Raw genomic sequence first — 144,179 nt, forward strand, 5'->3', positions numbered from 1 at the left:
TCATCAACATTAACAGAAATAAACACTTGAAATAGATCAGTCTGTTCGTAATGACTCTATATAATATGAGTTTCACTTTTTGTATTGAAGACCTGAAATAAATTACATTTTTGATGATATTCTAATTTAGTGAGATGCACCTGTATATACACCTTACATAGTCTATATACTAAGGGACTGTGCTATAGATAATAAGGCTACATTCCTGCATCTGTGTGCAGTGTCGGTGTGCTGCCCGCTTTTACAGACGCATTGAGCATGTCCTACTCTAATCCTCAAAATCGGATCAGAACAGGACATTCTCTGACCCTCACAGATCTCATTCTCAGATCCGTGATTTTCATGGATGTGTGAATGAATCTATAAAACTCTACAAGTCCTTGTGCTGTCTAATAAAAAAAATCTGACAGTACACAGACATTTCACACAAATGTGAGAATGTGGCCTAAGGGATTTTACAGATAACATTATCGCTCCAAGTCACACAGTGCAGATACAGAATAATATTTGCACCCAGGCACTTACTGCTGACGTCTCAACTGATCAGAGTCGGTTTCTATTGCTTCTTCTACATCTGGTCAGACCTTCATGTCGACATCTCCCAGCCACGACTTGTCTTGTCACGATGATCTCCAGCCTAGAAAATAACAAGGTCACATATATTGTATATACACGTGTCTCCCCCACACTTTGGGAGAAGACGTTATAAGGTACTGAGCATCCTCCGCCACATCCCAACTCATTACAAGCCCCTGACAGCGGCTTATCCCATCTTTCAATTCATTATAAAGTGTCCGATGCATCATACTCCCATCATTGCTCTCCTCCCATCTTTGTTCTCCCACACCACACCTCAGTGTCCTCTCTCCCACCCCCATCATTGCTGTCCCACACTACCCCCATCATTGCTGTCCCACACTACCCCCATTATTGCTGTCCCACACCACCCCCATCGTTGCTGTCCCACACCACCTCCATCATTACTGTCCCACACCACCTCCATCATTGCTGTCCCACACCACCCCCATCGTTGCTGTCCTACACCACCCCCATCGTTGCTGTCCCACACCACCCCCATCGTTGCTGTCCCACACCACCCCCATCGTTGCTGTCCCACACCACCCCCATCATTGCTATCACACACCACCCTCATCATTGCTCCCCCGATCACCTCCATCATTGCTCTCCCCCCATCACCCCCATCATTGCTCTCCCCCCATCACCCCCATCATTGCTCTCCCCCATCACCCTAATAATTTCTCTCCCCCATCATTGCTCTCCCCCCATCACCCCATCATTGCTCTCCCCATTACCCCATCATTGCTCTCCCCAATCATTGCTTTCCCCCATCATTTTCTCCCCCCATCACCCTCATAATTTCTCTCCCCCATCACCCCCATAATTGCCCTCCCTCCATCACCTCCATCATCTTTGCTCCCCCCATTTCTCTCCATCAATTCTCTCCCCCATCACCCCCATCATTGCTCTCCCCCTATCACTGCTCTCCCCGCTCTCCCCCTATCACTGCTCTCCCCCATCACCACCATCATTGCTCTCCTCCATCACCCCCCATCATTGCTTTTCCCCCATCATCCTCATCATTACTGTCCCCCCCATCACCACTCTCCCCCATCATTGCTCTCCCCATCACTGCTCTCCCCCATCATCCTCATCATTGCTGTCCCACCATCACCCCATCATTACTCTCCCCCATCATCCTCATCATTACTGTCTCCCATCACTGCTCTCCCCCATCATTGCTGTCCCCCCATCATCCTCATCATTACTACCCCCCCATCACTTCTCTCCTCCCATCACTGCTCTCCCCCCATCACTTCTCTCCCCCCTTCACCCTCATCATTTCTCAGCCCCCATCATTGCTCTCACCCATCATCCTCATTATTGCTCACCCCCATCATCCTCATCATTACTGTCCCCCCCATCACTGCTCTTCCCCCATCATTGCTCTTCCCCCATCATTGCTCTCCCCCATCATCCTCATCATTGCTGTCCCTCCATCACCCCCATCAGACTCATCATTACTGCCCCCATCACTGCTCTCCCCCATCATTGCTCTCCCCCATCACTGCTCTCCCCCATCATCCTCATCATTACTGCCCCCCATCACTGCTCTCCTCCAATCATTGCTCTTCTCCATCACCTCCATCATTGCTGTCCCCCCAGCACATCTGTCCCCCATCATCCTCATTACTGCCCCCCATCACTGCTCTCCCCCCTTCATTGCTCCCCCCATCACTGCTCTCCCCCATCATCCTCATCATTGCTGTCTCCCCATCATTGCTCTCCCCCATCATCCTCCTCATTACTGCCCCCATCTTTGCTCTCCCCCATCATCCTCATCATTACTGTCCCCCATCATTGCTCTCCCTCATCATTACTGCCCCCCATCACTGCTCTCCTCCCATCATTGCTCTCCCCCCATCACCGCAATCATTGCTGTCCCCCCAGCACATCTGTCCCCCATCATCCACATCATTACTGCCCCCCATCACTGCTCTCCCCCCTTCATTGCTCCCCCCATCACTGCTCTCCCCCATCATCCTCATCATTGCTGTCTCCCCATCATCCTCCTCATTACTGCCCCCATCTTTGCTCTCCCCCCATCATTGCTCTCCCCCACCATCCTCATCATTACTGTCCCCCATCATTGCTCTCCCCCCATCATCCTCATCATTACTGCCCCCCATCACTGCTCTCCTCCCATCATTGCTCTCCCCCCATCACCGCAATCATTGCTGTCCCCCCAGCACATCTGTCCCCCATCATCCACATCATTACTGCCCCCCATCACTGCTCTCCCCCCTTCATTGTTCCCCCCATCACTGCTCTCCCCCATCATCCTCATCATTGCTGTCTCCCCATCATCCTCCTCATTACTGCCCCCATCTTTGCTCTCCCCCCATCATTGCTCTCCTCCACCATCCTCATCATTACTGTCCCCCATCATTGCTCTCCCCCCATCATCCTCATCATTACTGCCCCCCATCACTGCTCTCCTCCCATCATTACTCTCCCCCCATCACCGCAATCATTGCTGTCCCTCCATAACCCTCATCATTGCTCTCCCCGCATCATTGCCCCAGTGTATTGGATAAAATAAAATAAAAAAACTTACCTCTCTGCACGGTCCCCCGCAGCATTGGCCTCACCAGCAACTTTCTCAGTGACACAGACGCGCTCTACTCGCTGACGTCATCAAGCAGCGTGCGTCTGGTCACACAGAAAGCGCTGGCAGGCAGGAAGCAGAGCACGGATCCCTGCAGCTCCGCTGCCATTATCTCCTATAGGCAGCGGAGCTGCAGGAATCGCCGCACAGGATGAGGGCAATCTGGCCATGGCCCCCCCCCCCCCCGGAGCCTGGGGCTCAGAGAAACTGGCCAGATTGCCCTCATTAATATCCACCCTGCAAGGGCCCCCCTGCACCGCCGGGCCCCGGTGCAGTTGCACTGGCGGTATGTCCGCCCCTGCACAGAAATCATGGCGCTTCCAAAAGCAAATCTGTTCTAGTCATTCCTGTAGTGAGACAGCTAGAACTGAGTTGCTATATGGAGGACCTCTTTATAGAAACTACTGTGTGCACAGAAATCATGAACCTACAAGTAGAAACGTCCCTTTAGTCATGGGTGTAATGAGACTGCTAGAATTGAGTTGCTGTATGGAGGTTCATGGTTTCTACTAACACATCAATTCTGCCCCGATTGATAAAGATTGGGTTTTGCATGCCAGCCTTGATGAACAGTGGGCTGAAATAAGCTCTTTTTGCATGTGCCTCTTAATGAATTTGGCGCATCTTTCTGATGCTGTGCGCAGACTGGAGTACATTCCTGTTGTAATTCCTGCCACTTTTATGTTGTAAATTAGGCTGAAATTGACTGCCAGGCATGACCATGCCCCTCCCCCTCCCAATCAAAGAAATGGCAGATCTTACCAGGAATGGCATGAAAATGACAAAAGTCAAATTCTGGTGAAAATTCTTTAATGTAGCCAAGCCAAGTAATTTTTTACAAAAGGCTATAAAACTGAATTCAATTTATATTCATCGCAAAAAATCAAACTATTTGTTGGTAAGTGCGGAGGGTTGTTCGTTGCACTGGCGTCTGGCACTATGACAGATTGCAAATTATATCTAGAGTACTGCAAAATTTGTTTCCCTTATAAAAATAAATTAAAATTATATAACATTGTATATATATTAAATATATATATAGAAAATGTTGTTATATTTTTTTATGTTTATGTTTATTAAAAAACAAAACAACAATAAATTATGCAACAGCCCGCAATCATGAAATCATTCAAAGTACGGTTTGTGTGTGTATCTACATGTTTTTTACCTCATCCTTAAAATTAAAGACTTTAATAATATTTCTTAAAGAGTTATTCTCAAATAAATCAAGTTGTGGGCAGCTGATCGCTGGGGGTCCGATCACTGTGGCATCCCGAGAATGGGCCACCACTTATTTCATTGTCTATGGGACTGCTGAGTACAAAGCTCCATTATTTCCAGCAGTCCAATAGACAACAGATAGAGCGGGTGTCGAGCATGCGCACGTCAACTGCAGAGTCCCAATCTGTGGGAGGTCCAGCTGGACCCTCAGTGATCAGCATGTTAGCTCCTATCATTTGGATGTGCCTCATTGCCAATTATGACGATGCTACAGGACCCTCAGTGCAGGAACTCCACTTCAGCCTGTTCTGTAGCGATGTGGTAAGAATGGAGTTAGGAGCAGCTCCTAGAACGAACTCCGTTCTATTCACCCCATTACTGCACTGAGCATCACTTTCCTGTCACAGTCACGAGCTCATCTGCCTGTCGCTAAGCACGCCGGGAGGTGTAGTACAACTAACAGGCCAGCATCACAGTCACTGCCGCCCGGGACTACAAGTCCCGCCTGACATTGCGCAGAGGGCGGGTGCAGCGCTGGAACTCCGAGAATCGGTGAGTTCAGCAGATAAGATATGCGCTCATAATGCAGCAGGTAGGTAGAGGTTGTGAGCATGTGTACTGCTGCTGTGCCTTATAGGGTGGCACTGGCACGGGTGATGAGAGGGATACCTGGCATCCATAGGACAAGCTGGGACCTCCATGGGCAAAACGTTGTCTGCTGCAGATAAGCACAATGGACGACGCCTAGTGTCAGTCATGTGTAGGAGCCATAAGTGTCCAAAACCTCCACTACACCAGTACATGTGAGGTCCCTCATACTCAGGGTCACATTAACACCGGTACATGTGTGAGATCCCTCATACTCAGTGCCACATTAACACCGGTACATGTGAGATCCCTCATACTCAGTGCCACATTAACACCGCTACATGTGTGAGATCCCTCATACTCAGTGCCGCATTAACACCGCTACATGTGTGAGATCCCTCATACTCAGTGCCGCATTAACACCGCTACATGTGTGAGATCCCTCATACTCAGTGCCACATTAACACCGCTACATGTGTGAGATCCCTCATACTCAGTGCCGCATTAACACCGCTACATGTGTGAGATCCCTCATACTCAGTGCCGCATTAACACCGCTACATGTGTGAGATCCCTCATACTCAGTGCCGCATTAACACCGCTACATGTGTGAGATCCCTCATACTCAGTGCCGCATTAACACCGCTACATGTGTGAGATCCCTCATATTCAGTGCCGCATTAACACCGCTACATGTGTGAGATCCCTCATACTCAGTGCCGCATTAACACCGCTACATGTGTGAGATCCCTCATACTCAGTGCCACATTAACACAGGTACATGTGCGAGATCCCTCATACTCAGTGCCACATTAACACTGGTACATGTGAGGTCCCTCATACTCTGCCACATTAATACTGGTACATGTGCGAGATCCCTCATACTCAGTGCCGCATTAACACCGGTACATGTGCGAGATCCCTCATACTCAGTGCCGCATTAACACTGGTACATGTGCGAGATTCCTCATACTCAGTGCCACATTAACACCAGTACATGTGAGATCCCACATACTCAGTGCCACATTAACACCGGTACGTGTGCGAGATCCCTCATACTCAGTGCCACAGTAACACCGGTACGTGTGCGAGATCCCACATACTCCGTGCCACATTAATAACAGTACATGTGTGAGATCCCACATACTCAGTGCCACATTAACACTGGTACATGTGAGATCCCTCATACTCAGTGCCACATTAACACTGGTACATGTGAGGTCCCTCATACTCAGTGCCACATTAACACTGGTACATGTGTGAGATCCCACATACTCAGTGCCGCATTAACACTGGTACATGTGAGGTCCCTCATACTCAGTGCCACATTAACACCGGTACGTGTGCGAGATCCCTCATACTCAGTGCCACATTAACACCGGTACGTGTGCGAGATCCCTCATACTCAGTGCCACAGTAACACCGGTACGTGTGCGAGATCCCACATACTCCGTGCCTCATTAATAATAGTACATGTGTGAGATCCCACATACTCAGTGCCACATTAACACTGGTACATGTGAGGTCCCGCATACTCAGTGCCACATTAACACTGGTACATGTGAGGTCCCGCATACTTAGTGCCATATTAACACTGATACATGTGAGATCCCACATACTCAGTGCCACATTAACACTGGTACATGTGAGGTCCCTCATACTCAGTGCCATATTAACACTGGTACATGTGTGAGATCCCACATACTCGGTGCCACATTAACACTGGTACATGTGCGAGATCCCTCATACTCAGTGGCACATTAACACTGGTACATGTGAGGTCCCTCATACTCAGTGCCACATTAACACTGGTACATGTGAGGTCCCGCATACTCAGTGCCACATTAACACTGGTACATGTGAGGTCCCGCATACTCAGTGCCATATTAACACTGGTACATGTGTGAGATCCCACATACTCGGTGCCACATTAACACTGGTACATGTGAGGTCCCTCATACTCAGTGCCACATTAACACTGGTACATGTGAGGTCCCGCATACTCAGTGCCATATTAACACTGGTACATGTGTGAGATCCCACATACTCGGTGCCACATTAACACTGGTACATGTGAGGTCCCTCATACTCAGTGCCACATTAACACTGGTACATGTGAGATCCCTCATACTCAGTGCCACACTAAGGGTGATCTGGTTAATAAAGGATGTATTAACCTGCAGCACTGCATATGCCAATGAGGCAGGACTAGTCCGGCAAGCACAGCTAATCTCACACTAGTCCTGCCTTAGATCTTCTAGTCCCGCCTCCCTGGGCTTGATTGACAGCCTCGCCGCAATCCTCAAGTTGGCAGAACCGCTGATGAAGAGAGGCCCTAATAGTAAAAATAAAATTCTCTTTTTAAAACCATTGTAGCGTTACTTTGCTACTTAAGAGACACCACTAGAATAAAGGATGTCTCATGTACCGCTATAGTAGTGGGTTTGAACAGTTAAATGGACTGTAAAGTCCCATAAAGGGGTTATCCAGTGGAAATAAGTTATCTCCTATCCACAGGACAGGTGAGAACTTGTTGATAAGTTGGGGGTCTGACCACCGATTATCAGAACGGAGAACTTGCGCTCCATTATTCCCCATGGGAGTGTCGTAAATCCACGACCAGCTATCTGTACAGCCCCTTTAAGTCTCATTTAGTGCTTAATAACACTTGCAAAATAATTTTACGTACGGAGCTCTACTGATGCAGACGTCTAACAATTCCACTATGGCACTTGTTTGTTTTTTTCCTCCCCTTCTTCCAAGAGCCATTTTTCTTTATTTGTCTGTTAACATAGCCATATGAAAACTTATTTTTTTGTGGAAAGAGTTGTAGTTTGGGCGGCATAATTCATTTTTCAATGCAAAGGAAAATGGAAACAAAATTACGACGACGATGAAATGACGAAAAACTGCAATACTGCTATTTTCTTAATAATGCTTGTGCCCACTTAACATTTAATAATGTTCCCTGATTCCCCCAATTACAGTAATAATGTCCATTGTGTCCTGCCATGTACTTCTTCCTTACACACAGTATGTCCTCACAGCTCCCCTATTCACCATATGATGGGCACACAGCTTACCTTTGCACAGTATGATGTCCTCATATCTCCTCTTTGCAAAGTGTGATGTCCCCACAGCTGCCCTATACACGATATGATGTACCCACATCTCCCCTATACACAATATGATGGGCCCACAGCTCTCCCTTATATAGTATGATGGGCCCTCAGCTCCCCTATACACAGTATGATGAACCCACAGCTCCCCTATACACATTAAAGTGGGCTCACAGCTCCCCTATACACAATATAATGGGCCCACATCTCCCCTATGCACAGTATGATGTGCCCACAGTTCCCCTATGCACAATAGGATGGGCCCACAGCTCTCACATACATAGTATGATATCCTACAGCTCCCCTTTACACAGTATGAAGGGCTTACAGCTCGCCTATACACAGTATGATGGGCCCACAGCTCCCCTATATACAGTATGCTGAACCCACAGCTCCCCTATATACATAATAGTGGGCTTACAGCTCCCCTATTCACAATATAATGGGCTCACATCTCTCCTATTCACAATATGGTGTGCCCGCATCTACAGTACAATGAGCCATCTACAGTACAATGAGCCGCAAGCTCCCCTGTGCACAATAAGATGGCTCAAAACTCCCCTATACACAGCACAATTGACCCACAGTTTCCCTATGCACAGTACAATGCGCCCACAGCTCCCCTGTATATGCTACATTTCTAATTGGAGGTATATGCTAATATTATTATTATTACACCTACTACATATTGGGATAGGATCTAGAAAATGGGGACACCCTTTAAGTAAAGCTCAGTTTGTGATTTTACACTTAAATACGTTTTCCACTACTAATTTCACCCCCTTTCTTATGTCCTAACAATCAGTTTTCTAATATACTGCTATTACCTGCTCTGCTCCTGTAAGTTCAACTCTATGTAGGCCATCTAGTCTTCTATGTGATGATGGCTCTGCTTATTCCGGTTTGGAAACAGGAATCGGACGATGAGCAGCGCTCGTCATTGGTGGGGAACGGGCTACCTTTCAGTGAGTGACAGCAGTCTGAGCATGCATGCTTAGATCAGACTCTGCACAGATCCTGCCGATGCTTTGGAGTGCAAGCAGTGCTTGTCAGCTGAAGGGACGCCTCTTCAAAGCAACAGCAGGATCCAGGCAGGAGAGGAGCGTGAAGTCCGATCTGAGCATGTGTTCTCAGACTGCTGTCACTCACAGTGGTAGCCCCGACCCACCAAAGACGTACTACAGTTTGTCCGATTCCGGTTTCAGACCGGAAGTAGCAGAGCCAGGATCACATAGAAAACTAGATGGCCCACATAGAGATGAAGTTACAGGAGCAGGGCTGGTAATAGGAGTATATTAGTGTATATTACTGATAGTTAGGACATATGAAAGGGGGTTAATTTAGTAGTGGGAAAACCTCTTTATCTGAGATTTCGGGCTAAAAATAGGTGATTTTTTTTTTTCTCATAACGCCATTTACCAATGGAATTGATTTACTTTATATTTTAATAGATCAGACTTTTACAAACACAGCACTACCAAATATTTACTTATTATACTCACTTATATAGGGCAATTAATTCCACAGCGCTTTACAGACACCATCACTGTTCCCATTGGGGCTCACAATCTACATTCCCTATCAGTATGTCTTTGGAGTGTGGGAGGAACCCGGAGGAAACCCACACAAACACGGGGAACATGCAAACTCCTTGCAGATGTTGTCTATTTTTTAGGGTTTTTTTTAATTGTTTTGATTTTTAATGGAGCAAAAGGGGGTTGACTTGAACTTTGTGTTTTTTATTTTTTTTCATATTTTTAGACACTTTGGATGTCACCTCTCCCACCCCTCCCATACAATGCCCCATGCAGGATGTCACCCCCCCCATATAATGCCCCATGCAGCATGTCACCTCTCCCCCCACTATATAATGCCCCATGCAGGATGTCACTTGTTCCAACCCATATAATGACCCATGCAGGATGTCACGTGTTTCCCCCCCCTCCCATATAATGCCCCATGCAGGATGTCACTTTTCCCCCCTATATAATGCCCCATGCAGGATGCCATCTCTCCCCCCCTATATAATGCCCTATGCAGGATGTCACTTGTCCTCCCCCCATATAATGCCCCATGCAGGATGTCACCTCTCCCCCCACCATATAATGCCCCATGTAGGATGTCACTTGTTCCCCCCCTCCTATATAATGCCCCATGCAGGATGTCACTTGTCCCCCCCCCCCCCACCATATAATGCCGCCATACATATAAAAAAAAAATCGAATACTCACCTCACTTCTCACCTGCTGCCTCTGCTCCGGACCCCTCACCCACGTCGGCGTCTTCCCGCTCTGCGCTGCCTGTGACTGCTCAGTAGAGAGCGCGGTGTAAAGACGTCTCCGCGCCCTCTGACCTGAGACGTCACAGTGCAGCAGCCACGGAAGAGACCGGAGCTGCTGCGGAGGCACGGGGTGCAGAGGCACGGGGTGTTGACGCCGGCCCTGGTGAAGAGGTTCAACCCCTAGCACTTCATGACGTATTTGTTTCCCATAGGTGAGGATTAATGTGGATGATGGATGGTCCGCTCTGTCCTATAGTGTGTAAGCTCTTATGGTCAACTGGGTTCTCGATCTCTCTCCCATAGTGTGGAAGCCAAGTTAAGTTAGACTTTGTGGCACATACTTTCGAGCTCGTAAATTAACCCTGATCCATTTTGGGCAGGTGCCAGCTGTGTTATACCTGCCTCTATATCAGCAGTAATCAGAGATCTGATCACTGCTAGGGATACTAACTTTGTCTAATGAGCACTGTGGTTCCGGTGTGGCCCGCAGTGTTACGATGACTGCTAACCTCTGGCAGAATAATTGGGAGGTGCCAATGGTTTGCAATGGCAATCAAGGGCTTATTAAGACCCAATGTCTGCCATGTTTGGGCTCTTATGAAGCCCAGCCTGTGGCTTGTCTTTATAGGAGATTGTGATTTTCAATATATATTGCTACTCTGAGGTATTGCAGAATATAGTACAAACCATCAAATGATCACAATTTCAAGGCCCCTAGGGAACTGAAAAAAAGAATCAAAGTTTTTAAAAAAAAAACAAACATAAGTTAAAATCATTTTTATATAAAAAAAAATACTCAAGCGAAAAGAAGCTCCAGAATTGCCATTTTACAGTAACTGTACCTTCTCCAAAAATACAATAAAAAGCGATTAAAACAGTCCCTGAAAATAATAGCAATAAAAATGACAGCAAGCCAAGCAAAAAAAAAAAAACCCCTTGCACAGCTCCATCAACGGAAAATCATATAAAATTTGGGTCTCAGAAAATGTCAACACAATTATTTTTACATAGTTCTGTATTTTTTTAACCCCTTTATCCTTTGACGATTTTCCGTTTTGAGTTTTTGTTTTTTTTCCACCGCTTCTTCCTAGAGCCATAACTTTATTATTTTTCTGTTAATATAGTCATATGAGGGCTTGTTTTTTGCAGGACCAGTTGTACTTTTGAATGACACCATTGATTTTACCATATCGTGTACTGGAAAATGGGACAAAAATTCCAAGTGCGGTGAAATTGCAAAAAAATTCAACAATTGTTTTTTGGATTTTTTATTTACCATGTTCACTATATGGTAAAACTGACCGGCAATATGATTCCCCAGGTCAGTACGAGTATGCAGATACCAAACATGTATAGGTTCTTTTTTATTTACCGTAAGTGGTGAAAAAAATTCAGAAATTCGTATGAAATTTTTTTAGCGTTGCCATTTTCCGAGACCTGTAGCTTTTACATTTTTCTGGGGCTGAGTGAAGGCTTATTTTTATTATACTATTTTGGGGTAGATATGATGTTTTGATCGCCTCTTATTGCATTTTATTGCGATGCTGCGGCTACCAAAAAAACGTAATTCTGGCGTTATTTTTTTCTCATTACGCCATTTACCAATCAAATTAATCTACTTTATATTTTGATAGAGCGGACATTTCTGAACTCAGCGATACCAAATAGTATATTTTTTCTTTTTTTTAAATTGTTTTATTTTAAATGGGGCGAAAGGGGGGTGATTTGAACTTGTGTTTTTTTAAAACTTTTTTTTTTTTTTTTTTTACTGTGTTTAATAGTCCCCTTAGGAGACTTGAAGCTGCGATCTTCTGATCGCCTGTGCTATACAAAGCAGTGCTTCAGCAAAAATCATGATCTCCTATGAATGCCAGCACAGGAGGATCATGATGACAGGCACAGGGGTTCTTCAGCAGGACAACCCATCGGTACCCGGCAATCATGTGATTGGGCGCTGATGGGCGGGATTTGTGATGCGCTTCCGGCTGGCTTGTGTTAGATGCTCCTGTCAGTGATTGACAGCAGCATTTAACTGGTTAACAGTGGATGGGTGGATCTGACGCGCCCCCTGGGCCGTGGGGCATCCGGTGCCGGGCCGGTGGATGCTGGGGAACGTCACATTGGCGGTGACCCGGTCCGTGACCCAGGGCGGTCAATAGAAGGGGGTTATGGATAGGGGATTTATAGTGTTTTTATAGAGTTTGTGACGCCACCTGTGGAAAGCGGCTAAAGGGAGCCGCCGCTGCGGAGCAGTCCTCTGAAGCTGATGTTACTGCAGCAGGGATGGTGTGGCTCTCCACAGGAAGAGCTAGCTCCAGGGCAGTGTAGATGTTGTAGGTTATGCTGGGCGTTGTAGTGCAGGGGTAGATGGTGCAGCAAGAAACACAGAGACAAGGAAGTGCAGTCCCAGGGTCTTTACTCACAGTTGTTGCAGTCCAGATTACAGGGATCCATTTAACTGCCCTCGTCGTCCTGTGTTTACTCAGGGAGGGGTTCGGTCTACCCCCAGGTAGCTCCGGAGTACTTAGCAGGACCCCCTTCTGTGTGCGCTCGCTCTCTGGCCTTCTTCCTGCACCTCACACCTAGTATCTTCAATCCGGTACCTGCGGGCCTTGGAGGGCGACGTCTGTTCCGTCCCCTGGGTCCTATAGGCTACCTTCTCGGTGAGACTCGCGTGGACTTGTGGCTACAGTGCATAAAGTACTACAACCTCCGGTTTCTAGTTGGGCATAAAGTCCTCCACTAGTTGAGGGACCGGTTCCCTTTAGATGGCCTGACCCCTCCACCGCCTGGTAGATGCGGGCGTACGGGTGGCCTTCTGCACGGCCCGTACGCCTGGGGTCCTTTCCTAATTCCTGGAGCCTTTCTCCTGCTCCCTCTCCTCTCTTCTCTCCTTCTCTTCAGACTTGAGCCTCACTGGCTAGGCCCGCCTCTGGAGCAGAGCTCCTGCAGAGCCTCTGCTCCCCTCACTTTCCTCCTCTGACTGGACTCATTTCACAAGATGGTTCCCTCTTTTATATCACTTCCTTTCCTGTGCTCCCCTAAGCTACTTCCTCCACCCACACCCACTACATGGTTGCCCCTCACTAGGTTCCCCTCCACTCTAGCCAGGGACCAGGGACTGTGCTCTCCCGTAGGAGCAATCTCGTCCTGCCCTACTGAAGTGGACTTGTTGGATGCCGGTGTTAGGGTCCCGGGCTGTACTCCCTCCTTACCTTGGAGTGAGATGCCACATCTCTGGCTGAGATGCAGCACCTCTGTGGCGACCGAACCCTCAGGGGCGCCACAGATCCACCCGTGTCTGTTAGAGGCACTTTATATCTGATTGAATCAGCCTTGAAGTGCTGGGAAAGATGCAGCGCCGCATCAAAGGCAGGAACACAGCCGATGATGTGAATATTGGTCGTGAAGGAGTTAAAAATCACAAAAATAAAGAAATTATATACAAGTTAGATATTGCTAGAAATTTACTGATGTTGCCAAGCCATTTTAACCACACAATGAACACAGTAAAAACAAAGTTTAAAAAAACAGTGGCAGAATTAGGTTTTATTTTTTCCACCATATTAACGCACTTGGAATTTTTTCCCTGTTTTTTTTTAATACATTACACTGTAAAATAACTGATGTCATTCACAACTACCATTCATCCTGCAAACAAAAAGCCCAGATATGGCTGTGGATGCAAAAATAATGAAGGTATGACTCTTAGAAGAAAGGTAAAAACAAAGCGCAAAATTTAAAATTAGCGGGAAGGGGTTAAGTATTTTGATATATTTTTATTCTTGATGAACATGTTATTTGTATTCCTATTTTATTTTAGAAAGGTTTAGAAGTGTTAGATTTTAGCATAATCATATTTTTTTCTTTCATTTTTTTTATTTTTTGAGAAAAAAAAAAATGATAACCTACCTAATAATATCTGTTGTAGTTTAATAATGAACATAAATTATTTATTCCAGATTTATCGTAATTAGAAATTTATATCTATTTAACCAGCTTCTAGAACATCAGCCATGATTTCTATTCCAGTATAAACTGCACAGTAAGGCCATGTTCACACGTTCAGTATTTGGTCAGTATTTTACATCAGTATTTGTAATCCAAAACCAGGAGAATCAGAGGAAAAGTATAATAGAAACACGTCACCACTTCTGTATTTATCACCCACTCCTGGTTTTGGCTTACAGATACTGATGTAAAATACTGACCAAATACTGATAGTGTGAATGTGGTCTAAGGCCAGTTTCACGCGTAATTTTTTTCATTTCATTTGCCATCTTATTTTTTGCTGATAGATTATGGATCCACTACAGTGAATGTGCTTTCTCACATTATTTTATGAATATGCTTTTCTCTTTGCAGAGATTTGTCCTGCTTTGATCTGTGCTGTGGATCAAACTCGCAAATGTAAGTAAAGGGTCTCGAGAGAAAACACTGATAGTAAGCAGATGTCATCAATGAGCTGTCCATATTTTTACTGTTTAATGGGCAGGATAAGTTAGGATTTTTCTTCATAGGTGAAAACAATGCAACGAGGATTGTGAAAACTGAAACACAGATTAAAAATGGTTCCTCTTTATATGTTCACTTTGTTCAGCATGTCATCATGCTTACAACAGTACCAGACGTATATAGGTTATTGCTAGGCTTTGCTACTTTAGCACAGTAAAAAATACTTTTTGTAAAAATAAATAAATAAAATTTTTTTTTATATATATATATATATATATATATATATATATATATATATATATATATATATATATATATATATATATATATATATATATATATATGTCTCTATTTTTAGTGTCAGGGCTGTGTTTGATCGCTTAATTGATTTTGTTTTTTGAGAGGTGGCATACCAAAAAATGAACAACTGTGGTATTTTATTTTAGGTTTTCAATGGCACTCACAGCCTAATGTTAAAGTAGTTGTTCCCCTTCAATTAAATTTCTCCCCTCACTGCAGTTTTCTATAAATAAAAAAAACCGAAAACCCCAAGTCCACCGGCGAGTCTGTGCACTGTTCCTGGTGTCTGGCTGATACGGTATACGGCAGTACTTCTGTATTACATTGTATTATGCTTGTCCTTGTATTATGCTCCCAACTGCCATGATTCAAACATAACTTTACACTGTTTTGATATTTGCATATTTTGCACTTTTAATAATTATTTTTGCACTCAGTGTTTTTCTTGCACTTTATTTGCATCTTTTGGTGCATTTCATTTCCCCCTGCCCTGATACTTGCACTTTATTCATTATAGTTCATTTAATTTTTCATGAATATACATTTGCATATTTTATCACACCTCTTTATATTGGGCCTCTTACCCATATACTACGCACCTTATACACATTTACGTATTACTCTTTTTCATTCCCCCAGGTCCGAAATGTTTATTGTATTATTTTGTTTCCTTTATGCCATATGCACTTTATTCCATTGACATTCTCACATTTCATTTTGATTTACTATTACACTCAACTTAGACTTCAGTTGTTCGTGTTTCTCCGCTATGTTGCATTTGGTACTGACATGGATCCGGCCCTATCCACTCTGTGGCATGCGCTCGCTCCGGCTGAGGTGTCCTCGTTTTTTTGTGGCAACATGTCGTCTGGCATCCTTCTTTCTGACCACCCCTCTGATGCGTCAGCGGTAAGTGGCGACTTATGACGTCGGACGCCAAACCCACCACTTCTGGCTCACCGCTCTACCAGTACAAGCTCTGCTCCAAGCCGCTTTATAGAGCCCATAGATATATAAGGACATCAGATTGCCCTGCTTGTACACCCCCAGGAAGAAGCTAACGCGAAACGGAAGTTGGGGTTCTGGTCCCTTATTCACTATAGGTTATCTCTATCTTTATTTACCATGCATGTTTTTTTATGTATTTTATACAGTCCTGCTCATTGTTACTGGCACCCATGAAGTTTAAGTATATAATGTGGAATATCTTCTGAAAGAAATGAATCAAGTGAAACAGTTTTTTTGTATAGAGCACTCGTGTTAAATACAAAAGAGCAAAGGATAAACAATAATTGAAAGCAAAAAACAATGGGAGGGAAAAATAGAAAAAGCTTGCTATGACACTAGTATTGGCACCCTTTACATTAATTTAGTATGGAAACACATTTTTGACTCACCTGTGGTAAATCACAAAAGAAATTCACCTGGGATTGTCGGTGCCCATTTGACATGAATTAGCCAAGGAATTTTAAAAAGCCACATGGTAGACCCTGTTCCTTTGTCACAATGAGGAAGAGACTGGAGCTGTCTGAGGACATTAGAACTGCTATTATTAGCAAACACAAGACTTCCAAAGGGTATAAGGTCGATGTAAATACTTTATGCCCAAAAATGACAAAAGTATTCTCAAAGTGATACCTTTATTGGCTAACCCGAACAAAAAAAATATATAAGCAAGCTTTCAGAGCACAGAGGCTCCTTCTTCAGGCAATATTACAAATGAATATAGTCAAAGAGATCAAATTTAGGGTTTTTAGTTGCAAATGGCAAGTCTGTGGGATTGTTTAATTATTTGGAGACCTGGTGGAGGTGTGAATTGAATCCATGTAGTGAGTCATAAATCCAGGTGTTAGATTGAGTTCTGTTATCAAGGAATTGAACATCCTTATCAGTTTGAATTCCCAAATTTTTCTCTCTCTGTTGTCTGGACACACCTGTGGGAAAACATTTCTCTTGCCCCGGACACTGGATGACAGATCTAAAAGTTTTTACATGGATTCAATTCACACCTCCACCAGATGGTCTCCAAATAATTAAACGTTCCCACAGACTTGCCATTTGCAACTAAAAACCCTAAATTTGATCTCTTTGACTTATCATTAGGAGGCATCACCCCTTACACCTCATGAACAAATGTCTTGCTGTAACATCTCTTAAATGTTGTGTGTTTTGTCTTCTCAGTTCATTTGTAATATTGCCTGAAGAAGCAGCCTCTGTGCTCTGAAAGCTTGCTTATATACACTGCTCAAAAAAATAAAGGGAACACTCAAATAACACATCCTAGATCTGAATGAATGAAATATTCTCAATGAATACTTTGTTCTGTACAAAGTTGAATGTGCTGACAACAAAATCACACAAAAATCATCAATGGAAATCAAATTTATTAACTAATGGAGGGCTAGATTTGGAGTTACCCCCAAAACTAAATTGGAAAAACACACTACAGGCTGATCCAACTTTGATGTAATGTCCTTAAAACAAGTCAAAATGAGGCTCAGTATTGTGTGTGGCCTCCACGTGCCTGTATGACCTCCCTACAACGCCTGGGCATGCTCCTGATGAGGTTGCAGATGGTCTCCTGTGGGATCTCCTCCCAGACCTGGGCTAAAGCATCCACCAACTCCTGGACAGTGTGTGGTGCAACGTGACGTTGGTGGATGGAGCGAGACATGATGTCCCAGATGTGCTCAATCGGATTCAGGTCTGGGGAACCGGCGGGCCAGTCCATAGCTTCAGTGCCTTCATCTTGCAGGAACTGCTGACACACTCCAGCCACATGAGGTCTGGCATTGTCCTGCATTAGGAGGAACCCAGGGCCAACCGCACCAGCATATGGTCTCACAAGGGGTCTAAGGATCTCATCTCGGTGCCTAATGGCAATCAGGCTACCTCTGGCGAGCACATGGAGGGCTGTGCGGCCCTCCAAAGAAATGCCACCCCACACCATTACTGACCCACTGCCAAACCGGTCATGCTGAAGGCTGTTGAGGCAGCAGATCACTCTCCACGGCGTCTCCAGACTCTGTCACGTCTGTCACATGTGCTCAGTGTGAACCTGCTTTTATCTGTGAAGAGCACAGGGCGCCAGTGGCGACTTTGCCAATCCTGGTGTTCTGTGGCAAATACCAAGCATCCTGCATGGTGTTGGGCTGTGAGCACAACCCCCATCTGTGGACGTCGGGCCCTCATACCACCCTCATGGAGTCGTTTTCTAACCGTTTGAGCAGACACATGCACATTTGTGGCCTGCTGGAGGTAATTTTGCAGGGCTCTGGCAGTGCTCCTCCTGTTCCTCCTTGCACAAAGGTGGAGGTAGCGGCCATACTGCTGGGTTGTTGCCCTCCTACAGCCCCCTCCACATCTCCTGGTGTACTGGCCTGTCTCTTGGTAGCGCCTCCAGCCTCTGAACACTACGCTGACAGACACAGAAAACCTTTTTGCCACAGCTCGCATTGATGTGCCATCCCGGATGAGCTGCACTACCTGAGCAACTTCTGTGGGTTGTAGAGTTCGTCTCATGCTACCACGAGTGTGAAAGCACAACCAGCATTCAAAAGTGACCAAAACATCAGCCAGAAAGCATTGGTACTGAGATGTGGGCTGTGGTCCCCACCTGCAGAACCACTCCTTTATTGAGGGTGTCTTGAAAATTGCCAATAATTTCCATCTATTGTCTATTCCATTTGCACAGCAGCGGGAGAAATTGATTGTCAATCAGTGTTGCTTCCTAAGTGGACAGTTTGATTTCACAGAAGTTTGATTTACTTGGAGTTATATTCTGTTGTTTGTGTTCCCTTTATTTTTTTGAGCAGTGTATATTTTGTTCTGGTTAGCCAATAAAGGTATCACTTCGAGAATACTTTTGTCATTTTTGGGCATAAAAGTATTTACATCAATTTTTCTGGCTAATACGGTACCACAGTATAACTTTGTATTGTACATCAAAGGGTATAAGGCTATGTTCCCACATGTTGGGTTTTTCAGCGTGTTTTGCTGCAGATTTTTATGCAAATTTTCAGCTGCATTTTGCAGTACCAGCAAAGTCTATGAGAAACTAGAATTCTCTGTTCACACATCTTGTTTTTTTGTTGTTGTTGCGTATTTTGTGCCTTTATTGGGTTTTTGGAAAATAAAGCATATCACTTCTTTCAGCGTTTTTCACCCATTGGAAGTAATTTATTTTAGTGATTTTACCATCTTGTCTTGGTCACTGAGATGGTTGTTTGTATTGGGAGCGTTTAATTAAATTAGTGATGTATACATTGTAAGCATTAGCTGAGCTACCTGTGAGTTTGGACGCCCCTGGTCAAAATTACTGTTGTTATGAACAGCTAAGTAAGTTGAAGATGAAATGATCTCTAAAAGGCCTAAAGTTAAAGATGACACATTTCCTTTGTATCTTAGGCAAAAAAATATATATTTTCATCTTTTACATTTTAAAAATAACAAAAAGTAAAAATGGGATGATGCAAAAGTTTGGGCACCTTGCATGCTTAGTACCTAGTAGCAGCCCCTTTTGAAAGCATCACAGCTTGTAAACGCTTTTTGTAGCCAGCCAGTAGTCTTTCAAATCTTGTTTGAGGGATTTTCATCCATTCTTCCTTAGAAAATTCTTCCAGTTCTGTGAGATTACTGCATGCCCTGCTTTTTTGAAGTCTAGCCACAGATTTTCAATGATGTTCAGATCAGGGAACTGTGAGGGCCATTGGAAACCCTTCAACTTGCGCCTTTTGAGGTAGTCTATTGTGAATTTTGGCGTGTGTTTAGGATCATTATCTATTTGTAGAAGCCATCCTCTTTTCAACTTCCGCTTTTTTACAGATGGTGTTATGTTTGCATGAATAATTTGTTGCATTTTCATTCAATCCATTCTTCCCTCCACCGGTGAATTGTTCCCTGTACCATTGGCTGCAACACAACTCCAAAGCTTGATTAATCCACCCTCATGCTTAATGGTTGGCGATATGTTCTTTTCCTGAAATTCTGTGCCCTCTTTCTCCACAAAAACCTTTGATCATTGTGGCCAAAGAGTTCTATTTTAACCTCATCGGTCCACAGGGCTTGTTTCCAAAATGCATCAGGTTTGTTTAGATGTTCTTTTCCATACTTCTGATGCTGAATTTTATGGTGAGGATGCAGGAGAGGTTTTCTTCTGATGACTCTTCCATGAAGGCCATATTTGTGCAGGTGTCTGGCTGACAGTAGAAAAAATGTGCCACAACTCCACAGTCTGCTAAATCTTTCTGAAGGTCTTTTGCAGTCAAGTAGGGGTTCTGATTTGTGCTTCTAGCAATCCTATGAGCAGCTCTGACTGAAATTTTGCTTGATTTTCCAGACCTTATCTTCACCTCTACTATTCCTGTTAACTGCCATTTCTTAATTACATTTCAAACTGAGGAAAGGGCAACCTGAAAACGTTTTGCTGTCTTCTTAGTCTTCTCCTTTGTGGGCATCCCCCATTTTTATTTTCAGAGTGCTACGCAGCTGCTTAGAAGAAGCCATGGCTGCTGTTTTTTGGCACAATATTAAAGGAGGCTGGGTTTTTATAAAGCTGGTAAATTTGCATCACCTGGCCTTTCCTAATGATGATAGTGAACAAGCCAGAACCCCAACAGGCTAATTAAGGTGTGAAACCTTGGTCAAAGTTATCTGAGCACACAAATCTCCAAGGGTGCCCAACCTTTTGCTTCGGCCCATTTTCCTTTTTGTAATTTTTAAAATGTAAAAAATGACTATATATATTTTTTGCCTAAAATACAAAGAAAATGTTTCATCTTTAACTTTAGGCGTATTAGAGATCATTTCATCTTCAACTTGCTTAACTGTTCACAATAACAGTAATTTTGACCACGGGCGTCCAAACTTTTACATGCCACTGTATCTATATTTAGGGTTTTTTCTGTTTATCTTTTAGACCAGCTATTTATATTGCCACCCCCCTCGTGCATGGTATTATTATTTTTTGGTTGTACATTTTGGCCTCAGATTAAAGGGATTTCTCCTGTCCTACTGTCCCTTTATTATTTTAAACTTAATTAAAATTGTCTACTTATATTAATAAAGTTTGTTACCTTATTCTTACATGGGTCATTGTGGCTTCCCATTTATTTGGCATTTTTTCATATTTGGAGCTTTGTAAAATAAAATTAAGACCTGCATCTCTGTAATATTGAGGTTAAACATTTGCTATTTACATATGTTTGGGAAAAATGTTATAATGACAACTACTGTTACTTTTTGACTAGGGCTAAATGGCGACTTTGGCTGCGACACGTCACACGGCCAAACAGTGCTAGATGTCGCTGCTACATCGCCATGCAAAATTAGTAATTGGGGTCGCGTTGCATCCCTGATGGTGCTACGAACGCAGTTACATTTTTGCTACTTGTTACTCACGGTTGCAGTACCCTCGGGGTCACAATGTGACCCTATTCACTTACATTGCACTGCAGGGTAGCAGCAACACCTAGCCATCTTTGGCCACGCAGCAGCCAAGGTTGCTGTTTAACCCTATCCTTTGTTTTTCTCATAACCCATAGGTCTTCTCTAAAGTGTACAGTTTGTAGATCCCATAACTCACTGAAATGTTTGTGAGTGTGCTTAGTCAGTACTGTGATTTCAAGTTTGCAGGTTGTAGAACTTTTCTTGGTGTCACCAGTTATTCTGAGTTCAGACTCTGAGCAGTTGAACAAAGGTGTAAAAGAGCCAGGAAATAATAAAAGTAACCCCTTCATTATTGGAGAAATGTTCAGTTTTGTGCTTTCATTATTTACCCATCTTCTTCCAAGAGCCATAACTTTTTTTTTTTTTATTTGTCCATCAACATAGCCGTATGAGGGTTTGATTTTTATGGGATGAGTTTTAATTTCGAATGACAGCATTGTGATTTTGCCAAGTAATATACCGAAAAATAGGAAAAAAAAATACCTAGTATGGTAAAATGGTGAAAAAACGTAGTTCTGCTCAGGGCCGTGGAGTCGGTAAGCCAAACCTCCAACTCCTCAATTTCCATGACTCCGACTTCCTCATACATGGCTCATGTTTAAGTGGTAAATTTACTGTAGCACAGATTCATCTCAGCTAAAAGTCTAGACCTTTAGATCAGGAATAGGACAGACATTTATAGGACATTTCAGAACTTTCCCAAATTCGTAGGAAAAAATATTCCCCACAAACTGCATTGAACTACTGTACCCAATTTATTATATATTAATTTATTATATATGTTAGGAGTCGGTCCATTTTATACCGACTCAGACTCCACCAAAGTGGACACCGACTCCACGACTCCGACTCCACGACTCCGACTTCACAGCCCTGGTTCTGCTATGTTTTGGGTTTTTTTTGTACAGCATTCAGTGATAAAAATGACCTGGTATGATTCTTCAGGTCCCATCAGGGTTGAAAACATGACTGTTTATTTTTTTCTGAACAGCTTTTTGAAAAATCATAGACAGATAATATTTTTTACGGACACATTGGAAAACCATCAAATCATTATGATTATAATATATGTCTACAGCTCACAATTCTGATATGAAGATATCAGCTGCATTTATTGTAAACTGTAAAATGATGAGAATTTACAATCTAAAAAATTTGAAAGTTTCTTCAACTTCAAAAGAATCAGACACCTTACATTTTTTTTACCGACAGGGCAGAAAAGTGCTCTCTTTTACAGACTGTCCTGGAATTTCTGGACTGTTGGTAACCCACGATCCCATATGAGTACAGTGATACCAAACGTAGGCGGATTCTGCCGAGAATCCGCCTGAAAAGGCATTGCAGCAGTGCCTCATAAAAAGAACATAGTGCACAGCAATGTCAAAACGATATTGTTGTGCACATGTTCAGTCTTACGTCATTCCTTTAATCCGCTTCAAGGTTTTACATGGAAACATGGTCTGTGAAAAAACATGGACATGTGAATAGTACTGTAGATTATAAAGTGTAATATCCTACTGTAAATTCTCTTTCCTTTAGTCCGAAGCAGCAGCACCAATGGGGATTTTATCCTCCTGGAACTAAGAACAGGTGATAGGAATTAGTTTAAATTCTTCCATCTATATTTACACCTACTAGTTCCCCTCCTTCCCTTGTGTAGTTATCACATATACGGTAATCAAGAGGCCTTAGGCCTAGAAAAACTGCAGATAAAACTATATGGGGAGGGAAAGTTTGTGCTGCTGCTTTGGACTAAAGGAAAGAGAATTTTCAATAAGAAATTACTTTCCTTGTCGCCCTACAGCAGCAGCACCAATGGGGATATAGCAATTAACCATCTTTTGGGTGGGTACTGTTAACCGCGGACAGTAGAACCGCTGTGCCAAAGGCTGACTCTCCAGAGCCTTCGATGTCCAGCCTATAATTTTCCATGGAGGTAAGACCCAAACTCCAAGAGGCTGTGCTGCAGATCTGCTCAATAGGTATGCAGCTTTTTTCCGGCCATGATGTGGACATAGCTCTAGTTGAGTGGGATTTTATAGCTTGTGGAGCCTGACAGCCTTCTTGCTCATAGCAAATAGTCTGCCTCAACCATCTGGATAAGGAGACTTGATACCTTCTGACCCCTGTTCTTTTCTGAGAAGGAAAGGAAGAGATGTTCCAACTTCCTGTGCTGTTTTGTGCCGCTCACATATGCCTTTAGAGGCTTGCCAATGTCCAGGGAATGCAGGATTCTCTCTTCATTGAAAGAGGGATCCAGATAAAAAACTGTCAGCTTTATCTGTTGGTTTATATTAGAGAAGGAAGGCACTTTAGGGGTAAAAGACGGTAGTATTCTTAACAGGACTCAATCCTGTAGAAATATAAGATAAGGCTCTCTGGAAGCTAGAGCCTTGATTTCACTTAAGGCCCTGTCACACATAACGAGATCGCTAACGAGATCGCTAGCGAGATCGTTATTGCGTCACGGTTTTGGGATCGCTGGGGAGATGTCAAACATGCAGAACTTTCCAACGATCTCGGCCGCCTCAGCGATCTAACCAACGATCTCGGTGGTCGTTGGGACGCTTTCACACAGCAGCTATTTCAACGATCCACACCTTGATAGGGACTGTACTGTGTCAGAAAGGAGTGCATAAAATTGCTTTTCCGCGCCCCCCTCATCTCCAGTTGGTGGACGCTACTGCATTCAGATTGGGTGGCCTTGGTTTAACACTGCGTCTTCGGTCAGATGGGATCTCTACTGCGTCTCCATTAAAATGAAAACTCATTTGAGACCCCAAACAATACCTACCTCGCTAAAGATGCCTGATTTCTTCAAAGTGGAGTCACAGCCGGAGAACGCTGGTGGGATCTGAAAAAACAAGGACGTAGTAGTGACCACCAATCGGGGACGAGGAGCGCAGAAAAGTCCAATTTATGCACGCCTACATGTCTCAGTTCTGAATCGCTAACGAGGTCGTTGATAAGGTGTCAAATACAGCAATGCACACTGCCCAGCGGGAGCGCAACGACCCAGGAATGGTCCAGGAAGCTTTGTAACGATCAGCGATCTCATAGCAGGGGCCTGATCGTTGCTGCCTGTCAGACATAACGAGATCGCTAGTGAGATCGCTATTGCGTCACCAAAATCGTGACTCATTAGCGATCTCGCTAGCGATCTCGTTATGTGTGACGGGGCCTTTACTCTCCTTGCAGACGTCATAGCCACAAGAAACCAGGTCTTCAGAGATAGATACTTTATATCTGCCAACTCCAGAGGTTCAAAAGGAGCCTTATCGAGTTGTTCCAAGACAAGTTCTAGGTCCCATCTGGGAACTGGATCTATGATACTAGGTCGGATTCTTTGGACCGCTTCCATAAACCTCTGGATAAGTGGTTCCTGGGACAGTCTATTCTCCACTACTGCTGACAGGGCAGATATCTGGACTCTGATAGTATGAGGCTTGAGACCTTTGTCAAAACCGTCTTGCAGGAAGTCCAAGATGTTCTACAAGGTAATTATAATGAGAGGACACCCAGTTCTTAGTACACCAACCCAAAAAGAAACCTGATTCTAGAATAGGTTTTGTTGGTGCTTGCACCTCTAGAATGGAGAAGGGTATTGACTACCGCCTCTGGTAACCCCATCTTATCTAAAAGAGGGCAATCAACCTCCAAACTGTCAGATGAAAGGCGGTGCAGGTGAGGACAACATTGGCCATCCTGAGTCACCAGGTGAGGGATGATGGGAAGTCGCCAATACATTCCCCTGCTCATAACCATCAGAGGTGTGAACCATGCCCTCTTGGGCCAATAAGGGCATATTATCACCGAGGCCTGCTCTCTCTTGATCTTCTACAGGACTCTGGGAATCCTCGGTATAGGAGGAAACACATATGCTAACTGAAACCTACATGGTATTGATATAGCGTCCAGTGCCCAAGGTCTGTCGCTCTTGTAGAGGGAGCAAAAACGATCTACCTTCGTATTCTCTCGGGTAGCCATCAAGTCGATCTGAGGACTCCTCCATAATTCCATAGGTTGATGGAAAATGTTTGGTCCAAAGACCACACCCCTGGAAGAGGTAGATCGCACTTAGCCTGTCTGCTAAGACATTTCAGTTCCCCTTGATATGTACGGCTTTCAACCGTTTCTCATCTCTCTGAGGTTGTACGGGAGTTTCTATCTCAGAGACCCTGTCCCACTCACTCTCTTGCCCTTCATGTGGGCACCTCATCCTGTTAGAGATGCATCCGTTGCTATCTCTGTCCATACAGGGGGAGCTAAGGGTCTGCCGTTCTTCAAGTGAAGCCACCATCTCAGGGAGGATCTCGGTTCTCTGGAGCGGAACGTCAGCTGCAAGTTTCTGTCCCCTTTGTCCAGTGTCTCCAGATGTAAAGGATACATGTGTCATCTGGCCCATTTGATCGACTCGCTATCTGCTACCATCAGTCCCAATGTCTTCATCTTTTGTCGAAGGGACACTGGTCTGGGTTGTCTCAATAATTCGACTGCGGCCTTGAGTGCTCAGACTCTTTTCATAGGAAGAGAAAGGGACATACTTCTGGTGTCCAGAATGAACCCCAGGAATATTCTCTCTTCGGATGGAGATATGAGATTTTTTCCACGATTATCCGTCCTAGTGTCTGGATATGTAGGAACATCAAATCCAGATGAATAGAAAGGGTCACTTATGAGGTCTTTTATAAGCCAATCGTCCAGGTATGGGAAGATGCTTATACCTTTCTCCCTTAGTTTGAAATTAACGCTGGCACAACCTTTGGGGACTTTCTGACAGGGTAATAATACAGAGCCATCTAAAGACAAGCCTCTAGAGAATCCTCACTCTGGGTCAATATCTCTCGACTTACAAAAATCCAACCTGTGCATTAAGTTCCCCTTTTATATGAATCGCCTCTCGTAATATCCTGGATCTTGTACCCTCTTGGTGATTCAAGTAAGCTATTACCATGGTGTTGTCGGACATGACTCTGACATGGCGCTTTCGAATCTGAAGAAATAGCACCCTGATAATCACGAACAGTAATTTTAGATTAGAAGAATTTATAGAGTGGAATTTGTCCCAACTGCACTGTAGAACTTGAGAATCCATGTTAATCCCCCACCCCGTGGGGCTGACATTTGTGGTAATCACTACAGGGTTGTTGATTCCTCATGGGATTCCTTTTGATAGATTTCTAACATCCAACAATCATCTTAACTTTCGGCAAATGTTCAGGGGGATAATTATTTTGCGTTGATAAGGCTGAGGTTCTGATTCAATAGGCTTAAAATCATGGACTGCAGAGGCTTTGAGTGAGTTTGTGCCCACCATACTGCTAGAATACAAGCTGTTAGATTCCTAGAATTGACAATGCCTTCCTGACCAACGTGGGGATTGGAGATGGGGTTCCTTATCCCTAGTGAAATCTGAATTTTCTCCTGAGGAAGGAAACCTTTTCATAAGCTTTTTGAGTCCGGTAAAATCCCCCAAAAATATGATGATGGAAAGAGATTACACAGGATTTCTGAAGATTTATTATCCATTAGAGGCAAGTCAGGGTATCTATCATTTGCTTGACCTGGGCTCAATATTTCTCCACTGTGGGTGCCACTATCAAAAGATCATCCAAATAGGGAATACACAGAATGTCTTTCTCTTTTACATTGGCTGCCACTTCCACCTTGATCTTGGTAAATACTGTATGTGGGGAACCTTAGAGTCTCCATTTTCATTTTTTTGTATACCAGATGTTTGTATAGACATTTAGATGTACAATCATTCTTAATTCCACATTTGTTTTTTTTTACTATAAACAAGGTGAAATAAAATGTAACCGTGTCATCAAGACATTTTTGGCATAGCAATTTAGAATAGGATGCGGCTAACTTGGTTTTACACATAACGTATTCCTTATTTCCTTATGCTTAGTTTTTGTGGTAGCCTTCCAGGTCTATCCTGCAATTTAACATAACATCAGCAAAACTAGAATCAGAAACGTGGAATAAAAGATTCTTTTCGCTTACAGTCACTTGCCCATACCCCGAATACCATGACAGAAGGGGATGAGGGGTCTCAATTAGCTTCTCCTGGACTCTCCATACTTTTAGTTCTGGTAGCCCCAATCAGTGACTGAGACACACATGGACCCTGCCTTCTTATAGCATATGTGATCAGTGGGCTGGCTGGTAATGATCTGGTCCTCCCATCTAACTGCCAGGTACCATTGACCTGGAGGCTGGACCGGAGTCCCATGAATCGATCCTTTCATCTCTACTGACCAATGATATTCCAGATGTGCTGAAACTAAAATACCCCTTAAGCCAAGTTCAATCTTGTATGCAGTGCTAAGTTTATCCATTTAACTTGGATGCTACTGTGACATACATGGATGTAGCCCATTTTTATTAATAGTTGTATTTACACAAAAAAAAATCAATTTCTGAAGTTCTGTTTATATGAAAGAATGTATGTGAACGTGTAAAAAAAAAAAAAAAGTGCTCCCTAATTCAAATGCATAAAATAATTCCCACTCAATTCTTTCATTCCAAAGGTGTACCAACTTTTAACCTGTAGAAAGACAACAAAATGGAAGGTGAGTGTCACAAGCCATATGGATGACGTTATGCAAGAGCAATTCGTGTTTTAACGCTTAGAAGATAGTGGATCATTTGCATTTAGAAACAAACATATCTTTGTGTCTCTGTGTGGTCAATTTGTATCTTCTCCTTCCCCCTCTATATACAAATTTCAGCGGAGGCTGTGATCTGATCTCTGAAATTGAGTATTACAGAGCAGTTATTGTATGTTCACAAAGAGCAGACACAATATGGATTTTCCACCTGTATTGTCGGTAAGAAGATCTGCAGTGTAATAAAAGTATGTGAATATACAGCAAAATCTGCAACACCAAAAAAAAATGCTTTCTGTAAAGTTTCTGCAAAAATAAAAAAAATACTAACGTATCAGCTTGTGCTTCCGTGGCGCTCTTTTCTGGTTCACTGCTCATCTCTGTGTAACAGCTTTTCTTTTTAAATTATTTTGCCCAATCCAAAATGGCAAATCGGTAGACAAATCTGCATCAAAACATGCACAACATGGTGCAGATTTTCTATTGCGGGTGCCACTTACAGTTTCGGGTGCAGTTCCTCAGTATATTTTCCACAGCAATTACCGTATGCCCTGTTTCCCATACCCGTGACATAGCTGTCAGCTAAGCACCTGTCTCTCCCGACTTCCCGACATGTTTTTAATGGGGATAGATGAGAAACCCGCTGCCAGAATGTCTTTGGCTCTTCATGCTTCTGCTATTCATTGTCTACCAGGCGTACAGTGATACATTTGGAGTTGCTGTTCCTAGTGCTGAAGCTCAGTCCTATTCTAGTGAATTTTTCTAAGCTCCTGTACCAGGCAGAGTGGCAAAAAAGTGAATGGTTGGGTGCCAAAGCTGGACTCCCATCTGATTTTGATAGCATATTCTACTCTAAGGATAGGTTGTGCATCTGGACCAAAACAGTCAAGAAGTACATTCAATTGTATACAAAGCATGCTTAAAACATCATTTGGGATACACAAGAACAAATGATGCATTGGTAGAGAGAAAAATTTAAAAAAGCTTTGTTCCTGAAGGTTTTAACCGATCACTCTTGAGCAGCCTCTAAGTGCCTAGCCTGTGAAGCTGGCCATACACTTTTTATAGTTCTTTCTCCTGACTCCATACACATGTATGCTTTGCTTTCCTGAGCATATATTAATCTTCAGTTAGTAGAGGGGTGTTTAGATGCTGCTAAAGGTTTTTGACATTAACGCTCATGAGAACAATGTTGAAATCCAAAATGGTTATCCTTACCCGTGACAGCAGTCATCAGGGAAGTGTTATAAATGAAAAAGACTGACCGTCACTATCAAAACAGTAAACTGTTGTGTACAGGTGCTTACTAGGAGCAGCCATCTCCATATATAACTAACAAATAAAGTAGCACACAGTAACGCTAAGTATGCCAACATGAAATATATGAAATATGAATAGCATTACTGCTGTAGAAAATAGAAATAAATGAGAAATCTTAGCGCATAAATTGGCCAATTCATGTGTACCTGGTAGCCGCGATAAGGCGTTTCTCGTTACCAGGAACCTACCAATGTGAACTCCTCTCTTAGAGACCAAAGTCTGCATGTGTATGGGAAGGTAAGATCCTGCTGAAATTAAAACCGCCTGTGGCTTAGAGGCAGAATGCTCAGTCAGAAGGCCTATGCATATAAACGAGAGAAACTGACCGTCACATCCAAAACAGAAAACAGGTGTGTACAGGTGCTTACTAAGAGTAGCCATCTCCATATATAACTAACAAATAGAGTAGCACTCTGCAACGCTAAGCATGCGAACATGAAATATATGAAATCTGCTCAAGAAGTGTTATGACACCCCCATAAATATTATACATTCCCACCACAATGCATATTAGTTAGTCTCATCAACGTTCATCTAATTTGTTTGAGCACTTTAAAGGGGTTGGCCAGTCCAAATTGATAAGTCTGTAGTCACACAGAGTGACTGCGGACTTGTCAATTTGGACCAGACACCCTCTTTAAGTCAATGATCAACCCTATCGATTGCCTCAAAATAGCACTCTACCAGACCAGGGACACACTACTTTATACAGTACATATTATTTGTTGTCCTTCAGAGTAGGAATTGGACTGGCCATTTGAGGTGCCATCTGAAAAGTCACATTAAAGATGTCCGAGAAATAAGGATAAACTTTGTAAAGTTCCAACCCCTTGCGTAAAATGCACACTGCTTATATGTGTATGCAAAGTTTTATGTTTATCCTAGGACTAATAAATTCACATATATAGTATAAGGTGAAACATTTCTCCTTGTGGAGAAAGTCTGTGTAAGGAGACTTGTAGGGCATGCAATGATCCTCTGGAAATTTAAATATACAAATTGCCTCTTCAGAGAAGAACACTTCTTTTTTTTATTTATATAACGCCAACATATTCCGCAGCGCTTTACAATTCAGAAAGTTTACATACATTATCAGCACTGTCCCCATTGGGGCTCACAATCTATATTCCCTATCACTATGTCTTTGGAGTGTGGGAGGAAACTCACTCAAAAACAGGGAGAACATACAAACTCCTTGCAGATGTTGTCCTTGGTGGGATTTGAACCCAGGACCCCAGCTCTGCAAAGCAACAGTGCTAACCACTTAGCGACCGTGCTGCCCTTGAACTATAGTGCCACCAATTGGATGTAGCAATCCTAAAAGTTAATATTGACACTCTAACAAGCCTTGTCATGACTTAGGATAAAAGCCAAGCTAGAAACTCCATTTGCAGACACCTGTTTCGGGGTGTTTGTCTCTCATCAGTACAGGTCAGGAGGTCTTATTTGGCTAGGTGGGTGGCCTCTGATAGGGGGTCTAAGAGGTAACGTGTCTGCAAATGGAGTGTCTGGTTTGGTTTCTTATCCTAAGTCATGTGGCAAGGCTCATTAAAGGGTTGATATTGACTTTTAGGATTGCTACTTCCAATTGATGGCGCTCGAGTTCATGTCCTCTTCCTCTCTGAAGAAGCTATTTGCAAATATTGTATAAAAATATGTAAACTGTAACATTATGTGGACAAATGGCCGAAAATAATTCTTATTTATTTTTGCATTGCCTTTAGATCGTAGCAACAATTTTCCTCCATTGCCTAAATTCATCCCTTTGCGTCCTTGTTTCTACCAAAATTTTGAGGATGACATCCCAGCAGAACACAGGATTTTGGTGCGGAGGATCTACCATCTATGGCTATGTAGGTATTTGGTACTGAATCTATACATGAAAATACTCCTTGAGGCCTTCAATTCACATAGGTGATGTAGTGCAGTCACATTGTTAGATTCATCTCTTGAAACAAATTACTATTTGGAGAGTAACAGAGGCAGGTAGACGCAATTTATTATAAAAAGATTATTTAGAACAGGGGTCTCAAACACGCAGGCTACATGCGGCCCCTGAGGCTGCTTTATGCGGCCCATAGGCACCTTAGACCCTCCTTGATGATCCTGGCCCGGTCCAGGAGCTGCTGACAGCAGCTCTTTATTTCAGTTGAATGTGCGACTTTGGACACACATTCAACTGAAATGTATTGCCGCGCAGAGACCGGCTCTCAGCAATACCATTGCCAGCCGCCGGCCAATCAGAGGCCAGCAGCTGACATCAGCGTCCCGGCGCAGTGGTGTAAGATGTCACTGCCATGCGCAAATGTCAGCTGCTAGCCTCTGATTGGCCGGGGGCTGGCAATGGTATTGCTGAGAGCCGGTCTCTGAGCAGCAATTCCTTGGCGGCTCCTGGACCGAGCCGGGATCGTCAAGGGGTCTATGAAGCCTGCATGTGCAGAAAGGCCGCTGGGGGAACGGAGGACAGGTGAGAAGAATCTTTTTTTCTGTTATGTGTATGTGAAGAACTGCACAATATGGGGACCTAACTACAATATGGGGACCTGGATGGGGACATTACTACAAGAAGTCAAACACCAAATTGCTCCTAGGAGCAAATAGATCCCCAAGGTGAGGGATGTTAAAACTTCACATTCTTCACAATGTGGCCACATTGTTCTTTTAACCCCTTTCCGACCATGTCAGTAATAGTACGTAGCTGTTCCCTGGGACTTATGGACCAGCTATGTATTATTACGCGCGCTGCAATCGCGCCCGCACACAAGAGGTGCGGGGCGATCGCCGCCGGGTGTCAGCTGATTGTCACAGCTGACACCCGGTGCTATGTGCTGGGAGCGGTCCCGCACCGCTCCCGGCACATTAACCCCCGCAATGCTGCGATCAAAGTCGATCGCAGCATTGCGGTGGCAAGGGGGGAGGTGATCGGTATACTCACCTCTCCTGCCGGCGTCCAGCGATGTCTGCGGCGGCTTCCGGATGTTGCCATGACGACCCGATGTCGTCATGACAACATCCGGGTCACCAGGAGGCAGGACGTTAGTTTGGTCATGCGCAGTGCGCGACCAAGGTAGTGTCTCCCCTGTGTGCAGCCCTGACAGGCTGCATGACAAAGGGAGCTGATGCTCTCTATGCCATTCAGCCGATCAGGCTGCAAAAAGTGAAAGTCCCATAGTGGAACATAGTGTAAAAGTTAAAAAAAAAAAGTAGAAAAGTAAAAAAAAATTAAAAATAAATAATAATCCCCAAAAAATAAAAATATATTGAACCCATAATATTTATTTATTATGAAAAAAAAATAAACCAATAAAAGTACACAAATTTGGTATCGCCGCGTCCGGAACGACCTGACATATAAAACTGTCTCACTAGTTAACCCCTTTAGTGAACACGGTAAAAAAAAAAACGAAGCAAAAAACAATGCTTTATCATACCGCCAAACAAAAATGGAATAACACGCGATCAAAAAGACGAATGTAAATAAAAATGGTACCGCTAAAACGGTCATCTTGTCCCGCAAAAAACAAGCCACCACACAGCTCCATTGTCCGAAAAAAAAAAAAAAGTTATAGCTCTCAGAATAAAGCGATACAAAAAAATATTTTTCTAGAAAATCGTTTTTATTGTGTAAAAGCGGCAAAACATTAAAAAAATGTGGTAGCGCTGTAAATGCACTGACCCGAAGAATAATGCTGCATTATCAATTTTACCACACGCGGAACGGCATAAAAAAAACGCAAAAAAACAATTCCTGAATTGTTGGTTTTTGTTTATTCTGCCTCCCAAAAATCAGAATAGAAAGCGATCAAAAAATGTCACGTGCCCGAAAATGGTACCAACAAAAATGTCAACTTGTCCCGCAAAAAACAAGCTGTCACATGATTGTCGGCCAAAATATGGAAAAATTATAGCTCTCAAAATATGGTGATGCAAATGTGGCACCCCAGGGGTCTGGTTTCCACAGTAATGTAATGTTATGTCTGAGAGCAGGTGGGAGGTCCTTTGGTCAGGGATCCTGTGCATGCCACACCTCCTGCCCAGTCTTGGGAGGGGAAGAACTTCCCCTATATAAACCTGGGGCTGAGGCAGGGTTAGTCAGTCAAGGAGAGTAGAGACAAGAAGCAGCATAGGAAGAAACAGCAGAAGCTCAGTGGGAGCAATACTACTACGAGTCAGGGGCTGGCAGCTGCAGAGCTCGCCCTGACTGAGAAGATTTCTTACCGGACCCGGAGTCCGAGGCTGTGGGGACTAACTCCTACCCAGCAGCAGAATCCGTCAGGCAGGGGATTTCAGGTCCTCTGGCCAAGAAGCCCGAAGGCACGGTCACACGCGTGGGACCAGCACCGCCATCGTGGAGCGGAAGCCATTAGAAGGCCCCGAGTCACCGGCCATACGGGTGGGCACCACACGGTACACTCAGGGACGTGGGCTACTTATACCCGCTTCTAGCAAGGTAGCCAGAAGAGTACAGTCAGTTTGGGAGGCCTACAACTCCACCTGGCCAGGGGAGATCCCATCTGCTCAAGGACTGACCAGGCCCCAATCGCTAGCCAGTACTCCGGGAGGGTCTATCGTTGTCACCAGTAAAGACCCTGAACTACACCGTACCGTCTCCGAGTGGTTCCTGCTACCCCCATCATCCACATCTGCTGCCCTGAGGCCATACCCCTCCCGTTGGGGGTTATACCATCTACGCTGCACCATCCATCCACCGGCCTCAGCGGACTGTCCTGCAGCGGCAGCTCCATAGCTGCATTCAACGGGTGGCGTAGTCGTACAACATCTACCGCTGATACATCGCCGCTCAGTTTGACTCCCTGGGCACGGACCGGGTCACCGCCACGAGACTACAACCCTCAAGAGATCCGGCTCCGGGTAAGCTCCCGCGTGCGCAACGCAGCGCGACACAGGCCCAGGGGCGCGTCAACTTTGGCGTAGTCGGCAGGATTTCGTGCCCGCAACCACCGGGTACTGCGTGCCTGAAAAAGAGACTTTTCAAACTTACCTGTGGTGAAGATTCCCGCCATCCGGCACCATCTTCTGCCTTCTTCCCGCCATCCGTGGAGTTTTCCCGCCATTGGACGCCATCTTGAGGACGCCGCGCGGGAAGAAGAGGGGCGTGGACTCCGAAAGCGCGCGAGAACTGAAGCCCCGCCTCACGTCCGGACGTTGCGTAAGGTCCTGGAAGGAGCCCAGCAGACGCCGACGTCACAGGAGCGCGACGGAAGGTCCTCAACCCTGACGATCCACTGCGGAGCCGCGGCCTACGGAAGAGGATCATCGCAAGGTAGGCCACGATCCACTAGGGGGGAGGAAGATGTCGGATACGGAGGAGAGTTTCACTGCCTCAACCCCCGCCAACGCTACCGCTGCTGCAGTTATGCCCTTCACCATGCCCTATATCCCGGGAGCAGCTTGGCTACCCCAGTACTCAGGGGAGTCACATACCCTGCATGACTTTAGAGAAAAGCTGGATAGCCTCTTCCAGGTGTACCCCCTCACAGAAGAGCAAAAAGTGAGCATCCTGGTGGCCCAACTAACCGGGGCAGCCAAAAGGGAAGTAAAATCCTGGCCACCTGGGAGGAAGACTGTCGCAGGGATACTAACCCGGCTGAAGGACACCTTTGATACCCGCACCTCAGCCGAGATTAAGCTTAGATTCTACGGGTGCAAGCAGCGAGCGCATGAGAGTATAAGGGACTATGCACTAAACCTACAAGAGGCCCTGAGGGCCATTAAGCAGACCGACCCTGATGGAGTGGGAAACGAGGACAGGCTGTTGACCGAACAGTTTATAGAGGGACTGTATTGTAATACCCACCGAACCCAGTTGCGGGCAATGGCCTTACAGGATCCCCATCTGGGCTTTGCACAGTTCAAGGACAGAGCCATCCGGGTGCTCCGAGAACCGGCACCGGGTGGCGTTGTGACCCACAAGCGCCCTGCTATCACTTACCACCAGGAGGCGGCGCCCTTGTCGGCAGGGCCTGTGGGAGCTGATGCGCAGGCTTTGGACAATGACCCGGCTCCAGACCTACACCATCAGGTCCAAGAGCTAGCTAAGAGCGTTGCTGCGCTAACCCGAACTGTGCAGTCTTTACAGGCTTCCACCCCAGGGAAGATCCAGCTGGCATCCGGACCGGAGGACATCCCGTGGCGTCGACCAAGGAGGACCCCACCGGCCAGAGGAAGACCCAGTGACCGATACAGCGAGGACGGACGACCCATCTGCCGCCGCTGCAATCAACCCGGACATATGGCAAGGTACTGTTCTTTAAACGGGCACAACCTGGGGTAGAGGGCCAACCCCCAGGAAAAAGATCACCAGGCCCATCGAACTGGCGCGACAGATATGTGGGAGGACGTCCAGTCTTGCCTGTGGTACTGGATGGCATTCCCATGAGTGCCCTACTGGACACCGGGTCACAGGTCACCACCATCCCGTACGTGCTCTTTAAGCAGTACTGGAATGACTCGGATATTACCCGCTACCCTGACGACGACTTGAGTATCATCGCCAGCAATGGCCAGCCCGTGCCACAGATCGGATTTAAAGAGGTGACCATCAAAATCGGTAGAGTCGAACTGGCAGCACAGGGACTGATCATTGTAGATATTGACAAACATGAGAGTCACCCAAAAATAACTCTAGGAACTAATGTAATTGAAAATTGTCTTGCAGAGGTGATTTTCCTTTTACAGCAGGTTGCCAAGAACGCCAGCTCCGGCGAGCAGCGGGTGCTCCAGAAAGAGATCCGGGCACTGATGCGACGGCAACAGGTGGAACTCTCCGGCGGTGAGATTGGTAGCGTAAGAATGTGTGACCCTTTTCCTATTGCCATGCCCCCAAAAAGTGAAATGATGATTTTGTGCCGGGCAGCTATTGGTCTGAGAGGTAGAGATTACCAGGCAATGGTAGAACCAGTTTACTCGGACAGTAGGCCCACCATTTTGACAGCACGGGGGGTGGTTGATGTACGCCATGGGAGGGTGCCCGTTCGCATAATAAATATTGGGGAGAGGGAAGTGTACCTGCCCCGGTATGCCACGCTAGCCAAATTATATACCATTAACCAAAATTCTATACAATCTGTGGAATCCTTGCCTCCATCTCACCCGGAGGAAGGTAACGGCTCTAAGAAAAACATGGAGGACTGGTGTCAGCAACTACATCTGGGTACTGACTCCACTCCTGCACACCAGAAACAAGGAGTCTATCGGGTGGTTCAAGAGTACGAGAGAGTGTTCAGTAAACACCCGTTAGACTTCGGGCGAGTCAAGGGGGTAGAACACCACATCCCCACGGGAGACCATCCTCCTATAAAAGAGAGGTATCGACCCGTACCCCCTGCCCACTACCAACACGCCAAGGGGATGCTTAGAGACATGAAGGAGGCTGGGGTGATCAGGGATAGCTGTAGCCCCTAGGCAGCTCCACTAGTCTTAGTCAGAAAAAAAGACAACACCATGAGGATGTGTGTAGATTACCGGAAAATCAACCGTATCACACACAAGGATGCGTACCCCTTGCCAAGGATAGAGGAGTCATTGGCTGCTTTAAGATCTGCTAACTTCTTCTCTACCTTGGATCTCACTAGCGGGTACTGGCAGGTTCCTGTAGCAGAGGCGGACCGGGAGAAGACCGCATTCACCACCCCGATGGGACTTAGCGAGTTCACCTGCATGCCGTTCGGACTCTGCAACGCACCAGGAACCTTCCAACGACTAATGGAGTGTTGTCTGGGCCACAGAAACTTCGAGACGGTCCTGTTGTACCTGGACGATGTCATCGTATATTCCAAGACGTATGAGGACCACCTGAAACACCTGGCGGAAGTGTTCGAGGCTCTGGCGAGTTACGGCCTAAAGGTGAAACCCTCCAAGTGTCACCTCCTGAAACCAAAGGTGCAGTACCTGGGACACGTGGTGAGCGCTGACGGAGTGGCTCCCGACCCTGATAAGATCACCGCAATTAAGGAATGGCCAAGCCCCTCCAGCGTAAAAGAAGTGCGGCAGTTCCTCGGGTTGGTAGGCTACTACCGAAGGTTTATTCCCGGTTTCACCAAAAAGGCAGCACCTATGCAGGACCTCCTGATAGGCCAGTCCCGGAAGGCCAAGAATCAGAAGCCGCCCTTCAAATGGGAGGAGCTGGAAGAAGAGTCCTTCCGCCAGCTGAAGATGGCCCTCACGGGGGATGAAATCCTGGCGTACCCGGATTATAGCCAGCCCTTTATCCTCTACACCAACGCCAGTAACATCGGGCTAGGAGCCGTACTGTCCCAGATCCAGCAGGGGAAGGAACGAGTAATTGCCTACGCCAGCCGAAAACTGCGACCCACCGAAAGGAACCCCGAGAATTACAGCTCATTTAAGCTAGAGTTCCTGGCCGTAGTATGGGCAGTCACCGAGCGCTTTAAGCATTACCTCGCTTCTTCCCGGTTCACCGTGTACACGGATAACAACCCGTTGACACACCTGGACACGGCAAGACTCGGTGCCCTGGAGCAGAGGTGGATGGCCCGTCTGTCCAACTACGAGTTCACAATCAAATACCGGGCCGGACGCTCCAATACCAACGCGGATGCCCTGTCCAGGATGCCCAACCTGCCGGACGAAGGAGAAGATCCGGAGGGACTGGAAGAAGTTGAGCTCCCTGCGTTCCACCGTCATGGGACTATCCAGTATTCCCACCGGGTAAGGAGTAAGCAGGCTGTTACGTTGAACCCCTTACCTCACTACAACCTGCCGTCCGACTGGTGAAGGAGATGCTGACTCGCCCGGAGGCTTGCCTTGGACCAGACGCTCCGGAGGAAGCCAAACAACTATGGGCAGAGAAGAGTCGACTGTTCCTTTACAAGGGGAAGTTGTGCCGCAGAATGGTTAACTCCCGGACGCATGAACTACTCTGGCAAGTAGTGGTGCCACGAAGAGACGCAGCCATGGTGATGGAGGCATACCACGACGGAGCTGGACACTTCGGGTGGAAGAAGCTGGAGTTCCTGCTGCGCGAGCGATTCCACTGGGTAGGCATGAGGGGAACCATTGAGAAGTGGTGCAGAGACTGTGGCCCGTGCAACCTGAGAAGGAAGGACCGCGCCAGCCAGAAGACTCCCCTGCAGTCCATCGTCACCCGGCAACCGTTGGAACTGGTAGCCTTGGATCATGTAAAACTGACCCCAAGCAGAAGTGGCTACGTCTACGCGTTAACCATCGTGGATCATTATTCCCGGTTTCTGGTTGTCGTCCCCGTCAAGGACTTAACGGCTCAAACAGCAGCTAGAGCCTTCCGGCAGCACTTTTGCCGTCCACACGGGTACCCGGACCGAGTGCTGACGGACCAGGGACCTGCCTTTGAAGCGGAGGTCTTCCAGGAATTCTGCAATCTGTATGGCTGCCGGAAGATAAGGACGACACCCTACCATCCGCAAACTAATGGACTTTGTGAGAAAATGAACCAGGTGGTAATGGATCTTCTAAAAACGTTGCCCCTGGAAGAACGCAGTCTGTGGCCTGAGAAGTTGCCCGATCTGGTGGACCTATACAACCACATCCCGGTAGGTTCCACCAACTGTACCCCGGCTTACCTAATGAGGGCAAGACCTGGTAAGTTACCTGTTGACCTGGAAATGGGAGTCCTGACACCCGAGGACACTTCACCAGAAACAGACTGGGACACAGAGAGGCAGCAGCAGTACCGGAGAGTACAGGAGAGCGTGGAGCGAAGTCTCTGTCAGGCTAGGGAAAGACAAGAGAAAACTTACAACCAGTATGCTCCCGCTGTTCCCCTGGTACCCGGAGAGCAGGTCTTGAAGAGGAAGAGACGGCTCCACAAGTTGGACGACCAGTGGGAGAAGGACCCGTACACCGTACTGCCCTCAAGCCACGAGAACCCGAAGGTTTGTACCATCAGTAAAGACGGAGGGGAAACCACAGCCATTGTATCCCGGGACCACCTGAAGAAGTGTCCCGAACAACTGAGGAACCCTGAAGAGGAACAAGAAGACCATCGACCCGTAGAGGAAAGGGAAGATATGGTTAGTACTGTGCTCGGGGACTTCCCTCGGTCTTGGACTCAAGTCAATGGTGCAGTTGTGGTACCCGTACTCACCTTCCTCCAACCAGCATCCCAAGCACCTACGGAGCAACAGGTAGAGCTGGAAGAACAGCCGGTCCAGGAGGCAGAAGACTCCACACAAGCAGAACAGGAGGATCAACCCTCTGCTTATAGTGAGCCTGCCGTACCCCTAGTGAGACAAAGAGCCGGTAGACAGCTGCCCAGTTTACCCTTGACAGCTCCTACACCCTGTAGTTCAGGGCCAGACAGTCAGCTCCGTAGGTCCACTAGGGCCACTAGAGGCCAGTTACCCGCACGCTGGAGGATTTGAAGTGTATAAATTGTTTTATTTATGTTTACCTGTGTATTGTTGCTTGTGTATAATTTTGTGTTTCCAGTTACTTTTAGGAATCCGTGGTGGATTACCGGGAATCCTTGTACATAGTTGGAGCGTAACCCAGGATGGACTAGAGACTGTTAAGGACTCGGGGTAGGACAGACCCCTACCTGGTTACGTCTCCCTGTTTTGGTGAAATGGACACCTTGCTTTCTTCAAAGACGGCACCCGGTTACGGACATGCCGTGACCACCTTTATGTGTTCCTTATTGTATTATTATTGTTTATATCTTGTTATGTTTTTCTAAAATATGTTTAGTCCCGGAGTACTAAATTTTACTAGGGGGGAATGTGGCACCCCAGGGGTCTGGTTTCCACAGTAATGTAATGTTATGTCTGAGAGCAGGTGGGAGGTCCTTTGGTCAGGGATCCTGTGCATGCCACACCTCCTGCCCAGTCTTGGGAGGGGAAGAACTTCCCCTATATAAACCTGGGGCTGAGGCAGGGTTAGTCAGTCAAGGAGAGTAGAGACAAGAAGCAGCATAGGAAGAAACAGCAGAAGCTCAGTGGGAGCAATACTACTACGAGTCAGGGGCTGGCAGCTGCAGAGCTCGCCCTGACTGAGAAGATTTCTTACCGGACCCGGAGTCCGAGGCTGTGGGGACTAACTCCTACCCAGCAGCAGAATCCGTCAGGCAGGGGATTTCAGGTCCTCTGGCCAAGAAGCCCGAAGGCACGGTCACACGGGTGGGACCAGCACCGCCATCGTGGAGCGGAAGCCATTAGAAGGCCCCGAGTCACCGGCCATACGGGTGGGCACCACACGGTACACTCAGGGACCTGGGCTACTTATACCCGCTTCTAGCAAGGTAGCCAGAAGAGTACAGTCAGTTTGGGAGGCCTACAACTCCACCTGGCCAGGGGAGATCCCATCTGCTCAAGGACTGACCAGGCCCCAATCGCTAGCCAGTACTCCTGGAGGGTCTATCGTTGTCACCAGTAAAGACCCTGAACTACACCGTACCGTCTCCGAGTGGTTCCTGCTACCCCCATCATCCACATCTGCTGCCCTGAGGCCATACCCCTCCCGTTGGGGGTTATACCATCTACGCTGCACCATCCATCCACCGGCCTCAGCGGACTGTCCTGCAGCGGCAGCTCCATAGCTGCATTCAACGGGTGGCGTAGTCGTACAACATCTACCGCTGATACATCGCCGCTCAGTTTGACTCCCTGGGCACGGACCGGGTCACCGCCACGAGACTACAACCCTCAAGAGATCCGGCTCCGGGTAAGCTCCCGCGTGCGCAACGCAGCGCGACACAGGCCCAGGGGCGCGTCACAAACACTAGTCTTTGCAAAAAAAAAGCGTCTTTTAGTGTGTGACAGCTGTCAATCATAAAAAACCCATATGATTCTGGTATAGCTGTAATCACACCGACCCGAAGAATAAAGTAGTCTAATCACTTATACCACACGAGGAATGGTGTAAAAAAATAAACTCTAGGGTTGCGGTTGTGCTAGGGTTAGGGTTGGGGTTGTATTAGGGTTGGGGCTAGGGTTGGGGTTTTTTCAAAAGTAAAGAACAAAAAAAATGATGACAATATGGCGGCCAGTGTTGAGTGCAAGTGCTCGCTACTTGAGTTTGCATCGGGTACTCGGGTATGCACTGAGTATCGCGGGTGCTCGAGTGACATGCTCGAGTCTCTGCCTCATATGCTTCGCGGCCAAAAACAACGTTGCTGAGATCGCCTGCCAGTGATCCCCGCATGTTTTTTTTTGGGTGTCTAACAACCGTGAAACATGCGGGGCAGGGACTCAAGCATGTCATTCGAGCACCCGCGATACTTGGTGCATACCCGAGTACCCGATGCAAACTCAAGTAGCGAGCACTTGCGCTCAAGACTAATGACAACTTATTCAATATGATGACCTAATGTTATCAAATTCTGTCGTACCTTTTGGTTCAAAATGTACACTATACCCCTTGATAAAATTCTTGAGGGGTCTGGTTTCCAAAATGGGGTCACTTGTGGGCGGTTTCCACTATTTCGGCACATCAGGGGCTCCCGAAATGCGACATGGCGTCCGCTCTTGATTCCAGGCAATTTTGTGTTCAAAAAGTCACACAGTGCTCCTTCCCTTCTGAACCCTGATGTGCGCCCAAACAGTGTATTTTCCCCACATAAGGGGTATTGGCGTACTCAGGAGAAATTGCACAACAGTTTTTAGGTTCCATTCTCTCCTCTTACCCTTGTGAAACTAAAAAAATTGGGGCAAAAAGATAATTTTTGTGGAAAAAGTTAGATTTTTTTATTTTCACGGCTTCATGTTCTAAACTTCTGTGAAGCACCTGGGGGTTAAGGGTGCTCACCACACGTGTAGATAAGTTCCCTCAGGGGTCTAGTTTCCAAAATGGTGTCACTTGTGGGGGTTTTCCACTGCTTAGGCACATCATGGGCACATCTGCTAATTATTCAAGCAAATTTTACATTCAAACAGTCAAATGGCGCTCCTTCCCTTCCGAACCCAGCCGTGCACCCAAACAGTGGTTTTCCCCCACATATGGGGTATCAGCTTACTCAGGAGAGATTGCACAACAAGTTGCATGGTGCAATTTCTCCTGTTACCCTTATGAAAATGCAAAACTGTGGGCTGAAAAACATTTTTGTGGGAAAAATGTGAAAATTTTATTTTCACGGTTCCATGTTATAAACTTCTGGGAAGCACCTGGGGGTTCAAGATGCTCACCACACATCTAGATAAGTTCCCTGAGGGGTCTAGTTTCCAAAATGGTGTCACTTATGGGGGGTTTCCACTGTTTAGGCACATCAGGGGATCTCCAAACGAACATGGCGTCCGCTAATTATTCAAGCAAATTTTACATTCAAAAAGTCAAATGGCGCTCCTTCCCTTCTGAGCCCTGCTGTGCGCCCAAACAGTGTTTTTTCCCCACGTGTGGGGTATCTGCGTACTCAGGGGAAATTGCACAACAAATTTTGGGGTCCATTTTTTCCTGTTACCCCTGCAAAAATAAAAAAATTGGAGTCTAAAGTAACATTTTTTGTGAAAAAAGTTAAATGTTCATTTTTTTTCTTCCCCATTCCAAAAATTCCTGTGAAGCACGTGAAGGGTTAATAAACTTCTTGAATGTGGTTTTGAGCACCTTGAGGGGTGCAGTTTTTAGAATGGTGTCACTTTTGGGTATTTTCTGTCATAAAGGCCCCTCAAAGTCACTTCAAATGTGATGTGGTCCCTAAAAAAATGGTTTTGTAAATTTTGTTGGAAAAATGAGAAATCGCTGATCAACTTTTAACCCTTATAGCGCACTAATAAAAAAAAATTTTGGTTCCAAAATTGTGCTGATGTAAAGTAGACGTGGGAAATGTTATTTATTAACTATTTTGTGTAACATATCTCTCTGATTTAACGGAATAAAAATTCAAATTTTGAAAATTGTGAAATTTTCAAAATTTTTGCCAAATTTCCAATTTTTTCACAATTAAACGCAAGTGATATCAAAGAAATGTTACCACTATCATGAAGTACAATATGTCACGAAAAAACATTCTCAGAATCAGGGGGATCCGTTGAAGCGTTTCAGAGTAATTACCTCATAAAGTGACAGTGGTCAGAATTGTAAAAATTGGCCTGGTCATTAACGTGCAAACCACCCTCGGGGGTAAAGGGGTTAATAAGCAGTATAGGTCTAGTTAGCAACAGTAGAGACACCCAATTAACATGATATGAACGCAGGCTGCAGTATTGGGTGTATAGATAAGTATAGGGAGACTGCTGCTTAAAATTTCTGAAACCTGGCTAGGTTTAACTGACAATAAAATATACGTGATCTATGCTGATAGAATTTTAACATTTAGTTTTCCGACCACTTTTTAAATACATTTTTGAATAAAAGTAAAGTTTTAACACTTTGGGGATCTATTTGCTCCTAGGAGCAATTTGAATAGTTTTGTCCTCTAGGGGATGTTTGCACTCCTTCTCGTGGTATATATTACTACAAGATGGGGACCAGGATGGGCACGTTACTACAAGATGGGGACCAGTATGGGGGACATTACTAAAAGGTGTTTTCCAGAATTACTATATGGTGTTAATTGTAAGACAGTATTACTGTATGTGACCAATTGGGGGAAACAAAATTGTAAAAAAAAATATATATATATATATATATATATATATATATATATATATATATATTTCAAAATAAAGCATGAAACTAAAGTAAACAAAAAAAAGTTGTCATTTGTTATTGCCACATCCATAACGACCCAAGCTATAAAAATATAAAATAAACACGTTAAAAATGTTCAAAAGGTGTATAGAAAAAAATGGTATCACGAAAAATGTCACTTTGTCCTGCAAAGAATGCAGCACCCCCAATTTTTTTTTCCATGTGCAGCCCATGCCACAGCAGAGCCGAGTTTGAGACCCCTGATTTAGAACATGAAAAGTTAAAATTGAAAAGTGCTTGTAATTAAAGTGCTATAAAAGTAAAGGTACTTATCAAAAATCCTCTTCGTTATTATGAATGGATGGATGTTTTATTCTCATTCTTTCTCTTCCAGGACTGATTAATTGTTTTAAAAATGTTAACTTCACAGGTAAAATCTGTATTCAGTGAAGACTTTTCCATTACTAAGATAGATGACTTTTGTCACTGTTAATATGCTATGTAGGCCCGAGGAGGTAAGAGCTCTGCCTCTAGGTCCTACCTCCTTCACCTCTCTCCCTTCACACAGAATCTCATCAGTAGTAACTGCCATCTCCTATCTCATCAGTAGTAACTGCCATCTCCTATCTCATCAGTAGTAACTGCCATCTCCTATCTCATCAGTAGTAACTGCCATCTCCTATCTCAGTAATTGCAATGTCTGTCTCCAATGAACACCGATTTTACCTGTGAGTTGAAAATTTTGAAAATGAATAAAACAGTCCTGGAGGAGAATGAAGTGGATTGCTGTGATAACATATATTGCAAAGATGCTTAATTATTGATGTGTGAAATAAAAATTTAAACTACGGTTACTCTTTAAGTGTCACTTTGCTGTATTGATGCTGCAAAGGTAAAGCTGCCTCTGCTTGCAGCACAGTTCTGCTGGTCCAAATTGTCAATCAAGAAGGAGCGCCCCGCCCCCTAGAAAAAAGGCAGGCTAGTGAGCGGTGTTCTGAAGAATGAAGAAAACCCCTTTAACATGGCGTCTGAAAAAAACTGTTCTGTAAAATCCGTCCTTCAAATGGCAGTCCTTCCTTTCTAAGCCCCGTAGTGTGCTCAAACAGCAGTTTATGTCCACGTATATACCATTTTTGTACATTCTGTAATGTATGGGGTGTTGTAGAAAATGGCAAATGCATATTGGGCATTACAATTGCCATATGTTTCAGACTATAAGACACACCCTACTATAAGGTGCTCCCTAGGTTTAGACAGCAGAAACTACCCAAAAAATGTTTCTGTTAATTAAAACTTGCCTGGCAGTGTAAAGTGGAGGGGTCACTTTGACTAACTTTAATGTGGGTAAAATGGTGACGTAATCTATTGTTAGTGTTTTTCTGCATTGTGTATTATACAATGAGCCAGCTACAGTGTATAGTCATTATAGGCAGCGCTTTCTAGTATGAAATTCACTGCATCAACCCACTGCCTCGCTTTTTATTATAGCTGACAATCACGAGTAAGATCCCCTACCTCTGGCCAAATATATGATATAAGGGACCTTGGCTAGAGTTTACCTAAGCTATATAATACCCTGTTACCTGCATACTGGGATTTTAGTGACTCACAGTTGCATAGTAAATAATAAAATTGATTACTCTAAATACTGAGTATATGATGCCCTAATATTAATTTTGAATAATTATACATTTAAAATTGCAATTTTCACCAAGTTCTAAAAAAAAAGCGCCTGTGGGGTCAAAATGCTCACTATTCCTGTAGATGAATTACTTTAGGTGTGTCATTTCCAATGATGGATTCTTGGAGTTTTTAACTATATTCTAGTACCTACGACATCTAATAAAAAGAGGTCCCATATCCATGAGGTGCTTTTTTCTTTCTGAGATTTGACTCCGGTTTTAGAGTAAGGCCACACATTGAATATTTCTAAAAACTGCAGAATCATGGTGATAAATATACAAAAATAGAAAATGGACTAAAGTTGAATATGTGCAGAGAAAAATTTCTGAATGTGATTTTGAATACTTTGAAGGGTGTGTTTCAGATGGTCATTTACAGGAGTTTAATTAATTATTTCAGTGCCTCAAAGCCACTTCAGAACTAAACTGGTCCATAAAAAAGACATATATACAAACATTATGCAACAGCACTCTGCAAATAAAGAACAAATGCATTCCTTTATTTCTATACACGTAAAGAATAGGGATGGGCGGACCCGTGGCTTTTCGGGTCCCTCGGGTTCAGTCGAACTTTCTAAAAGTTTGGTTCGGGTACCAGAACAGTGCTCGAACTTGATCCCGGACCCCCATTCAAGTGAATGGGGGCCCCGAACTTCAGGCAGTTCCCATGCTGTCACACAGATGACACTGGCTCTGACCAGCGGTAACCTTACTGAAGTCACCGCCGGTCACCTTACTGAAGTCACCGCCGGTCACAGCCGCTGGGTATCGCAGTTCCCATAGTGTCAAACAGGGGACAGAGTGTGAGCCAGCAGCTGTGACCAATGGTGAAAAGGTTACCGCCGGTCAGGCGTTGGCTGATGACTACTACTCTCATCGTACACCTGGTCTCGCTGATAGCAGCGAGAGCAGGCGACGTTGATGAGAGTAATCACCAGACGGCGCATAGTAAGAAAGATGTCAGTGAGATATATAATTAGTGCAGTGCGTGGGTAGCTTACTGTACATGTATTTAGCTAATATGATTTTTAATACCCAGCTGAGGGAAAGCAGACAGCTGGGGGCCGGTGTTGTTATTCTGGAAAAGGGGGGCAATAAATATGGAGCTTCCCAGGCTATTAATATCAGCTCACAGCTGTTTGCGTCATCTTTACTGGTTATTAAAAAGTGGGGACCAAAATAAAAATTTATGTGGGGTCCCCCCTATTTTTAATAAGCAGCAAAGGCTAATCAGACAGCTGCAGGCTGATATTAATAGTCTGGAAGGGTGCCATGGATATTGGCCCGCTCCCAGACTAATAACATCAGCCACCTCAAAAATGGCGCATCTATTAGATGCGCCAATTCTGGCGCTTGCCCTTGGCGTTTGCTCTGGAGCGGAGGCAAGCAGGGTAATGGTTTTGGGGTTGATGTCAGCTTTGTAATGTCCGCTGACATCAAGCCCGGGGGTTAGTAATGGAGAGGCATCTACAAGATACCCCATTACTAACCCCCTAGTCAAAAGTAATAAACACACACACAGAGAAAAGTTTTTTAAGTGTACAAAATATTCCGCGACCCTCTTTAATCCATTTATTACCTTGAAAAAAAAAAAAACAATCCAAATGGTCCGCCATAAATCCATCACACATCCCATGACAATCCCCAACATCTGCTACATCCAGATTCAGTGCTGAGCAGTGACATGAGTAATGCGACTGCTCAGCACGCCAGCCAGAACACATTGACAGTAGCGTTTGAATCCGGCTTCTGAGAAGAGCACTGACATCAGTAAGTTTATCGCAGTTCATAGCTGATGAACTGAGGTAGCTTTACTGACGTGACCGCTTGCAGCATGAGAAATCCATGCCCAACTCGGCTACCAAGGGTGCATGGTATGTACCCCAATGACGACGAGAAGGGAGTACCAAAAATTGCTATGGTGGATGGGCAGGCTGTTGTCAAAGGCAAAAGGACCAATCTCCCCCAGATAACTGATTGCCGTCTGCGTCAAGTTACACGGTCCTGTTCTGCTAAACCAACGAGAGAGGATACAGGCTGACCAGTATAAGCTGTACTCTCCATTGCTACGTGGGAGGAAACAGAGCAGGATCTTATGTTACCCATCCTAACAGTCATCAGAGATCTAAAACACAAAAAGAGAGAAGGCAAGCACCTAGCCTAATGAGGGCTAAGACATGGTCTGAGACTCAGACCCATATCTATTTCCAAATTACACTAAGCTGGTGAGGCTGGAGATGAGTGGGTTAAGTTCTACACGGCCAGTGATCCAAAGTTGAATAGGAGACGAGAAATGTGGAAATGCGATTTATTGGTCAAAGCATTTCAAATCAACACTATTCTTCATCAGGACAAACCACAATGATAAATACAGCCAGCAAGAGAGGATATAAATAGACACCTCATTCAAATAAAGGTGGACAAAATGGACCTTTGAGATCATACGACTGGGATACATTATTTGTACAAAAAAATATATATACCAATTATATGAAAACATCATAAATTGAATGGATGGTGAGAAAAAAGGAAAAAAGAAGAAAAAAAAGAAATTAAGACAAAAAAAATGAAGAAAAATGTGGTTTAAATAAAATGGTAAAGATGGAATAGAACCTGCTTATGTGTGGTCAATGTGTGTATGGTGGAAATAGGGGTGTGAATGAGTGAGCTATATCCAGAAGAAAGATAAGGAAAAAGGATATCTTTTGGATGTTACTGGTTCGAATCGAGGAGCAGCCATGAAGATTTCCCAAGAAAAGAGAAACGGCATCATCCAGGTTATCGATGACGGTCAAGAAAATTGCCAAACTGCATCATGTGAGTGCCATGACAGTTGGAGGAATACGAAATGAAGTCTGTCCGTTCATTCAAAAAACGGGGTGGACGTCCAGACAAAATATCGGAGTCAACAAGTCGGCTCATCACCAGGTCTATCAGTTCTGGCTCGACAAATACGGCAGTAGAGGTGGCTCGTATGCTTCGTAATAGTGAGATCAGATGTTCATACAAGCACCATGTGACGCACGTTACCCAAGTCTGGAATGGTGGCCCGAAAATGTGAAGAAGCCTCGACTTTAGGATTGTCATAAGAAGCATCAGCTCGACTTTGCAAAACAGTATGAAAAGTGGACGGTAGAAGATTGGAAACGGGTGATTTGGAGCGATGAAACAAAAGTCAATACACTAGCCTCTGATGGGTGCAAATGGGTCTGAAAGAAACAAGGGAAAAGGGGGCGAACGGATCGAGAGATTGAAGGAACTGTCAAGTTCGGTGGAGAAAGCCTGGTGATATTGGATTGTTTCACAGCCAAAGGCGTTGGATTCTTGACCAGGACCAATGGTGGTCTCAATGCTGAGCTATATGTGAGTATCCTACAAGATGAGATACTTCGTACACTTGAGTACTATGGATATGAAAAAGATGACCTAGTGTTCCAGCAGGACAACGACCCGAAGTATACGTCGAGATTGGCGAATAAATGGTTAAATGTAATGAACTAGAGGTGCTGGTTGGCCCCCACAGTTGCCAGACCTTAACCCAATCGAACACTTGTGGATAGAGTTGAAGCAAAAAATGTATACATACCCAACTGAGTCGACCAGTATGCACCAACTTTGGGAACGTGTAGAAGAGACCTGGGGTCAAATCTCGGTCGAGACATGCTTGAATCTGATCTAGAGCATGCCCAGAAGGATTCAGGCTGTGTTGAAAACCAAAAGTGGATTTACAAAATACAATATAATAAAATTTTCATTTTTTAAGAGCAAAACCGTAACAATGCAGTGACATGACAAGAATCTGCATAACTAATCATATGCTAAGTAGTTACAAGTAAAATTTATGTATGAGATAGCCAGGATGATTTTCAATTAAATTATGACAGTCTCGCATTCGAAGCAGTAGTGGATGGTGAGATATGGAGCCTGAAAGTCAAAAGTTCAAAACATTGTTTCCCTTTTGCTCGGTAGTGTATGGGAAATGTTGTTAATTAACCTTATCATTATATAATTATCTGGTTTAAGGATATAAAAATTCAGAGTTTGAAAATTGCTAATTTTTTAAATTTTCAGATTTTTTTTTATTAGCCCCTTACAAATATACGTCATACATGTACAGCGCAAAACGGTAACATTATATATTAAATAGGCTCTACCCATACCCAGCAGATAATGCCTATCAAACTCTGACTGCAGCATACCGGCATGGGGGCAAGTCTTTCTAAGTGCCCATCGGCGTCCCCGTGTCTCAATCTCGGGGCGCCGATGTGTTGCTATGACAGTCGGGAAACTGTTGAAGACCTCTGTGCCTGTCATTATGGAGCCTGTGGCCGGGCTTCAAATAAGACAGTGATTTTTACTATATACAACAAACTGTTTTAAAGAATATAAAAACAAATAAACAAACCATAAAAGTTCAAATCATTTACCACCATTAAAAATAAAGGTAATAAAAATAATACACTTGTGGTATCGCCGAGTCCAGAAAAGTCTGATCTATCAAAATATAAAAATAATTAACCCGATTGGTAAACACCATGAACAGAAAAAAATAAAAGCGCCAAAATTGCAGTTTTATGATAGCCGCAATACCGTATGCTGTAAGAAGCCATCAAAATGTCATACCTATCCCAAAATGGAATCAATAAAAATTTTATCTCACCCAGTAAGTAATAAGCCTGCACACAGATCTATCGACTGAAAAATAAAAACGTTACGGATCTTAGAAAATGGCGACACAATACTTTTTTTTGTTACAAATTTGACTTTTTTTTTTCCACAACTAAAATAATACAAAAGTTGGACATGTTTTGTATTGCCATAATCTTCCTGATGAGGAGAATCGGATTGCCAGGTCATTTTTACCGCACAATGTACGTTGTAAAAACAATTCCCAAACACCGTTAGAATTTAGGTTTGTTTGTTTCCAATTTCACCATACTTGAAAACATTTTCAAGTTTTCCAGTACCCTATGGGGTAAAAAGAATGGTGTCATTCAAAAGGGAAACCTGTCTCACAAAAAAACAAGCCCTCATATGGCTATTTGAGCAGAACAATAAGAAAGTTATGGCTCTTGGAAGAAGGGGAGGATGAAACAAGAACGGAAATTGGCCACGTATCAACTTAAATTTACCACTAGCATAAAGTACAATGTGTCACAAATAATCATTCTCACTGGGATATAGACGCAATCCAGAGTTATTACCACGTAAAGTGACTTGTCAGATTAGAGAAATGGGGTTCGGTCACTTAAGCCAAAATTGGCTCTGCCAGGGATGAATAATGTGCAATTGATGAAATATAAACCAAAAGGTTTTTTTTATAAATTGTTTCCAATTTATTGCTGTGATTTTCATTAATAGAATGATCCAAGCTCAATTATTATTGAAATTCATATGGATTTATTTTTATTTATTTATATTTTTAGTTTATTGTCTGACTCTTGCTGTGAATCTGATTGCATGCCTTGCTTGGTGGATTGCTGGAGGATCTGGAGTAAATTTCGGATTGGCTATATTGTGGCTGGTCATGTTCAGTCCCTGTGGGTATGTTTGCTGGTTCCGACCAGCATACAAAGCTTTCAGGTGAGTTCTTTAACTGAACATGTATTCAAATAACCAATAATAGCAGATGCAGAGTAGCCGGTGGGATTATTACAATATCTTTGACTAAGGCTGTGTTCAAACATTGTGGCCATGGTGCATATTTTGTCCGGTAAGTGCTGGAACTGCGACATTTCTGCTGCGATTTCGGAAAATTTCAAAACAATGCATTTTTCCACAGTTATTGCAAAAATATGCAATGTGTGAACATAGCACAATAGTGACTTGCCAGTCAAATCTGAAAATGTGATTTTACATGGGAAATATATGACCAGCATAACTAGTGTCCTCCTCATTCCTCCCCTTGATGCGATATTTCAGTATACTGCAGTGTATAGTGGAAGTATTAGAATGATCACAGGTTCAAGTCTCCTAGGGAGACAAAAAAATAACATAAAAATATTATATATACGGTATATATATATATGCTCGGAGAAAAACAATGGTGTGCTTGGTTTTAACGTAACTTTATTCTTTCATGAGTTTTTTACAAGTTTATGACCACTTATAAAATGTGTTCAAAGTGCTGCCCATTGTGTTGGATTGTCAATGCAACCCTCTTCTCCCACTCTTGACACACTGATAGCAACACCGCAGAAGAAATGCTAGCACAGGCTTCCAGTATCCGTTGTTTCAGATGCTGCACATCTCTTATCTTGATTGTATGGTGTTGTTTATGGGGTACAAAGATGTTGGGGCCATACATCATCAATGGTAACCTCAATGCCACTGGATATCTGAAATTGCTACATGATGATGTGTTGCCCTCTTTATGCTCTGAAGATGGCACGTTCCCTGAGCTTTTGCAACAAGATGGTGCACCACCACATATATATATATATACAGTACAGACCAAAAGTCTGGACACACCTTCTCATTTAAAGATTTTTCTGTATTTTCATAACTTTGAAAATTGTACATTCACACTGAAGGCATCAAAACTATGAATTAACACATGTGGAATTATATACTTAACAAAAAAGTGTGAAACAACTGAAAATATGTCTTATGTTCTAGGTTCTTCAAAGTAGCCACCTTTTGCTTTGATGACTGCTTTGCACACTCTTGGCATTCTCTTGATGAGCTTCAAGAGGTAGTCACTGGAAATGATTTTCACTTCACAGGTGTGCCCTGTCAGGTTTAATAAGTGGGATTTCTTGCCTTATAAATGGGGTTGGGACCATCAGTTGTGTTGTGCAGAAGTCAGGTAGATACACAGCTGATAGTCCTACTGAATAGACTGTTAGCTGCTTTTTTCTTGCCATAATACAAATTCTAAGTAAAGAAAAACGAGTGGCCATCATTACTTTAAGAAATGAAGGTCAGTCAAGCGCTACAAAAAAACTGGCTCACATAAGGACCGCCCCAGGAAAGGAAGACCAAGAGTCACCTCTGCTTCTGAGGATGTTTATCCGAGTCACCAGCCTCAGAAATCGCAGGTTAACAGCAGCTCAGATTAGAGACCAGGTCAATACCACACAGAGTTCTAGCAGCAGACACATCTCTTCAACAACTGTTAAGAGGAGACTTTGTGCAGCAGGCCTTCATGGTAAAATAGCTGCTAGGAAACCACTGCTAAGGACAGGCAACAAGCAGAAGACACTTGTTTGGGCTAAAGAACACAAGGAATGGACATTAGACCAGTGGAAATCTGTGCTTTGGTCTGATGAGTCCAAATTTGAGATCTTTGGTTCCAACCACCGTGTCTTTGTGCGACGCAGAAAAGGTGAACGAATGGACTCTACATGCCTGGTTCCCACTGTGAAGCATGGAGGATATGGTGTGGGGGTGCTTTGCTGGTGACACTGTTGGGGATTTATTCAAAATTGAAGGCATACTGAACCAGCATGGCTACCACAGCATCTTGCAGCGGCATGCTATTCCATCCGGTTTGCGTTTAGTTGGACCATTTATTTTTCAACAGGACAATGACCCCAAACACACCTCCAGGCTGTGTAAGGGCTATTTGACCAAGAAGGAGAGTGATGGGGTGCTACGCCAGATGACCTGGCCTCCACAGTCACCAGACCTGAACCCAATCGAGATGGTTTGGGGTGAGCTGGACCGCAGAGTGAAGGCAAAAGGGCCAACAAGTGCTAAGCATGTCTGGGAACTCTTTCAAAATTGTTGGAAGACCATTTCCGGTGACTACCTCTTGAAGCTCATCAAGAGAATGCCTCATCAAGAAAATACAGAAAAATCTTTAAATGAGAAGATGTGTCCAAACTTTTGGTCTGTGCTGTATTTCACAAGACCCCTACATATTATTAAACTTGCACCCTTTAGGGCCTTTCATGTGGCAATCGGGGTAATGGTAGTTGAAGTTGATGACAGCTGTGATTTGTCAAAAATCACATCTGCCATCAAGCACTGGGGTTAGTAATGAACAGGCGTCAATCAGATATCCCCATTAGTGATGAGCGAGTATGTTTTGTTAACCCTTTCGCCGAGTATACTCAGCCGAGCACCGAGTATTTATAGCGTGCTCGGGCTTTAAGTTTTCGTCGCTCCGTGAACATGATTTGCAACTGTTTTGACAGATTTAATACATGTGAGGAATGCTGGAAAAACAGGCATTCCTCACATGTATTAAATCTGTCAAACAGTCGCAAATCATGTTCACGGAGCGACGAAAACTTAAAGCCCGAGCACGCTATAAATACTCGGTGCTCGGCCGAGTATACTCGGCGAAAGGGTTAACAAAACATACTCGCTCATCACTAATCCCCATTACTAACCCAGTAGTCAAAAATAAAAACACACACAGAAAAAAAAACACTTCATTTTAATAAAGACTCCCCCACACTATCCCTATACCAATTTATTGAAAATAAAAAAATTCCCATGCAGGTCTGCCGTAATACCATAATACACTGAATCCGATGTCGTCCAGAAATGGATACCTGAAAAAACAAAAATAGACAAAAATAAACGAGACAGTCCCTCTTTCACCAATTTATTACCAAAAATGTTCCTACGAAGCTACTGTGAATAGCAGTAAAGTGACCACTATTCACTGGCGCCGGGTAGTGACAAAAACGCTCATCAGAGCAGCCGGGTCTCTCTGAGCAGAGCGTGAGCCAGCGACGATTATGAGCGTTACGTTTTTGCTTTTTTTTTTTTTTACAAATTTCTGAAATCTTTTTGCCACTTCAATGCACTTTTTCTCGCTTTCCAGTGCATCACATGATAAATTAAAAAATAAATTGTGTTATTCAAAAAGTACAACTTGTCCCGCAAAAACTAAGAAAATAAGCCCTTATACGGTTATGTGGCCTCAAAAAAGGGAGGAAGAAATGGAAAATAGTCCGGTCATGAAGGGGTTACATTTTATTTTATATTTGCTTGCCTTGTTTTTTCTTTTTGAGTTCACCTCTTTTGGCAGAGTTCAGGGTTTTCATTTGATTCAAACCAACATAGAAAAAACCCTAAAATATAACTTTTAAATTACATCTAAAACACAAAATTATAGAAAAATACTCTCAAAAAGTTTAAAAAGATAGATGTGCCTAATGATAGCGATGACTAGGACCAAATAACCTCAAAGGGAGGGTAGGACAAAAAAAAGAGACCTAATTGTCCCCAACGAGCCCTAAAAATAGAATTAGTCCTTATCGGTAATTTATTTTCTGGGAGCCTTCCACGACAGCCTTGGAGGATGTCGTCCACGCCCTATTGGGGGACAGGAACACAGAGAGGTTAAAACCCCATCCCCACCGTCAATCACCAGTGTTTACCAAGATCACCTGAAAAATGGTTACCTGACATTTTATATGGAAATCCAAGAACCACATAGGGAGGGAAATTTGTGCTGTCGTGGAAGGCTCCCAGAAAACTAATTACCTGTAAGGACTAATTCTATTTTCTCAATTCGCCTTCCACGACAGCATTGGAGGAATACCAACAATATTTCACTAGGGAGGGACAATAGCTTGGAGGACTTTCCTACCAAAGGCTAAATCCCTATTGGATGACAGATCTAATCTATAATGTTTGGAGAATGTGTGGAGGGAAGACCATGTAGCTGCCCTACAAATCTGCTCTGAAGATGCGCCCGCTTTCTCGGCCCATGAAGCTGATGTAGGCCTGGTAGAATGTGCCTTCAGGACTATCGGAGGATCTAGCTGTTGGTTGATGTAGGCTCCGCTGATGGCTTTCTTGATCCAGTTTTCTATAGTGGATTTGGCTGCCTTCATTCCTCTGTTGTGCGCTGAGTGCTGGATAAAGAGGTTGTGATCTAGTCTCCAGGATTCAGTTTGTTGAAGATAATGAAGAACGATTCTGCGGACATCTAGAAGATGGAACTCTGCTTCCTTTGAATTAGAAGGGTTCTGGCAGAAGGAGGGAAGGATGACTACCTGGGAACGATGGAAATCTGAAACCATCTTCGGAAGAAATTAAGGGTCCAGTGGTAGTGTAATTCTATCCTCGGACACAGTCATGTAAGGTTCTCTGATGGAGAGAGCCTGTAGTTCTCCCACTCTCCGAGCCGAGGTAATGGCTACTAAAAAGGTCGTCTTGTGAGAGAGAGACTGTATGGTGCTAGAGGATAGAGGTTCGAATGGAGAGAGAGAGTTATACCCTTGAGTACCACATTTAAATCCCAGGTTGAGACATGAATCTTAATTCTTGGGTGAAGTCTGAATGCCGACGTCATGAATCTCTTGATCCATCTGTGGGAGGCCAGATCTTGATCGAACACCATGCTTAGGACTGAAATCTGGACTTTAAGAGTACTAGGTTTAAGACCCAACTCTAATCCACTCTGAAGAAAATCGAGGATTCGAGCTATGTTAGGGTGCAAGGGAAGGAGTGTCTGGAGCATACCAGGATAGAAATTTTTTCCATATCTTGCTGTATATTGCATTGGTTACTGGTTTCCTACTCTGTTGAAGAGTCCTTACCACTTTTTCCGAGAGACTTTTGGATTTTAGGATCTCAGCTTCAGTGATCAAGCTGCAAGGTTCAGCTGTAACGGGTCTGGGAGGTGGAACCTCTGAGCAACTATACAAAGGGGCAGTCCTTGTAAGGAAGCGGGTGGCTCCCAGGGAAGGCGGGCAGGTAGTCACGGCAAGTGACAGGGACAGTCTCTGGGTAGAAGGACAGGAGGTCACGGCAAGTGACGGGGACAGTCTCTTGACAGGCGGATGGTCACGGCAAGTGACAGCAGGGTAAGAGTCTCTAGACGGGCAGGTGGTCACGGCAAGTGACAGCAGGGAAAGAGTCTCTAGACGGGCAGGTGGTCACGGCAAGTGACAGCAGGGAAAGAGTCTCTAGATAGGCTAGCAGGCAGGTAGCAGGTGAGCGCTCCCAGGTGAGCAGACAAGAGTCTCTGGACAGGCAGGTGGTCACGGCAAGTGACGGCAGAGCCTCCAGGTAGGCTAGCAGGCAGGTAGCAGGTGAGCGCTCCCAGGTGAGCGGACAAGAGTCTCTGGACAGGCAGGTGGTCACGGCAAGTGACGGCAGAGCCTCCAGGTAGGCTAGCAGGCAGGTAGCAGGTGAGCGCTCCCAGGTGAGCGGGCAAGAGTCTCTAGACAGGCAGGTGGTCACAGCAAGTGACGGCTAAGCCTCCAGGTAGGCTAGCAGGCAGGTAGCAGGTGAGCGCTCCCAGGTGAGCGGGCAAGAGTCTCTGGACAGGCAGGTGGTCACAGCAAGTGACGGCTACGCCTCCAGGTAGGCTAGCAGGCAGGTAGCAGGTGAGCGCTCCCAGGTGAGCGAGTAAAAGTCTCTGGACAGGCAGGCAGGTATCTGGCAGGTACTTCCTGGTCCGCAGGCGGACTGATCCATAGACAGACTGGCAGGTGCTGGTAGGCAGACTGTCGGACCACAGGATAGCAAGCAGGTAAGCAGATATCAGGCAGGAATCTGGCAGGTGACTGGCAGGTAACTGGTAACGGGACCTGAGGGCTGAAGCAGAGTTGAAAGGCTTTGCAACAACATTGCTCGGGCACCTCCATTTTGGAGGAGGTGCCTTATATATGGTGAGGTCCTCCGGCCATTGGCCGGGGACTCCTTAGGACGGCGCGCGCGGCCCCTTTAAGAGAGGGGGAGCGCGTGCGTGCGCGCCCTAAGCACAGAGGCCGGGAAGCAGCGCGCGCTGCCAGCAGAGCGGGAGGAAGACGCCGGGCACGGAGCGGAGAGGTGAGGGGAACGGCGTCCCTGCCTAGCAGGAGGCAGGGACGCCGATGCTACAGTACCCCCCCCTTTAGGCCCCACCTTTTTTAGGCCAGACAGAAATTTATCAAGGATGAGCGGGGCATGGATGTTCTCCCGGGGCTCCCATGTTCTCTCCTCAGGACCAAACCCCTTCCAATCCACTAGAAAAAAGGTCCTTCCTCTTACCCTTTTAGTGGCCAGAATGTTCTCTACCCCAAACTCGTTTTCAGCGGAAACCGGAGCAGGAGGCGTACCTGTAGACTTGGAAAAAGAGTTAAGTATCACGGGTTTGAGTAGAGATACATGGAAGGAGTTAGGAATCCGCAAATTGGCCGGGAGTTTCAATTTATAGGCCACCGGGTTGATTTGTTTGATAACTTCCAGTGGGCCGATGAACCGAGGCCCTAACTTGTAGGAAGGAATCTTGAGCCGGACATATTTGGACGAGAGCCAGACCTTATCTCCAGGACGGAATTGTGGTGGATCCAGACGTCTCTTGTCAGCCTGTTTTTTCATCCGCTCGGATGACTGAAGAAGTGCGGATCTGGTACTTTCCCAAATGGAGGAAAATTCGTTAACGAGAGATTCCGCAGCCGGATTGTCCACCGAGGCGGAAACGGGATCCGAGGATGCTGACCGAAGACTACAAAAAACGGGGATTTGGAGGAAGATTCGCTCTCGTGATTATTGTAAGAAAATTCGGCCCACGGTAAAAGATCCACCCAGTCGGAATGGTGAGCATTAACAAAGTGCCGGAGGTAACTGGTTAAAATTTGGTTGATCCGTTCTACTTGGCCATTGGACTGTGGGTGATAAGCGGAAGAAAAGTCCAAGGTGACCCCCAGCAGTTTACACATGGCTCGCCAAAAATGAGAGGTGAACTGAACCCCTCGGTCGGATACGATGTGGAGAGGAAGACCATGAAGACGGAAGACAAGATGGATAAAGTCTTTAGCTAACTCTGATGCAGACGGGAGACCCGGCAGGGGAATAAAGTGAGCCATTTTGGAAAAGCGGTCAGCGACCACCCATGTGACCGTACAACCGGCAGAGACAGGGAGGTCCGTTATAAAGTCCATAGCTATATGCTGCCACGGGGCAGCAGGTACAGGAAGTGGAAGGAGACGGCCGGCTGGCAGATGTCTCGGAACCTTGTTGCGGGCGCAGGACACACAGGCTGAAACAAAGTCTATTACGTCCTTGTGCAGGGTAGGCCACCAGTAATGCCGGGTAATAAGCTGGAGGGTCTTTTTCTGACCAGCGTGGCCAGCTAGCTTGGACGAGTGTCCCCAGTGTAGAACCTTCTCACGATCAGGAACAGTTACGAACGTCTTACCGTGTGGAGGACGATTTAGATTCACGGGGGCCACTTGCATTACTTTGGCGGGGTCGATGATGTGTTTAGGCTCCTCCTCAAGATCAGAGACCAAAAAGGATCGGGATAAGGCATCAGCTTTGATGTTTTTGTCAGCTGGGCGAAAATGAAAAATGAAATTAAAGCGGGCGAAGAACAAGGACAACCGGGCTTGGCGCGGGTTAAGTCTCTGGGCACTCTGGAGCTAAGCCAAGTTCTTGTGGTCCGTGTAAATTATTACCGGGTGAAGAGCCCCCTCGAGCAGGTAACGCCACTCCTCCAGTGCCAGCTTAATGGCCAACAATTCTCGGTCTCCTATAGAATAATTGCGCTCAGAAGAGGAGAAGAGTTTGGAGAAGAAGCCGCAAGTTACCATTCTTCCGGAAGACGACTTTTGGGTAAGTACTGCTCCGGCTCCGGAGGAGGAAGCGTCGACTTCTAGAAAGAATTGTTTGTTGCCGTCCGGACGATGCAGCACAGGGGCGGAGGAAAAAGCTCGTTTTAAGGAAAGGAAGGCCTCCTCTGCTTTGGGCGTCCATTCTCTGGGATTAGCGCCCTTACGGGTGAGAGCCGAGATAGGGGCAGTCCGGGAAGAGAAGTGCGGAATGAAGAGGCGGTAGTAGTTGGCGAAGCCCAGGAACCGCTGAATAGCCTTCAACCCCTCTGGTCGGGGCCACTTCTGGATGGCAGACAGTTTCTCAGGGTCCATTTGTAGGCCTGTCTGAGAGATTATGTAGCCCAGAAACGGAAGCGAGGTCTGCTCAAAGAGGCACTTCTCATATTTAGCGTAGAGGTGGTTCTGCCTGAGCCTGAGCAGGACCTGACGAATGTCCCTCCGGTGAGTGAGAAGATCCGGAGAGAAGACCAAGATGTCGTCCAGGTACACCACCACGCAGGAGTAGAGAAGGTCACGGAAGATGTCATTGACCAACTCTTGAAAGACGGCGGGAGCGTTACAGAGACCGAAGGGCATTACAAGATATTCATAGTGGCCGTCCCGGGTGTTGAATGCCGTCTTCCATTTATCCCCCTGACTGATACGGACCAGGTTATACGCCCCACGGAGGTCCAGCTTGGTGAAGATTCTAGCCCCCCTCAGACGGTCAAATAATTCAGGAATGAGCGGAAGGGGGTATTTATTCTTCACTGTGATCTGGTTAAGGCCTCTATAGTCTATACAGGGACGGAGTGAGCCGTCCTTCTTTTTGACGAAGAAGAAGCCTGCTCCCGCCAGGGAGGTAGATTTCCGGATAAATCCCCGGGCCAGATTCTCCTCAATATATTCAGACATGGACCGGGTCTCAGCAGCGGACAAAGGGTAAATACGCCCACGGGGAGGAGTAGCGCCGGGCACCAGGTCAATTGGGCAGTCGTATGGTCTATGAGGGGGTAATATCTCTGCTTCTCTTTTATTAAAGACGTCCGCAAAAGACCAATAGGGAGCCGGTAGGCCGGGTAGATTGGCTGGGGTAGGAGAAGGACGAGCAGGATGAACGGGAACTAAACAAGTCTTATGGCAGTCCTGTCCCCAGCGAAGAACTTCTCCGGTCTGCCAATCAAGCACGGGAGCGTGTCTCTGGAGCCAAGGTAGGCCTAGCAAGAGGGCGTGAGAGAGTCCAGGCAGAACATGGAAGCACATGCTCTCAGAGTGCAGCATTCCCTCCTGCAGAGTTATGGATTCGGTGATGAGTTGGATGGGATGTGGTAAGAGGCCCCCATCCACGGCGGCGACAGATAAGGGTACAGCCAGAGGTTTGGTGGGAATGCGGTATTTCTCTACCAGGGACTGAGAAATGAGATTTCCGGCAGCTCCAGAGTCAAGTTGAGCCAGTTCAAAATAACGGTTCTCCCCGCAGATGATAGAGACCAACAGCATTAGAGATGGAGAGGGTTTATTTCTGTCTAGGGTGACCTCTCTGAGCGATCCTAGACACAGGCGTTTCCCGACCTCTCCGGGCAGGAACGGATCCGGTGCTCCTTACTGCCACAGTAGAAGCAGCTCCCCACGGCACGGCGTAATTCTTGACGGGTCTTGACCATCTTGGTCTGGTCGACCTGCATAGGCTCGGGTGAGTGCGCCGGAGGAGTAACGGAGGAAGTGACGGATCTCTGGAAGGTAGGGGCAAGGCGTGGAAACCTCCTCTCACGGGTGACCTCTTTGGTGCGCTCCTGGAACCGGATGTCAATCCGGGTGGCAAGTGTAATTAAGTCGTCGAGAGTGGTAGGAATGTCCCGACCGGCGAGTTCATCTTTAATACGGCCGGACAGACCCTCCCAGAAGACGGACACCAGGGCGTCGTTATCCCAGGCAAGCTCCGAAGCAAGGGTACGGAACCGTATGGCATATTGGCCCACGGTGAGACTTCCTTGGCGGAGGCGTAGCAGAGATGAGGCGGATGAGGTCCTCCGTCCTGGTTCGTCGAAGACCTTCCGGAAAGCCGAGAGAAAGACTGGCAGATTGGACACCAGGGGATCTCCTCTCTCCCATAAAGGATTTAGCCAAGCCAGCGCCTCCCGCGTGAGATGGGACATGATGAAGGCTACTTTGGCTCGGTCGGTGAAAAACTGGTGTGCCAACAGTTCGAAGTGCAGAGTGCACAGGTTAATGAAGCCCCGTGCCTGACCAGGATCTCCGCCAAAACGAGGCGGGGCGGTGAGGCGGGGACCGGGAAGAGATGCCATGGAATTGATGGGCAGCGGCGCTGCCGGGGTAGGAGTCGTGCGACTGGAAGCCGGTCCCGAAGATGTAGTCAGTGTGTCCAGGCGGGAGTTAACACTACGCAGGTGGCTCAGGATGGACTCCTGTTGGGACCTCTGACGGGACAGTTCATGGCATAGGTCCGAGAGCGAGGGAGCTTGGGTGCCACCGGGTTCCATGGCCCGAGCAAACTGTTACGGGTCTGGAAGGTGGAACCTCTGAGCAACTATACAAAGAGGCAGTCCTTGTAAGGAAGCGGGTGGCTCCCAGGGAAGGCGGGCAGGTAGTCATGGCAAGTGACAGGGACAGTCTCTGGGTAGAAGGGCAGAAGGTCACGGCAAGTGACGGGGACAGTCTCTTGACAGGCGGATGGTCATGGCAAGTGACAGCAGGGTAAGAGTCTCTAGACGGGCAGGTGGTCACGGCAAGTGACAGCAGGGAAAGAGTCTCTAGACGGGCAGGTGGTCACGGCAAGTGACAGCAGGGAAAGAGTCTCTAGATAGGCTAGCAGGCAGGTAGCAGGTGAGTGCTCCCAGGTAAGCGGACAAGAGTCTCTGGACAGGCAGGTGGTCACGGCAAGTGACGGCAGAGCCTCCAGGTAGGCTAGCAGGCAGGTAGCAGGTGAGCGCTCCCAGGTGAGCGGGCAAGAGTCTCTGGACAGGCAGGTGGTCACAGCAAGTGACGGCTAAGCCTCCAGGTAGGCTAGCAGGCAGGTAGCAGGTGAGCGCTCCCAGGTGAGCGGGCAAGAGTCTCTGGACAGGCAGGTGGTCACAGCAAGTGACGGCTACGCCTCCAGGTAGGCTAGCAGGCAGGTAGCAGGTGAGCGCTCCCAGGTGAGCGAGTAAGAGTCTCTGGACAGGCAGGCAGGTATCAGGCAGGTATCTGGCAGGTACTTCCTGGTCCGCAGGCGGACTGATCCATAGACAGACTGGCAGGTGCTGGTAGGCAGACTGTCGGACCACAGGATAGCAAGCAGTTAAGCAGATATCAGGCAGGTATCAAGCAGAAATCTGGCAGGTAACTGGTAACGGGACCTGAGGGCTGAAGCAGAGTTGAAAGGCTTTGCAACAACATTGCTCGGGCACCTCCATTCTGGAGGAGGTGCCTTATATATGGTGAGGTCCTCCGGCCATTGGCCGGGGACTCCTTAGGACGGTGCGCGCGGCCCCTTTAAGAGAGGGGGAGCGCGTGCGCGCCCTAAGCACAGAGGCCGGGAAGCAGCGCGCGCTGCCAGCAGAGCGGGAGGAAGACGCCGGGCACGGAGCGGAGAGGTGAGGGGAACGGTGTCCCTGCCTAGCAGGAGGCAGGGACGCTGACGCTACATCAGCCACTGAGGATTTGCATGAAATAGGGGGCCCTGTCAGAGAAGGTTGTTGAGTTGTGGAAGCATCACCGGACCTTCCAGGCAAAGATCTGCGATGGCTCCGAACCAAGGCCTTTTGGGCCATAGAGGGGCCACTAGAATTGCGGTAACTGTCTCTAACCGGATTTTCTGGATAGTTCTTGACAGTAGCAGTATTGGAGGAAATGCAGAAATCCGTTTGAAATGCCAGGAATGAGCTAATGCGTCCAATTCCATGGCATTGTCCCTTCTGTCCAGCGAAAAGAAGAGAGGAACCTTTGCGTTCAGGCGATTGGCAAACAGGTCCACTTCGGGAAGACCCCACTTTGCTACTAGTGACTGGAACACCTGATGATTCAGGCTCCCTTCTCCGGGCTGGATGTCCTTTCTGCTCAGAAAGTCTGCCTGAGTATTGTTTGAGCCCTTCAGGTGAATTGTTGAAAGCGATAGGAAATATTCGACCCGTGACTCGTTTCAGACTGTCTACCTTCGTGCCTCCCTGATGACGAAGGAAGGCGACTGTAGTCACATCGTCCGAGAGCACTCTGATGTGAGACTCTTGGATCAATTTGGCTGCGGCTCTGAGTGTTTCCTCTACTGCCTTCAACTCCCTGAAGTTGGAGGATCTGACACTTATCTCGTGACTCCATCTGCCTTGAGACGGAGTCTGGGCCACCATGGCCCCCCAACCTCGTATGCTGGCGTTGGTAGTAACTGTAATTAGAGGGTCTTGGGTCCAAGAGATCCCTTTGCGAAGATTCCGGGAGCTTAGCCACCAAACAAGAGAAGCTTTCACCCAACTGGGGGTTCTGGTCCATTTGTTTAGTGAGTCTCTGTCTGTCCCAGGATTTCAGGATATGATCTTGAAGGAGTCTTGAGTGGGCCTGGGCCCATCATGCCGACTGGATACATGCTGTCATTGACCCCAACAAAGACATTGCCACTCTCAGAGTTGGGTTCTCCTGGTGTCTGAAATTTGAGACCTAGCCTCTAGAACTTTTTGATGTTCCAACGGAAGAAAGGAGGTTTGTTTGTTGGAGTCTAATATGACACCCAGGAATTTTCTCCTTGACTAAGGAAGGAGTTCCGATTTTTTGAGGTTTAGAATCCGGCCTAGCAAGCGGAGTGTGTCTAAGGTCATGGATACATGAAGATTGAGGGTCTCCACTGAAGGGGCGATGATTAACATGTCGTCCAGGTATGGAATTATACAGACACCCTGTTTTTGAATGAGTGCGATGACTTCGGCCATAATCTTCTTAAACACTCTGGGTGCTGAGGAGATCCAGAATGGCAGTATGTTGTACTGGTAGTGAAATATTATATTGTCCCAGGAGATTGCGAAGCGCAGGAATTTCCTGTGTAACGGATGGATCGGTACATGGTAGTATGCATCCTTCAAATCTATTGTTGCTATCACATAATTTTTCCCTATTAATGGGATAATTGATCTTATGAATTCCACTTTGAATCTTCTGTATTTGACGTGATGGTTCAGTGGCTTCAGATTGATTATGATGCGCGGTGTACCCGAAGGTTTCCTTATTAGGAATAGCCTTGAGTAATGACCCGTCCCCTCCCAGCCAGGGGGGACTGGAGATATTACCCCGGAATTTAGAAGGTCCTGTAGACCGACTGATAACAGATCCTGAACTCCCCAAGAAGGAAGGGTAGTGACCCTCAGGACCTGAGGGGGACCCGTCTCGAATTCCAACAGCAGACCCTCCTTGATGGTATCGAGGCTCCACTGGCTGGAAGATATTGCCTGCCACTGAGGAAAGAAATCCGAGAGACATCCCCCGACACGGATCAAGTCATTGTTTCTTCTGCTGCTGGTGCTGTTGTTGAGGCACGAGGATGTTGCATCCTTTGCCTCCTTTAGGTTAGCTCCAGCGCCCAGATTTTCCCTTCCCTTTATACTGGGAGGGGGGATTCTGAGGAGGTCGAAAGGTTTGTTTCCTAGTTTGTTTCTGCTCACGAAGGGTTTTCTTTTTTATCAGAGGCCTTTTCCAGGATATCATCTGAAAGGGAATTGAGCAGAGTTTCACCTTGGAGGTAACATCCCCACTCCATGTTTTAAGCCACAGAGCGCGGCTAGCGGTATTGGATAGAACTGCAGCTCTAGTCGCAATCCGGACTGACTCAGCCGAGGCATCCGCCAAGAAGCCCTTGGCTTTCTGAAGGAGGGAAATGGAGTCTAATAGATCTTCTCTAGATGTGCCTCGTGACACATGATCCTCTAGTTGGGCCAGCCGTTTGATCAGGGATCTGGCAACACAAGTTGATGAGATGTTGACCTTAAGGGATGCAGAAGAAGTTTCCCATGATTTTTTAAGGACACTTTCCATTTTCCGGTCTAAGGGGTCCTTCAATTGGGAGGAGTCCTCAAAGGGAAGAGAGGTTTTTCTCACAACCCTTGGCACCTGGATGTCTACTTTAGGAATGTCCCACACACCTCATGAACCGGGAATCCAGTATGCTTTTTGGATTTAAAACCCCTAAACATCTCATCTTGAACAGAATAGGGAACCTCAACCTCCTCCAGCTCCATAGGGCCCCTGACTGAATCAATTAACTCCTCTAAGTTGTCCGAGGAGAAATAATATCTTCCCGTCTCCATCTTCCTGGCAGAGCCTAACGATTTTCTGCCTTCAAATTCATCAGAGGCGGAGCTATTGGCCTCTATGGAAATTACATCTGAGTCGAGCTCATGAATTTTCCTCTTCTTAGGGGGAGAGGGCCTAGAGGAGGAGTAGATGGGTAAGGTGGAAATGTATGCCTGGACTTCTTGTCTAACCACCTGAACCTCTTGTCTAACAAGAGACCTAAGCTCCTCCATTAGCAAGGGGTTTTCTTCTTTGACTATTCTGTCCGTACAGGGTTGGCACAATTTCTTCCTATGGGATGAGTGCAACTTTTTTGTTCAGATGTCACATCTACGGGGCTGGAGCTTATCCGTCTTAGGAGCGGGGGGCCTTGTCTTCCTAAGAGGGAGGAAGAGAAGGGATACCCATGTAACTTAGAACAAGGGGAACTATTATCATCTTGAAAAAGGAAGACGCTAAGTTAACCCCTTAGTGACCAACCCCAGTACTACTTACTGTAGCCAGGGGCGTGCTGGCCTCTGCAGATGCAGGGATACTAGGTCTGTCACCCCCCATAGTGGAGATAGCCTTACCTGGTGACGTCTTCAGGTGGGTTTTATAGAAGAAAACCATGCCCCCAGCAAGGAACTTCTGTTCCCCCCCCCTTCCGGTCAGTTTCAGGTCTCTGCCGGCTCTGGCACGCGCTCAAGCTTCATGCGTTCCAGCGTGGAACGCAAAGCGCCAGAAGTGACTAGGACCTGCAATGACGTCACTTCCTGTGCGCGCGCCCAGACGCCGGAGGAAGGGGAAGATACCGGAGAGCTGAGATAGGCATGAAGATCATTCGGCCTGCTTTACCCTCGATGGGGCGCAGGAAGACCGGGACAGTCCCAAACGGGAGCAGCATGGAGAGAGGAGGGCGCACCCCGACCGACCGCTGCCTGGCAAGTATCTCTTTTACACAATGCTGCCCTGCCGGTCCGGACAGCACTGTAGGACCTCTCCATGCCCCAAGGGGGACAGGAAACCACTGGTGATTGATGGTGGGGAGGGGCTTTTAACCTCTGTGTTCTTGTCCCCCAATAGGGCGTGGATGACATCCTCCAATGCTGTCGTGGAAGGCGTATTGAGAAATAGTACCTACTAGTGATAAGCGCGTATGTTCTGTTAACCCTTTCGGCGAGCATGCTCGGGTGCTCGCCGAGTATCTTCATAGTGCTCAGGTGTTATGTTTCAGTCACTACGTGCTCATGATTTGCGACTGTTTGACAGCTTTAATACACATGAGGAATACCTAAGAAACAGGCATTCCTCACATGTATTAAAGCTGTCAAACAGTCGCAAATCATGAGCAGGAGTGACTGAAACATAACACCCGAGCACACTGAAGATACTAGGAAAACACCTGAGCATGCTTGCTCATCACTAGTACCTACCTTACCGCAGAAGTTGGCACCCTAGATATCCGAGATGGTACCCCCGTTTAATAGCCCTGAATATCCTAATACACCAGCGCTAAAAAAATATTAAAGCACAGCACAGTGCAGGTAGTGAACACACTCAATCCTAGGAGTAGCATATCAGATAACCAATATGCAAAGGAAAATAATATTCCTTTAAGGACAAGCCAAATACCTCAGGTCGAATAAGAGTAGTCAAATGCCAGGAAAAATACTTTTTAAACGTTTACATGGGAACATGTACTTTTGGAGCCAAATATTCTTGATCAATCTAAGTATGGTGCTTAATAAGTGTGGAGACACGAGGGTCGGTGGGTGCTCTCGTTCGCTGACCTGGCTGTCTTTAGAAAGATCGCATGGGCTAGGGCTCATCCCACTGAATCCTCGCACTCCTTTCCCGTGGGCAGAATACTTCTCAGACAACACAGGGTGAGGGTAACACAGTGGGGTGATACTTTATTGGATCACCAACAGTCAATAACATATAGTACAGTCCCAGCAAGTACAAAAGATGGTGCAAATGACAGAATCTCACCCTTCCGCTGGCTTGCCGGGAATTAGAACATCTGCAACTTCAGGGCTTCCACGGCCAACTACCCCAGCCAGTAGCAACCTGCTTTTGGCAGGCACCCACAGAGAGGAAGTAGTGGCAAGCTAAGAAAGCTGACAGAGTCCATTGAGGTATGTGGCCAGGTGACCTGATTGTCTCAACCTGGGTTCTCCAAACGTCTCCATGTGTTCAATGATGGGCAGTGGATCAAATGTGTATTCCTCCGGTTGGAGCCATGGTGCCTTGGCTGCTGTCCTCTAGAGTCTCTCTGTAGAATGAGCGAGGTCCCTTTTATACCCAAACCTGTCATTCAGACCATTATCCACAGGTTTGGGGAAAGGTGGGAGCAAGTCATCTTTCACTGTTCAATTAAGCTGCATATTTTGTCCTTCAGTGTTTGCAGAACAGCATGCTGCATGGACTGATACAATAGGTAGTCAGCAGGTATTCACCAAATTAACTAACATCGATTGTTCAATTAACTTGCACCTTTGTTCTTCAAGGATAGCAGAACAATAAGCTGCAGTGACTGATACAATAGGTAGTCAGCAAGCATTGAACATCAGTTGTTCAATGAACCTGTGCCATTGTTTCCCAAGATAGCAGAACAATAAGCTGATACAATAAGTAATCAGCAGCCATTCAACAAACATCAATTGAACCTACAACAAGAGTCAACTTTCAGGCTCATATGAACAATAGTTCATGTCCCAGGGCCTACTGAATAATATGTCTGGCATAATTAAAAATAAACACGGTGTCGTCACAATAAACCTTTTGTCCTGGGATTTGACTACTCTTATTCAACCTATTGAGCTATTTTGTTTGTCCTTTAAAGGAGCATTATTTTCGTCTGCATATTGGTTGTCTGACATGTTACTCCTAGAATTGAGTGTGTTCATTACCTGTGCTACAATTTTATATATTTTTTTAGAGTAGGTGTGTATTAAGGTATGCAAGGCAATTCATTGTAGAGCAGGGGCTTCATCTCTTAAATCTAGGGTGCCAACTTCCGTGGTTAGGTAAGTACAGATTAGGGCTCGTTAGGGACAATTAAGCCACGTTCAGTATTTGGTCAGTATTTCACATCAGTATTTGTAAGCCAAAGGCATAAATGGGTGAAAATTGCAGAAGTGGTGCACCTGTTTCTATTATGTTTTCCTTTGATGAGTTTTATTCCTGGTTTTGGCTTACAAATACTGAGGTAAAAAACCCACCAAATACTGAACATCTGAACGTGGCCTTTGTCTCTTTTTTTTGTCCTACCCTCTCTTTGGAGTTATTTGGTCCTGGTCATCCCCATCATTAGGCACATCTCTCTTTTTAGTCTTTTTTAGAGTGTTTTTCTATAAAGTTGTGTTTTAGGTGTAATTTAATAAAAGTTATATTTTAGGGGTTTTTCTATTTTGCAAAAGCAGCAAAAGGGTAGAAAACCCAAAGTATCTCAAAACCCGTTTATTATTATAGGGCAGCAAGGGTAACTTAAAACATAACCTTTAATTAGTTTGATTTTAGAATATACAACACTTATTAAAACCATAATAGGTCAATATAGAAGTATAACAATGTCCAAGACAGTAGTGTATGGTAATACTCAGAGATATACAGTAACACCGTTGTACCAAAAAGGACTGAGAGTAGAACTCCAAAATAGAGGGCAATGAGTCCTATGGAGCTGACTCCCCATCCCAAAAATTAATACTCATATGAACCAATCTCAAGCCATTAGGAAAAAAATGCAATGGAAAAAAACATCAATATGCATCTGATTTTGGAAAAAAACAAAACAAGGAGTGTGTTTAGCAACCCCAATGTTCAGTGCATCTAACCATGTGCATATCGGTCAAAAACAGAATTCTGTATACAGAATGTGGGCTATTACCGTTAGGTAAGATAAAACACTCCCAATAAATCACCCCAATGGTGAATAAGACATAACTTTAATGTAAAACGGTACTTCCTCACCCGTTGTAGAAGTCTCCGTGGTAGTTATTCCTGGGACTGTCTCAGTGGAAGGAGCCGTCATCAATATGGATAAGGAAACACAACAGCATGTCAGTGAAGGCATATGATTCTGCACCTATTTAGCCCTAAAGCCCTAAAGGGGGATACTGCTCTGCCCTGTTCCTATAGGCTCCTGCCCTGACAAGGACAGTCCACAGCTACCACTGCAATACATAGACCCTGCACTTGCCCTCAATATGCCTCTCATGTGTCCCGACGCGTTTCCTCCTTCTCAAGAATCATCAGGGGACATACATACATGACAGAGCTGGATGCTATGCTATTCTGCTATATTAGGAGTCAATATGTACTCCACTATATGCTCAAAGGGAGTGCAGGATAGAGGGGATATATATATCAGGGTTAACCAAGGGAAATCACAAACAGGTGACTACTAGTTGTGTTTGATCCAATCTAAGTACCCCCAGGTATATATGTAGATTAAGAGTCCAACATCTTAGTCCTTAACTGAGGAGTATAGCCATGTGGACAAACGACGTGCGTCCAGTCCAGCATGCCCACAAAGGAGGCGCACGTGTCACTTCTGAAGGCGGGGATCAAGGAAAGTACTATCGTCCCCGCCTAAGTTGGAACACATGTCTGAGACGCATACGTTATATCCGGTCCTGTGACTCCACACCAAGGCTAGATATCAATATGAAATGCATTCTGGAACGCAAGCGTCCCATCCGAGGGCGTAACAAAGGTGACGTCACATCCGGAACTAATGGTGAGCCGGGCTGTTAGTCAGAGCGCTGACTTTCAGCATCATTCAAATCCGGGTTGGGACGCATCCCGAGACGCACACGTCATTTCCGGTCCTCCGGCTGCAAGCCGAGACAGGATGTCAGTGTGAGACACATACCGGAAGGCAGGCCCCACATCCCGGAGCGTCAGAAAGATGACACCATAAACGATACCGCCAATGAGCCGGGCTTTCAATTAAAAAGCTCATCAATGAGCCGCCCAAATATCAGTCAAGGGCTATCAACCAATTGGTTACCACAAGCCGCATAACGCATCCCCTCAGAATCTTTATGAACGTATATAATACAATACATAGATGCCAACTGAGCAATGTGTCCATAAAGTGGTGTAGGTAAGCAGCTTAACCCCAAACAAAAGTCATAAAAAACGATAGTGGAGTAAATCAATGGAAATATACACTAGTAGCATAGATCAACGACCAACCACATAATTGATAAGCTCATATGTTGAAAGTATATCATTCTACTATACATTGGAATAATCAAAGTGTAAAAAAATTTGAGAAATAGGATTACCACTGGCAGTGTAGGATGGAATAATGGAAATGAGTCGTGGAAGTATAAAATGTTAGTCCCATATCTCAAGGGCGAGTAGAAACGTGGGGGGGATATATAACAAATTCCTAAATGAAACAGTTATATGTAAGCTGTTCATTAAGACCCCTGGGTGCGACAGTGTCCAGGTAAAAAATCCATTTGGCCTCAGCCTGCAGTATCAATCTATCCCAATCTCCTCCCCTCTGTTTGGGTATCTGGTCGATGCCCATGAATTTGATGACTTTCAGATTGCCCTCATGATGGTTATTAACATGTCGGGCGAGAGGTGTATCTCGGCCATGCTCAATGTCTCCCAAATGCTCGCCAATCCGGCGCATAAACTCACGTATTGTTTTCCCTATATATTCCAGGCTGCATTCACAAATAGCCTTATAGACCACTCCTTGTGAACGACAGTTGATGAATTGTCTGATTTCATAGGATTTATTAGTAATATTGCTCCTAAAGTGTGTGTCCGTTTGTAAACATGGACATGCTATGCAATTATGACACTTAAAACCGCCTTTAAGATTATTAAGCCAAGTGGGATTATGGTAAACATTAAAGTGACTATGTACAAGTCTATCACCAATGGACTTTCCCCTTCTAAATGTAAGCTGAGGTGCAGCTGATGGCAGACCCGCCAGATCTTTATCCATCTGCAGTATCGCCCAGTGTCGGCCCAGAATCTTGCGGATCTGCCGAGCTCCATTGTCATAAGTGGTGATAAACCTGATGTTCTTAACAGTCACGGTTCTTCCTCTTGGTCTCAGAAGGTCTGAACGATTCTGAGCTTTGGCGTAATGGTAGGCTCGCCTTAAAATATGGTCCGGATAACCTTTGTCTCTAAACCGAGTTCTCAGTTCTCTGGCCTGTTGTTCAAAGGTCCGATCGTCCGTAAAGTTTCTCTTGATTCTAAAGTATTGTCCTTTAGGTGTCCCCTTTTTGAGGTGTATGGGGTGATTTCTCTCCCACCTTAAAAATGAGTTTGTTGCCGTGGGTTTTCTGAACGTGCACGTTTCAATTTCCCCCGTGGTTTTTTTGGAGATTATAATATCCAAAAATGGTAGGGATGTCTCCTCTAAAACTGAAGTGAAGAGCATGCCGATGTCATTCTGGTTGAGTGCAAGCATGAATTCATTGAACTCACTCTGGCCACCCTTCCATACCAGGAAAACATCGTCAATGTATCTTGTCCATAATTAGTTCTTCTCAGTGTGATTGTCCAGATCTCCACCAAAGACCGCAGTTGCCTCCCACCAGCCCAGGAACAAATTGGCATAAGATGGTGCACAGGGACTGCCCATGGCAGTGCCCCTGAGCTGGTGGAATATCCTGCGGTCAAAGGTGAAGTAGTTTCTGATGAGACAAAACCTTAATAGGCGTAACACAAACTCATTATGTGCCTGATACTGGCAACCCCTCATCCTCAGGAAATACTGTACGGCGATCAATCCCTTATCGTGAGGGATAGAGGAATATAGAGATTCCACATCAATACTACCAAGCTGGACATCTTTATCAACCAATCCCTCTAATTTCAAAAGAAGGTCTGGTGTGTCCCGTACAAAGGACTTGAGAGCTACAACAAAAGGTTTAAGAATGGAGTCAAGATAAATACCACAATTCTGTGTCAAACTCTTTATACCCGATACAATCTGCCTGCCTTTGAGATAATTCAGGCCTTTATGTATCTTGGGTAAGCAATAAAATGTTGCTGTAACAATTACTCGAGTCTCCAATCCTTCATCCAAGATCCCCTTCAATTCTTTAGTATATTTCTCAGTAGGATTGAAGGGCAAAATCTATTTTTCTATTTTGGTTTCTACCTAATTGGACTCCACACAATAAAAAAAATTCTAGTTGTTTTTCATTTGATTCATCATTGGCAACTTGCAAAATTTGTCGTAGTCTTTGCCTGCAGTAATTCTATGCAAGTTAATTTTTGCAACATTTTGACAAAGACAGGAAGACCCTTTTTTTACTTTATGCAAAATTTATGAACCACATATGCTCCATGTTGAAAATTTTGGCTCAAAAAATGACAGCGAATGCCACATGACAAAAAAAGAAAAGTGACCTAAAAAAACTTGCAAATGATGAAATGGGCTGTCTTCATTCCTTTGCTTTTTGCGGTGAGCATCACCATTGGTTTAATGAACAGCAGTATCTTTTTTAATACAAGAAGCGTCTGTAGTGCGAATCCTTTGTTCTTTGGATTTGTCTGTTTGCTGTGTTATACAGCCATCATCCGCTTCTAACAGCAGTGACTGGAGATAGCTCCAATACGCAATACTAAGTCCGTCTTAAAATGCTTAAACTTTATCAGAGTGTCATTTGCTGGTTGATCAATTTGGCACATAGTGACACTTTTGTCTAACTTTACACCACCTAGTAATGCATCTTAATCCATGGCCTGTTTTGTCAAGTCACTGTTTTTTGCCCACTAAACCATGTCCCTTTACCAGTCTCAGCAGAAAAGCTGCTCCAAAAATGTAATTCAGAACAGGTGCACCGGAATTCTGGCACATTTTGAAAAATAATTCTGTGCCAATATTTTAGGATGTAACCTAGTGCAGTGCAACTGGTTTGGAAAACACAAGCCCTGTTCATCAATCAAATTGAGGACATGATGGTGATCAAAGCAGGCATACCTTACCACTGTACAGCTGGTAAATGCAACCTCAGAAAGAAAATTTAAATAGTCACAAAGCAGTGCCTCATTACCTGTCACCCATCCATTTGTTTCAGATAAATAAATGAATATTTTAACATATAAAGGTTAATTAACCTTACCCTGCCATATCTGATACGTTTGCAGCTCGCACTCTTGACTCTCACTTAAACCCACGATATATCAAGCCGGGTTGTGACTTCAGTTACAATTCTCATCTCATCTTGAAGCAGAATCTCCGCTTCAAAAAGAGCTCTAAATTGCTTATGTAGATGTGATCCAGTTCGAGGTACAGTATTCTACCACCAATGTACATAGGTGAGATGTGTCCAAGGGATGGGAGCATAGATCTCTGTACAAGCAATGGTAGATAGGTTACTCACTATCCCCTCATCCTTTGCCTGACTAGCTGCACGTGGATGATCCAGGGAGAAAGATGCAGTGGGTGAACTTTTATGTAGTTTATTCACCTTACCTTAAAAATGATGATGTTGAGATGTCTAGGGAAGATGAAGGGATGAGGATCAGGTAAAAGATGGAGGGTGGAGGATATGGGTAAGAGGAGAATCCTCTCACCAGATCTGATGCACATTTCTGCCAAGATGGCACTGACCAGAAAGAAAGGATGTGAGTAAAAAAGATAGGAGGAGTTAGAGAGAGGCCTGATGGGAGATGACATCAGCAACACATGAGAACATAATATATAATAACAATGGCTAGTAGAAGACAACAAACACTACACAACCATCATAATATTGGAATCAAAATATTATGCATAAGTCCTTATAATAGTTATAAATTCCGAAGAAGATAGCTGGATAGCACATACAGCCTTCTAAAATGCCCCACCCTCCACTTCAGCTAATGTGCAATAGGAGATAAGAGGCTGCAGGAACTGGAAGGAAATGATGTGTAATCTCCTCCTGTGTAAGGCTGAGTCCCCACGATGCGGATTTAATGCATTTCCGCGGCGGCATTTCGCTGCGAAATCGCGCCCATTGACTTGCTTTGTACCGCATAATATCCGCATGTATACATGCGAATGTTATGCGGTTCAATGTGCGGATGGTACCCGGGTCTGGAGAAGAGGAGACTCTCCTCCAATCCGGGTACCATGGTACCTGCAAGTTAAAAAAGAATTATAAAGTAAAAACCCCAACAAATATTCATAGTCACCTCTCCGGTGGCCCCTGGTCTCCTCCCGGCCGCGTCCTATCTCCTCGGCGTCATTTAGTCTGCTGATGGTCAGTTTCAACTAAGGGTACTTAGTTGAAATTTTTTTCATAGAAAAAATGTAAAAGGCATTCCACCGCGACAGGCTTTACCCATTCAGGATAACTCTGGTAATTAACCTTGCTATGTGCCAGCTAAGTAGACTAGATGCACAGCCCAAGAGTGGGGGGAACCCCCAAATGTAGAAAGTACAAAGAACTAAAGCAAAACCGAAAAAATGAGCCGAGAAGTACTATTACGTACTTACTGCAGGATATTTATTCATTGTTTTTATTCTAGGTTATATTTCTCTGTTGATGGCCACAGTGTGAATGTGCACCTACACATTACACGTACATCAACCGGTGTGCTGGCCCATGTTTTCTGTTTTGCATTAATTGCCTCAAAAAGTCTCTGGCCTTTTTATACTCCAGACTTAATAAGAGGCATGCAGGAAGATGATGCACCAAATTCATTAAGACGCAGTCTCCACTTAATTAATTCGGCACATCTTATCAGTAGCGTACGCCGCTGTGCTCCTTGCCAGAAATGTCACTATTCAAAGTTTTTTACCTGACTTTTGATTTATTGGCTCCTATATTTCTTAAAAAAATATATATACAATATACTAAACAGTATGGTATTTTTTGAGAAGGTGCACTTCTCAGAAACTATCAATTGTCATTACCAATGTCAAAATGTCAAATGCATTAAGGTTCTTTTTGATGTCACTATTACAAAACAGATTTCAAAATCTCTGTATGTTGAATGACCATAATTCATTACTTGTTTGTTAATCTCAGATACTTCTACCATTTGCCTTAGGTCTGACAGTTCATTTAATTTTATGGCTTTCTTCTTCGTGAGTGGAGTGCAGTTTGTTTTATCCGTTATCCAAGCCATTGGGATTTCAGGATGGGGTGCTTGGTAAGAACATACTGTCCATATTTAATTTAGGACCAAATAATATGAAACACATAGTACAAGTCTTTCACAGTCTTCCTCTGTCCACCATCGCCCATCTGTCCCTCCAGTCACTATTTTAGTGTGAACTTACAGTGGGGGAAAAAAAGTATTTAGTCAGCCACCAATTGTGTAAGTTCTCCGACTTAAAAAGATGAGAGAGGCCTGTAATTGACATCATAGGTAGACCTCAACTATGAGAGACAAAATCAGAAAACAAATCCTGAAAATCACATTGTCTGATTTGGAAAGAATTTTTTTAAACATTTTGGTGGAAAATAAGTATTTGGTCACCTACAAAAGTTCATCTCAATACTTTGTTATATATCCTTTGTTGGCAATGACAGAGGTGAAACGTTTTCTGTAAGTCTTCACAAGGTTGGCACACACTGTTGCTGGTATGTTGGCCCATTCATCCATGCAGATCTCCTTCCAAAGGTTTTCTATAGGGTTTAGGTCTGGAGACTGGCTAGGTCACTCCAGGACCTGGAAATGCTTCTTACGAAGCCACTCCTTTCTTGGTCTCGTGGTGTGCTTGGGATCATTGTCCTGCTGAAAGACCCAGCCACGTTTCATCTTCAATGCCCTTGCTGATGGAAGGAGGTTTGCACTCAAAATCTCACGATGCATGGCCCCATTCATTCTTTCATGTACACGGATCAGTCGTCCTGGTCCCTTGGCAGAGAAACAGCCCCAAAGCATGATGTTGCCACCCCCATGCTTCACAGTAGGTATGGTGTTCTTTGGATGCAACTCAGCATTCTTTCTCCTCCAAACACAACGAGTTGTGTTTCTACCAAACAGTTCTCCTTTGGGTTTCATCTGACCATATGACATTCTCCCAATACTCTTCTGGATCATCCAAATGTTCTCTAGCAAACTTCAGACGGGCCCGGACATGTAATGGCTTAAGCAGGGGTACACGTCTGGCACTGCAGGATCTGAGTCCCTGGCGGCGTAGTGTGTTACTGATGGTAGCCTGTGTAACGTTGGTCCCAGCTCTCTGCAGGTCATTCACTAGGTGCCCCTGTGTGGTTCTGGGATTTTTGCTCACCATTCTTGAGATCATTTTGATCCCACGGTGTGAGATCTTGTGTGGAGCCCCAGATCGAGGGAGATTATCAGTGGTCTTGTATGTCATCCTTTTTCTAATTATTGCTCCCACAGTTGATTTCTTCACACCAAGTTGCTTGCCTATTGCAGATTCAGTCTTCCCAGCCTGGTGCAGGGCTACAATTTTGTTTCCGGTGTCCTTCAACAGCTCTTTGGTCTTCCATAGTGGAGTTTGGAGTGTGACCGTTTGAGGTTGTGGACACGTGTCTTTTATACTGATAACAAGTTCAAACAGGTGCCAGAACTACAGGTAATGAGTGGAGGACAGAGGAGCCTCTTAAAGAAATTGTTACAGGTCTGTGAGAGCCAGAAATCTTGCTTGTTTGTAATTGACCTAATACTTATTTTCCACCAAAATGTGAAAAAAAATTCTTTCCAAATCAGACGGTGTGATTTTTCAGGATTTGTTTTCTCATTTTGTCTCTCATAGTTGAGGTCTACCTATGATGTCAATTACAGGCCTCTCTCATCTTTTTACGTGGGAGAACTTACACAATTGGTGGCTGACTAAATACTTTTTTCCCCATTGTATATCTGAGTGTGGCAGTTAATTTTCGTCCCTAGGGATATGGCATTGTTTGTTCCTTTTGGAAACTGCTTAGAGGACATGTAGAAGGTTCAGTTCATTTAGGTAAAGAATAGGTTATTTATAGAAAGGTCATAGATCCATCCCCTTCCCTCAGAGCTGAACTCATATTCTCTACAATGAATTTCCATGTTTCCCTTCCATAGGGTCCTCCAGTATCAAAAACTCACTGTAGAAAATGTTACTTTACTTTTTTTAAAAAATAGTCCTAAAATTACCTTACTGCATATTTATAGCACTTACTCAGTCCAGTATATTATTCCCATGCACCATTTTTGAAATAGGGCTCACTCGGCAGGGCCTCCCACTAGGTCCAAAAACAGTAGAAATCCAGAAAAATCACCCTATATGATACTTATAAATCTTTGATCTTTATTCCAAATTGTTGAAAAAACATCACGATAGTGAGGAGACAAAATAAGGCAGCATTTTGGCCACGTGAACTTTCTCAAGCCTATAAATACAGTCACAATACACAGACATACAAACAGTACATAACACAAGGTTAATGGTCTCTACCTCTTCCTCCTCCTCTGGGCCCATCCCATCAGCCATGGTGACCATCTAGTGCATCGAATAAACAACAGTATTAAAATCACTATAAAAACATATATAAGCATATACTTGCTGTATAAGAGAATGTAAAAAGAATCCATAGGAGCATAGCATATAGAAAATGCCACAGATCCAATACAATTGAATGAAACCAAATACAAATATATTTTGACAGATTTATCAATAAGTCCCAAGTATCCTCTACGTTCATTAGGTGTGTGATGTTCAATGCGGTATTCATATCAGCAATGTGGGCTTTACAAGCAGGTATACTGGATTCCTACGTCATCAACTCACCACAGCAGGTGGATGGCGTGGTGGAACAGCGGGTGATATCACCATCAGGGCGGTCACATAACAATAGCCACGTGGTGCTGTGTCACAGGTCCAGCCTCTCACATGATCAAATCATCATTTTTGCATACAGATGATGGGCGAGTGTCACCGGAGTGTCAGATGTGACAGTCGTTCTGTAGTTGGTTGCAGGAGATCCATTAGTTTGCCATTACAGACACATTCTTAACTGTCTCACTCTAGGACCCAGCGCCTACATCCCTCCTCTTGTAATTGACAATCAGGCCTGGGTGTTTAAATACTTCCTGGTTGCTACACAGAGGTTCCGTTAATATTCACATGACACCTTGTGAAGGTTTGGAGCAAGTGCAGTTCTTACTTCCTCTCTGGTGCTAAGAGGACGTGTGTGCCATGTCTCTGAAGTTGACTCAAGCGAAGCTCTTCCCCCCGTGTCTGTCTCCCCTTGCTGTCTTTAGTTGTCAGTGGGGATCGACTAGCGCTCATCCCTCCTTCCCTATCCAGGGCCAAGCACTAGGGAAATACAGGGATGGGTTCCTGTGTGGCGATTGGTGAGGAACCAGTATAGGGACGGTAGGGGGAGACAGGGTGATTGCAGATCAGCCTATGAGGTCTCCACTTCCCCCTTTCCCTAGTGTCTGGGCTTCCTTCCCCTCATCCCTTTGTGTCGCACTTTGTCTTTCCTACACTGTGCATGACAGCGAGGATCCAAGGAGAAGGAATATAGACAAAAGGACATTTATGTAATGTACATAGAGATAGGGACTTAAAGAACCACCCCAAATAACACATTAAAGGTGTATTCCCATTTCCATCATCTTATCCCAATATGTAGTAGGTGTAATAATAATATTATTAGCAAATACCTCCAATTAGACATGTAGTATAGTTCTTCTTATACGCTATGTCGCTTACCCCATGTGCAGGGCCGTGCAGTAGCTTAGGTATCCAAGGGTACAACCACTCATATAGTAACAGTTAGTTAGCTTTTAGTGGACGTAACCACTAAGACACTTACTGTCACCACCATGTTTCACTGTGGGAATGATGTTCTTGGGGTGATGAGCTGTGTTGGTTGGGCGCCAGACATAGCTTTTACCTTGGTGGCCAAAACGTTCAGTCTTGATCTCATCTGACCACAGCACCTTCCTCCATACATTTGGTGAGTCTCCCACATATCTTTTGACAAACTCAAAACGAGCCTTACAATTATTGTGTCTAAGTGAAGGCTTTTTTCTGCCCACTCTTCCATAAAGGCCTCCTCTGTGGAGTGTACGATTTATTGTGGTCGTATGGACAGATACTCAAGTCTCTGCTTGGGAAATCTGCAGCCCCTACAGGGTTACTTTTGGTCTCTGTGCTGCCTCTCAGATTAATGCCCTCCTTGCCCGGGCTGAGAGTTTTGGCCCTCTTTTGGCTGGTTTGTTGTGGTACCATGTTCTTTCCATTTGATTATAATGGATTTGATGGTGCTCCGGGGTATCATCAGAGATTGGGATATTTTTTTTATAACCAAACCCTGACTTGCACTTCTCAACAACTTTGTCCATGACTTATTTTGAGATCTCCTTGGTGGTGGTGTTTGGTTAGTGGTGCATCTTGCAGCCTCTGTGTCCTTTCAAAAAAGGTGTGTGTATATACTGACAGACCATGTGACACTTAGATTGCACATAGGTGGACGTCCTTTCACTAAGCATGTGACTTAGGAAGATAATTGCTTGCAACAGAAATTTTTAGGGACTACATAACAAAAGGGGTGCATATAAATGCATGTGACAATTTTTAGTTATTTGATCCCATAAATTTAATTTATGCCTATATTTTTCTCACTTTACTTCACCAATTTAGACTATTTAGTGCTGATGCATCACACACAAATCGGATTACATGAATATTTAAACACAAGTTGTAATGTAACAAAATAAGTAAAAAGCCAAGTGGAGTGAATACTTTCACAAGAGGAAAGAGAGAGGATAAAGAACATCTTCCTTTTCTTAACGCTCAATAAATAGTCTGTCCCCTCCACGTAATCTCCCGTAATCTCAAAACATTTCATAAAAGCTGGACATAGGGTCTCACAATTGAAATATCAAGTTATTGATGGAGTACCGGCATTGAGACATGGAGCTGACAGACTGTTGAGATTTAAGAAAAGGAGATGTTTTGGACTAACAAGTTGTGGACTATCCCTCAATAGTATGAACCTTGATTATAATTGACTGCCTTTTATCTGATCGTTAAATCTCCATTTCCCCACAGCGTTATTTTCGCTCTCTATATGGAATGATTCATTACCAAGTGTTTAATGGGGACTGTAAGTATGACAGTGCCACATACCCATCCCTTTAGAATATGGCGGGTGAAATAAATATTGAACACGTCACCAATTTTCTAAGTAAATATATTTCTAAAGGTGCCATTGACATTAAATTCTCACGAGATGTCGATAACAACCCATCCAATCCAATTAGGCAAATAACTTAATTTATTGACATCTATGGTTTGATTTATCTGTAATGAGAATTTACACAGAGAAAAAGTATGGAACACATGAAGAAAGAGCTGCAAAAAGCAATGAAAAGTCATGACACCAGCTGAAATCTATCAGTAATTAGAAAGCAATCCTACAACTTGGAAAATATCAGCTGATTCAACTGATGGCCTATAAAAAGTTGTCTTATTACCAAGGTGCCACACAAGAAACGTCTCAAGACCTTTGCAACCTTATTGTTACAAAACATACTGACAACATTGGTTACAGAATTTCTAAACTTCTGAAGGTCCCAGTGAGCACTGTTGGGGCCGTAATCCAGAAGTGGAAAGAACATCATTTCACCATAAACAAGCCACGACCAAGTACTCCCCGCAAGATTTCAGACAGAGGAGTGAAAAGAATTATCAGAAGAGTTGTCCAAGAGCCAAGGACTACCTGTGGAGAGCTACAGAAAGACCTGGAATGATCCGGTACAATTGTTTCAAAGAAAACTATAAGTAATGCACTCAACCCCCATGGCCTGTATGCACGCACATCACGCAAGACTACATTGCTGAACAAAAATCATGTTCAAGTGCTTTTAAAGTTTGTTCAACATTTAGACAAGCCTGTGAAATACTGGGAGAATATAATCTGGTCAGATGAGACCAAAATTGGATTCCATAATACACACCATGTTTGTAGGCCAAAAGGCACTGCATATCACCCCAAAAACACCATACCAACAATGAAGTTTGGAGGTTGGAGCATCATGATGTGTGGCTGTTTTTCAGCATACGGCACTGGCAAACTTCATATAATTTAAAGGGAACCATTCATGTCATTTGTATAATTTAAACTGTCCACAATTAGTGTGCAATGATCATAACGAACATGCTTTTTCCATGAAAATCGCTGCTATACTCATTTGCCAAAACCACTTTATATTCTTATAACTTACTTGCTCATTCAGTCATAGGGATGTTATTTCCTGTATTCAGTCATGGTGGTCGCTGCCCACTCAAATTTGCATTCTGTCTGAGTGTTTGCGCGGGGACCCCATGGACAAAGCGCAATCGCGGCTTAGACCTGCACATTGCGCAAGCGCGGATGTCTCACTCACACACACTGCGCAAGCTGGCTAATACTGAAAACTGCGCAAGCACGGAATTTGAACGCCAATAGTCAGATGACGTCGCCGCATAGACATTCAGGCTGGGGTCCAAGAATGTGAAAGCTGATGTATTATGTCGCAGTCTTAATTCAGTTTCCCCTCTGGAACCTCCATTCTTCCTCGGGTTATTGTAGTGTCTGTGGTATTTTTGGAGTTGGAAGCGGAGATCCATAAAGTCCAGTTATTGGCTTCCTCCACTACTCCAGGGTCCAAATTATTTGTGCCTGTGTATCGGAGATTTTGTCTGTTACAGGAGTTTCATTATTTTGTCTTGAGTTGTCATCCTGTCACAGCTACTTGGAAAGCTATTGCTAGACTTTTTTGGTGGCCAACCATACATAATATTAAAGATTTTGTGTCCACTTGTGAAGTTGGCGCAGCACACGCTAAGATCTGTCTTAACCAGCCGGATGGGGAATTGACTCCATTGCCAATTCCAGAAAGACCATGGACTCATCTGTCCATGGATTTCATCACGGATTTGCCTCTGTCTGGTGGGAAAACTGTTATTTGGGTGTTGGTTGACCGATTCAGCAAACAGGCTCATTTTGTTCCTTTGTCAGGATTACCTAATGCAGAGACACTTTTCAGGTTGTTTATTTCTCATATTGTAAGGTTGCATGGAATCCCTCTTAACATTGTGTGTGATAGGGGCGTGCAATTTGTCTCTAAATTCTGGAGGTCTGTTTTTTAGTAATGTCATGGGTGTATCAGGTTTTACAGTCGTTCTGGATCCGGCTGTAGAAGGTCGCTGCGCTTGGCTTTGCAGACACCTTCTTGAACCTTTAATCTCTGTAGTGTAGTGGTATCCTTCTCTCGCTAGGACTCAGCAGTGATCTCCACCTTCTGCTGCTAATTGACACACCCTTTCTTGATATTTAACAGTGTCTCCAAAGAGTTGCCGGTGATAGCACTATTTCCCCCTGCTCAGGCCTGGAGATCTAGCAGTCGGCTAGTTTCTTGGAGTTTCTTGGTGGATTGTAGTCTTCTTCTCTCTGGTGTCTTCTCAAAGCTAAGTGTATCCCCTTGTCTGTTTTCATTGTTTGTCTTTAGTTGCAGGGGGGCTGACTAGTTCGCACCTCTTCCCCTCCCTACTTAGGGCCTAGCTCTAGGGTCAGTTAGGGATTAGGTATCCTGCTCGGCGAAAGGTGCAGAACCTATTTAGGGACAGTAGGGGAGTCAGGTTGTTGTAAGATCTGCCTAGGGGTCTCCACTCTCCCTTTCCCTAGTTGTTGGACTTTCCCCCTTTTCCCATCGTTGTACACTTGGTCCTTCCCTTACCTAGCGTGACAAGTAAACTGGGGATTGACTTGTCATTTTCCTCTGCCTACCACCTGAAACCAACGGTCAACCAGAAAGGACAAATCAATCTATGGAACAAATATTAAGATGCTTTGTTGCAGCTCAGCAGGAGGACTGGTCTGCATTGTTAACTCTTGCTGAGTTCGCTTTTAACAGTCGGGTCAATCAGTCCACTGGAACCTCACTGTGTTTCAGTAATTATGGTTTTCCTCCCTATTTTGAAGAATTTTCTAGCATTAATTTTGAATGCCCTGGGGTGAAGATCGCCATTCAGTAACTTGGGGCCACTCAGATTTGCCAAAAACGGAAGGCCAATAGAAAACTTTTGGTAGGTCCTATCTTTAAGTTAGGTGATAAGGTTTGGTTGTCATCTAAAAATATTAAACTTAAAGTACCGTCAACGAAGTTGGTTCCGAAGTTTATTGGTCCATAAGATATTTTGGAGGTGGTCACTCCAGTGGCTTTTAGATTGAAGCTTTCCCCATCTCTTCGGATCCCTAACGTTTTCCGTATATCCCTATTAAAGAAGTTTGTTCCTTCGGTAGTGTCTCCCTCAACCCCGCCTCCTCCAGTTTCTGTCGATGATGGTTTAAAGTATGAGGTACAGAGGATGGTGGATTCTTGGAGGGTCTGAAATTACCTCCAATACCTCATCCATTGGAGGGGATACGGAACCGAGGAAAGATCCTGGGTCCCAGCTTGAGATGTGAAGGCTGATTGGTTAGTCAGGGCCTTCCATTTAAAATTTCCTGGGAAATCTGGGCGTCCGATGGCCTTCCCTAGGAGAGTTTGTACTGTCACAATCCTGTCGCTCACTGTGTCGTAGGGACGCAGTGAGTGACAGCTCAGACGACCTATGAATTGCAGGAGCATATCATGCTGTTGGTATTTTGTTTGGGATTTCCCTGCAGCTCAGTTAGGCCAGGCCTGCTGGAAGTCCTCCAGGTGTCACTCTGTCAGGGTGATTGCCCGGCTCTTTAGCTTGCTGGCTATGCTTGGACTATTGCCAGTCGTAGCTTTTGCACGGTTGTGTGTGTGTTCTTTGTGCTCAGTATTCTCTGACTCTGATCTTTGTTGCCAGACCTCTTATTTGACAGTTCACTTGAATTGCCCCTTTGCCTTGACGTTCTCTGACCCCCGGATTTGCTTGACTATTCTTTGGTCTTATTCCTTTGTCTCTGATGCATTCTCTTGGTTTTAACCTCAGACTCCTTGACCTCCCTGCCTCATGGCTTATGCGTGAGAAGTGAGTCAGCATTACAGAAATATTAAACAAAGTTTAGTAACCATGTTCAATACTTTTTCCTTGTGTCATTTCTTATTATTACACATCATTTATGGACATCTATGATTTGATTTCTTTGCCTGTGTGGAATGGATGGGTTGTTACTGACATCTGGTGAGAATTTCATGTCAATGGCACCTTTTGAAATGTATTTACTTAGAAAATTGGTGACATGTTCAATACTTATTTCACTTGCTGTATATCCTGCGTTTGATGATTTGTAATGTGTTGTGTTGTTATAGATTGATATCTGTCACATTGTCCCACGTATGAAACTTCAGGGAACTGTTTTTTCCTTAATGTACTTGACATAGCTCAGGGACATTCTATACTTAAAGGGGTATTCCCATCTCCAAGATTCTATCCCAATATGTTTAAAGTATAATAATAATATTAGCAAATACCCCCAATTAGAAATGTAGTATAGTTCTTCCGATTCACTATGTTGCTTACCCCATGGGCAGGGCATTGCAGTAGCTTAGATATCCATAACACTTAACTAACTGTCACTCTATGAGTGGTCTTAACCATGGATACCTAAGCTACTGCAATTCCCTACACATGGAGTAAGCTACATAGCGAATCAGAAGAACTATTCTACATTTCTAATTGGTATTTGCTAATATTATTATTATTGCACCTACTACGTATTGGGATAGGATCTTTGAGATGGGAATACCTCTTTAATGTGTTAATTTGGGGTGGTTTTTAAGTCCCTTTCTCTTTGTCTATTACATAAATTATAATGTCCTTTTGTCTATATTCCTTCTCCTTGGATCCTCGCCCTATTTTGGGCGTGGTTTGACCTGATCTCCGCTATTATCCTCTACGAACATATGAGGATGTATCTCTGCTACTGCCACTCAAATGACTGGCCCCTCTGGGACACGCCCTATCCTGCTGACGTCCGGGCCGCATATATTATTATCTGATAGGATAGAGAAAGTGCAGTCATGTGACTGACACTTGATTTGTCATCTGATGGAGGAGGTGTGATCAAGTGACTGCCCGTCATCTGTATGCACTAATAACGATTTGGCCACTTGAGAGGCTGGACCTCTGACACTGCACCACATGACTATTGTCATATGACCGCCCAGATCGTGACATCACCCGCTGTTCCTGCACGCCGTCCACCTGCTGTTGTGAGTTGATACTGTGGCAATCCAGTCTACCTGCTTGTAAATTTAAACAACCAACTCATAAATCTGTGTGTGGGGCCTAAGTTAAGTTTAACAACCAAAAACAGAAATGTTAGACCCCTAAAAATGAACTTTTATTAGAATCTTTAAAAACTTGTAGGACTCATCATTCTAAAAACACATCCATAATAGACAAATATACTATAGGGTATACACACTTTGTGAGATTTCTCTTAATTAAATTTCAGGTTTTAGCCAGGGGACGGTACACACAGGCCTATCAAAGCCCTGGTAGTCCCGGATATCTGTCCCTTCCTAGCACATTGTTGGTTTTTGCTAATGTATCTGATTGAGATGAACAGCTATCTAGCTCTGGGCAATTGGTGGTAGCCAGGGGTATTTATATGTATAGATTTGCTCTCCTGGCAATTTGACCAGTGGGTTTTGGTCCTTTTTTCTATTGTGGACTGGACTATTAATTTGTGACATTCTGGACGTGGTAACTATACTCTTCATATTGATATAGGACAAATGATTTCCCTGCCCATGGCAATCCTTTGCACCTGGGAGGTATTTGGTCACTTTATGCTGAAAATCTGCCTAGGAGGTATTTGCATTCTAGTCATTGTGTATCTCTGCTGATGGATACATAACTGAATATGATGTACATCATCAAAGTCCAGCATGCCTTAATGGTAATTTGATATACATACACAGTACAGACCAAAAGTTTGGACACACCTTCTCATTTAAAGATTTTTCTGTATTTTCATGACTTTGAAAATTGTACATTCACATTGAAGGCATCAAAACCATGAATTAACACATGTGGAATTATATACTTAACAAAAAAGTGTGAAACAACTGAAAATGTGTCTTATAGTCTAGGTTCTTCAAAGTAGCCACCTTTTGCTTTGATGACTGCTTTGCACACTCTTGGCGTTCAATTGATGAGCTTCAAGAGGTAGTCACCGGAAATGGTTTTCACTTCACTGGTGTGCCCTGTCAGGTTTAATAAGTGGGATTTCTTGCCTTATAAATGGGGTTGGGACCATCAGTTGTGTTGTGCAGAAGCCAGATGGATACACAGCTAATAGTCCTACTGAATAGACTGTTAGCTGCTTTTTTCTTGCCATAATACAAATTCTAAGTAAAGAAAAACGAGTGGCCATCATTACTTTAAGAAATGAAGGTCAGTCAGTCCGAAAAATTGGGCAAACTTTGAAAGTGTCCCCAAGTGCAGTTGCAAAAACCATCAAGCGCTACAAAGAAACTGGCTCACATGAGGACCACCCCAGGAAAGGAAGACCAAGAGTCACCTCTGCTTCTGAAGATAAGTTTATCCGAGTCACCAGCCTCAGAAATCGCAGGTTAACAGCAGCTCAGATTAGAGACCAGGTCAATGCCACACAGAGTTCTAGCAGCAGACACATTTCTACAACTGTTAAGAAACCAAGCAATGTGAACTGAGGTCTAAGATGGTAGACATGCAAGAAATAGGAGCATGTTCACACTAGCAAAAAGAAGCAAAACCTACAAAAGACAAAAATCTATCTCATACCCTACCATCATTATATATAAATGTAAAGCAAAGTTGCATAATAAATATAGGGTACTTAGTGAACTATTTTTGATCAAAAAAAGTATACAAGCCGTCCCACCAGCGGCAAGGTGACCCTAAATTGGGACGGTACCTATACTGCCTATATTAAAAACCTTACTGTATATCAAAGTTGAAGTAATGCATATAAAAGGGTAGACAAATAGGACCGGGTCCCAACTCCAGACCACCTAGGCCCGTGGTAAGCTACATATATACTAATCAGCTCAACAAAGGGGATGCCACACCCTTAAATTGCACAGAATGCAAACAAGACAAAAAACCAAGCAATGTGAACTGAGGTCTAAGATGGTAGACATGCAAGAAATAGGAGCATGTTCACACTAGCAAAAAGAAGCAAAACCTACAAAAGACAAAAATATATCTCATACCCTACCATCATTATATATAAATGTAAAGCAAAGTTGCATAATAAATATAGGGTACTTAGTGAACTATTTTTGATCAAAGATCAACTTTGCTTTACATTTATATATAATGATGGTAGGGTATGAGATATATTTTTGTCTTTTGTAGGTTTAACAACTGTTAAGAGGAGACTTTGTTCAGCAGACCTTCATGGTAAAATAGCTGCTAGGAAACCACTGCTAAGGACAGGCAACAAGCAGAAGAGACTTATTTGGGCTAAAGAACACAAGGAATGGACATTAGACCAGTGGAAATCTGTGCTTTGGTCTGATGAGTCCAAATTTGAGATCTTTGGTTCCAACCACCGTGTCTTTGTGCGACGCAGAAAAGGTGAACGGATGGACTCTACATGCCTGGTTCCCACCATGAAGCATGGAGGAGGAGGTGTGATGGTGTGGGGGTGCTTTGCTGGTGATACTGTTGAGTATTTATTCAAAATTGAAGGCATATTGAACCAGCATGGCTACCACAGCATCTTGCAGCGGCATGCTATTCCATCCGGTTTGCGTTTAGTTGGACCATCATTTATTTTTCAATAGGACAATGACCCCAAACACACCTCCAGCCTGTGTAAGGGCTATTTGACCAAGAAGGAGAGTGATGGGATGCTACGCCAGATGACCTGGCTTCCACAGTCACCAGATCTGAACCCAATCGAGATGGTTTGGGGTGAGCTGGACCGCAGAGTGAAGGCAAAAGGGCCAACAAGTGCTAAGCATCTCTGGGAACTCCTTCAAGATTGTTGGAAGACCATTTCCGGTGACTACCTCTTGAAGCTCATCAAGAGAATGCCAAGAGTGTGCAAAGCAGTCATCAAAGCAAAAGGTGGCTACTTTGAAGAACCTAGAATATAAGACATATATTTTCAGTTGTTTCACACTTTTTTGTTAAGTATATAATTCCATGTGTGTTAATTCATAGTTTTGATGCCTTCAGTGTGAAAGTACAATTTTCAAAGTCATGAAAATACAGAAAAATCTTTAAATGAGAAGGTGTGTCCAAACTTTTGGTCTGTACTGTATGTCATTTCTTCTATCTCTTTTTCTTTTGTGTATTGTGTCTATAAATCAGAATAGGGTATACTAGGGTGATGAGGGATACCGACATTGAGCGGGGGCGCCACGCAGTACAAATTAGGGTGCCAACCTCCGCTGCCAGGAAGGGACAGATATCAGGGACTACCAGGGCTTTGATAGGCCTGTGTGTACCATCCCCTGGCTAAAACCTGAAATTGAATTAAGAGAAATCTCAAAGTGTGTATACCCTATAGTATATTTGTCTATTATACATGTGTTTTTACAATAATGAGTCCTACAAGCTTTTAAAGATTATAATAAAAGTTAATTTTTAGGGGTCTAACATTTCTGGTTTTGGTTGTTAAACCTGATTGTAAAGCCCACATTGCTGATATGAATACCGCATTGAACATCACACACTTAATGAACCTAAATGATACTTGGGACTTGTTGATAGATCTGTCAAACTATATTTGTATATGGTTTCATTCAATTGTATTGGATCTGTGGCATTTTCTATATGCTATGCCCCTATGGATTCTTTTTACATTCTCTTATACAACAAGTATATGCTTATATATGTTTTTATAGTGATTTTAATACTGTTGTTTATTCGATGCACTAGATGGTCACCATGGCTGACGGGATGGACCCAGAGGAGGAGGAAGAGGTGGAGACCATTAACCTTGTGCCATTTAAAGCACTGTTTGTATGTCTTTGTATTCTGACTGTATTTTTAGGCTTGAGAAAGTTCACGTGGCCAAAATGCTGCCTTATTTTGTCTCCTCATTTTTGTGATTTTTTTTTTTTAAACAATTTGGAATAAAGATCAAAGTTTTATAAGGATCACCCAGGGTGCCTCAAATTTCTCTATGTTGCATATTTATAGCAGGAGGATTAAAGAGGTTGCCCAAGGACTCACATATTGATGACCTATCCGTAAGAGAGATCTAGCTGCAGCCCAATGATATATCACTTAATTAGTCGCGTAGATAGGTACCGGACCCCAGCTTATCCCATGGATTGGTCATCAATATGGGAGTCCCAAACAACCCCTTAAAATCTACCTTACCATGAATGCTGTCACTTTTGCTTAGTTTTCATTGTTAAGGAAAATTCATTGCTGAGGAAAATTGTACATCTATGCCGTTCATCTGAATGGAGTTGCAGACATTTCTGCACTTTATTTAGATGAATGGAGCTGGCTTTCAGTCCCAGAAACCTTTTTATCAAATCTGTCACATGTAAATTTACCCAAAGAAGACTATAAACTCAAACACTTAAGACTGTGCTCACAATCCGCATTTTGTAGCTTTTGTTTTTAATGGAAGTCAAGGAGCAGTGCCTTCTACTTTATATCCAAAAGCCCCAGATGGATCCCACCGACTTATAAAGAGGGTCCATCTCGGCTCATTACATTTTGATCAGGAGCATTGCACTGTGTTTGTCATCACATGTGACAAAATTGCAGAAGAAGCAAAGAGTGAACTATCTGCCATTGTAATTGTAAGATCTTTCTGTTGCAGTGGTTGGCTGGCTGCTTGCTCCTTTTTCGGCACTAATGTAGGGGCTGCAATAGTGATGTTGTTCCCTGCCGTGATGTTTACGGTTAGCGCTGTGGTGACCGCTCTGGCATTACTCCGAGTAAGTACATGTTCTAACAAAAAATTTTAAGGAAACTGACAAAAAAAATAACTTTAACCTTTTGCAGTTCTGCCATGTCAATGTCAAAGTTTTGAGAATGCAGCAAATTTTGGTTTTCACACAGTTTGATTTTAGATGATTTAGTCAGATGTTTCTGTGGTTATTGAAGTACAATTATAATTTTTTAATAAGTTTCTAAACTTTTTTGACAAGTTTATGTAAAGATTCAATATTTACAATGTTGCCCCTTATTCCCTTATTTTTACTTCTGCAATTGACATGCTGAGTATCAGCTTTTGGGTCAAATCCTGACTGATGACAACCCGTTCTTGACTAATCAGTGCTTGGAGTTTGTCACAATTTCTGTGTTTTTGTTTGTCTACTGCCTTTTGAGGATTGACCACCGGTTCGACTCTCAATAGGATTGAGACCTGGGGACTTTCCTAGTCATGGCCCTAAAATTTCAATGTTTTTTCGACCAACCCACTTGGTTATCACCTTTTCCTTGTGATATTTGTGTCAATATGCACTGTGTGCAGAATTACTAGGAAAGTTGTATTTTAGAGGATTATTTTTATTATTGATCAACAACTATGTTCTTAATCAACCCAAAAGACTCATAAATATCCAAGCTTAATATTTTTGGAAGTTGGAGTGGGATTTTTTTTTAGATTTGGCTATCTTAGGAGGATATCTGTTTGTGCAGGTAACTATTACTATGCAGAATTATTAGGCAACTTAATAAAAACCAAATATAATCCCATCTCACTCGTTTATTTTCACCAGGTAAACCAATATCAGTGCACAAAATTTAGAAATAAACATTTTTGACATGCAAAAAAAAATAAAAAAAATAGTGATCAGTATAGCTACCTTTCTTTATGATGACACTCAACAGCCTTCCATCCATAGATTCTGTCAGTTGCTTGATCTGTTTTCGATCAACATTGCGTGCAGCAGCCACCACAGCCTCCCAGACACTGTTCCGAGAGGTGTACTGTTTTCCCTCCCTGTAGATCTCACATTTTATGATGGACCAAAGGTTCTCTATGGGGTTCAGATCAGGTGAACAAGGGGGCCATGTCATTATTTTTTCTTCTTTTAGACCTTTACTGGCCAGCCACGCTGTGGAGTAGTTGGATGCATGTGATGGAGCATTGTCCTGCATGAAAATCATGTTTTTCTTGAATGATACCGACTTCTTCCTGTCCCACTGCTTGAAGAAGTTGTCTTCCAGAAACTGGCAGTAGGTCTGGGAGTTGAGCTTAACTCCATCCTCAACCCGAAAAGGTCCCACAGGTTCATCTTTGATGATACCAGCCCATACCAGTACCCCACCTCCACCTTGCTGGCGTCTGAGTCGGAGTGGAGCTCTTTGCCCTTTACTGATCCAGCCTCTGGTCCGTCCATCTGGCCCGTCAAGAGTCACTCTCATTTCATCAGTCCATAAAACCTTTGAAAAATCAGTCTTAAGATATTTCTTGGCGCATTTTTGACATTTTATCTTATGTTTCTTGTTCAAAGGTGGTCGTTTTTCAGCCTTCCTTACCTTGGCCATGTCCCTGAGTATCGCACACCTTGTGCTTTTTGATACTCCAGTAACGTTGCAGCTCTGAAATATGGCAAAACTGGTGATGAATGGCATCTTGGCAGCTTCACGCTTGATTTTCCTCAATTCATGGGCAGTTATTTTGCGCCTTTTTTGGCCAACACACTTCTTGCGACCCTGTTGGCTATTTGCCATGAAACGCTTGATTGTTTGGTCGGTGATTACGCTTCAAAAGTTTGGAAATTTCAAGACTGCTGCATCCCTCTGCAAGACATCTCACAATTTTGGACTTTTCAGAGCCCGTCAAATCTTTCTTCTGACCCATTTTGCCAAAGGAAAGGAAGTTGCCTAATAATTAAGCACACCTTATATAGGGTGTTGATGTCATTAGTCAACACCCCTCCTCATTACAGAGATGCACATCACCAGATTTACTTAATTAGTAGTTGGCTCTCAAGCCTATGCAGCTTGGAGTAGGACAACATGTATAAAAAGTATCATGTGATCAAAATACTCATTTGCCTAATAATTCTGCACACAGTATATATATATTTTTTCCCTGTGTCAATCTTAAAACTTTTGGCCATGACAGTATATACCACACAAACCATGTCAATTTGGTTAGTTTTACATATTTGTTAAAATCATTATGATATATTACATGCCTTTTGCATTACCCTGCAATATACACATCTTTAGATGTTATTAAATGGGTTGTCCACCTTTTGGGGCCATTACTTAAAGGGAACCTGTCACCAAGACCAAGAAATTGTTTGTCATAAGGAAATGTGTAACTTGTATTATGAAATTTTGAAGATCAGTGGAAAAATCACTATACTGGGATAGATGGAATTCCAGGACTTTGATTGCGACATTGTATGGTATAGTCGTGTACAATGACACAACGTCGCAGCTGAGCCACGAAAACTCTTTGGACCAAACCTTGTTAGCAAAATGTTTTAAAATATCCCACTATATAGTGCCCAGCTTGACCATTAAAGTTTTATGGTAAACAGTCATACCAAAGTAATTGTTGGCCTCAATTTGTGGCACTAACTGTGCACTTTCCTTTTATAAGATATGCCATTAATGCCTCCTCTAGGTTCCTCAGACAGAAGGTCTACCAATTTCCTCTACTGCATCCTCCATGTTCTTCATTGAAGATATGCCTGTACACAAATGTAGCCATTCTTCTATTTGAATGTATAAAGAATGTGTTGACTGGATATTTAAGAACAAAAGTCTGGTGATATTCGTATCTAGCTGTAGAATGGACTCACAAAACTCTGGTTATTGATGGACCCTTGGATCCCAATTTGACACTAGGTTAAACAGCCAGGATAGGTGCTGGCACTGCCAGTGGCAATTGTTGCAGGTGCTTGGCTGTCTGTTTAAGGGAGCTCACAAAGTGATCATACTGGATACAGCTACTGTGCTCATCCTATCACCATGACTTGCATGCACATCAATTTGTGGGAACTCCTTTCCAACCATGACGTGTACAGTAGTGTTCAAAATAATAGCAGTCCAAAATGACCAGATTAATCACTGTTTTTGGTATAAATTATATTACCACATGTCAAACAATTTACCAGTTGGTGCAGTAGATTCTAAGAAAACCAACAGACTCAGCATTCATGATCTGCATGTTTTTGAGTCTGTGTATTTGAATAATTGAAAGGGGTGTGTTCAAAAAAATAGCAGTGTGGAGTTCAATTAGTGAGGTCAATCATTCTGTGAAGAAACAGGTGTGAATCAGGTGGTCCTTATTTAAGGGTGAAGCCAGCACATGTTGTACCTGCATTTCTCCTTGAAAGCCTGAGAAATATGGGTCGTTTGAGACATTGTTCAGAAGAACAGCGTACTTTGATTAAAAAGTTGATTGGAGAAGGTAAAACTTATAAAGAAGTGCAGACATTGATAGACTGTTCAGCTAAAATGATCTCCAATGCTTTAAAATGGAAAGCAAAACCAGAGAGACGTGGAAGAAAACGGAAGACTACCATTCGAATGGATCGAAGAATAGCCAGAATGACAAAGGCTCACCCAATGATCAGCTCCAGGATAATCAGAGACAGTCTCAAGTTACCTGTGAGTACTGTGACAGTTAGAAGATGCCTGTGTGACGTTAATCTCTTAGCAAGAAGTCCCCGCAAAGAACCACAGTTTAAAAAAAAAAAGACATGTACTGAAGCGGATACAATTTGCCAAAGAACACATCAACTGGCAAATAGAGAAATGGGGAAATATTTTGTGGACTGATGAAAGTAAAATTGTTCTCTTTGGGTCCAAGGGCCACAGACAGTTCGTCAGACGACCCCCCAAACTCTTCATTCAAGCCACAGTACACTCTGAAGACAGTGAAGCATGGTGGTGCAAGCATCATGATATGGACATGTTTCTCTTACAATGGTGCCAGATCTATTTACCACATACGAGGGATCATGAACCAGTTTGCATATATTAAAATACTTGAAGAGATCATGTTGCATTACGCTGAAGAGGATATGCCCTTGAAATGGGTGTTTCAACAAGACAACGACCCTAAACTCACCAGTAAACAAGCAAAATCTTGGTTCCAGTCCAACAAAATTGAGGTTATGGAGTGGCCAGCCCAATCCCCGGACCTTAATCCGATAGAACACTTGTGGGTGACATCAAAAATGCCATTTCTGAGGCAAAGCCATTAAATGCCAAAAAATTTTGGGATGTAGTCAAAGTATCCTGGGCTGGAATAACAGCTGACAGGTGCGAGAAGTTTGTTGACTCTATGCAACATAGATGTGAAGCAGTTCTAAAAAAAAAATGTAGGTATACAATTAAATATTAGGTTAGTGATTCACAGGAATGCGAAATCCTCCAAAAAAAGAGTACATATAGTGAGTTTGTGAAGACAAATGCAGACACTGCTATTTTTTAGAACAGCCCAATGTTCATTTTTTGTTATTTTCTGTAAAGTAGTTAAAAATTATATATAGATTTCTCTTCATGTTTTGAATTAGAAAATAGTGTGCAAAGTTCCCAATACATGGAAATAAAAACTAGTATAAAGATTTTGTGCTTAACCCCTTTAGATCCCATGCCGTATTAGTACGCACATTTGCGTACTGCCCGTTCAGTGAGGGCTGCTGCGCAGAGCCCTCACTGAACTGAGCACATGTCAGCTGATTCTTACAGCTGACATGTGCCCGCAACAGCCGCGGGTGGAATCGCGATCCACCCGCGGCTGTTAACCTGTTAAATGCCGCTGTCAATCTCCGACAGCGGCATTTAATGCGCGCTTCCTGGAAGCGTGTCCTAAGCCCCGCCCACCGGCGACCCCATCACGTGATCGCGGGTCGCCGATGGGCGTGCATGACAACCCAGGGTCTGCAGCAGATGCCTGTGGTTGTCATGATCTGGTCGCTATGAGCGCCACCTAGTGGTCGGCGCTCATAGCACAGGACCAATTGTGCTATATGCAGGAGATCTGCTGGTCCCCTGTATGTAGCAGAGACGATCAGACAACTGCTGCTTCTAGTCTCCTATGGAGACTATTGAAGCATGCAGTAAGTGAAAAAAAAAAGTTTTTTAAAAAATAAAAAAAATATAAAAGTTTAAATCACCCCCCTTTCGCCCCATTCAAAATAACATAATAAAAAATAAACCCCACATGCACATATTTGGTATTGCCGCGTTCAGAATCGCCCGATCTATCAATATAAAAAAAGAATTAATCCGATCGGTAAACGGCGTAACGAGAAAAAAATTCTAAACGCCAGAATTACGTTTTTTGGTCGCCGCAAAATTGCAATAACGGGCGATCAAAACGGCGGATATACCCCAAAATGTTATCAATAAAAACGTCAGCCCGGCGCGCAAAAAATAAGCCCTCTCCCAGCCCCAGATCAAGAAAAATGGAGACGCTACAGGTCTCGGAAAATGGCGCTATTTTATTTATTTATTTTTTTTTACCAAATTTTGGAATTTTTTTTCACCACTTAAATATAAAAGAACCTATTCATGTTTGGTGTCTATGAACTCGTAATGACCTGTAGAATAAGAATGGCAGGTCAGTTTTAGCATTCAGTGAACGTGGTAAGAAAAATAAATAAAAAACAACTGTGGTATTGCACTTTTTTTTGCAATTTTACCGCACTTGGAATTTTTTTCCCGTTTTCCCGTACATGATATGGTAAAACTAGTAATGGCGTTGAAAAGTACAACTCGTCCCGCAAAAAATAAGCCCTCACATGGCTATATTGACCAAACAATAAAAACGCTATGGCTCTGGGAACAAGGGGAGCAAAAAACGAAAAAGCAAAAACGACAAAACCCAAGGTTGCGAAAGGGTTAAGGGGGTTGTCCACGTCTATTAATAATTAGCCATTCTATTTTTATGTTTAAAATAAGTATCTTTGTAATTACCTTGCTTTGCAGTTACTGCCTGTGAGCGGCGCTATCGCTGGCCTCTCACTGGCATCACGTCACCCCCGGTCTCTCTCTTCTGCGTTCCACGGTGGATCCTGGGCTGTGGGTGGGTTTACTCTGCGTGTCACACCCAGCATCCACCGCGCGCTCTCCCTCTCCTCATTCATTAGGAAAGCGTGTGGTGGATGCTGAGTGTGACACGCGGGATAACCCTGCCTACAACCCAGCATCCACCGTGGGGACCGCGTCACTGATGTCACGCCTCACTTTATGTGACATCAATGGCAGGTCACGTGATGCCTGTGAGCGGCCAGCAATAGCGCCGCTCACAGGCAGTAACTGCAAAGCAAGGTATTTACAAAGATACTTATTTTCAACATAAAAATAGAATGGCCAATTAATAATAGTAGTGGACAACCCATTTAACGCATGTTTTTGAACACACTGCTATTATTTTAAACACTACTGTATGCTAGTCATGTCAGGGACGAGGTTTAAGATCACCAAACAACTATCATTCCACTTTTTAAATGGAAAAGATAGAACAGGGTTTTTTTTAACCACTTCGCACCAGAGCCTGTTTTTGCCTTCGTGACCAGGCCAATTTTTTCAATTCTGACCACTGTCATTTTATGAAGTAATTACTCTGGAACGCTTCAACGGATTCCCTGATTCTGAGATTGTTTTTTCGTGACATATTGTACTTCATGATAGTGGTAAAATTTCTTCGATATCACTTGCGTTTATTTGTGAAAAAATCGGAAATTTGGCGAAAATTTTGCAATTTTCAAACTTTGAATTTTCATGCCCTTAAATCAGAGAGATATGTCACACAAAATAGTTAATAAATAACATTTCTCACATGTCTACTTTACATCAGCACAATTTTGGAACCAAAATTTTTTTTTGTTAGGGAGCTATAAGGGTTAAAAGTTGACCAGCGATTTCTCATTTTTCCAACAAAATTTACAAACACATTTTTTTAGGGACCACATCATATTTGAAGTCACTTTGAGGGGTCTTTATGACAGAAAATACCCAAAAGTGACAGCATTCTAAAAACTGCACCCCTCAAGGTGCTCAAAACCACATTCAAGAACTTTATTAACCCTTCAGGTGCTTCACAGGAATTTTTGGAATGTGGAAGAAAAAAATGAACATTTAACTTTTTTCACAAAAATGTTACTTTAGACCCAATTTTTTTTATTTTCACAGGGGTAACAGGAAAAAATGGACCCCAAAATTTGTTGTGCAATTTCTCTTGAGCGCGCTGATACCCCATATGTGAGGGAAAACCACTGTTTGGGCGCACTGCAGGGTTCGGAAGGGAAGGAGCGCCATTAGACTTATTGAATGTAAAATTTGTTTGAATAATTAGCGGACGCCATGTTGCATTTGGGGAGCCCCTGATGTTCCTAAACAGTGGAAACCCCCCACAAGTGACACCATTTTTGAAACTAGACCCCTTAGGGAACTTATCTAGATGTGTGGTGAGCACATTGAACCCCCAGGTGCTTCACAGAAGTTTATAATATTGAGCTGTAAAAATTAAATTTTCACATTTTTCCCACAAAATGTTTTTCATCCCTTAATTTTGCATTATCATAAGGATAACAGGATAAATTGCACCATGACGTTTGTTGTGCAATTTCTCCTGAACACGCTGATACCCCATATGTGGAGGCAAACCACTGTTTGGGCGCACGGCAGGGTTCGGAAGGGAAGGAGCGCCATTTGGCTTTTTGAATGTAAAATTTGTTTGAATAATTAGCGGATGCCATGTTGCATTTGGGGGGCCCCTATTGTGCCTAAACAGTGGAAACCCCCCCACAAGTGACACCATTTTGGAAACTAGACCCCTTAGGGAACTTATCTAGATGTGTGGTGAGCACCTTGCACCCCCAGGTGCTTCACAGAAGTTTATAATATTGAGCCATAAAAATAAAATTTTCACATTTTTCCCACAAAAAATGTTTTTCATTCCCTAATTTTGTATTATCATAAGGATAACAGGATAAATTGCACCATGAAATTTGTTGTGCAATTTCTCCTGAGTACGCCAATACCCCATATGTGGGGGAAAACCACTGCTTTGGTGTACGGCAGGGTTCGGAAGAGAAAGGAGCGCTATGTTGGCTGGGATAGGTTGCAGACACCATGTCACATTTGAAGAGTATCTGACCTGCCGAAACAGCAGAAACCCCCACAAGTGACCCCATTTTGTAAACTACACCTCTCAAGGAATTCATCTAGGGAAGTAGTGAGTATTTTTTAATTTTTAAATTTATACCATTGGGCAGTGAAAAAAAGCATAATTATATTTTTACCACAAAAAAATGTTTTACCCTCAGATTTTACATTTTCACACAGGGCAATGGGTAAAAATGGTGCCGAAATGTGTCACACAATTTCTTCTAAAAGTGTCAATACCCAATATGTGGCTGTATCGTACCGCTTAGCCATACAGCGAGATCTGGGGGGGACGGAGCGCTATTTGACAATTGGAGAACAAATTATTGTAGAATAGGCATTTGGATTTGGGAGCACAAAATTTTCTGAATTTCTTTTGGGGGGCAAGGGCCATTTCACTTTTCCAGAGCCTTTCTGCTACCAGTAACTTGGAAGTCCCTTATATTTTTAACAGATGACGGACCTGAGTAGGGACTAGCTTTTTTTGAGGACTGAGTTGAAGCTTTTATTGGGAACATTTTACGTAACATTTATCTGGCGCTCTAGGCTGAGCACTTACATCGGGGTTTCCATCTAAATGTCCAAGTGATGTAATTCAGATGAAACCCCTGCGGGATCCATTTACTGTAATGAGGCAGCAGAGTTACTCTGGACTCCGTCTGGCCTCTGTTTAGCAGTGTCCTTTTTTTCAGAAGTGCACAAAACTGTGGCCAACCGCACTTTTATGCACGCCTAAAACATATGACACCGTGGGATCACAGGCCAGACAGCATTCACAGTGGCCTATATCTGCCTCATTACAGGGAATCTTCCGTCATGGGTTCCGTCTGAATCACATATTTCAGAGATTTACACGGAAACTCTGGCGTAAGTGCTCAGCGCAGAGCGCAGGATAAATGTGAGCAGAGCCTTACTGCGATCTTTGGGAGACATAATAAACAAATCAGTAGCAGGTGAAGAATTGGTTTTATTTATTTTTTTTACGCCGTTCCTCGTGTGATATAACTGATTAGATTACTTTATTCTTCGTGTCGGTGCGATTACAGAGATACCAGATTTATATCGGGTTTTTATGACTGACAGCTGTCACACACTAAGAGACGCTTTTTTTTTCAAAATCTAGTTTTTGCATCGCCATATTTTGAGAGCTATAATTTTTCCATATTTCGGCCGACAGTCATGTGACGGCTTGTTTTTTGCGGGACGAGTTGACATTTTTATTGGTACCATTTTTGGGTACGTGACATTTTTTGATCGCTTTCTATTCCGTTTTTTGGGAGGTAAAATTAACAAAAACCAACAATTCAGGAATTGTTTTTTGAGGTTTTTTTTATGCCATTCTGCGTGTGGTGAAAGTGATCAGGCAGCGTTATTCTTCGGGTCAGTACGTTTACAGCGATACTACACTTACTGTATATTTTTTTTTCTGTTTTGGCGCTTTTACACAATAAAACAATTTTATAGAAAAAATATTTTTTTTTGCATTGCTTTATTCTGAGCGCTATAACTTTTTTATTTCAGCAGCAGAAGGGAAGGAAGGGAGACACAGATTCTCTACTTCGTGGGTAGGCGGAGCCCCATAGGATAGTCACCTCAGATTGGAAAAAGACGACCGGCCCCTCCAGTATATAGGCTCCTCCTACTCCCATGTTCATCAGTCTTTTTATCTGAGGTCTCAGAGGATAGTCGCTGCTTCGGCAGCTCCTCAGAAGAGTTGTTATTTTATATCCAGCGAGTCCTGGACCCCCCGTGGTCTAGAGGTCTCTGGGGGTCTTGGCGCTGCTGAGACCCCTGACCCTCCCCTGGCAGCTCTGTGTACCCCTTGAGGAGGTTCCCACTTATGCCTGCCGGCCCCGGGGGATGCAGGGCGCTCCCTGGCGGAGGCGCACACCACACATCTGAGAGGGTCCCTGCGTGCTTCGCCATAGGGGGGAGCAAAGGGCCATGGCGCCACACATCCCTGAGGATCCCTGTGGCGTTCAGCCGGCTAAGTGCTCTTTGGTCTAAAGAGTATCTTTGACGGCTACGGCAAGTGTACTGCCTGTGTGTTTCTTGTCTATTTCAGACGCTGCCTTGACTGGGGAGCAGAGACGGAGGCCAGTAATTTTTATTTTTTATTTGCGCATGCTTTTTCGTTTTTGCTTCCTGCCTTCATTGAGGCAGGAAGCTCCCTGTATTGGCGCGCGTTTTCTTGCTTTTATTGACTTGCTTCCTGCCTTCATAGAGGTAGGAAGTTTTCTGCCCTCATTTTTGTTGTTTGAATAAGGCGGGGGGCGTGGCCTAGCGGGGGCGTGGCCTAGCGGGGGGCGTGGCTTAGTGTCTCCTGGCTTCCTGCCGTCATTACTTAGGCAGGAAGCGCTTGGTTGAGTGTGCGCTGGCGGTCCCTGCTTCTCCCTCCGGCGTCCAGCGGCGCCTCCTCCTCTCTGCTCCCCGTCCGTCCACACACTTAGGAGGAGCGGTCGCCGCAATACCGGTGAGTCCCCTCTGCCTCTGGCAGGGGTTCTTTGTCAGTGCTGTCTCTCCAGGCTACCTATTAGGAGTCCTCGTGAGCACTGCCGCTTTCTCTCCTAAAGCTATTTACTTCACTGACCTTTTAGGCTGTGTAGTATTATAGTTGCTGTGATGTTCACCCCTTCTGAAAAAGTGGAACTTTAGGGGAAACACATTGTGTTTAAGGGAGTTTCCCCCTATTGATTTTTTGCTCGGCATCTCTGGGGTAGCTCTTTTCTAAGGGTGAGCTTTAACCCTTCAGAGCCTGTCGAATATATAAAAAAAAAAAATAAATAATAAAAAAATATATATAAAAAAAAAAAGTGAGTTTTGAAAACAGGCTGTGCAGCTTTCACACTTTTTTGCCATCCTTGTTGTACATCCTGGCATCTGATGTGGGTGGCATGTCGGATCAGGGGCCTGGGAGTGCGGATCGGTCTCCTGATCCGTTTCAGGTTCAGTCACACGCCTCTGATACACTCAGGCCTTCTACTACATCAAGTTCAACGCTCAGTGATGTTAAGGTGGAGGCGCTCACTCGCTCCATTGATAGTCTCTCTAGTCTCCTGGGACAGTGGGTGTCAGCTAGATCACACCCAATGCCACGAGGTAAAAAGCGCCGCAAGACTATGGTGGCGTTGTCTCCCTCGCAGAGCGCATCAGAGGCTTCGGATTCACCAACAGATTCGGTTGATGAAATTTCTGAGTCCGAAGAGGAGGATCAACAGGATCGCTCTGTTTCTCTTTCTGGTCGCATAGATGGGCTTATTAAGGACATGCGGGAAGTATTAGAGCTGTCTGAAGAGCCGACAAGACCGTCTAGGTCGGGCCGTCTGTATCAGAAGACGCGCCGTGTTCGTTCTACATTACCTGCGCATGAGGAACTTAACGAAGTGGTGGAGAAGGAGCGTCAGTGTCCGGATAAACGCTTCCGAGGAACGCGTTTTTTTGATGCCCTATATCCCTGTGCCAAGGAGATGGTTACTAATTGGGTTCCCTCTCCTGCGGTGGATATATCTCTGTCTCAGCTGACCAAGTCTTCCCTGCTTCCTGTTAAAGGGAGAGCCAATCTTCAGGATCCTTTGGACAGAAGATCGGAGTCAGCGGCGAAATCCATCTATGAAGCTGCGGGTCATGGTTTCCGAGTGGCCTTGGGGACCATGTGGGCCGGTGAGGCTTCTCTGCGGTGGTTGGATCAGCTGCGTGCGGCGTGGCAGGATGGGACTTCGCGTTCAGAAGTGGAAAAGCTTTTTCAGCGAATGAAAGAAGCTATGTGTTATGGCAGAGATGCAGTACTGGACACTGCTTCAATTCTGTCCAGGGCTCAGGCTTCGGCAGTCACGATTAGAAGAGCTCTGTGGCTTAAACAGTGGACCGGGGATGCAGTATCCAAACAGGGATTGCTTAGTCTGGCATATAAGGGCGGTCAGCTCTTTGGTTCAGATCTTTCGGAACTAATTGCCAAAGCTAAAGCTAAGGATGTTACTCTGCCTGGTATAAAGGCAGTGGCATCCACAGCCAGCAGGACCGGGCCCGGCAGAGGTCTTCGGTCATTTCGGGCCAGGGGACGATTCAGTCAGCCTTCTTGGAGATTGGGTCGTCCCTCATCCTCCGGCAGATCTGCCCAGAAATCTTGTACTCCTTGGAAGCAACGGTCCCGTCAGGACAGACGGGAGGTTGATAAAAAGTCCGCTAAGGCTGACTGACGCCAGGGATCCCCCCGAGGGCTCTCAGGTGGGAGGTCGTCTGCTACAATTCGGGTCGATATGGGCATCCCACATAGCAGACGCCTGGGTGACACGGGTTATGTCGGCAGGCTATTTCATAGAGTTTCATTCGCTGCCTCCAGACAGGTTTCGTCTGACGGGCGTTCCGTCCGTGCCAAGACTGGCTGCCGCACTGTTTCAGGAGGTCGACTCTCTCCTACAGCAGGGTGTGGTGGTTCAGGTTCCTCCGGAAGACCAGGGAAAGGGTTTTTATTTCAACCTTTTTGTGGTCCCCAAAAAGGAGGACAAGTTTCGTCCAGTGCTGGATCTCAGGGATTTGAATATTTACGTCCGGACGCGGAAGTTCCGCATGGAGTCTCTCCGATCGGTGATAGCGACCCTGTCGCAGTACGATTTCTTGGTGTCCATAGACATCCGCGACGCCTATTTGCATATCCCTATCGGCAGGGCTCACCAGCGTTTCTTGCGTTTCGCTATAGGTCAAACCCATTACCAGTTTGTGGCCCTGCCTTTCGGGTTGGCCTCAGCTCCCAGGGTTTTTACAAAAAATCTGGCTCCTCTCATGGCGCTTCTTCGAAGACAGGGGGTTACGATCCTCCCCTACCTGGACGACCTGTTCATAGTGTCACCCACAGCGGAGGAGGCAATAGCGGCTCGCGATCTCTCCCTTCAGTACCTGATGGACTTCGGGTGGCTGATCAATTGGAAGAAATCGTCATTGGAGCCAGCACAGTCCATTCTTTTCCTGGGGATGCAGTTCGATACTGTTCGGGCAGTTGTGTCCGTGCCTCCTGTCAAACAGACGAACCTTCGTCTTCTGGTCCAGGATATGAGGTCGGCGCTGTCAATGTCCCTTCGGGAATGCATGCGCCTTCTGGGTCAAATGGTGGCAACTATGGAAGCAGTACCATTTGCACAATTTCATTCCCAGGATCTCCAGAGCCTTATTCTGACCCATTGGGATCGATCGCTAACTTCTCTGGATCGCTCGGTCATTATCTCCCGCAGGGTGCGAGAATCTCTTGGATGGTGGTTACGTCCGGAGACTCTTATCCGTGGGGAAATCCTTCCTTCCTCCGAGATGGTCGGTGGTGACAACCGATGCCAGCCGGACAGGACAGTTTGGAACAACCTCTGGATTCAGGGAGTCTGGTCGCCAAAGGAGTCGTCTCTCCCGATCAACATTTTGGAGTTGAGAGCAATATTTCTCTGCCTCCAACATTGGGCGGTCTTATTGAGCGGTCTACCGGTCCGGATCCAGTTGGACAACGCTACGGCTGTCGCGTACATCAACCACCAAGGTGAGACGAGGAGTTCCAGTCTCATGTCGGAGGTCTCTCGGATCCTGGTCTGGGCCGAGTCCAAAGTTCCAGCAATCTTTGCAATTCACATTCCAGGGGTGTTGAATATCTCGGCGGACTTCCTCAGTCGCGAGCAAGTGGACCCTGGGGAATGGAGTCTCCATCCAGAAGTGTTTTCTCTGCTGTGTTCCCATTGGGGGACTCCTCAGGTGGACTTGATGGCATCCAGGCTGAACGCCAGGGTTCCGACGTTCATGTCCAGGTACAGGGACCCGGAGGCGGTGGCGGTGGATGCTCTAGTGGCCCCGTGGGGTCAGTTCAAGCTGATCTATGCGTTTCCGCCGATATCCTTACTACCTCTGGTGATCCGACGGATCAAACTCGAAAGGGTATCAATAATTCTGATAGCACCAGACTGGCCGCGGAGGACATGGTATTTGACGCTGGTGTCTCTTCAGGCGGCACCTCCGTTTCCGCTGCCCCTTCGCCCGGACTTGCTCACTCAGGGGCCCATTCGTCATCCGGACCTGAGGTCCCTTCGTTTGACGGCGTGGCTCTTGAGACCGAGATCTTGACCCGTCGCGGTTTTTCGCCCGAGGTCATTGCTACCTTGCGGGCGGCCCGGAGTCCAGCTACGTCCAGGATTTATCACAGAACTTGGGAGTCTTTCTATTCATGGTGTTCTGGATCCTCAAGAAACCCGAGGGTTTTTTCCATCCCCAACTTCTTGGCCTTTCTGCAATCTAGTCTGGCCAGGGGTTTGGCAGTTAGTACGGTGCGGGGACAGGTATCTGCTCTTTCCGCACTTTTTAGGAAGGCTATTGCCTCTCGTAGGGATGTGCGCTCTTTTTTTCGCGGAGTCGCACGTCAGTTTCCGCCACGGAGGGCAGTTTGGCTCCATGGCGGCTTAATCTAGTCCTGGAAGCCCTTCAGCATAGGCCTTTTGAGCCTATGGATTCTGCTAAACTTTCACTACTTTCTTGGAAGGTGGCCTTCTTGGTGGCAGTCACCTCTTTGAGAAGGGTATCGGAATTGGCAGCACTTTCTTGCTCACCTCCTTTTCTGGAATTTTTTCTGGATCGCGTGGTGCTTCGTACTTGTGAAGATTTTTTGCCTAAGATAGTGTCACAATTCCACATTAATCAGGACATTGTGTTGCCTTCTCTTTGTCCAGGACCTAAGAATCCAAGGGAGCGGGCCTTGCACTTGTTGGACTTAGTGCGGGCATTGAAGTTCTATCTTACGATCACCCAAGGTTTTCGGAAGTCGGACTCTCTTTTTATAATTCCGGCAGGTTGTCGGCGTGGTCAACGTGCTTCCAAAGACACGATAGCTCGGTGGATCCGTTCAGCTATCCTGGAAGCGTACCGGCTCAAGGGCAAGCCTTGTCCGGTTAAAGTTAAAGCTCATTCCACGAGAGCCATTGGCTCATCGTGGGCTTTTCGTCAGGGGGCCTCGGCAGCGCAGCTCTGCCGGGCGGCCACCTGGCGCTCCGTTCACACCTTTACTAAGTTTTATAAGGTGGACGTAAGTGCTTCAGCCGATGCGGCCCTGGGACGCAGGGTCCTGCAGGCGGCGGTAATTTAAGTTATCCCTTTACTTAGTTTTCCGTTATTTTAGCGCGGTTGCGCTCTTGCCTAAGTTTTGGGGTATGGAAGCTTCTGCCTCTATTTCCCACCCTTAAGTAGGTACTGCTTTAGGACGTCCCACGAAGTAGAGAATCTGTGTCTCCCTTCCTTCCCTTCTGCTGCTGAAAGCCGGATTTTGGTAAGAACTTACCTGTAAAATCCCTTTCAGCGAAGGAAGGAAGGGAGACACAGCACCCTCCCAGGGCAGAAGTGTTTTTTTGTGTTTCTAGATGCAGCGCGTCTCCTTCCTGATGTCGATCTTCTGGACTGGGTTTAGCGCTCTACGGCTCTCCTTCCAGTTTCGCCAGCTCTACACAGTTGTCAGGTTCAATGGGGTATGCCTAAGACTGTGTGTTTCTATTACATAACCTGTTTTCTCATTTCTGAAATTTCAGAAGGGGATATGTTGTTCTGCTGGTTGGTCTGCTCTTCCTTAGCTTGTGTACGGACTGATGAACATGGGAGTAGGAGGAGCCTATATACTGGAGGGGCCGGTCGTCTTTTTCCAATCTGAGGTGACTATCCTATGGGGCTCCGCCTACCCACGAAGTAGAGAATCTGTGTCTCCCTTCCTTTCTTCGCTGAAAAGGATTTTACAGGTAAGTTCTTACCAAAATCCGGCTTTTTCGGCTGATGGAGCTGTATGGCGGCTTTTTTTTTGCGGAACAAGATGACGTTTTCAGCGGTACCATTTTTATTTCCATTTTGCTTTTTGATTGCATTTTTTTCCATTTTTTGTTTGGCGATATGAGGAAAAGCATAGTTTTATGCTCCATTTTTTTTTTATTTTTATTACGGTGTGCACAGAAGGAGTTAATTAGTGTGACAGTTTTATAGCTCGGGTTGTTTCGGACGCGGCGATACCAAATATGTGTACTTTTTTTATTTTTGCATAAATATACGGATTTATCGGTTTAATATTTTATTTATTTATTTTAATTTATTTTGTATTTTTTTTAAGTTTCAAAACATTTTTTTTACTTTTTTTTACATTTTTACTTAGTCCCTGTATGGGACAATAATTTTTATTTTTCTGATCGCTGATCTCATGTAATGTAATAGACATGTATTACATTACATGAGATCTTCACACAGTCAGTGTGTCCTGCCAGGCTTCAGCTTGCAGGCTGACCCTGGCAGGACACTATATATGGCAGAGCTGGAGGCGGTCATGTGACCTCCAGCTGCCATAGCAACCCAAGGTCCTGGAAGGTATCAGGGGTCTTCGGAGAGGTAAGTATACCACCCCCTCTCCTCCTGCTGTCTTCTATATGCCGCGACCACTATAGATCGCGGCATATAGAAGACAGCAAAGGGTTAACATCACTGGGACCTGATCCAATCAGGTCCCGATGATGTTCCCTGTCAGAGCTATCGCTCTGCACCGCTCTCGCAGAGCTTGCAGGACCCTGGGGGTCCTGAGCGCTGCGAGACCACCCTCCGTTTTTAAACGTCCGCGCTGCACAGAGCCCAGGCAGCGCGGACGTTTATGTACAGTGGGCGGTCGGGAAGCAGTTAAACAAGTATTTTTAAGTCAAGAAACATCACATGCTCAGAATACAGCTGCATTCTCAAAACAGTGTGCATGTTACCATCTGAGAGAAACGGTCCTAGTTGCATCCTAGATGCCTGCGTGTTTTTTTTGTGTATGTTTTTTTTTTTTATTATTGAAGCAGGTAGACAATCTAACTTTTTTTATTTTTTATCCATTGACTGTACATTCATACATACGCGTGAGTGAGTGTTACCATCCAGGAGACAGACCGATTTATTTTCAGGTGTCATTAGTTGGTTTTATTTGTCTCTGTTTTGTTTTGTTTTTTGTACTGAAAAAGTGACCTTAATTCCAAGCCAATTAAAAGTCCTCTGGAAAGTCAAATGTTCTTATTTAAATTACGCACCAAGCAACAGATAATTGAGACATGGAAGCAAAATGGAAGTAAATCTCTGAAGTCTTCTGATTTGCAACTGTGTTTCATGAATTCCCATTGACGTCTATGGCTGAGTCTGATCCACAAACAGATCCGAATACGACGTGCTCTGAGTCTCATGGATCTCGCACTCAGATCAGTCATTTTCACATTTGTATGAATAGATTCATTCAACTCTATGGGTCTATGTGCTGTTCAATAAAATAATGTGAATGCAAATGTGATATGGATTCCTCCAGGTTGTTCACACTGCTCTTGATGAGATGTGCTGACATCAAACGCTCCCGATTCATGAAGAGGCGTATACCTTTTCATGAATCAGGAAGTGCCGGACAAGTGGTGTACAACTTAGTGTGCGCCTCGCCGCAAATCCTTCTCCAGTCCCTGCTTGAGTAGGTTTTGTGGAGTAGCGGTCTCCACGACCCTGTCCTGCCCAAGCTCCACACACTTTGTGGGAGCTGGATAAAAATGGCATGAGAATGCCAAAAGTTGCAAAATTTTAGTACATCATAGATTAATACAGTAGGGTTTTATGGTTGTGGACAAAATCCACAAATCTTACTATCAGTGCTTAGTAATAAACCATTTTCTTTCAATAGTTTTATGAACTGCCATAGCTCATTTGTAATGTATCTGATCACAAGTTAAATTTAACAGAGTATGTAGTGTGTACAACCGAGACCCTCAAAATTACAATCAGATGACATTTATCCAACTCTATCAATCCAAATGCCACAGGAACATCAACTATCTCCAAATATTTTGCAGAATAACATGGTGGTAATGTGAGCTTGTTCTCATTTTGCAGCAATCATGCAGCTAGTTGGTAATTGCCGATGTTTTTTTCTCAAAAGGTACACCGTCTGTACAGAGGGGCAGGTGGAAGCTTCCAGAAAGCCCAGGAAGAGTGGCATAGCGGGACATGGAAAATGCCACCTAGCCATGAAGAGCAATACTCTAATTTCACTGGACCTACTTTGCCCCAATATCCAACAGTCCCAAGCTACCCTTCAGGAGGACAATGGCAATGACCTTAACTTTTTTTTAATTAGTTGCAAGGTCTAAAGATTGTTTACAACTCTCATTTTTGCCACAAATGACATCTCAAATGAAAGCACTATTTTAATCAGTTTACACTGGTTCATTTTCTGTACAAATTATTATTTTCATAAAAAAAAACTAATGAATGCTATGCAAATTAGATCACCTTTTTTTCCTGTATACATTCCAAATTCAAGAAAAGAGCTAACTGTGGAAATAAATCATGCTAGGTCTTCTTTTAACATCCCTAGTTTTAAATACTAAATTCATACTCCAAAAATATCTATTGTATGTTTACTCATAGGCTCCCGATTCATCAATGCTTTTGCATTTGCTTTTGGTCTAGTTTTGTGTGTTTTGCGCCTTTTTATTGTATGAACACAATTCCTTATTCTATTTGCGCCTTTTTTGAAGTATATTTAATGTGTTCGCCTGTTTTTTCCTGCTTTTGGAGCGGAGTTTAGCAATTCCAGATGTTTTAGCCGGATTCAACAATGTCAACTTTTTAAAAGTCGCAAAATTTGGCGCCACTGCACTCCAGTCATCCCCTAGTGTATTTTTGAGTACGCCAATATTTTGGCACAATTTTTGCGACTTTTTTTTTTTTTTTGTGCTAACATGTGACTTTTGACGCTACAAGTGAAAAACAATTGAAGACCAGAAAAAAAAAAAAAAAAAACATTTTTTACTTTGTGCCAAACTTGTGAATCATTTTTGCCGTTTTGATGAATTTGGCACCAAAAATGGCAACAAGACACAAGGCAAAAGAGGAAAGTGACTTAAAAAAAACTGCAAATGATGAATCGGTGCCTTAGTTTAGTACTTTTGCTATTTGAGAACAGTTTTTTTTAATAATACAAAAATCATGAATAACATTTTGCTGAATTTGCCATGGCTATATCTCTTAGTGCCTTAATATATATGAATAATACTTGCATGGGTTGAAAATTGAAATCATCTGTAACATTCTTTTTTGTGTTTCAGGAAAGTATTTCTGGAATTGCTTCAGAATTTGCTACTTGTTTCAATAAACTATTAAGCTTAAAATCAAAATGTTGTGTTTTGGTCTGTTTATATCAAGTAACTCATTTTTTACATGTAAATTATGGCTTATAACAGTGACATACAGAAAAAAGAATGGATATATTGGTTTATGCTTCAGATTGTGAGGTCTACAGATGTAGATAAATGCATCAGATTCACAGGAAACAGTACTTCCCAGCTATAATCGTACAAGTGAAGTAATGATTCTGCTTACAGAAACAACACTACTATCACACATAAATAGTACTAGGTGTATGCTGCTCCTTATCTCTTTTTTAACCAGTAAGTTCCAACATCCACTGAAATCCAGAAGAAATAAAAGTGGTTATAAAAAAGGGAGCGCGGCCTAATGATTCTAGAGCAAAATTCACATTAATGAATAAAGGTTTAATGAACCACTTTATGACCTGTTTCAGAGTAGTACTGACGCCACTAGGTCAGTATACAAAGAAATACAATGTAATTAAATAGGAAAAATAAGAATACATTAGAACTACCTTACAAACCACTTCACTTTGGAACTATTGGGTAGAGCTCCCTCCCATTACTCTCTCAAAGAGGACCCTTCAGCTCATTTTACATGCTTAACTAACCAACTCATGATGAAGTGGCTAAAGATCCAAACATTAAACATATTTTTTACTTTTCATCTCCATTTTGGAGAAATTAGTTTGAAAAATGTGATATGCTAATTTCCTCTAACACCAAGGGGGCATCATTTATTTATTTATTTATTCTACTCACTTATATAGCGCCATTAATTCCACAGCGCTTTACAGACATTATGTGCACTGTCCCCATAGGGGCTCACAATCTAAATTCCCTATTAGTATGTCTTTGTAATGTGGGAGGAAACTGGAGGAAACCCACACAAACACGGGGAGAACATACAAACTCTTCACAGATGTTGTCCTTGGTGGGATTGAACCCAGGACCCCAGTGCTGAAAGGCTGCAGTGCTAACCACTGAGCCACCGTGCCACCCATTATCATAGATTACTCACTGGGGGCTTTTACTTTTTTCCCCTGCATCATGTTGACCAATCATAAGTAGAGATGAGAGAATATTTCAATATTCGGTTCGGATTACGATCGTCGATTTTGCAATATTCGCCGATTTATTCGTCTAATATTTGCCGATAATATCCGAACACCATTGGATCCAATGGGGGCAAAACCAAACGCATACACAACGTCTTCAAACGAGCCCAGAAGCTGCCAAAACACATCAAATTAGGGGCAGACACCAGGAAAGTGGCCTCAATTGACCCACAGTAAAAATTTTATAATGGTACAGCAGCAATCAGCCATGGGCCATGCATGAGGTAACAGGGTCTGGGCTAGCATTTCCAGCTTTGAATTGAACTTCAAATTAAGACAAGGTGGGGGAGGGATCGGTTTAGGTCTGCTGTGCTGGGAGCCCTGGTAACACATGCAACAGCTCAACCTGCTTTTATGCTCATCCATACTCAGATGGCAGAAAAGTCATCTTCATAGATTAGTATTGGTGCAAAAATTTAAGGATAGTAACATGGGTAGTTGAAAGTAAGTGGAGGCTTCCGGTCTGGGAGGCCTACTGCTACAGGCAACACACATGGATGAGACCCAACCAGGAGTCTCCCCATTTCCAAAAATTAAAGGCTGACACCACCAAAGTGGCATCAATTTCACCAGAGTTGAAATATTATAATTAGGACCGACACCTCTTCCACTACTGCCAACCCAGCAAATAGAGACCCAACCAGAATTGTTCACATTTCCCTAAATTAGTGGCTGACACCACCAAAGTGGAAACCATTTTACTAGAGTAGAAATATTATAATGGGGACCGACACCTCTTACACTACAGCCAACCCAGCAGATGGAGACCCAACCAGGAGTGTTCACATTTCCAAAAATTAGTGGCAGACACCACCGAAGTGGCATCAATTTCACTACAGTAGAAATAGTATAATTAGAATTGACACCTCTTCCACTACAGCCAACCCAGCAGATGGAGACCCAATCAGGAGTCTCCGCATTTCCAAAAATCTGTGTTCACCTGCAGCAGCAGCAACAGCAGGCACAGATGCCATGCTAAAGATATCACAGACTGCAATTACGTGTTAATTACGTGTTATAGTAATTAATTTTGATAACGCGAGGGTCATGGGAAAGGCAGCGTAACATAATCTCAGCCATGCCTGCCAGACTACTAACACTAAACTATAACACGTTATACCTTCTCCTAGTCTGTACAGTCTGAGATTGGGGTGCAAAGTCCTCGGAGATCCATGACTTGTTCATCTTGATGAAAGTTAGGCGGTCTACACTTTCAGGGGACAGCTGGCTGCGCTTATCCATCAGGATACCACCAGCAGTGCTAAAGACACGTTCTGGGAGAACGCTGGCTGCCGGGCATGATAAAACCTCGAAGGCGTGACCGGCAAGCTCAAGCCATTAATCCATTTTTTTAAGACCAAAATGTAAAAGGGTCCAAATCCTCCCTGATGGTATTGATATTGAGCTCTAAATACTCCTGCACCATCCTCTCCAGTCGTTCACCACATGTCAGACTTGTACTCTGTTGTGCTAGTGCCCGAGCTGGTGTAAAAAAAAGTGTGAAAGGATTCACAGAAATTGCTTCTGCCATTTAAACTGCAGCTGCTGCTAATGTTTTGGCGTTGATGAATTTATGTGCCGGAGGTTGAAAGTCTACAGCTGCGATGCACACTTTGTGCCTTACTGCTGGCTTGGAGAAAACCTCTCTTAAGGTTGTGTAAATCTTGTTTCAATACTCCAGCATTTGCGGATCCCTTTCCAGGGCGGGAAGCATCTGGCAAAATTTACTCTTATAACATGGATCTAACAGGGTGGCAACCCAGTAGTCATGATTATTTTGAATCATAACTATACGGGGATGTTAAAAAAAAAATACTTATTTCTGTATATTTTTCTATCAAGCACTTCTTATCAGATGCGATTGATCAATATCAATGAGTATATCATGATATTCTTATAAAAAAATGTATCGATTTATTCTTGGATTGTCCATTAAAAATAATGATTGCAATAGTTACATAAAATAGTTAAATAATTACAAAGTGATTGTCCATTTGTCCATAATTAGCTTAATGGTTGAGATTCACCCATCTTTTCCTGGGATCCTGGATGGTAGATTGCGTCTGTCTGTGTCCAGCACGTGTGTCAGGATGACACCATGTGTCCGGGTAAAGCACGTGTCTCCTTGGGCCTACATCAGCTGCTGTTTCCTTCACATAGATCCTCGTCCAGTGTCCTGTGAAATGGCAAGAGCGTGCCCTCCGTCTCTAACATGGGGTTATATAGCCCGGTCATACCACCTGTTCTTCTGCATAGGGCACTGAACTAAAAATACACACATAGCGCATGTCATCTAGAAACCCTAGCACGATGGCTGATGCAATGTATGGTACAGAATTCAGAATAAAATGGATATCCGTAATTAATATTTAAAAATTCCCCCTTTTGAGGATGACCGACATCAACTGAAATCCTCAAAGAAGATAGGTTCACCATTAGGATAAGCAGATAATTTTTCTTTTCTTCTTCCTTGGCAATATCATTTAATGTCCATAATAATATTAAAAATAATATCAATATCGGATTATTGTCATATGTATTCAATAGCATAATGATGTAAATTCATGTTATGGTAAGACGTGACTAATATTCATTTAACATGTATAATTATACTTCCCTAAATCTAAATCGAAGCAATCACGGGTCCAATCATCATCATCTGATGTCATCGGGTCTTCATCTTGTCTTCTTCTTGGTTCTTTTAAAACACAGTCTTTAAATGAAAACTCCTTTGAAATAAATTATAGCATGTAGATATTGTACAGTCCATAATTGTATTCATTATTGTTGACTGTATCAATTGATAAGAAAACAAAGTCCATGGATGAAATGTAGCTTTAATATCTGTGCAGTGTCACCTGGACTTACGTTGGATTGTCTTTGGATAATTCTGGAATCCTCCGTGTCATCCGAACTGGTCTCGTATCACTTTTGGAACAGATGTGACGTAGGTTAACTTGACACTTCCCTGCTTTATATAGCACCATAACCAATGCTTAGTCCTTAATGTTCAAGACACATACAGTACAGACCAAAAGTTTGGACACACCTTCTCATTTAAAGATTTTTCTGTATTTTCATGACTATGAAAATTGTACATTCACACTGAAGGCATCAAAGCTATGAATTAACACATGTGGAATTATATACTTAACAAAAAAGTGTGAAACAACTGAAAATATGTCTTATATTCTAGGTTCTTCAAAGTAGCCACCTTTTGCTTTGATGACTGCTTTGCACACTCTTGGCATTCTCTTGATGAGCTTTAAGAGGTAGTCACCGGAAATGGTCTTCCAACAATCTTGAAGGAGTTCCCAGAGATGCTCAGCACTTGTTGGCCCTTTTGCCTTCACTCTGCGGTCCAGCTCACCCCAAACCATCTTGATTGGGTTCAGGTCTGGTGACTGTGGAGGCCAGGTCATCTGGCGTAGCACCCCATCACTCTCCTTCTTGGTCAAATAGCCCTTACACAGCCTGGAGGTGTGTTTGGGGTCATTGTCCTGTTGAAAAATAAATGATGGTCCACCTAAATGCAAACCGGATGGAATAGCATGCCACTGCAACATGCTGTGGTAGCCATGCTGGATCAGTATGCCTTCAATTTTGAATAAATCCCCAACAGTGTCCCCAGCAAAGCACCCCCACACCATCACACCTCCTCCTCCATGCTTCGCGGTAGGATCCAGGCATGTAGAGTCCATCCGTTCACCTTCTCTGCGTCGCACAAAGACATGGTGGTTGGAACCAAAGATCTCAAATTTGGACTCATCAGACCAAAGCACAGATTTCCACTGGTCTAATGTTCATTCCTTGTGTTATTTAGCCCAAACAAATCTCTTCTGCTTGTTGCCTGTCCTTAGCAGTGGTTTCCTAGCAGCTATTTTACCTTGAAGGCCTGCTGCACAGTCTCCTATTAACAGTTGTTGTAGAGATGTGTCTGCTGCTAGAACTCTGTGTGGCATTGACCTGGTCTCTAATCTGAGCTGCTGTTAACCTGCGATTTCTGAGGCTGGTGACTCAGATAAACTTATCCTCAGAAGCAGAGGTGACTCTTGGTCTTCCTTTCCTGGGGCGGTCCTCATGTGAGCCAGTTTCTTTGTAGCGCTTGATGGTTTTTGCAAATGCACTTGGGGACACTTTCAAAGTTTGTCCAATTTTTCAGACTGACTGACCTTCATTTCTTAAAGTAATGATGGCCACTCGTTTTTCTTTACTTAGCTGCTTTTTTCTTGCCATAATACAAATTCTAACAGTCTATTCAGTAGGGCTATCAGCTGTGTATCCACCTGACTTATGTACAACACAACTGATGGTCCCACCCCATTTATAAGGCAAGAAATCCCACTTGTTAAACCTGACAGGGCACACCTGTGAAGTGAAAAACATTTCCGGTGACTACCTCTTGAAGCTCATCAAGAGAATACTAAGAGTGTGCAAAGCAGTCAACAAAGCAAAAGGTGGCTACTTTGAAGAACCTAGAATATAAGACATATTTTCAGTTGTTTCACACTTTTTTGCTAAGTATATAATTCCACATGTGTTAATTCATAGTTTTGATGCCTTCAGTGTGAATGTACTATTTTCAAAGTCATGAAAATACAGAAAAATCTTTAAATGAGGTGTGTCCAAACTTTTGGTCTGTACTGTATATATATACACATATATACAGCCATACACAATCTCTACTTAAACAAGTATAATATATGAATTTACAGAAACTATGCAATTATACAATTTTACTGTATAAGATTATAAATAACTAATGATACATTGTATAACACTTTTATACAACATATAATTACAGTTTTTCCTTAGCCACTTCCTAAATGTCACAGGAATCCACATTTTAAATAGTTGATCCCTCTCCTCATTGGATAAATCAAACTTATCAGCAAAGCTATCAAATATCTCTGAATTTCTACAGACATGGATTTTGACATCATATTTTGGCATGATTTTGTATAATTTTAACACATTTTTCCCAACTTTAATTTGGAGTTGGGCCTCTGTAGCTGCTATGTAGTTTTCTGCTATTTTTAGTGGCCCTTGTACATCAACTCCTCCTACGTCACCCATGTCTCCTCCCAAATCACCTAATATGTCAGTTTCTCGTATGTCAATCATGTCTCCTCCTATGTCAGTTTTTTGTATGTCCGTCTCTTCCTCAGACGCAAGGTCACCTTCAGTATTTATTACACACACGTCTTTCAAATCTTACTTAATTTCCACATTACAGTTAGAATCAGTATCACTATTTCTACACAATTGTCCTGCTTAGATTTCTCTAACACAAGACTCTGAAATACATCTACCAACTGTAGAATATTTCTCAATTTTTCTTTGTCGCTATGAAAAAATACCAACTTAGAATCTAACTGTAAATTCTCCAATTCATATTCTCTATATAAACTAAGCCACAAAACATCTAAGTCAGTTTCGACAGTATCCTTAAATTTCAATTTACTTTGCTTAGCAAAAGAAGAAATTATATCCATATTTTGCTTACCTTCAGATTTCTTAGGCTTTTGGTGATCAGCACGTATTATCTTCAGCTCGTCTGATCTTTGTAATACCTCTGGTGCCTGTCAATCCATCTGGAGAATATATCAGTCCTCAATCTGTAGGTTCTTTCTGATTCTTGTGACAAAGTTAGTGGATTTCCTGACACTTGAACAACTGCTATTCAGCTTGTCTTCTCTCTTCTCTTCCCCCTTTGTTCAAGAAGGAAATTCACTTGAAAACACGAAAAATCAGGACTTGCTGATGCTCGCCAATGTAAAAAAAATTGCACTAGTTACATAAAATAGTTAAATAATTACAAAGTGATTGTCCATTTGTCCATAATTAGCTTAATAGCTGAGATTCACCCATCTTTTCCTGGGATCCTGGATGGTAGGTTGCGTCTTTCTGTGTCTAGCACGTGTGTCAGGATGACACCATGTGTCCGGGTAAAGCACGTGTCTCCTTGTGCCTACATCGGCAGCTGTTTTCTTCACATAGATCCTCGTCCAGTGTCCTGTGAAATGGCAAGAGCGTTCCCCCTGTCTCTAACAAGGGGTTATATAGCACGGTCATACCACCTGTTCTTCTGCATATGGCACTGAACTAAAAATACACAAATAGCGCATGTCATCTAGAAACCCTAGCACGATGGCTGATGCAATCTTATGCAATGTATGGTACAGAATTCAGAATAAAATGAATATCCGTAATTAATATTTAACAAGGGATCATGTTTCAGATAGTCAAGCAAGAAGGCACTAATATGTCAGGCTCTTCCATGAGGTCCAAGCCCATGTTGTGGCTGGGTAACACTGATGCTTGTTTCCCGCCAACCACGACCAACAGAGAGGGGATGATTATCCTCTTCATCTTCTGACTGTTGCTCGCCCATCACCTCTTCTTCCTCCATTTGTTACTCCGCTCTTGCACCTTCACTAACAGTTTGTCTGGTATCACCAGCCCCTTCGATCTCAGTAATCCACCCTCCCTTGGCATCCGCCTGTGTGATGGTAATCTGGAACTTTGAGACATTGTTACCCCTTCCGCATCCTCCTCTTCTTCTGGGACCACCACCTCCTGCTGCAGGCTATTCAAAGTCTGCTCCAGCATGTAGATGACCGGAATAGTGATGCTGATGACAGCATCGTTAGTGCTAACCATCTTAGTAGCCATTTCAAAACTGTGCAGAAGGGAGCAGAGGTTCTTAATCTGTGCCCACTCCGTAAACGTGATATGCCCCACGTCCGTACTGCGTTGGCCCAGGCTATACGACATAACATACTTCGTCAGGGCTTTTTGCTGCTGCCACAATCGCTGCAACATGTGCAGAGTAGAATTCCATTGTGTCAGCACATCACATATCAACCTGTTAACTGGCATGGACAAAGACCTCTGTATCAATGCAAGTCGATGACCTGAGAGGTGCGAACAGCGGAAGTGAGCACACAGCTTCCGTGCTTTCTGCAGCAGCTCAACCAGGTTAGGATAATGGAGGAGACATCGCTGTACCACCAGGTTGAGGACGTGAGCCATGCAAGGCACGTGTGTGAGCTTGCCTCGGCTTAAGGCCGCCACCAGGTTCGCGCCGTTATCACACATAGCCTTCCCTGGCTCCAGGTTCAGCGGAGACAGCCATTGCTCAAACTCAGCCTGTAGAGCTGTCCACAACTCTTCAGCTGTATGACTGCGATCTCCAAAGCATATTAGTTTTAACACTGCCTGATTGCAGTGAATCCTGGCTGCACAGTACAGAGGTGGCATGGATTCGCTCTGCACTGTTGGAACGCGTGTCTCATTAAGGCAGAGGTTGAGTGCGCAGGTGGAGGCTCTAGAGGAGGTGGAGGAGGCAGAAGAAGTGGAGGAAGTGTGAAATATAGAGGTTTGTTCTGCAAGCCTTGGGGATTCCAAGACTTGTGGAGCAGCCCCTTCCCCGCCTGCCCCCACAGCCACCATAGTCGCCCAGTCAGTGAGATGTAACGCCCTTGCCCATGCTTACTTGTCCAGGTGTCTGTGGTAAAATGCACCCCGGCAGACATCAATTTAGTCAAGGAACGGGTTATGTTGTCTGTGACATGCTGGTGTAGTGCAGGCACAGTTTTCTCAGAGAAGTATTGGCAACTGGGCAACTGGTACTGGAGGACTGTGATGGCCATTAGCTTTCGGAACTCATCTGTATTTACCAAAGCGGAAAGGCAGCATTTCTGTGCCCAACAGATTAGAGATGTGGAGTTCAACCTCTTAGCTTTATCATGTGTAGGATGAAACAATCTTTTACGTGACCACAACTGCGGGACCGAGGGCTGGCTGCAGTGCTGAGAGAGGGCGGAGTACAGTGAACCGGACAAACTGCTGGACCGTGAGTGAGGTGCAGGTGGAGATGTTATGGTGGATTGAGAAAGATGTGGTGTGCTCGGTGAAACAAACTGAGCAGGCATGTGCCCTTCCATTACAGCTGACGGGCTGTCACTCAGCCTGACTGGAGCGGATAAAGAAACGGAGGTTCTGGGGTTGGAGATCTTCGTGACAATATTTGGCACGGTAACAGAGGAGGAGGATGAAGCAGCAGATGCGGTTGATGGGGCGGCTGATAGTTGTTGAAGTTCGCATTTTATCGCAGTGAGATTGCCAGAGTAACGCATGTTGATTGTGCATGTGAAGGTTCCCGCATGTAGTAGTCAAATTATTGCACTTTTTCCCTCTACTGAGTTTTTTCGAGCAAAGTTTGCAGATAACGTGAATTGGCTCATCCTTTGTGGTGTAAAAAAGGCCCAGGCTAGGCAACCCTTGCCGCCCCTGTGACCTGCAGACCCGCGAACGCTGCTGGACACAGCCACAGTTGTGGCTAAGGATGCAGTGTTCCTCGTGGTGGCATCACTCCGTGTCTGCGCCGTAGGGCGCAACGTAACCTCCTTGTCTTCCTCTTCCACCTCCTCAGATGAGCTACTCAGCTGCGTGCCTCTGGGTTCACACTAAGTGGGATCTACAACCTCATCCTCATCCAATGTGTTATCCCATTCCTCGCCCTGAGAGTCACCCTTCTCCTCTTCTTGCCCTGACAGCACAGTACACAGGTATCTGAGTCTCATCAGGATCACCCGCCCCCCACCCATGGCATAGAATCCGTGAACAGTTCTGCAAACTCACCCATCTATGGTTCCCTACTGTCAGTTGGGCAGTTGAACAGTTATGAAAGGGAGTGGAGTAGCCCATCCAGTAACAAAAGTTGTCAGTTGTCTTTGGATAAGACGTGACGGTGTTGGTTCAATAGTGCTTTCACTAACATTACCACCTACCCCACGTATACCATAAACACCAAGCCTATTCCCCCTTCCACCACGACCTCTCTTTTTCCCACTCATGTTGCTCAGATAGTGTGGGAGGAGCACACCATGGGCGGACCTACCACCGGTGCAACTGCATCGGGGCCCGGCGGTGCAGGGGTCCCTTGCCAGGCGGCTAATGATGAGGGCAATCTGGCTTGCTTCTCGGAGCCCCAGGCCATATTGCCCTCATCATATGCGGCGGGCAGGGAGCGATCCCTGCAGCTCTGCTGCTGACAGAAGGAAAATAGCAGCGGAGTGAAGCTTCAGGGATCCGTCCTCACCTCTGCTTCCTGCCCGGTGCTTCCTCCCTGACACATGCCCGCACTGCTTGATGACGTCATCATGCAGCCTGTGTCTGTGTCAGAGAGAAAGTTACCGGAGGCGAGGAGGATGCTGCAGGGGAGCGGGCTGAGAGGTAAGTTGTGTTTTTGTTTTTTTTTATACTGAAATGCTGGGAGAGGAACAGGAGAATGAGGGGAGGTGGGGAGAGCAGTGATGGGGCTGGGGTGAACAATGATGGGGCTGGGGTGAGCAATGATGGGGCTGAGGAGAGAAATAACGGGGCTGGGGTGAGGGGGCTGTGGTGAGCAATGATGGGGCTGGGGAGAGCAATGATGGGGCTGGGGTGAGCAATGACAGGGCTGGGTAAAGCAATGACAGGGCTGGGGAGAGCAATGATGTGGCTGGGGAGAGAAATGATGGGGCTGGGAAGAGCAATGATGGGGCTGGAGAGAGCAATGATGGGGCTGGGGTGAGCAATGATGGGGAGAGCAATGATGGGGCTGGTGAGAACAATGATGGAGCTGGGGTGAGCAATGATGGGGCTGGGGAGAGCAATGATGGGGCTGGGGAGAGCAATGATGGGGCTGGGAAGAGCAATGGTGGGGATGGGGAGAGCAATGATGAGAATGGGGAGAGCAATGATGGGGATAGTGGGGATGGGGAGAGCAATGATGGGGCTGGGGAGAGCAATGGTGGGGCTGGGGAGAGCAATGATGAGGATGTGGGGATGGAGAGAGCAATGATGAGGATGGGGAGAGCAATGATGAGGATGGTGGGGATGGGGAGAGCAATGACGGGGGTGCTGGGAGAGAGAGAGCAATGACGGGGGTGCTAAGAGAGAGCAATGATGGGGGTGCTGGGAGAGAGCAATGATAAGGGTGCTGGGACAGAGCAATCACGGGGGTGCTGGTAGAGAGCACTGATGGGGGTTTCACTTTGCTTGTACTGTAAAGCCTTGTATATTTTCCGTGTGCACATAGCCTTACAGTTAATTGGGGAGAGTCACAGAGACTGAATAATTTATATTATTGGCCAGTGGAGATTATAGTTAATGGGGGGCACAGTGCTGCTTATCACTTTATATTTTGATTACTAAATGGCTAATAGTATATTAATGGGGGGTACATATCTGTAGTCAGGTTTGCAGTGTGGGGGAGACACATGTATATATACAATATATGTGACCTTGTTATTTTCTAGGCTGGAGATCATCGTGACAAGACAAGTCGTGGCTGGGAGATGTCGACATGAAGGTCTGACCAGATGGAGAAGAAACAGCAGAACCCGACTGATCAGATGAGACGTCAGCGGTAAATGCCTGGATGTAAACATTATTCTGTAGCTGCACTATAGGACTTGGAGTGATAATTGTATCTGTAAAATCCCTTAGGCTGCATTCTCACATTTGTGTGAAATGTCCGTGTGCTGCCAGATTTTTTTATCGGATGGTCTACGGACTCGTAGAGTTTTATAGATCCATTCACACATCCAAGAAAATCACGGATCTAAGAATGAGATCCGTGAGGGTCAAAGAATGTCCTGTTCTGATCTGATTTTGAGGATTAGAATAGGACATGCTCAATGCGTCTGTAAAAGTGGGCAGCACACTGACAGTGCACATGGATACAGGAATGTAGTCTTATTATGTATAGCACAGTCCCTTAGTATATAGTGTACTCACTTATTATGTATAGCGCCATCTTTAGTTATATAGTTTCCTCTTTTATTATGTATAACACCCTCCCTTATTACCTACCATTCTCTTTAGTTATATATGGTGCCGTCGCTTATTATATAGCTTCCTCTGCTGTTATGTACATAGCGAATTCTTGTTATTTTTGTCAGTCACAGCACCCTCTTTTATTACATAGTCCTCTCTTATATTATAAAATGACTGCTGATTGAGCAGCCAGTGACCAGAAGACCAGTCCATCAGCTCCTCCATCAGAAAAGAAGCTTTCCCATGCTCCATCAGACGTTATTGCATTATATATCTAACAAGAGAGGACGGTATGTAATAAAGACAAGGGGCTATAAATAATCCAATATGTAAGGGACAGTGCTGTACATAACAAGAGAGGGCACTGTGTAATAAGGGACGGCAATATACATAATAAAGGAGGCTATGTAAGAGGTATATATGTGTGTGTGGCTATATATACATCTGTAGCTTTGTCGCCATAAAAGGTAGGGGACCCAGACACATTTCTTACACAGGGGCCCCAAGCAGTCAGTGTCCGCCACTGGAGCACGCTATTAGCAACAAAAAAATATTTTTTTTCTGCACCAGGTCTGCACATAGCTCAATTTCAGCGGCACTAAATGACAAAGTAAGATCTCCCCTACTATATCACGTTAGTAACAGAAGAAACTATTTATTAGTGTGGATGAGGCCTGTATAACATACAAGATATGCTCCAAACAATTTCAAACTGATATCTCCCCTATTGCATCACGCTAGTCATAGAAGAAAGTATTTTTTTAGTGTGGAAAGCTGAATTTCACCGCCACAAAATGACAAGGTGAGATATGGCTTGCTGTATCACGTTAGCAACAGAAAATAAACATTTTCTTTACTCTGCAATAGCTCTTCACACAGCTGAATTTCAGTGTCACTATATGAAAAGGTGAGATATGGCTTGCTGTATCACGTTAGCAACTGAAAAAAAAATGATTTTTAAAGGTGTACTCATGCATGGAGCACAATAGAAGCAGTGCACAACAGATTTCTATGACATATGCCCTGTTGTCTTTGTGTGGAATTCAGTAATGACACAAGAAAAAAAAATCTGCTCTAAGGTCGATTTCACACCCACACAGGACACTAACTATCTAAACTATCTGACTTAGAAGCAACCGCCTATCTAACTAGCTAAAATCTCTAATGAGTCCGGGAGCAGCTTCAGCAGCCTCTGTGACGTGTTATAATAACAAAATGGCACTAACACAACATGTCCGCTCTTTATATAGAGACGGACATGTGATTTCAGCAACCAATGGCACAAGCCCTTGTGTCTGGACATTGTGGGTGCTTCCTGCGCCCTGATTGGCTAGCCGCATTTTGCACACATAAAGTTAGGAAAAAAATAAAACAGATTACAAGCACTTCGCTCCTACAAGCTATTCTGAGCTCTTCCCAGCCCCTCATCAAACACATCCCCCCACTCATCATACATCACCACTATCGTAGCCAAAGTGATCAAAATACTTTAGTTGCAACGCAATAATTTCTCGCACTTTTAACGAACTTTACCGATTTTAAGAAAAAATGCTTGGGTTTCTGATCACGAATCCAAATGTCTCATATTCGTGCCGAATTTGAAATTTGCGATCGTTTTTCGAACATATTTGACGCACCCCCTGGGCCGTGGGGTACCCGGAGCCGGGCCGGTAGACGCTGGGGGTTGTAGTCACAGTGGCGGTGACCCGGTCCACGACCCAGGGCGGTCAATCCAAGGGTAGTATAGGTGTGTAGGTTATATATAATGTCCGACTACGCCACCTGTGGAGTGCGGCTAATGAGGCCGCCGCTGCGGAACAGTCCTCTGAAGCTGATGGTTTGACAGCAAGGGTGGTATAACTCCCCACAGGAAGAGTGTAGCTTCAGGGCAGTGTGTGTGGATGATGGTGGTTGTGCAGGGTGTCGCGGTGCAGAAATAACCACAGAGTCCGTACAGTGCAGTCCCAGGGTCTTTACTGATGACACTTTAAACAGGCCTGGACTGGAGTACTGGCTAGTGATAAGAGCCCGGTCAGTCTGGGAGCAAGCATAGAGTCCTCCTGGACAGGTGGAGTTGTAGGCCTGCCGTTCTTACTATACTCTTTGGCTATTCTGCTTGTAGCTGTGTTGTAGCCCACGTCCCTGAGTGTAACGTGCTGTGCTCACCCGTATGGCTGGCAGCTCGGGCCTTGTGGATGCCTTGCTCCTCCTTGGCGGTACTGGTCCCTCGGTGCTGCTGAGCCTCCAGGTGTCTGATGGGGGCTAGGAGACCTGCAATCTCCTGCCCTGCGGTATCTGCTGCTGGGTGTGGAATCCCTCACAGCCTCGGACTCCGGTGTCCGGTTCTCTGTGTATTCTGGCTAGGACGAGCTATCTCAGCTCCAGTCCCTAGCTCCTCTCTCTTCAATGTCCTAAACTAAACTCATTGCACTAAGCTAAACTAACCAAGCCTCCAGATCCAGTTGCCAAGGGGAAGGGTCTCCCCTTGCTGGTCTGGAGCCAGGAAGTGTTTCATGTATTGTGTACCTGGCTAAAAGAACTCCTGCTTGCTTCCAGGTATGGCATTACTTCTTTTGAGGGAAGCAATGCCACTGTGGCAACCAGACCCTTGGGGTGCCACATATTCACTCATCACAAATCATAAGCAGGAGGTGTCATACAGAGGAAAAAATGAAAACTCCCCCAGAAATGTCAGAACTGGCTTTTCCTGTACTATATGGCAAGACTGATGCATTTAACCAGATTACATATATCTAACTGCCATATTACTGTGCCAAGGGAAGAGAGCAGACCTGTGTGTCATTACAAACACCACTCTGAATCTATTCCATGTATCAGCGAATAATGCCTCTGTACCTGGAATTGAGGCAGAGTCGTGTATTTTAAATTGCAGATTGCACACTACACCACTCATCTTACATCATGACAGCGCTATGAGATGAAAGCTGTACTGTGTGAGCAGCGCTAGTCCCATACCACGATCGGCATCTATCCCAGGTATCCGAGAATAATGCACCACTACCTGGAATTGATGCAGAGCATTGTATATCACAAGAGCTGCTCACATGCTACAGCTCTCATCTCTCTGCACTATCATGCTACAAAATGTGAGGTGTAGCATGCGATCAGCACTTGTCACATACATTGCATTGCATAAATTCCTAGTAAATAGGCATTGTTCTGCGATACATAAAATGGATGCAGAGTTGTGCTTGTAATTATACACAGCTCTGCTCCCCTCCTACCCCTGCACAGTAATTGCCATCAGATAGATTTGTGTGACCTTGTTAAATATGAGACTTGCCATATTTCCCAAAAAAAGCTGATTCTGACATTCTTCTGGGAGCATTTTCTTTTTATAATTTCCCCTGCATGATGCCTCCTGCTTATGATTGGTTAATGTCATGCAGGGGAAAAGTAAATGTCCCCAATGAAGAATCTCTGCTAACACTTCCTTGGTTTTAGTGGAAGTTGGCATTTAAAGTTTACCACCTCAAACATCCGTAATGGAGATGTGAAATTAAAAACAATGTATATGTTTTAATCATATTTTCAGAAAGATGTGGCCAGGTTAGCACGTAAAATGTGGTGAAAGGTCCTCTTTAATTCTGTTGGACTTAAATAGAAACTCTCAGCAGCAGAGAGACAGATTTTTACCTACAGGCTTATGCAGTTGTGCTTCTAAGTTTACACTGGCAGAATTTGTAAGAGGTGTTCGGGTTATCAAAAAAAAATACATGATTGATTGAAATATATAAGTAAAATATCTCACAGGAATCGCACATGAGAATAAGAAGTTGAGTGCACTCCCAAAGAATCTCACACACAGCAGTTGTTATATGGAAGAATTTATTGAAAAAATAAAGAACACGTCTTGATGGTTGTAAACAATTTTCAATACACAAAAAGAAAAACTATCATTGTTCTTAAAGGGTATATATATATATCCATCTGAACTAACAGTCCTTCTGAGGACTAATTCAGCTGCATATAATCAGTGTTAGGCAGGCAGCAGTGTATGTGGCAGACTGCAGTGTATGACATAGCACAAGAGGATCCATTGAACGTCCTGTCTGCTGCTGCTGTAATAAATACAGATATTTCTAGACATAGCCCCAGATATCAGGGGCGTGGGAATTTTTTTTTTTTTATCTTAATCCTGGTTATTTGCTTAAAAAGCAATCGAGAGTACACTATTTTTCTTCTCCATTTGCTTGTTCTCACTGCAGAATAAAGGCAGATCTGTTCCATATTTCAGCAAAAAAAAATCCAGAAATTTAAACTGAACGTGGAAAATATTGGCCTCCTTTTCCATTCTGTTGCTGTGTCGGTCAAGCTATTCACACTAGGTGTCTGTGAAGAATAGTATTAGTAAATTACAGGCCTGCTACTTAAAACCGTGGGTCTCCGTCAGATATATCACCTATAAGAGTGTTCCAAAATCAGCCATTTCTTCCATTTTCATTTTGTTGCAGTGTGTCGGTCAAGATATTCACACTAGGTCTCTGTGTAGAATAATATTAGTAAATTACAGGCCTGCTATTTAAAACCGTGGTTCTCTGTCAGATGTATCACGTATAACTGCGGTTCAAATCCAGCCATTTGTAGTGAACGTGGAAAATATTGTCCTCCATTTATAGATTGTAGCAGTGTGTCAGTGTACACCATTTTACAGCTCCATTTGCTTGTTTGCAAAATACAGCCAGATTTTTTTCGTTTTATTCATATTACTGTATTGTAGAAGCAGAGGAACTTTTTTCAATGATCAGACGCACGTGATCCATATGACTGCCGTAATAATGCCGAAATTTTGTGCATGCCAAATATTCCACTGCTTTTAAAGTTAGCCACCTGTGTTTTGTTGAACCAATGGACACTTGGTTGCTGACAAATACCATACTATTAGGCAACTGCCTGAAACCGTGGCCATCAGACGTTATCCCATATGACTGCCCTAATAATCCAGCAATTATTGTGAGCGTGTCAAATATTACACTCCATTTAAAAGTATTGCAGTTGAGGGTTCAAACCTATTCTCAGTTGGCCGCTGATAAATAACATATCTGTGAACAATGTTGTCAGAGTATAACGACACTTTTGCGGACTGACAAAAAAAAAACATACAAAAAACAAGCTAATATGGAAAAAATGTTAAGAAACATTCTTTCCAGGGTAATGACTTGTATATAAGGCCAAAGAAATAAAAAAAATAAAGTTATGGACTGTGGAATACATTTATGCGACCAGAATGAACACTCATGTGTAACTGGTGATGATGCCACCTAGCAGCAGCACCTGTTCCTATTGTAAATGCATCTGACAACATTATCGTTATCGATAGGGAATAGAATAGATTTTAAATTTTTTTGACAGCAGTATAAACCAATAATACCTGGCTGGATGGGTGTAATATGCTATTCATACTGCGATACCTCACCCGTAAAAAATTTCAGATAAGACAATTAATATTCTAGAACATAGAATCTATTTGAATTGTCCTTCCCATTATTAAGGAGTGTGTCTCCTATACTGTTATGGCATATGCAACAACTTCAAGGGCTGCCAAAAATTAGGAAGCACTTCAATACACATTTGAAGAGACGTAAAAAAATAAATAAAAATAAAAACACAGTAGGATCTTTCTTTAGTATAAAAACCAGACTCGCCAATGTAACCTCAATGTAATCACATTGTTCAGCTCCTGCACCTCCTCCTCCGGTTCGGCCTCCATCTCCAAAATGACCACATCAGTCACAAGCTGGAAGCACTGCAGCACTGCCTTGGCCAAACAGCAACAGGCTGTGCTGAAGATAATATGCTTAATGCTTAGGTGACAAACCGCCCACCGCTGCAGAGTTGTTCTCCTTTTTATCTGGTTTCAGGTGTGATTTTCATATAGTCCACGCCTGTTAGTTGCCACAGGTGAGTTTGAGAATCACATGTTTGAAACAAAGTTGTTCACCCACAATTTTGGAAAGGAGCCAACGTTTTTGTCTGGCCCTTTTTTTGGGGGGGGGGGAGTTGTGTGAAACTATGTCCAATTTGCTTTTTTTTCTCTGTTTTTTTCATGCTGTTCCAATACACACAAAGGATACAAACATATGTATAAGAAAACATGTGTAATTGCAATAATTTGCTGGGAGAAATACTTCATTTTCTGGAGCAATTTCAAGGACAGTGGTCTTCATACAGTCTGATCAGAATGTTAAACTAAGAACCTCATGTTCAGTTATATATATTTTTGCCGAGAGGCACTAGATCAAAATATGATTTTGGAGGTGTGGTCCATTCTCTTTTTCAGCTTATAAACTACGTAAGTGCGATTGCAGTTTATAAAGTCATAAATCAGGTACTCCTTATTATCACTGGCGGAGACACATTTTTTTGTATTAAACATATAAGGACATAAACCACATGTTTTTTGTCTACACCTGTACGATCCTTTCACAGAGAGCCAGCTAGTAGTTGCTCCTGCCTCAGTGGTGTGATCACTGGGAGACACCATATTGCCTATAGGGGTTCCCCGTTTAGCCACAAATTTACAACCTCCCTTCAGGACATTCCTCACATTTTTATCCGTGCACAAAATAGGTAAATTTCTCCTAATGATATTTATTATCTGGTGATAATTTGTGCTATAATTTGTGATAAAAATTAAAGTATTCTTTGAGAGTTAAATATTATTTAGTATTTTATCCTGTGTCAAATATTCCTCTCTAGTTTTAGTATTGCCTTGACATACTCGCCCACAGGCAAGTTATTTATGACATTTCCTGGATGAGAGCTTGTAGCGTAAAGTAATTCATTCCCCTCCCTAGGTTTTCTGAACAAACTGCAAACAACTCTCTCTTCCTTCACATCCCCACATAGTTGAATATCAAGGAAGGAAATCGTTTCATAATCAAAATGATAGGTAAATCCAATATTACAGTCATTGTTATAAATATAAATTATAAACTCCTGTATCAATAATTCATCACTACTAGTGATGAGCGAGCACTAAAATGCTCGGTTACTCATTGCTCGGGTTGAGCAAATTGGAATGCTCGAGTGCTCGGTCCGAGTAACGAGCCCAATGTAAGTCTATGGGAAACTGGAGCATTTTTCAGGCGGCTCCCCCCGGCGATCTGCAGATTGCCCAAATCGACGGGAACAGTACTCAAATGACATGGGAACAGCATGGGAAAGACCCCTGGAAGCATTTCTGACCCCCAGGTCACTGCTGTCAACAACGTTGTTAGAGTATTACGCCACTTTGGAACATCCATTCCAGGGTAATGACTTGTATATAAGGCAAAATAAATAACCAAAAACAAAAATACCCCTTCACACATAGCATTTTTGATGCGTTTTTGCACTTTTGCATTGATTTCAACCAAGACAAATGCGTTCACTGGGAAATGTCATTTTAACATTTTACAACCTTATCTGGCCATGTGGTGTGTGACACATCATCAGGCACATGCATACAGTGCGGAAAAGACATGGGAACAGCAAGGGGAAGACCTCTTGAAGCAAGCATTTCTGACTCCCAGGTCACTGCCTAAAAGTGTGCCCATCATAAGTGATCCTTGGCGCATGCGAAGATGCCTCCCGCCATGCACCTGTCGTTGCAAACTTGCAACAATCACCGTCAACGTCCTTGTCCCAGTGCAGAGTTCAGTTGTCCCTACCCCATTCCCTGGAATGCAAGCGCAAGTATGCAGCCAGCCACCCACAGGCTGCAATACTATACTGACAAATTTTTGACAGCTGCTTGCACTTGAAATGTGGCCTTTTAGGCTCATGGAGGCGGAAGCTGTCCACAATCACGGTCCCCAGCCGCCACTATTTTTCCCGGTATCGTCTCCGCCTTCCACAAGCACGGGTCCCAGAACATTACCCATGCCCTCCCCAGTGCACTTACTGGGAAGGACCGACTAACCACAAACACGTGGACAGGTGAATGTGGCCAGGGACGGTACGGAGCCAGTCCACAGCTTTTTTCGCTGAGAGTTGTATTTAGCTCGGTGAAAGGACTGGCATAGAGGGAAACCGTATCTACTCTGGGTGTCATTTCTCCCAGGAAGTCCTCTAATGCAGCTTGTTGCAGAAGCAATGGCAGCCCGTCCAACATCAACTCGCACTTGTCAGTGGTGCTTTGAAACACAAACATCTTTCTTTGCGCATTTAATTTCATGAATACAGAGTTGGGCAATGGCCTGATCTGCAATGCGGCTTGAGAAATAACATGCATAAGCACGTCCGATCCACATTAAAAAAGCAGCCATAGAGTGTCCAGGAACCTTCCCCCACACTTTTCTTGGCCAGGGCTGCTTCTCAGCAGGGATGGACGGACCCACCAGAAAACAGGAAACTCCTCCGGTGGGCCCTGGCTTCTCCTTCAGGAGAGTTCATAGTGCCGAGGTGAGGCCATGATGATGACAGAGAACACCATCTGCTTAGTTTTCTGTTACTTGAAATGCAAGCGCAAGTATGCAGCCAGCCACCCACCCACAGGCCGCAATACTAAACTGCCAGATTTCTGGGCAGCTGCTTGCACTTGGAATGTGGCCTTTTAGGCTCGTGGAGGCGGAAGCTTTTCACAACCTCATGCCTCGTGTCCATACTCGGTCCCCAGCAATCACTATTTCTCCCGGTGTTGTCTCTGCCTTCTACAAGCGCGGGTCCCTGAACATTACTGCAGGTATTTTTCCGTGGGAATTTGCTTGCCTCCTACCAGCCTGGAATATTTCCAGTAAACTATGGTACGACGCCATGGTATTAGCACTGCCCCCAGTACCAGTGGCGAAGCCACCCCCAGTTTCCTTCTCAGGAATTTTATTTGGTAGACTGAGTGGCTGCCCAAATACATTAGTTTCTCACAAAGGAGCTGAAGATAGAGTGGCAGTAGGTGCATATTTCTCCAGCCAGTTAGATATTAGAGGGTGAACAGCAGCACATTGGATCAGTGGTTAGCACTGAAGCCTTGCAGCGCTGGGATCCTGGGTTCAAATCCCAGCAAGGATAACATCTGCAAGGACTTTGTATGTTCTCCCAATGTTTGCGTGTGTTTCCTCCTCAGTAAAAAAGCAGCCATAGAGTGTCCGGGAACCTTCCCACATATTTTTCTTAGCCAGGACTGCTTCTCGGCAGGGTTGGACGGTCCCACCAGAGAATCCTCTGGTGTGCCCTGGCTTCTACCTCAGGAGAGTTCATGATAGCGATAACTTTGCAGCTGCTATGGGGCTCTTGAGCGGGGGAGAAAGGTGAGCCCTCAGAATCAAATCCTCTGGTGGGCCCAATGTTTTTCAATCTGAAACAGCTTCTCAGTGGGAGTTGTATTTCACCACAGCCATATTCTTTAGCTCAGTGAAAGGACTGGCATAAAGGGAAACTGTATCTACTCCGGCTGTCATTTCTCCGTCACCAGGTTCCACCCATTGTCACACACGACCATGCCTGGCTGTATGTTCAGCGGTGAGAGCCACAGATCAGGCTGCTGTGTTACAGCTTTCAACAACTCTGCAGCGCTGGGCGGTTTGTCACCTAAGCATTAAGCATGTTATCTTCAGCACAGCCTGTTGCCGCTTGGCCAAGGCAGTGCTGTCAGCTTGTGACTAATGTGGTCATTTCGGAGATGGAGGAGGAGGTGTAGGAGCTGAACAATGTGATTACATTGAGGTTACATTGGCGACTCTGTTTTTTTTATACTAAAGAAAGATCCTATTGTTTTGTTTTTTTTTACGTTATTTTTTAAGACAAATGCATTCACCAGGAAATGTAATTTTAACATTTTACAACCTTACCTGGCAATGTGGTGTGTGACACATCATCAGACACATCCTGTTTCATTTATGATGGAGGGACTCTGAAAGTCATAAAGCCTATTTTTATAGGGCCATCAGGCGGCCCTTACTATTCTTAAAAGGCCAGCAGTCGGCCCTCTCTATTGTTAGAGAGCCATCAGCTGGCTATGCTTTGTTGTTCCCATTAAGAAGTTGGTCTCCTATACTGTTATTGCATATGCAGTGACTGCAAGGGCTGCCAAAAATTCGGACGCAACCCAATACCCCTTTGAAGAGACATAGAGGTGGGTCTCAGTAAAAAAATGTTCCCATTATAAAGGAGCGGGTCTCCTATAGTGGTAAAGCCAATGCTGTGACTGCAAGGGCTGCCAAAATTTCGGAAAAGCCCCACTAACAAATAAAAGACACATAGAGCAGGGCCACAGTAACAACAAATTCCCATTAGAAAGCAGAGGGTCTCCCATAGTGTTGGCCTATGCAGTGAATACAAGGGCTGCCAAAAAATTGGGAGGCACTCCAATGCCCCTTGGAAGAAACTTGGAGGGCCTCATAAAAAAATGTTCCCATTAGAAAGGAGCGGGTCTCCTATACTTGTAATGCTGATGCACTAAGTGTATGGGCTGACAAACATTTACCCCTGGGGGGTATACATGAACATACTGTATAATTTTTTTTTTTACGGGCATCATAAACACCCTTTAAAAAAATTATGTGGGTGTTGCATCACGGACCACGGTCACCCTGGTGATATGGTGGTGGAGGATGAGGAGAAGGAGGAGGAGAAGAGCAAATAGCCAAAATCAGGAAGCATATACCCATGTGTGGGTGTGAAGAGGTGCATGGGAATACACCTCTAAAAAAAAGACACTGGATTTGAGTTTATTTAACGCTGCTATCATTCGGTGGTGTTGAGAAGTCTGGCCCAATCCAGCCATTGTTCTTTTTTTATAAGAGTCAGCCTGTCAGCATTTTCAGTTGACAGGCGGATGTGCTTATCAGTTATAATTCCACCAGCGGCACTTAAAAACCCGCTCTGATAAAACGCTAGTGGCAGGGCAGGCTAGGACCTCCAAGTCATAGAGAGCCAGTTCATTCCACGTATCCAGCTTGGATAGCCAATAATTATAAGGCACAGAAGAATCACAGCAGCATTTTCCCAAACTTTGCACTCCTTGTGAGAGTACCCCGCGCCTCAGGGCCTGTGTGATGGGAGGGGCTGAGAAAACTCTCCCAGAAATTTGACAGTGTTCCCCTGCCTTTGCTGGATTGGAGTTGTGTCTCTCTCGCCTGTAGTCCATGGTTGTCCAACAAACTGTGACCTCTGCCGCCAGCGTTTTCAAATGGGAATTTTTTTAATAGTTCCGCAACAAGGGCCTTCTGGTACTGCCCCATTTTTGTAGACCTGTCCGCCTCAGGAATAAGAGATATAAAGTTCTCCTTGTAGCATGGCTCTAGAAGTGTCACCAACCAGTAATGACTGTCACCCAAAATTTTGAGAACACGAGGGTCATGGGAAAGGCAGCGTAACATAAACTCAGCCATGCGTGCCAGACTGCTAACAGGCAAGACTTCCGTGTCCTCACCAAAAGGACGACTGACCATGCTCTCCTCCTCCTCCTCTCTGTCCTCAGGCCATCCACGCTGAACAGACGGTATGACAGTTGTGCAGGAAGTACCGTCTATAGCCCAGGAAACTAGCTCCTGTTCTTCCTCCTCCTTCTTCTCTTCCTCATTGTCACCCAATCTATGTTGGGATGAGTTGAGGCTGTGCTATGTGTAATCACCCTGTCTGGTTCCTTGCTCCATCTCATCGTGCTCCGCCTACAATGCATCCTCTTTGATTGTGAGCAGAGAGCATTTCAGAAGACAGAGAAGCGGGATGGTGATGCTAATTATTGCTTCATCGTCGCTCACCATCTTGGTGGAGTCCTCAAAGTTTTGGAGGATTGCACATATGTCTGACATCCATGTCCACTCCTGAGGTCTTATGTGTGGAGTCTGAACTGAATACGGACGGCTTTGTTGATGCTGGTACTCAACAACTGCCCTGTGCTGCTCACAAATCATTCCCAACATCTGCAGTGTAGAGGTACAACGCGTGGGGACATCACACACCAGTCTGAGCCGGAAGCTGCAAACGCTGCTGAAACACGGCAAGGGCAGCGGAAGCTGTAGGTGACTTTCCAAAATGGGCACACAGGCGGCGTACTTTAACAAGGAGATCCAGCTGCTCCAGGTAGGATTTGAGAAACTGCTGAACCACGAGGTTAAGCACATGGGCCAGGCATGGTACGCGTGTGAGCTCGCCTTGCCTCAGAGCCGCCACCAGGTTCCGGCCATTGTCACACATGACCATGCCTGGCTCTAGGTTCAGCGGTGTGAGCCTTAGATCTGCCTGCTCTTTCAGAGCTGTCCACAACTCTTCAGCATTGTGTGGTTTGTCACCTAAGCATATTAGCTTCAGCACAGCCTGCTGCCGCTTGGCCGAGGCAGTGCTTCCAGCTTGTGACTGATGTGGTCATTTCAGAGATAGAGGCTGAAGAGGAGGAGGATGCTGAGGTGCAGGAGCTGTAGATTGTGGGGGCAACCCTGATTGACCTAGGGCCCGCAATCCTTGGCATTGGGAGGACGTGTTCCGTCCCAAGGTCCGACTTGGTCCTGGCTTCTACTATGTTAACCCAGTGTGTTATCAGCGAGATGTACCGTCCAGGCCGACAAGCACTTGTCCACGTGTCATTGCTTAGGTGGACTTTCCCGGTAACTGCGTTGTTGAGGGCACGGCTAATGTTTTGGGACACGTGCTTGTGTAATGCGGGGACGGCACACCGGGAGAAATAGTGGCGCCTGGGGACCGAGTACCGAGGGCCGGCCGCCACCATCAGGTTGCCGAATGCTTCCGTCTCCACAAGCCTAAAAGGCAACATTTCGAGAGCAAGCAGTCGCAAAATATGGGAATTTAGTAGTGTGGCCTGTGCGGCGTTGGCTGGGTATTTGCGCTTGCGTTCCAAGGACTGGGGTATGGACAACTGAACGCTGCGCTGGAATAAGGAAGTGGACGTGCTTGCTGATGGTGCTAGTTGAGAGCGTGCAACGACAGGTGCAGGGCAGGAGGCATCTTCGCATGCACCATGGACAGGGGATTGGCTTGCACGCACAACAGCAGAAGAAGCAGTGGTGCCACCCGCAGACACTGTTCCTGGACCCTGGGGTTCAGCCCACAAAGTAGGGTGCTTTGCTGCCATGTGCTTGGTCAGGCTGGTAGTTTTGCCACCCCTGCTGATCCTGGCCTGACAGGTGGTGCAAATGGCCTTTTTGGGGTTATCGGCAGAGTCTTTAAAAAACAACCAGACTCAGGAAGACCTAAACAGTTGTACTGGCAACTTCCTTAGTGTTGGTGTTACGGGAAACGTTGCCTGCCTTCTGTCTGCGGCCACCACACTGCTTCTTCCTGCCTGTTGGGGTGCTCTGCCTCCCTCCCCCTGTGTGCTGCTGTCCTCGCTCTGCATGTCCTCCTACCAGGTTGGGTCAGTTACTATATCATCCTCCACCTCGTCTTCCACTTCCGCACCCTTGTCCTCCTCCTGACTTTCTGGCAATTGTGTCTCATCATCGTCCATCTCTTGTGACACTTTCCCACAGTCGCCTTCGTGTGACCGTGGCTGCTCAAATATTTGAGCATTGCTACATGCGATCTCCTCTTGCCCCGCTTCAAGTGGACCAGGTGAGAGGCCCGAATCTATAAATGGAAAAGTGAACAGCTCTTCAGAGTGTCCAAGTGTGGGATCAGTTGTCTCCGGGCACTTGGCATGGTGGGAGGAAGGAGGATCAGGGTGAGGAATATGCGGTCCAGACTCATGGCTACTGAGACTTGACCGTGTGTAAGATAGGGGAGTGGTGGTGGCAAAGTGACTGGAAGCATTATCCGCTATCCAACCAACAACCTTTTGACACTGCTCTGGGTTCAATAGTGGTGTGCTGCGGTTCCTTAGGAATTAGGACAGGAAGGTCGGGCGAGAAGATGTGGGTGTTTGTTGTGGCACAGTTTCAGCTTGCCCACGGCCTCGGCCGGCACCATCACGTCCAGTTCCCCGTCCCTTGCCACGCGCCTTGCCCATTTTAAATCAAGGACAATATCTTCCATGCTCACTACAAATGGGTGAATTTGGAGCGAAGTTATAAGTGATCCGTGTGAAGGAGAAACCACAGTTTTAAATACATGGCCTGTAGGTAAGTATTTTGAACAGCAAACCGGTGTCAAAAACTTCGCTGACACACTGAAACAAATTTTTAATGGAGGTCAGAAATGGCAGTATTTTCTGAAAACGTATATGTGATCCGTGTGACTGAGAAAACACGGTTTTAAATACCTGGCCTGTAGGTAACTAGTTTGAAAAGCAAACCGGTGTCAAAAATTTCGCTGACACACTGAAAATTTTTTTTTAATGGAGGCCAGAAATGGCAGTATTTTCTGAAAACGTATATGTGATCCGTGTGACGGAGAAAACACGGTTTTAAATACCTGGCCTGTAGGTAACTAGTTTGATCAGCAAACCGGTGTCAAAAATTTCGCTGACACACTGAAACATTTTTTTTAATTGAGGCCAGAAATGGCAGTATTTTCTGAAAACGTATATGTGATCCGTGTGACAGACAAACCAGTTTTAAATAGCTGGATTTTTAGTACTGGAAAGGACCTGCCTGTATTCTGTACTGCCAACAAGCAAATTGCGCAGAAAAATGGTGTTCTCTGGATTGCTTTTTAAGTAAATAATGAGGATTATTCCTGGCCCCTGAGACCTGGGCCTATGTCTAGAAATGTCTAACAGCAGCAGCAGACCGAACTGGAATGGAGCCTCTTGTGCTATATGCACTGCAGTCTGCTATATAAACTGCCTGCCTAATATCTCTCCAGATGGATTAGTCCTCAGAAGGACTGTTTGTTGAGATGGATATGTGAAATATGCTCCTGTTCTACCTACACTACCTAATAAATAAGCAAATCTCTCCCTAGCTCAGCAGCACCTCTCCCTACACTGTCTGATTGCAGAGTAGACTGACGAGCACAGTGGCACCAGGTCTGATATAGACCTGATAACGCTGTGCGGCCAGCCAATCACTGTAATGCCACAACCAACATGGCTGCAGCATTACAGTGAGTGGCAGGCAATCCCTGCATGTTCATTGGTTCTGTAAAGAGCGCCAAACATGCAGGGAGGGGACCCGAGTATCCGCCCGAGCAACTCGCAAGTACTCGGCGAGCTCCGAGCATCTCGAGTACTAAGTTGCTCGGGCGAGTACCAAGTACTTGCGTGTATGCTCGCTCATCACTAATATTAACCTTTTTTAAATTCTTCAGTGAGGATACAATAAATCTTATGGTGGCCCAGACAAATTTGTATGCCTATCAATTTTTCACATAAAATCCAACATCACACGCCAGATGGACCTCAGCAGAAATTGACATTTTGGCATAATAAAAAAAGCAGATCTTCGGCAATACTGGAGTACTGATATATTCTATACAGAACACCGGTATTCCTTATGCCCATGACAAGGACATGATTTGATGCAATCCAAAAATCTGAGCATTATAGTAATAATGCGCGGTCCTCCCAGAGGCGATCCTAACTTTGATCGTCTATATAAAATTCAGCTAGTAATTGAACACTTCAGCAAAAAATTTGCTGAGGCGTACAACCCCCAAAGGCACATCTGGTTCATTTCAAAGGGAGGCTAAAATTCCGACAATACTTTCCCAGTGAGAGGACCAGGTACGGAATTAAACTGTACAAGCTGAGCGATATTACCTCAGGGTACACCCACAGAATTAGGGTTTACAGAAGGGAGGGATGCCCGGATTCACCCCCTAAATGCTCCCCTGTCCTGAGGGTGAGTGGGAAAATTGTGTGGGAATTGCTGCACCCACTGTCGGATAAGGGTCATCACCTACATAGATAGATAACTTTAACACCAGCATCCCACTCAAGACCCACTCTGCCAAAGGCACTGTTGCATGCGGCACTGAGTGAAAAAAATCAGAGAGGCCTCCCTAAGTCGCTAATTTGCCAACTGCTGGGAAAGGGCAACAGCAGAGCTTTTGTGCTGTTTCGATGTGCAGGCAATACGGGGACCTTCCTTCAGGTTCAGGAGGTATTAATCAAGGCCCTAACTTTCTGCAGTCAGGAAGGTGAGGGTCCTAGTACTTCTGAAACTGATAGTGCCCATATCATACCAGGTCAACATTTTCCCTGTGAGGTTCCTCAAACAGCGAAGGGAAAAAACAAAAAAGGTGCAAAGTATGCTCCAAGAGGGAAATACGAAAGAATACCATTTACCATAGTGAAACTTGGCCTTTGCATTAAGGATTGATTCAAAGCGTACCACATGTCCATGAATTTATAAAGTTTGGTTTTACTCAGTTAAGAAAACACTTATAATCTGATGTACTGCTGTGCACCCAGTCATTTTCCACCACCTATGACCCATTGGTGTACTCAAGAGAAATTGCACTCAAATTTTGGGGTCCATTTTCTTATGTTACCCTTGTGAAAATAAAAAAAAATTGGAGCTAAAGTAACATTTTTGTGAAAAAGTAAAATGTTAATTTTTCCTTCCACATTTAATTTCAGTGAAACACCTGAAGGGTTAATAAACTTCTTGGATGTGGCTTTGGGCACTTTGAAAGGCGCAGTTTTTAGAATGGTGTCACTTTTGGGTATTTTCTGTCTAATAAACCCCCCAAAATAACTTCAAATGTGATGTGGTCCCTAAAAAAATGGTTTTGTAAATCTTATTGGAAAAATGAGAAATTGCTGATCAACTTTTAACCCTTCTAACTTCCTAACAAAAAACAAATTGTATTTCAAACATGATTCAGATATTAAGTAGACATATGGGAAACATTATTAACTATTTTGGTAATATTACCATCTGATTTAAGGGCATAAAAATTAAAAGGTTGAAAATGGCAACATTTTCACCAAATTTCTAATATTTTTCACAAATAAATGCAACTCACAGCAAACAAATTTTACCACTATCGTGTAGTACAATATGTCACGAAAAAAAAAAATCTCAGAATCACTGGGATCTATTGAAGAGTTCCAGGGTTATTACCACAAAGTGACACTGGTCAGAATTGAAAGAATTGGCCTGGTCAGGAAGGTGAAACCAGGCTGCGGGTGAAGGGCAATCTGTCACCACATTTGACCCATCTAAACTATTAATATGGGCTAACAGGTTATAGACCGCTGAAAAAAGTCCTCCCAGTATGCCTCATATCAGATGCCTCGTTGTGGATAAATCATCTTATCACTTTGTAAATTACCTCTTCCATGCTATGGGGAGGATATTGCCTGGAAGATAACTCTGCCTTATTTTACACAGAGGAGTTGCCAGTGTGAGACACGTAACTAACACAGAACAGGAGTACAGTGTCCATTTTAGGACATGATCAGATATCAAAGTCAAAACATCAGAATGATGTCAATTTGAGGCTAAATACCCTGTCTGAGAAGTGACTTTGACATGTGACTTTTACAACTGTAATAGTAAACCCATTCAATAAATAATGAATAACCATAGAATCATTTAAAATATTCATTTAATAGATTTTTTAAAATACATATATAAATCAAAAAAACAATTTAGAAAACAGACTCAGGGATATAACTGAATGCATTAATATGACCAAATAAACAAATAGAGAGGAATAAATACCATATAAATAGGCCCCACCACCTCCAACGCCGTTTCGCCGGATGGCTTTCTCAAGGAGTATATAATAAGAAGCAAGGGTAATGTTATATATATATATATATATATATATATATACACACACTGTGTTCCAAATTATTATGCAAATAATATTTTCTCAGATTTTCCCAAATTACCTATATGAATTGCAGTCATTGTAGAGTACAATTGAATTAGAGTACAATTGAAAGGTTTTTGTACAAACTGCCTATGATAACAGTATATTTTTTAAAAAATAAAACACTCAAACTGCACTCAAAATGCATGTTCCAAATTATTATGCACAGCAGTTTTTAACCTTTTCATTTTAATAAAGAACAAAAAAATGGTCATTTTTGAAATTATAAGCATTAGCAGGTTATTACAAACTGAAATCAAACAGTTTTCAACTCAAAACTTTATTCTAGGTGATGTTACATTTGCACATAGGACCCCTTGTTCGAAAGGAGCTTCTGAACTCTCTCGTTCATTGAATTTGTCAGGTTTTGGATGGTTTCTGCTTCAATTGTTTTGCATGAGGACAGAATACCCTCCCAGAGCTGTTGCTTAGATGTGAACTACCTCCCGCCATCATAGACACTCCTTTTGATGATGCTCCAGAGGTTCTCAATGGGGTTGAGGTCAGGGGAGCATGGGGTCCACACCATAAGTTTGTCCCCTTTTATGCCCATAGCAGCCAGAGATGCAGATGTGTTATGTGCAGCATGAGACGGTGCATTATCATGCATGAAAATGATCTTGCTGCGGAATGCACGGTTCTTCTTCTTGAACCATGGCAGGAAGTGCTGTTTGAGAAACTCAACATACATTATGGAGTTCATCTTTACCCCTTCAGGGATCCTAAAGGGACCGACAATCTCTCTCCCCATGATTCCACCCCAAAACATTACTCCACCTCCTCCTTGTTGGCGCCGTAGCCGTGTTTGCATGGGGTGTCCATCAACCAGCCATCCTCCACTCCATCCATCTGGACCATCAAGCGTTGCACGGCACTCATCGGTGAACAAAACACTTTTGAAGTCAGTCTTCATGTATTGTTTGGCCCACTGGAGCCGTTTCTGCTTGTGTGCAGTGGATAGAGGAGGTCGACAGGATGGCTTACGCACAGCTGCAAACCTCTGAAGGACCCTGCATCTTGTTGTTCGGGGGACGTTGGAGGCACCAGCAGCTTCAAAAACTTGTCTGCTGCTATGACAAGGCTTTTTTGCCGCTGCCCTTTTAACCTGACGTAATTGCCTGTAGGAAAGAGTCCTCAATTTTCCCTTAACAGCACACACACGTGTGTACTGTGAATCAGCTACATACTTCTTGATTGTGCGATGATCACGATGAAGTGTCTTGGCAATGTTGATTGTAGTCATGCCTTGACCTAAACACTCCACAATTTGTTGCTTCTCAGCAGCCGACACATCCTTTTTCTTTCCCATTTTGCCAGAAAATGTAGGCTGCTTAATAATGTGGGACAGCCTTCTTAAGTAGTCTAGCCTTTCATTGGACACACCTGCCAAACTATCTAGCACAGGTGTCTGCAATTGCTTACAGTGATATAAAGAGCCCTGACACACATCACCATCAATGAGTTTAACTGACAAACAAAAAAATTCTTACCTTATCACTCCTAAACACTTTTTGCATAATAATTTGGAACCCAGTGTATATATATATCCCTCTGGCCAATCACAGAAAGTATTAGGATAGACCCATCAGTTAAGGGCACACTAATAGGTGAATGTTCAGAGATCACTCTGTATTACTTAATGTTATTGGTGGATGGTAGATCACATACCTAGTAATGTGTATTCCAGTGTGGAAAGCATGCCCAGACTACGCCACCCGGAAACCGAAAGTGACGTGGTCCAAGGGCGTGCGTCCCATAAGAGTAAGTAGTGCGTTTCACATTGGAACGCACAAAAAAAGCGCACCACCGGAAGCGGAAATGACTAGTGTTGAGCGAGCACTAAAATGCTCGGGTGCTCGAAGCTCGGGCCGAGCTCACCGTGATACTCGGGTGCTCAACCCGAGCAACGAGCCCAATGTTAGTCTATGGGAGACCCGAGCATTTTTGCGGCGGTACCCCTGGCAGTCTGTAGAAAGCATAAAAAGTGCCCAAAACCCAACGATAGTGACAGTGCTCAAATGACATGGGGACAGCATGGGAATCGCCCCAGGAAGCATTTCTGACCCACAGGTCACTGCTGTCAACAATGTGGTCAGAGGTATTAAGCCACTTTTAAGGGCTCACAATAAAACGTTCAAAAACGAAACAAACTGTTTTCCTGTGAAATATGTTAAGGAACATCCTTTCCAGGGTAAAGACTTGTGTATAAGGTAAAATAAATAACAAAAAACAAAAATACTCCTCCACACCTTGGGCTATGTCCACAAGTGGCATTTTTTATGCGTTTTTGCACGTTTGTATTGCTTTCAACCGTGACAAATGCATTCACCGGGAAATGTCATTTTAACATTTTACAACCTTATCGAGCCATGTGCTGTGTGACACATGCATACAGTGCAGAAAAGACATGGAAAAAGCATGGGGAAGACCCCGGGAAACATCTCTGACACCCAGGTCACTGCCTAAAAGTGTGCCCATCAGAAGTGATCCTTGCCGCATCAGAAGATGCAGACTTGCAACTATCCCCGTGCAAGTCCTTGTCCCAGGGCAGTGTTCAATTGTACCTCCCCCATTCCTTGCAATGCAAGCGCAAATATGCAGCCTGCCACCCACCCACCCCCAGGCTGCAATACCATACTGCTAGCTTGCACTTGAAATGGGGCCTTTTAGTTTGGAGGAGGCCGAAGCTGGCCACTACGTCACGGCTGCTTCGGCAGCGAGGTCTCCATACTCAGTCCCCAGCCGCCACTATTTGTCCCGGTAACCTTCCCCACACTTTTCTTAGCCTGGCCTGCAGTAGGGCAGCATTGGATGAGCCCACCAGACAACCAGACTCCTCCGGTGGGCCCTGGCTTCTCCATCAGGGGAGTTGAGAGTGCCAAGGTGAGGAGCATGATAATGATAGAAGTTAGCATCTGCTTTGTTTTCTTGGAATGCAAGTGTAATTGTGCAGCCTGCCACCCACCCACCCCCAGGCTGCAATACCATACTACTAGCTTGCTTGCACTTGAAATGAGGCCTTTTAGGCTTGTAGAGGCAGATGCCGGCCACCATGTCATGGCTGCGTCGGCGGCCTGGTATCTATACTCCGTCCCCAGCCGCCCCTATTTGTCTCGGTGCACCTTATACACAAGCGCGCATACCAAAACATTACCTGTGCCCTCCCCAGTGCATTTAGTGGGAAGGACAGCCTATTCCGCTGTAGTGTGTGCACGCCAACCCCCTGTTCATGGCACATGCGAAGATGCCTCCCGCCCTGCACCTGTCGTTGCAGACTTGCAACTATCCCCGTTCAAGTCCTTGTCCCAGGGCAGTGTTCAATTGTACCTCCCCCATTCCTTGCAATGCAAGCGCAAGTATGCAGCCTGCCACCCACCCACCCCCAGGCTGCAATACCATACTGCTTGCTTGCATTTGAAATTGGGCTTTTTAGGCATGTGGAGGTGGAATCTGGCCACCACGTCATGGATACGTCGGCGGCCTAGTATCCATACTCAGTCCCCAGCCGCCCGGCAGCCGGGTGTTCACGCTTGGTCCCCAGCCACAAGGGGGCGGCCGGGTGTCCATACTCGGTCCCCAGCCGCCCCCATATTTGTCCCGGTGCGCCTTATACACAAGCGCGCATACCAAAACATTACCTGTGCCCTCCCCAGTGCATTTAGTGGGAAGGACAGCCTAACCACAAACACGTGGACAAGTGAATGTGGCCAGGGATGGTCCATCTCACTGACGCCTTCACACTAGGTTAATATTGTGGAAGCCGGGACACAGTTGGACACTGGGATGCAACATGTCGTTCAGACATAGAGGATTGCGGGTCCTGGGTCAATCAGGCTTCAACACAAAGTTCAGAAGGTAGACAGCAGCAGTGGTCGGCCTCCTACACAACGAGTAAATTATTCATGATCATGAGGCCATCCATCTCCTTAGCTTTCTGTTCCTTGGAATGCAAGCGCATGTATGTAGTAGTGGCTAGGCCTGAGGTGGTCAGCGTTTTGGCGCATATCCTACCTCCTCCGAGGATTGCTGGATGCTTTCCTGCTACTATTCCAGTTCTATGACTCCCGTTAAAACAAAGCTTCAGGTGATGAATGATGGATGAGGTGGTGGCAAAGGAGAAAGAGCAGGAGGAACAGGGACCATTCACATCAATATCAGGCCAGTCAACCACACGTCTTGTAGGATATGTTTCTGTACCAAAAGGAGCGGTTCGGCTACACAGTTATAGGGCATACAGTGAGTGCAATGCCTATCAAAAATTTCGAGGCACTCCAATGCCCCTTGGAAGTGACATGGAGATCAGAGGGCCTTAACTAAACCGTTTTTACCATTTATAGCAACTGGGTCTCCTGTACACTGTTGGCCTAAGCAGTGAATGGAAGGCTTTCAAAAAAATTATGAGGAACTGCAATGCCCCTTGAAACAGACGTGGATTACAGAATACTAAAAACCTTCTACTCATTATTGGGGAGTGGGTCTCCCTTGGTGTTCGCCTATGCATTGAAAAGCAAGAGCTGACTAAAATTAGGAGGAAATGCAATGCCCGTTGGAAGAGTCGTGGAGGTTAGAGGTAATTAAAAACAACATTTCAATGCCGCTTGGAAGAGCTGTGGAGTTCAGAGTGGTTTAACAAGACGGTTTTAATGCCCCTTGGAAGAGACGTGGAGTTCAGAGTGGTTTAACAAGACGGCTTTAATGCCCCTTGGAAGAGACGTGGAGGTCCCAGTGGAATAAAAAGACAATATCAATGCCCCTTGGAAGAGTGGTGGAGGTCCCAGTGGAATAAAAAGACAATATCAATGCCCCTTGGAAGAGAGGTGGAGGTTACAGTGGAATAAAAAGACAATATCAATGCCCCTTGGAAGAGTGGTGGAGGTCCCAGTGGAATAAAAAGACAATATCAATGACCCTTGCAAGAGACGTGGAGGTCACAGTAGCTTAACAAGACGATT

The 144,179-nt window shown here is 44.5% G+C and overlaps 1 protein-coding gene across 2 annotated transcripts; it reads left to right on the top strand.

The window, feature by feature from the left end:
• The first annotated feature begins 4,581 nt into the window (after nt 1-4,581).
• Nucleotides 4,582-109,648, top strand: SCAMP4 (secretory carrier membrane protein 4). 2 transcript variants are annotated; one of them, XM_073686352.1, is made up of 8 exons: nt 4,582-4,960; nt 14,762-14,806; nt 28,135-28,176; nt 31,257-31,385; nt 51,221-51,377; nt 75,560-75,661; nt 90,211-90,328; nt 108,409-109,648. In XM_073686352.1, the coding sequence occupies exons 3-8, from the start codon at nt 28,170-28,172 to the stop codon at nt 108,583-108,585; spliced, it is 690 nt and encodes a 229-aa protein (XP_073542453.1). In that variant the 5' UTR covers nt 4,582-4,960; nt 14,762-14,806; nt 28,135-28,169; the 3' UTR covers nt 108,586-109,648. The 2 variants fall into 2 exon arrangements, with proteins under 2 accessions (XP_073542453.1, XP_073542454.1); XM_073686353.1 differs by having other exon boundaries at nt 4,897-5,000.
• The last annotated feature ends 34,531 nt before the right edge of the window (nt 109,649-144,179 follow it).

Source organism: Phyllobates terribilis, unplaced genomic scaffold (genome assembly GCF_046119375.1).
Source record: "Phyllobates terribilis strain yellow unplaced genomic scaffold, ASM4611937v1 Scaffold_1__5_contigs__length_1240528914, whole genome shotgun sequence".
NCBI classification, from domain to species: Eukaryota; Metazoa; Chordata; class Amphibia; order Anura; family Dendrobatidae; genus Phyllobates; species Phyllobates terribilis.

What these genes read in the sequence shown, in the direction of transcription:
- SCAMP4 (XM_073686352.1), top strand. An exon ending in CCAGCATACAAAGCTTTCAG is followed by an intron (nt 51,378 to 75,559) that starts GTGAGTTCTTTA and finishes CATTTGCCTTAG; the next exon opens with GTCTGACAGTTCATTTAATT. An exon ending in CCGCTCTGGCATTACTCCGA is followed by an intron (nt 90,329 to 108,408) that starts GTAAGTACATGT and finishes TTTTCTCAAAAG; the next exon opens with GTACACCGTCTGTACAGAGG.